At 44.7% G+C, this 144,179-nt stretch overlaps 7 protein-coding genes across 8 annotated transcripts in view; 4 read left to right on the forward strand and 3 right to left on the reverse strand.

Annotated features, from left to right (window-relative positions):
* fancm (FA complementation group M) overlaps positions 1 to 10,572 on the forward strand; it is a gene marked incomplete at its 5' end in the record, with an annotated part of 51,960 nt that extends 41,388 nt beyond the window's left edge. The window contains 10 exons of the mRNA XM_080011990.1: positions 484 to 2,638; positions 2,932 to 3,020; positions 5,157 to 5,273; positions 5,627 to 5,789; positions 6,072 to 6,178; positions 6,415 to 6,899; positions 6,993 to 7,086; positions 7,590 to 7,896; positions 8,360 to 8,654; positions 10,150 to 10,572. Coding sequence (XP_079868116.1) covers positions 484 to 2,638; positions 2,932 to 3,020; positions 5,157 to 5,273; positions 5,627 to 5,789; positions 6,072 to 6,178; positions 6,415 to 6,899; positions 6,993 to 7,086; positions 7,590 to 7,896; positions 8,360 to 8,654; positions 10,150 to 10,273 — 3,936 coding nt within the window. The 3' untranslated portion in view covers positions 10,274 to 10,572. The remainder of the gene's footprint in view (positions 1 to 483; positions 2,639 to 2,931; positions 3,021 to 5,156; positions 5,274 to 5,626; positions 5,790 to 6,071; positions 6,179 to 6,414; positions 6,900 to 6,992; positions 7,087 to 7,589; positions 7,897 to 8,359; positions 8,655 to 10,149) is intronic.
* A 733-nt stretch (positions 10,573 to 11,305) lies between these two features.
* Positions 11,306 to 21,437, reverse strand: slc25a29l (solute carrier family 25 member 29-like). Its single transcript, XM_080012489.1, has 4 exons — positions 21,033 to 21,437; positions 15,582 to 15,625; positions 14,312 to 14,395; positions 11,306 to 13,580 (listed from the first exon to the last, which is right to left on the reverse strand). The coding sequence occupies exons 1-4, from the start codon at positions 21,064 to 21,066 to the stop codon at positions 12,819 to 12,821; spliced, it is 924 nt and encodes a 307-aa protein (XP_079868615.1). The 5' UTR covers positions 21,067 to 21,437; the 3' UTR covers positions 11,306 to 12,818.
* Positions 21,438 to 24,679: 3,242 nt separating this feature from the next.
* On the forward strand, positions 24,680 to 29,343 carry slc25a47b (solute carrier family 25 member 47b). Its single transcript, XM_080011949.1, has 6 exons — positions 24,680 to 24,940; positions 25,139 to 25,182; positions 25,300 to 25,371; positions 25,694 to 25,876; positions 27,541 to 27,808; positions 27,936 to 29,343. The coding sequence occupies exons 1-6, from the start codon at positions 24,904 to 24,906 to the stop codon at positions 28,211 to 28,213; spliced, it is 882 nt and encodes a 293-aa protein (XP_079868075.1). The 5' UTR covers positions 24,680 to 24,903; the 3' UTR covers positions 28,214 to 29,343.
* Positions 29,344 to 29,482: 139 nt separating this feature from the next.
* On the reverse strand, positions 29,483 to 34,317 carry wars1 (tryptophanyl-tRNA synthetase 1). 2 transcript variants are annotated; one of them, XM_080011948.1, is made up of 11 exons: positions 34,255 to 34,317; positions 33,453 to 33,566; positions 32,998 to 33,211; positions 32,763 to 32,871; positions 32,413 to 32,532; positions 32,092 to 32,274; positions 31,875 to 31,975; positions 31,666 to 31,778; positions 31,372 to 31,545; positions 30,580 to 30,720; positions 29,483 to 30,487 (listed from the first exon to the last, which is right to left on the reverse strand). In XM_080011948.1, the coding sequence occupies exons 2-11, from the start codon at positions 33,564 to 33,566 to the stop codon at positions 30,335 to 30,337; spliced, it is 1,422 nt and encodes a 473-aa protein (XP_079868074.1). In that variant the 5' UTR covers positions 34,255 to 34,317; the 3' UTR covers positions 29,483 to 30,334. The 2 variants fall into 2 exon arrangements, with proteins under 2 accessions (XP_079868074.1, XP_079868073.1); XM_080011947.1 differs by having other exon boundaries at positions 34,206 to 34,273.
* An 847-nt stretch (positions 34,318 to 35,164) lies between these two features.
* On the forward strand, positions 35,165 to 57,318 carry wdr25 (WD repeat domain 25; the record flags this gene model as incomplete). Its single annotated transcript, XM_080011991.1, has 6 exons — positions 35,165 to 35,761; positions 41,259 to 41,406; positions 46,641 to 46,771; positions 52,895 to 53,065; positions 53,708 to 53,848; positions 56,210 to 57,318. The coding sequence occupies 6 exons, from the start codon at positions 35,165 to 35,167 to the stop codon at positions 56,429 to 56,431; spliced, it is 1,410 nt and encodes a 469-aa protein (XP_079868117.1). The 3' UTR covers positions 56,432 to 57,318.
* Positions 57,319 to 59,986: 2,668 nt separating this feature from the next.
* Positions 59,987 to 94,377, reverse strand: begain (brain-enriched guanylate kinase-associated; the record flags this gene model as incomplete). Its single annotated transcript, XM_080012582.1, has 6 exons — positions 59,987 to 61,531; positions 63,985 to 64,068; positions 68,751 to 68,858; positions 87,013 to 87,079; positions 89,067 to 89,228; positions 94,307 to 94,377. The coding sequence occupies 6 exons, from the start codon at positions 94,375 to 94,377 to the stop codon at positions 59,987 to 59,989; spliced, it is 2,037 nt and encodes a 678-aa protein (XP_079868708.1).
* A 38,781-nt stretch (positions 94,378 to 133,158) lies between these two features.
* dlk1 (delta like non-canonical Notch ligand 1) lies at positions 133,159 to 136,821 on the forward strand (the record flags this gene model as incomplete). Its single annotated transcript, XM_080012811.1, has 5 exons — positions 133,159 to 133,204; positions 133,468 to 133,531; positions 134,143 to 134,273; positions 135,164 to 135,305; positions 136,029 to 136,821. 5 exons carry the CDS (start codon positions 133,159 to 133,161, stop codon positions 136,819 to 136,821), a joined length of 1,176 nt encoding a protein of 391 aa, XP_079868937.1.
* Positions 136,822 to 144,179: the final 7,358 nt, after the last annotated feature.

Below are 144,179 nucleotides of genomic sequence, written 5' to 3' on the forward strand. Positions count from 1 at the left end.
ATTATTATGTTCATATGTTGATGTGTGCGAGATGGGCGAGAGCAGGAGTGGCGTGGGGAGGTGATGACAGCTTGAATACCATGTGAGCCCTGATCGAAATGTGTAAAATACGAAGAAATTAATCATAACGTCAGAAATACTTATCCGTGGCGACACATATTTTCCTTTTACGTATTGTTTTGATCCATCCGAGATGTGACTGACCAGACAGCAGCACCCTGTTTCGATTGGTGAAACGCTTACAGTAAGGCGCATGTGTGTGTAAAAAAAAAAAAATTTAAAATTTAAATTAAAAAAAGCACCATTAAATACCCAGAGTACTTAAAAATGTTTGAGAACCACTGTGCCAGATGACCTGCTAGTAAAGAGGGACACATCAGGGCCTTTCATAACTCAAAAGCCGTGTGTGTGTGTGTGTGTGTGTGTGTGTGTGTGTGTGCGTGTGCATGCATGCGCATGTACTTGGGTGCATATCTTTTGCAGGGAGAATGCAGTTACGAAAAGGAGCTCCTTCCACACCTCCACCACGCTGATGTTCACGGGCTGGTGGACAAGATACCCAAAAGCAAGAAAGAGAAGAGCACCAAGACCCGCACCGCAGCCCCCAAAAGCAAGACAAAGTCCTCCCACCTCTTCTCGTCTAGACCCGAGTGTACTGATCAGAAAGGGGAAAGGGGCGATGCAGCCCTAGAACTCAACGGTATAAGCGACAAGCTTCCTGCAGGGAGTGAAAGCGAGAAGGCGTTTGCCGACTTGGACGAGGACTGTCTCGTGGTGGAGCCGGACCACGCGGCTCCTCCAGAGGTTCGGGTCGCGAAAACACACAGCGCAGTCAGTGACCTCCCCGGTTCGGACAACCGCGAGCCGAGTCAGGAAGAAGACATCGAATTTCGGGACATGTTTTACCTTCCAGAACGGGACGCCGCCGCTGCCGCCCGCTCCTCTGCCGAATCCCGCCCCGAGAGGCGGAACGCAGGAAGTCTGAGGGCGATACTCGCCAACGTGGCGGAGCTCCTGTCCAGGTCTCCGCCGCCGCTGGCCTTGGACTTGGAGGACGCCCTGCGGGACGCGGGGCCGCAAGCCTCGACCGGCGCGGTGCTCCCTCCCTCCCCGGATCAGGCGGTGAAGGACTTGGAGCGAAATCAGCCGTTCCAGGTCACATTTGACCTGGACGGGGATGATGATGATGATGATGATGTTGCCGACGTTACCGATAACGACTTCATGATGTACGAGGATGGCGGGAGCTCCGCCTGCGCTGATGCGGATGAAGATGCGACAGGCGAAGAAGGCGGCGGATTCTGTCCCGACCGGCGTCACCAGCCGCCGCAGCCGCTCCTTTCCCCTCACGCCCCGCCTGCCTCCCAACCTCCCGACCGCCAGGCGGAAAAAGCGCCTCAGAGCCCGAGCTGGGATGAGGTTTTCGGAGACGACGACGCCGTCGATACGGCGGGGGGCGACGATGAAATTGGTAAAAAAGATGGCGGTGATTCCGCGTGGGGGGTGTTTGGTGGGAACGCCGAAAAGGGGAAGGACGTCGAAAATAAGAGTCCTGACGGAGAGCCATGGGACGACGTTGACTTTGAGGAAATGACAGATGATAATGTTGTGGAGCCCGTGACTCGGCACCACCGGCCCCCGGCCGAGCGGCACGCCGCCGCTGGGGCGGACGACAGCATTGATCTCTTTGGCGACGACGAGGCCTTGCTGCGAATGACCATCCCAGATATCCCCACTCCCGAAGACTGCGTCACGCCCGACGCCTCGCCTCGGTCTGAAGTCCAAACAGAACGTACATCCAGCGCCTCCCACGCGTGTGCCCCTCTCAGCGTTATTGGAACCACAGACTTATCTCACGGCAAACATGGACTCCACATGACACTGTCCCCGGAGGCTGCCGGCGCAAACAATGCAAAGCACATAATGCCGACCTCACGCAGCCCTACGCACGCACGCACAGCAAACACCGACCGCGCGATCAATCGCCATAGGAGAAACCAGGAAAACACAATAAAAACTTGCAGCGATAGGGAACATGTAGCGGACGAATCCACGGCAGAAAGGTTAAACGGCACCGGCGATGTCTCTGCTGCCGCTGGCCGGCGAAACTCTGATTCCTTCGACTCCTCCCATGACCTCTTCTCCGTCAATTTTGACCTTGGCTATTCGCTGGAGGACTCGGAGGACGAAGCCGGTGAGGACGTCGTTCCCGTCGTTTCTGCTCCGTCCGTTACCGCTCCATCCGGGCCGGCAACCCGAGAACCCAGGCCGGCGTCCGCGGCGCCTCCGTCGACCGTCTCTGCCTCCTCCACGCCGCTCCGCGGGTTCCGCAGACCCGTTTCCATGACGTCGCGCGAGGCCCGGTTATCCACCCCGCTACCTCAGCCGTGGCCCCAACGCCGAGACATTAGTTCGGTCCTGGCCCCGCCTTTGACCTCTGAGGGCGGGGCCTGCCTCCCGTCTCCGATCCGATCACGGGATGTTACGCGGACTGCCACGCCCGGTCCCTCGTCCTCACTGTCCAATTTGAAAAGGAAACAACGGGAGAGTCCCGCCAGTTTGGTCGAGAGGTCAAAGAGCATGGGGGAGGGTCGGTGGCAGGGAGCGGTTTGCTTGTTCAACTCTCCTCCTCGTGCAGGTGTGTTGGCTCCAACTGTCTTATCTTTTATACTTGTACATTGAACACAATTTAGCATCATTTATTTCAATGGATTTTGTTCTTCAGCATAGAAATTACATATATTTTCTGTCAAACACTCACAGTAACCCCTCGTTTTGAAGCTTCTATTGTTCTTCACTTACTCTTTAGTAATTAAAGACAGTTATTAAAAACTGTGTTTAAACTGCGCATGGGGAATTCTTTTTTTTTTTTTTTTTTTCCAAAATTCGGAGCAGCTCTCAACGCTTTTCTGTGTCTCACCTCCTCCCCAGGACTGTCTCACAGTGACAGCGAGGAGGACGTTTTGGTCCATAAAAGAAGACACAAGACCAAGGCAAAGCTGTTCTCCTCTCCAGAAGAGGTGACTCTCTTTGATTCACACAGTTAAGACGTGTTTCGAATAAATGACTTTGTTTTGATGCGCGGCGTGTTTGCGCTTAATGGCCAAAGCATCGATTACGTTAGAAGGGCACTTCCATGAAAAACAAGCGTAAAGAAATGTCCCGGCAGCTTCATTAGAGCTCATCACTCCAACACGCTGGATACACAGTATACGATGCAGACTCAGGGGGGAATTCAATCTAATTGTGCATCAATCGGGCCGCTCCCTGCGCCGGCTCGGAGCCCGGTTCAAAAAAGATTGTGTATTGCTCGAATGATACGACAGCGCAAACACGCCCATAACGTTTTGCCGCCGAGTGGAAAATCTGCGATTGCGGATCCGCGGAGATGCGAGGATTCAAAAAAATAATAATAATTTTTGACTTTGTATTTTTAGGTTTACCTGTATGTGCAGTGACAAAACATTGAAATAGTATGAGTACATCTACAGTGGGGGAAATGATTATTTGATCCCTCACTGATTTTGTAAGTTTGCCCACTGACCAAGAAATGAACGGTCTATAATTTTAGTGGTAATTTTTGGTAGGTTTATTATAGCAGTGAGAGACAGAATATCAAAAAGAAAATCCAGAAAATCACATAAAAAAAGATGTAAATTATTTTATTTTATATTTATTTCATTGAGTGAAATAAGTATTTGATCCCCTACCAACCATAAAGAATTGTGGCTCCCACAGATTAGTCCTCTCGCTTTAAGAAAGTACTCCTAATCTCAACTCGTTACCTGTATAAAAGAGACCTGTCTCAAATCTAGCTTTTAGTTGTGTTTTCGATATCTTTTGAGTCTGATAGGAATTATAGAACGGTTGATTAACGTTTACAAAGCCTTTTTTGTACAATCAATTATTCAAAGTCTCAACAAGTTGCTTTTGGAGTGCGTTTTGAAAACCACCACCAAGTGCTGCCCGTTCTGCTACCTACAGATGCTGTGACCGTAATAATAAAAAATATTATTTACAGATCACTGGAAAGGCCGGGGCGTGACATCCCTTATACATGCGCTTCAGTTGCACCAGCTCTCTGAGGACAATCGCACAGCGCTGTCTTTTTTTGCATTTTTTCTTTTGCCTTTTAAAAAAAATAAATATTAAATTTAAATATTTTAGTCTCCGTGCAGTTTTCACTAGGTTTCTGCAGACGGTCATATTTTCAATCTAACTGCGTGTGATTATTAGCATCATATTTTTGCAACGATGTTCATTTGCATAGAAAGGGGCCAATTTTGTGCCAAATGTATGAATAATACCTCATTTAAACAAGCGCAAATATTTTATTTTTATGACAACACAGTCAGCGGTGCATTTCACCATTTGCTCGCTTTTTCTGTTATTTGCGCAGGTTTAGCCGGTGCAATCCATTTGTGAATTCGCACCTCAGACTTTCCAATTATCCATTATCTGCCATCTCCTTGGTGCCTGGAGTTGGCATGGCAACCTTTATATCAAGACAACCAAGCAGATATATAATAGAAGGACGGATGCATACGGTCTTCTCCCAGGTGGATCTTTTGTTTGAAAAAGATGAACATAACAATGAAAGAAGTCTCTTTATTTGGCTCGTCTTCATACATTGTCGACCAAACTGCCTATTGACCGTTATGAGACTACCTACACTCTAAACTAGCTCAAGCATTGAAGGTGTGTGCTTTGTATATTTGTGAGATCTTGAGTGATGTGGATTCTCCTCTGCTAGTGAAGAGGAAAAGGGCTGCAACACTTAATATAGTAAGTTTAATCAAAATATAATTCCTGTGTGTGTTTGTGTGTGTGTTTATCTAAATATAATTATTATAGAAGACAAAAAATATATATTATACGTTGTGTGTATAATATACATACAACATAATATATATTTTTTGTCTTATATAATTATATATTATATTCTAATGTCATACAAATTCTATAAAAATAAATAAATATATATATATATATATATATATATATATATATATATATATAAAAAATAGATATATCTATTTTATATCTATTTTTTTATTTTTACGGAATTGTTGTATGAAATTTTCGATCCAAATTTTCAAACATTTTGTGATTTTATGCGTGATTTAATTGTATTTTTTTATACAATTTCTTCTCAGTCTGATGCAACCGAGGAGAGGGCTCTGTCGGATGACGACTTTGAAAACGACTCGGTCTTACGCAAGCCCAGAGCAGCGAGACCCGTGAGGCCTGGTGACCAGCGGCGCCAAACCAAGGTACAGGCGACCGACCGCCTTGGATGTTCAGTTTGTTTATTTTAACACTTTGAGCGGAGCACACTGCGTTCCCATTTCGGTCCTGCCAAAGCCCCCCCCCCCCCAACTGCGTCCTAAGCCATGTTCCTGCTGTCATAATAAACGGAGGAAAAAACACAATGGGCTCCCAAATCAAGATTAAATATTTAAGAAAGAAATCTCGTCAAGCAGTCAAATTAAATACCTTCTGTCAGCTTGATATTTTTCCAGCCTTTATTTTTTTCCCCCAGAAAATGTCAGATTGGATAATTATCTTATCACTGTCCTGGACGCTGTCGGCATCCGTTGACATTTTGCATTTTTCCCTTTGTGAGAAGGCCGCGCGTCAAGGGGGGCGTCACTTCCTGGACGAGGAAGCCGTGTTGTCGGGCGACGGGGAGGACGGGGCGTCGTCCGACGAAGAGGACGGCGAAGACCAGAACCGCTCTCTCGAAGGCTTCGTGGTGGACAACACACACTTCTCCCAGGGACTCAACGGTATCAGTGCTAAGAAAGCCCCAAAATGTGGTTCCCACGGGGGGAGAAAAGGCCCTTTGTGTGATGACGTATTTCACGCTTCACCAACATATCAAGTTCCCATTCAGTAATGACACGAACGTCTGATTGTTGTTTGAATAAAAAGTGACACACTTCTTCAAATGTTTGAAGTAGGTTTGAATGTGATTGACTTATTGATTCATTGATTCATCGATTCATTGATTGATTTGACTCATGCAAATGATCACATCATGGCCTCTGTGTCTTATCCCATTTCGATAGACTCTGAGATGCAGGAGATGTACCTGAAGTCCGTGAGGAGCCCTGTGGTCGGTGGCAAATTCAAGATGGTCTACAAAACCTCCCACAAAATGGACATTTTCTCCCAGGTGCTTATTTAACAAATATTACAATTTTAGTGCTGTTCTCCGCTGGGATCAAATTAAAATAAAGGCCTTTCAGATTTGGCTTCACAAGGCAAATAATTTCCTCTGGAAGTCTCGATTTTGTGAAATATCAAGTGTTGATGAACTGTTTTATAAAACTACTTTTATATGTTTCACTTGGAAATTAAACTAAGCGATAGTGTCGTCTTAAAGTGTTTCGTCAACAACCATCTTCCCAGGTTCCGGAGATGGACGAAACGTATGCAGAAGACAGCTTCGTGGTCGGCACCGATGAGGAGGAGCTGGAGAGCGACTTGGAGGAAGGAGAAGAGGCCGTGATCGACCTGATCCCTGAGGACTCTTACGTGGACGGGAGGAGGCAGTACGCCACCCGGCGCCGAGCTCTCCTGCGAAACATCAAGTCGAAAGCCGTGTCCGGTGACGGCACCGAGGCCGGACTGAAACGGCCACAACAAACACACAAGCGCACCCGGATCATATGCCTGGAGGACTCCAGCGAGGAGGAGGCTGAGGCGACCGTCAAAGAGAAAAGTCAGAGGATGGAGGGCGCCGTTGCCGCCCCCCTCAGGCCGCCGGCGGTACAACAGGACCCGACGTTAAACAACCCCCCGCAACAGCAGAAAGCTTCGTCTTCCTCCTCTACCATAGCGGCCAAAATCTCGTCGCTCAGCAGGGGGGAGGAAGGACCGACCCACGAGGAGAGGTAATCCTACTTCAAATTCTGATCGCGCCACACGCCCGTGAGACGCGACCATCTCTTCCTCAACCCGGACGTTGTGTCTGCGCTGTCCTGCAGGTGTCGCCAGAGGCTACAAAACCAGGCTCAGCTCTCTGACCAGCTGGACTTTGAGGAGTCCGAGTCCCTGCTCGCCCCCCGGAAACCGCCACAGGTAGCGAGACACAGCACGTAGACATACATAGACATACACAGGTTCCCGTAAGGCCAAGCAAATATATCTTTAAAAATGGGGAATTAAATGGGTACACCGGATACTAAATGCAGCGTTGTGTCATCTAGATCAGTGATTCTCAATAGATCCTCAATTTTATACTAAGATTTTGTTGAATTTGATCATTAGATTAAGTCCAAACTTTCACACATTGATACTATAATAAGAGAGGTAACAGTGAAACTGTGATCAAAACGGTCATTATTGTACATTCTCTAATGGTGCTAGCATCTTGTTAATGAAATAATGGTGACGTTTAACTATTAAATCATTTTGCTGGGGACCCTCTGGAACCTCTTGAAGGATCCCTGGGGTCCCCGGGCCCCACGTTGAGAACCACCGAATCAACTACCAGAAAGGTATTCCGACAAAGCGTGTCTGACTTTAAATTGTTGAATCTCTCTACCCGGGGTCTTCCATCTGCCCCGACCTCCGATCCCCAGCCTGGCACGGGCGCCGGCGATCCTCCGTCTTCCTCCGGGTCCGTCTCCGTCCTGGTGGACAGCCGCTGCATCAGCGGCGCCGCCGAGCTGGTGACGGGCCTGCGCCAGCGCCACGGCCTCCGCGTGCACGTGTGCTCGCTAGACAGTGGCTACTTCGTGGTGAGCGGGCGCATGGCCGTGGAGCGCCACGCGCAGTCGGATTTGGCGGCGATGACGCACCGCAAGCGCCTGGCTGAGAGGGTGACGAGCTTGCAGCGCCTGTTCGAGCGCGTGTGCCTGGTGGTTGAGAAAGATCGCACCAAGCCAGGTGGGTGGGGATCGCATCTGACGACGTTTGATGATGGAGGTTGGATGCCATATTTCCTGGGTTTTTTTTTTTTTTTTTTTTTCCATCTTTTCTGTTTTTCCTTTGAATTCAGTATTCATTCGTGTGTGGGTGTTTGACATTTTTCCAAGCATTTCAGCATGATTTATACTTGGAAATCTTCATATCGTGCCACTGAATTAATTCTGACTGCGTACGAGAATATGAACACAATGAATGGAAGCTTCATAATGGAGCAAGCTGAAGTAATACAACGTCCCCACATTATGTTATTGAAAGCCCCGTGACGGCAGAATTTTTGATCGGCTACTTCCAAATGAATTATTCATTGGGTTTACACAACAGTCGAGAGACCAAAAAAAAAGGAAAGAAAGGTATACGTTTCAGATTATAATCATCATTATTATCTCTTTGTATTCTCCCAATGGCGCCTCTCATATCCCAGGCGAGGCATCGCGTCCGTTCCTGCGGACGCGGTACTACGACGGCACGGTAGCGGCGCTGGTGCGCGCCGGGGTGCGTCTGCTGTGGAGCGACAGCCTGGAGGAGAGCGCCGCCCTGCTGGCGGACCTGGCCCACCTGGAGCAGCGGAAAGGCCAAGGCATCGCTGTGCCCTGCGAGGTCAAAGGTCAGCACCAGCGGCAAGCCCTGCAGTTCTACCTGACGATGCCGGGGCTCAACTACGTCCAGGCCCTGAACATCAGCCACAACTTCAGGTCCATAGCCCAGTTCATCAACAGGTGAAGGAAATATGCCCTGACTTGACAGGACTACAGGATCGAAATTGCACCTTGGATGAATAGAGTTTGATTTAAAGTGGTAATCCGTAAGATTGTTCTATTGAAAAGATGCCATATCATATGCTTTATTTAGCCTTATTATAAACAGCCATTCAAGGTATTTGCGTTACGTATGGGCTCCTCTACTGTAAACATGACCCATCGCGTATTTTACACATTTCACATTTCTAAATTTGACATTTTGGGTTTTTTTTCGCATAATATGAAAGTGTAGAACTAGAGCTTCTACTTGCGGGAATCAAGCAAATATTTTGGAAGCTATGACTTATCATCAGCCTTGAAAATTTTAGAAGCATTTCCAGACTTTTGCAGAACAAAATACACATTTAAAAACACAGATAGTGCTTTAAATGGTAACATCTGGATAGTGCTGTACACCCTCAAGGAGACAATGTTGAATGTGTTTTTACGGAATAATATTTGAGTCATACATTTATAGAAATATTTGAAAATGCATAATTGAAGTTAATCCTTTAATTTTAAGCATTTTTTGGGAATATCATTTTTCCATTCATGTCCATGCTCACTATGGTAGCATGACCCCTCTATTATTCAAAAACTTCTAAACATTCCCATTCCCTGCATTTATTGTTTTATAACAATGATAGTTTTTGAGAAAGTGGCACTTATCAGAACGCACACATGAAAACCTGTCACCAGGGGACATCAATACCTAGAATGCAATTGACGAGGTCCTCCCAGCCAGGAACTAAGCAATCTGGGAATTTGTGTTTTCTGGGAACACCCCGCTTTTTTATTACACAAAGAAGACGCAGTGTTGTCCGGGTTCATTTTATAACCTTATTTCATCAAAACGGTTTCACATTCCGACTTCACATCGCTAAGAATTTGGAAGGATTGCCTTGATCTGCGTGTTGGCACCAAAGGGAACGGTAAGGTCGCCGTCTGCGCTGTTTTGCAAGTTCAGCGAGTCGGTGAGTGACTTTTGTTTCACGGTGAAATGCTTCTGGATCAGGTAACCTTGACCTTTTAATATTCATATAATATTTAGAAATCAAACTCAGTTTTGAAAATTCCTTGAGAGATAGAAAACAACTTTAGGGATATACATCTGCTAAAATCTTTTTTTCTATAATTACATTTTTTATTATTATTATTTTTTTTATGTTTTTAACATCTAGCCAAAAGTAGGCTGCCCCAAAATGCCGGGTCTGTATCAGGTGGGTCACTGTTTCCGTTGGTGGCGGCAAGAATTTCCCAGCAAGAATGCACAGCATTTAATATCCCCACCACCTCAAACCTTTGAGAAAAGAATGTGAGCATCTTAGAAGACAAAAATGTTTCTGTTTCAGGTGGAATTTGTAATCCAACCAGCACAGAGGATCTTATGGATTGCCATTTTAATTGTTTTGGGTTTTTTTTGCTTGCAACCTCTCCTCAACCATCCTTTTTCACGCTCACTCCCCTTTCGCAGCTCCTTGGAGGCCATACAGAAGGGAGCAGGTGTGAGTCGATGCCGAGCAGAGGAGATCTATCGCTTTCTGCGCTACTCCTGTGACTCTTCCCTTATGAACACCTCCACAGCAAAGAAGAGCTAGCAGCAAAGAAGAGCAGTCTCTGCGCAAATTCTGCGTTCTAAGTTTAATACAGTCCCCCTTTGCACTTTATTCTTTGCAACTTCTACCATCCCAGGGTTAAAACGTAACACCTGCAGGATAAATGTGTGAATATTTTTTGACAGTAAGTATCAGTATCAACATAAGATCATCATAAGCTTTTCTGTTGTTACACAAGACTGACCCTTTTTTTTTTTACTATAACATGTATATTTAACTGAGCAATGTCGTCCTGAAAGACTTTGAAGCATTAGTCCAGATAACACCAAGGCAAAATCATGATTTGATAAAAATCTTTATCAGAAATTAATCAATATTTGATTTGATTAGATACTTAGCAAATGTATCTTGTACTTAATATGGAAGTAATGGATTCATTATATTGATTTCTATTTTTGGAATAAATAAAAGATCTTGAATCTTAAGTCAGAATGGCCTGGATTTTTTTTTTTTCCCCCCCAGAGCATTAACCCTGCAATATTCACCCATCACCACCAGAGGGCGTCGTTTCACTTAATGTGACTAAGGTCCAATAACGCCTTAAATGGACTGCATTTATACAGCGCTTTTCTAGTCACACGACTCGAAGTGCTTTACAGCGCATACTTCATTCATCGAGAACTGTCTTGCTCAAGGACACTTCAGCACACTGCAGGGAGGAGCCAGGGGCCGACCCCGCAGCCTTGCGATCGCTGGATAACCCGCTCTACTGCCTGAGCTACTGCCTCCAGAAACCTGCTCGTGCAAGAAAATTTTTCGAGACAAGCTATAATGAAATACTGTTGCATGGATTATTCAATTATTTTATCCTATTTCTGGTGGAGGACCTTCATATTGCATTTTTTCTTTGCCTATTTTTGATTTCCCCCCCAAATACTATACGGTATATAGTGAATGATACTTTGCAATAATAATAAAACGAAACTGTCTACAGTTGTGGTAGCAATGTTGCCCAAAGGATGACCAAATAAATAGCTGTAAAAAAAAAAAAATGTATAAAAAGAAATGTTTGTGTATAAAAATGTTTATCTGGGTTTTATTCAGGCATTCATTCAGAAAACGACAGATTGTTTGATACAAGATACAGCCAAGATACAGACAAACAAAAGCCCTTTTATAAACACTTCAGCAATCTCATTCATCTAGTGGTCACGTAGTCAGACTCGACCAGAGGAAAGCCCCTGTACTCTGGAAAAGGCACATCATCAAGTCCAACACTGACCAATAGAATAGATGCAGAACTTTGTACAATCAGATGAATTAGAAACCCATGCTCAACTTCCAACCACACATGCAGTGTGGTAAGAATGCTGAAAAGTTCAACCCGCTGATTACTTTTGCTGGAATTGTAACAGTTAAAATGAGTAAAAACCTCTCACGAGGACACTGAAATCAACTTAAAATCGAAAGTGAAATCCCCTAAGATTGAACATTTCCCCCCACATAATTAACTAGACATCCGTAATTACATGTACTGTAAATAACATGAGTAACACAAGGGTGCTTTCTTTGAGGAAAAAGAAACCGAATACTGGTTCAGTTAACGCAACAAGGCAACGTAACAAAATATTCCTTTATAGTTATCGTGGCGATAACTTCAATTCTAGGCTTAAGTGAAAGATCGGCAAAAGCAAGAGCTAGATCCTTTGACGGGCGACAGTTAAGGAGGATGGAGAAGCAGGCTACAGTCCATAGTTTAAAAGAGTCCTTTGGACCCTACAGTACGATGACTTTTCAGAGGAAGGTTTCATTCAACCACACAAACAGGGTGCAGCCTCGCAGAATAATCCTTAAATACATATAAATACGACAATATCTACAGATATAATGTACACGTGAGCCCGCCCTTGTATCTGTAACCATCATTTTAAACGATGCCTCCATTCACCGAGCTTTTTGTGTAATTTTTGCCCATTGCAGGTATATAGACTGTGCAAATGCATCGTCTATAACGTAATTATTCAATTGTATTATTTTCTCATCTGTTTTATTACGTCACAACCAATTGAGATAGAAAGCCTGGAATTGTCGCCCTTTGCAATTAAAACAACCACGAGGATTAATTTGGGTTTTCAATTACATTTTGAATGAATACCCAGAACACAGAATTAAAGTCATTGATTCAGGTTGTTGACTTGAGCATTGAGTCAGACAGTGAACTATGCACTGCCACTGTAACTGCTATAGTAACTCGTAAGGTAACCAACAACTCTCCTAATTTGTTAAAATCGAAACAGGAAAAAAACTAAAACCCTTTTAAGAGCACAATATTTACAAGCACAGTTGTAACATACACACACACACACACACACACACACTCTCACACACCCGCTCGCTCGACTGGAGCCGCAAGGATCAAATTCCCTTTGATAAAAGCTTTTCTAGAGTCAGTTAAACTTTCCCACATTGTGGAAATAAAACTGATCACAGATCCGCTTTGAATCTGCAATATCCTCTACACTTCCCGACGGTCGACGGAAGCAGGTCGGCGTGCTGAAGCCACCGGAGCTCTACCTCCAGCCGCGGGTCACATGCTGGTGGGCTGCGCCTGGGGCTGCAGCGGGACGCTCGGCGACTCGCAGTCCTGAGCGCCGCACGCCTCCCCGTCGCGCATGTACATGAGGACGAGAGTCACGGTGGCGAACGTGGTAGCGTTCACCGGGAACGCGCGCAGCAGCGTGGACGTCAGGCCGCGCGTGAACACCCTCCAGCCCTCCTTCTTCAGGCTCTGCCGCACGCAGTCCATGATGCCGCTGTACTTGTAGACGCCGCCGACGCCGTCCGCCTGTAGGCGCGACTTGATGACGTCCACAGGGTAGGTGGACAGCCAGGAGGCGATGCCGGACATCCCACCGGCGAACAGCAGCTTGGGGATCATGTACGGGTCCTCGGGCTCGCACCCCAGGGAGCGTGTCAGGGTGTCATAGGCCAGGAAGTAGATGCCGAAGCCCGGCGCCTCGCGGATCAGCGTGGTGACCATGCCGCGGTTGATGCCGCGGATCCCCTCCCGCTTGTAGATCCTCACCAAACAGTCCAGGGAGTTCTTGTACATCTTCCTTTTGGACTTCTTCTCGCCGGTCCCTTGCAGCTGCATGCGCGTTTTGGCGAGCTCCATGGGGCAGCAGATGACGCACTGGATCACTCCGGCCGAGGCTCCGGCGAGGAACTGGTTGAGCGGCGTGTCGCGTCCCAGCTTGCGCATGGCGTTGCCCTGGACGCCAAACACTATGGCATTGATGAAGGTGAGACCCATCATGGGAGAGCCTATGCCTTTATACAGACCCATGATCTACGGACAAAATTAACATGTATGAGTGCGATGGCAAAGAAAACACAAGGATGTTCAGGTTACCTACATGAAATGGGTCTTTCAGTCAAGCAGGAGGGAGACGACATTTGAGCACACGGAGTAGAGTTTCCAGTGAGCACCCTACGTGGACGGCTGGCTCCGTCTAATTCAGGTTGAAATTGAGTCCAGCCAGGCCTAGCGCTCATTGAAAACACACCATAAATACACCAACACCATCTAGGCACAGACGGCTATACGGTAGTCTACTTAACCCAAATTTGTCTGGGGTTTGGCCGAGACATTGGATTGGAAATAACAGTTCATGCATGCGCCAATGAATATTATGTCACCCTCTGCTTTCATGGAACTATGTTTCACACTAAGAGACCATGAATACTCCACTGGGCTCCAATGGCAAGATATGCAAGGCTTTATTTAGCCCATACAGGAATATGATACCCCCCTTCACCACACACACACACACACACACACACACATTGGTCCAGGGAGACTGTTCCCACATCGAGGAACACGGCAGTAACTGGACACTTTCCCCGCTGGCCGGTCCTCCCAACAGCCCGACAATTGATATTGTGCTGGGCGTGGTGAGAACCACTCTGCCCCCAATGCCTGGATCACGGACCGCCGCCCCGATATACACGGGCGACGAAACGGGCCGCTGGGTCGCGTCTAAACCCAAACTACAGCACAAACATAAGGCGACTTCTTACCGACTCCTGCCGCACGATGGACTGGAAGCAGTGGAAGGTCCCACGGTACAGAGGTTTGTCCACATTCTGAACTTGAAGCCTCACCTGGAATGAAAGGCGTCAATGTTAACAATGCAATCCAAACACGAAGCCGCGCCTGATTAGGACAGCTGCCAAAGATCATAAAAATGACACAACATCTTGTAGCAAAGTTAAAAGGAAGGCGGGAAGCATCAGTACTTAAAAACAAGTCCTTTCGGGTGTGTGTGTGTGTGTGTGGGGGGGGGGAGGAGGGGGGGTGTTAGGGGTGCAACATGGGACGAGAAGAAACAAACGAGACGAGTTAGTAACAAGACAAGAGTGTCTGTTGCACTTTGTACTGCTTATAACTGAGAAAGAACATTGTGTGAGGAAACAAAATACCTTGACCATACTTACTAGGTTACATATCCGTGGAGAGGTTGTATATTTCTCTCTCTCATCTACAACAAAGTGACACTGTCGCTGTTAAAGACAGCCTCCCCCAGCCCAACAACCACCAGCTCGGGGGAGAAATGACATTGAAAGCAAAGCAGCAGAGCTTCAATCATGACCGCATTCATCTTTTCCCCAAAAAGAGAAACCCACCACCAGTTAAAAGCACCAAGCTCAGTCTTTTAAACCTTTAAGCGACTTAAGTGGACGGACGGAAGGCGTGAGATCGCAAAGTGTGTACTAACGGGACGTGGGAAAACTGCTTTGGCATCGACTAACTTCGCAGGAAGCGCGTTACCGTCGATGCCGGGGACAAAGTGACTTTAGTGCATGGCACAGAATGACTGCTTCGTCTTTTTCGTACTTCTTGAAACGTCAGTCGATCGAGTATTTATCGGAATGCAAGGGTCAAACGGCCAATATTGTCAACTAAAATGAATTCCTCAAAACGTATTCTTAAACAGTGATTTGAACCAAAATACAATGTTGGTCATTTAGATAGAACATTGCCCTTTGGTTGGGTTTTGCCTGTGATTATTTATTTATAAAGAACCTTTAGGTCCACATATCCTATCCCACAGCCCATTATCCTAACTGGTAACCCCCCCATTGTTATCAGATCACCGTATACCACGGTTCAATATTGTTATATCCGTAATATCTTAACCTCATTAAGACACGTGGTTGACGGAAGGTTATGAGAGAACATCGCTTCAAAGGGATTCAGACTCGCTCGGGCAAAATTCCTCGGATCTATCGCTCACTTCCCTTATTACAATACAGCGAAAAAGACCGCGATGACGGGGTGTAATCTCACCTTTACAGTATCGAAAGGATGTCCGACCAAAACACCAGCAGCACCTGAAAGAAAGGTACGACGTTATATATCGTCAAGACTTTACATTTTGGGGAGGAAAAACAGCTTGTTTAATGCATCGGCGCGGATGTGTTTCAAGTGTGAGCGGAATGTTCAAATTCATTCAAAATGCCGATGTATGTGATTAGGAACGGCTTATTTTGTCCACGGTTATGTTATTGACTGCAGTTGAAGGTGCACCAGCACACAACAACATGTGTCACAGGTCACAGGTGCACATACAACAACTGCCTGTGTGTCTTTGTTTTGGACCTCGCATACATTTGTCCCAGTAAAGAATGTTCCAGCCTAGATTGCCCAGAGCGGAGAACGTGTGGGAGCATATCCACACGGATTATAGAATTTAACTACGAACCGTACACGGTTTCTTACCAAATCGGTTTACAAATGTAAAACTGTATGTTATCTGTGAAAGCATTCCCTGCAGATAACATATGGTATAATAAATATAATTTGAGGTGACCATTTACATTTCTGCGCATCTCAAGTTCTTGAACCTGAATCTGTAGACAAAAACATGCGGAAATCTTTGCAAATACCCAGCCCTGTATGCAACTCCAGACATTCCATGATGTGGCTTTATGAAAGGTAGGCATGCCCACACCCCCACTCTGTTTGACAGCCATGATTTATTCAGCTCCAAGTCGCTTAGGAGAGTCATAAATATACGGTACACCAGTGAAATGACGCTGATGTAATAGCGTAGGTGTAACCAGTTATAATGGCGCAAGTTTGTTTGCCTTATACAAACTGATTATTTATGTGTGTGTGTAAAATCAGTAACAACAAAGTTGTCTCACTTTAAAGAAACAATACCAATACCTCCATTGTAACACACACACACACTAGGGAGCCCATCCTTTAAGTACTGGGCCCAGTCCTTGTCACCTGGATGTGAGGCACTGGCTCCTCAGTTTATCTTGCAGACAAATCAGCTGAAAGCCCAAGTGCTGCCATTCGCAGGCCTCCAGTTTGAACAGAATTTAACAGCCTTGGATTCCATAGAAAAGATGATGCCGAATGAGGTTTAACCTGTTGCACGCTTACCCTTTTAAGTCCAAGCCGAAGCGGTGATTTGGTGTGGTCTGATATTTATCAAAATATAATCAACTTAACACTCTTACTCCAAACTGGTTGATACATCTATTTGAATCAAAATCACAGCTACTAGTTTGGTTATTATCGTCATGCAGCTTTTAGATACATCTAAAAACACACAAGATATAAAGAGTATGTTTTTGTATTTTTTTGTTGCCGCCAGAAATGTTGTCCTAGCACACGCTAGAATACACTGACGAACTGTTTTGTCAATACAAAGGTTGTTCATCAAGGTCTTGGGTATATAATGAAGTCAAAATAGTTGATCAAATCTGACGTCTAAATAGGTAAAAACAAGGTTTTATCACAACTGTTCACAGCTTTATTTCAGTTGACACAAGGTGCGAGAGGAGACATTAGCTAATGACCTGAAAATTCATGACCCCCTAGTGGGGACCATTAGGGGTGTGGGAGAGAGATGCAGTTTTGGCCTGCTTGCTGGTGTAGGTGCAAGATGATTTTCTGTGGCAGCTTGTAGAGGTGCTTTCATACTGTAAAAACACATTTTTAAAAAGTGTAAGGAAATGTGATATTTACATCATCAGACATATCTCTACAGACTACATCCATCACACCTGGCAGGGGAATGACCCGTTACATACGGTTCACCAGCTCCAATGGGTGTCCTCCATGGAACATCAGTAAGGACCCCCACCAAAAACATGCAGAACATCCTCGTCTGACCGGTGATGGACATTTGTAACTGGTCCCTGGGCGCATCGCTGTCCGCTGCCCACTGCTTCCTGGCTGCCCCCCGGAGGAAGGACAAGCCAGGATGGCTCAAAAACAGAGATCTCATTTCACCAGCCACCATTGACAGCGTGTGTGTTGGTCGCCGTCACTGCATGAGTGCATGTGTTGTGGTGTGTGTGCGCCGTCTGGCAAATAAAGATTCTTCTTCTGGACTGCACATGTACGCACACGCACACGCACACGCACACACACACACACACACACACACACACACACACACACACTCGCTTACTCACATATTTGCCCTGCCTCGAGCACCCTAAGAATTAGGGGGTGAGAAAGAGAGGTCATGGACTCTGTTGTTTGCAGTTCAACACTTAAAAACGGCTACCCCGCAGGTGTTCGGTTTCGCAGTGCCAAATGAAACTAAAAGTTCACATCCGTTTTTATCCACAGATGTTGGACCTCGTGTAGCAACTTGAGAAAATGTTTTTCCAACCCATGCCTTATTCAAATATATTAAAATGTTTTTTGAATACATGTTTTTCTTTTAAGTCTTTAACATTTGCCCCATTGGACTGCATTCAACCACTGCGAGAACTGTAACCATAGGTAAAACAAAAAGGTTGTAAGACGCAGGCTAGGGTTAAGTGGGGAGGAGAACAGAGCTGCATAAATGATGCGTGCTACTGTGTTCAGCTATTGCCTGGATGTGCTGTACAATGCTAAGCTTCCACAAAAGAAAAATCCCATCTCTTTACCCTGTAGCTACCGCCGGTAACGTTCGCTAACTTGACAGTGTTATCGTCGGGGTAAACAGGATTCCATGAAACGGTCTCTCGCTAGCTAAGCTAGCTCTAACTCATTCACCTAGCACTCTGGCTAGCTAACGTTAGCGTTAGTGAACAGATGTACAAGGCGCAGAAATAATTTCAACGTTGGCTTGTGCTAGTAAAAAAAACGTTACTTACTCATCGTCGGGTATTGGGTCCTCAGCTGGATCAATTCTCGATTCAAAATTCTGTCTTTCTTCCTCTAAATCTTCCTCAGTATTAGGACACGATGATTTATCAAATCTGTCCACACATCACGTGTCATTATGCAAAGCAGCAAGTCAGAAAGTCGTGATTCTGAGGTTTCTGGCAATTATTTTGCCGCGTGCGTATGATAAAATCATGCGGCGGTAGAGAGAGATCTGTAAACCAAAGTCAGTTTTTTTTAACACAGGTAAAAAAAAAAAATTGTATTATTATTATTATTATTATTGACCTGAGAGGGTTAAATACTCTTACGGGCAACAGGCAAACAGCCACCCTGATTCCGGGCTCAATCACCGAGACCCAAGACAGGTGTGGCTGCTCAAACAACACCGCAGGGCCTATATTAGCTCCGGGGCAAAGGGGTGCGTCATGTCTTTGCCAATTAGAAAAGAGAGAAATATTATCAATGCTTTAACGATAAGAATGTATGGACCCTTCTCTAATAGCCAGGAAAATATTCTCCTCTTATAGTAGCTTGTATTCCTTCTCCGCCGCTGGCGCAGAGTGTTCTTCAACCACATTGAGGATCGTATCCCCCATACAGGCGGTGACTTTTATGGAGTTCTGTGATTGTGACGTCTCTTGAACTTGATAACACAGTCGTGTCCTTGTCTTTTGATAAATGCCCTGGTATTGACGGCCTCACAGACAACTTCCACAGACATTTTTGGGACCTAAATAGACATAAAGAACCATTATGTCTTCCGTTAAAAGGAAGCCACTCCCAATCTGGCTTTATGAAAGGCAGATCCATTCACAATAATATTTGCTTGATTCTTGTTTTTTTTTTGGCTATAGTCACTTAATAGAAGATGGGGCTTTATTTTATTTCTAGATTTCTATTAAAAAAAGGCCTTTGATTCAATTGAGCACCCCTTTATTTTTCTTTCTTTAAGACTGTTCGGATTTGGAGATCATTTGACAAATATTATGGAGGCTCTATACGACAACACAAATGGCTCTGTCTTGCTGCCTGGTGGCAAATCACCTCGTTTCACTACAACTTCGGCGTCAAACAGGGTTGTCCAATTTTCCCTGTTTCTTCCCCCGTGTCAAACAGCTTTCTGAAGTCCTCAACGTTCTACAATCAATTCATATTTTCCTCCAAAGATTCTGGTCTAATGTTGAATCTGAACAACAGTGAGTTAATGCCAAATTTTTCAACACATTTTCAAGAGGCACTATAATATTCCTATAAAAGCTACTGTGAAATACTTGCGTATTAATATTTCTAAAGATCCGGTTGAAAGTGATCCCTTGCATGTCTGGAAAGTGGTTGTTGAATGTAAGAACAGCTTTAATGCATGGTTCTTAAGAGACATACAGTCTCCTAGGTTGTATCTTTTTGACCAAGATAGAAAGTATTTCTAGGTGTATATATCCAGCATATCCATGAGCCATCCCAAAGACAGCAATTAAAAAAAAATGTACCTAACAGATTGATTATATTTGTAGAGGGCTCATTTATATTAGAATAGCTGATATGATATTAAAGAATATTAAGATGGAGATTTACACACTATTGACTTTATTGATGATGCCATTCCCAACTCTGTTATTAGTTTAATTCAGGGAATTAAAATCAACTTTACCCATGTCATACCATGTCTGCCACAACTTTTAATTTCAGTGGGATAAAAATCCCAAAATTTTTAACAGTATAAACTTATCTTTTGACAGGTTTCCCTTGATACTACACCACTATTTTTTCATTACAAAGCACACAATATGCACTAATTATTCATCAAACTGGCAATGACGGTCATAATGTGCTTAACTACCGTGCTATGTACCCATCCCATCAGCATCGCCTCCCTTTCGACCTGTGTGTTTAATTCTTCTTCATCAGGGGATGATTCATGTTACTCAAGACTTGTGTTCGACGTCGTCCTCAGTTTCGCACAACTTCCGCCTCGATTTCGCTGTCATTATCACCGTCTAAGATTAGAGCGAGGGCTTCAGGTCCAGCAGCCTACCTTTAGTTCAAATAATAAAAAAGGGGATGGTCTTTGTGTGTGTGTGTGTGTGTGTGTTTCCTCTTCTTTATACTAGGAGCTGCTGGTTCATTAAGGTCTACTCTCCTTTGCGGTCCAAACTGGACGAAGCATCACAATGGCAATCACAAAAACATCAGTACGTGGATATTCTATGTACGTGTTAATGACCCCAAATCTCAGGCTGAAACAAGTGTGCGTGTCCTGCATAAATGAAAAGGTTAAAGAACCACGTGTGCGGAACCCGGATTAAAAAGCGGGTGCTGTAGCGCCCGCACGCCGCTGGGTGTCGCCGTGGTCCCCCCCCGTCTCTTTTACGCCTTACTCCCAAACCGGAACCGCGCACCCCTTCCGCCTTCAAAATAATCTCGATGGGAAACACGAACGTATGGACACGTTAATATATATATATATTATTATTATTTTATTTTATTTTTTTTTTTACTATGCTCCATTTTTTTTTGTGCGATACACAAACTTGGTGTTAATTCCGCGGGGCCAAGAAGAAAGAATTAAAAACGATCAAAAAGTTTAAATGTCAGCAAACACGTCGGGAAGCTACTCACCTCCTGCACACCCCGCAGCGAAGTCCAGTGCCATTCCCTCGCAAATCGAACGAGAAGGAAGAACTTTTTTTCGGGTTTGGTTATTTTTTTTCCCCCTCTTTTTTTTTGGGGGGGGGGGGGGGCGGGAGGATCCGAAAAGGGAGTCCTACAGATAACCGCTAACCCGGCTACCCTGGTGCCTCGGCTCAGTCTTCCTCTTGTCCGGGTTTTTTTTTTTGCGGGGGGGGTGGTTTTAAGACGTGGCTGTAAACCTCCCTCTCCGCGTCGCTCTTGCCGCGTCGTGAGAATCGCTCTCCTCCTGATGCGCGGGATTACGCACGAGTACAGCCCTCCCTTGTTTTTTTGGGTTAAGTGCCCCCGGTTGTCTTTTTGCCGATGGTGGTCGTGTGGAGGCGGCTTTTACCTTTTCTATTTCTGTGTCTGATGGAGGGTGGGAAGGGGGGGGGGGGGGGGGGGGAGGAAAGAAAAAAAAAAAAAAAAAAAGACGCGTGTTTGTCCTTTTTGAGGAAGCCCAATGGCAGGGCGCGGCACTAGACAACTCCCCCAGCGGCTGCTGTCCGCCCCCCGCAGCCATTGGTTGCCGCTGGGGAGAGCCTGAGCTAGTAAGAAGTAAAGAAAAAAAAAAAAATATATATATATATATATATATATATATATATATATAAAGTACAAATACCATACATACATTAAAGTACTGCACTCAGGAGTGGCCTGGTTTTAAAGTGAAAAGCACCCCATTGACATTTCTTCCTGAGCAAATGTAGGAAAGTGTTCTCAAAGTATTACAAAGCAAAGGTACTTGTGACCTAACCGGTATGGAGCGCTTGGCCGTGCCCCTTCCTGCTGATAAGTGCTCCGGCTACAGATCCTGATTCACAGCTCGTTAAATGTGTAGTATCTAACCCGTAAAGGAAGGCACCCCCGCTCTGCAGGTATGTACCAGCAGGTGCCCGTTTCCGAAGACTATTTTAATACCTCGGGACTTCTTCGGAATGTTTACACCGACAATTTGCACAAACCACGAGTATATACATATATATCTATTAAACTATATATTTTGTAATAAAATAATCTCCGTAATGTTGACAGCAGTTCTTCCGGTTTCCCTGGTGGTTTGTGCACAGCGCCCCCTCTCTTTCAGGAGGATGTCGCCACGGCAACGCGTCAACGACACTAATACTAAGTTTGTTAATATCGCACATGTCACGTGGAGAAATTGCACCGGATTTAACACCGCACGTTCCTGGGTCCCCAGCGACGCAACCCGCCAAGCGTGAAGTCAATCGGATGAACGGTTGTCGGGATAATCGAGGGACATGACAAATAATCTCTTGAACTCGAACTTGAACTTGAACATACAAACATCATTCGTACAGACAGACGGACAGAGTTCCCGTCTTTATTAGTTGTTGCTTGTTTTTGCTCTGAGTTCTATTATTATTAATCTTCTCTACATTTTTTGTGCCAAAAGTGTCTGAAACGCGGCGATCGCAGTATGCGCCTACACGGTTGAGGTCTCATCGGGACCGGGACGTTTCAGATCTTGTGGTTCAAGTTTGATCAATATCGATGTAGATACGGAGCAGCAATTGGTGAAAAACGGTTGATTGGTTTGAGAAGTGGGGCGCTTTGTGACATTTTCACCTGGTGTTACATAAGCCCGGTTCTCTGGGCGCTCGTTCGCATTCGGGGAGTTGCGCTGCGTGAACCTGGTTTCTTTGCGTGGGATCCATGCTTGTTCTCAACGACAGACCGGCGGAGCCTATTTAAACTCAGAAAGTTGGAACTTGTGCTGCGTTTTACAGAACTCCACAGAACCCCCAAAACTGTCCGTACAAAATAATGCTGTGTTTTTGTGAGATTAGCACTACAAGTATTATCTCCCAACCAATTATCGTTACGCAAGTTCATAGGTCGTCGTGGGTAAAGGCCAAGAAACTGTCAACAAACACGACTATAGAAGCGCTTTGTGTGATGCTGGCGGTCTTGTGCTCCGAAAAACATAAATAAAAGAAAGAAAAAGCGATTGTCGACCCGTTCCAGAGTGGATCCGATCGTTTGGACAACCCGGCAACGGTCGAACGATCTGATTGTACGTCCGTTGCTTCTGTTTCCGTTGTTTCTGTTTCCACCTCAACGTCCTCCCCCGTGCCTCCCGGACGGACTCGGTTTATGGGCAAGCTTGAAACCTTAAACTTACTATGCTAAAACCATCATTTGTCAAAAACCATATGACGCCGACTGTTGAATCAATGTCTTGCTGCAAAGAGAACCAGAGGGAAAAAAACTGCAGGCTGCCTTTAATGTATGAAAATTATATCTCAAATGTGTTAAATATAGCTTGGACAATCATTGTGGAAGAACATACATACAGTATATCTCTAACATATGCTATTTTCTCATGTCTGTGTGCTAATCAAATAACCATTGCACCTATTTTTTATTTTTTTGTGTGGCCAGTTCTCCGAAAATGTGTACCCCAAACAAGATTCCTAAACATGGATCATTAGTTGCTTCTTCAAGGGGGGTTGTGCTTGAAGGTCACATACCCTGTACTAGAATGCTATGAGGCACAAAGAATGTTTTTTCTATTCAGAGGAATGCTGCTCTCTATGTCCCTCAATGCAAAGGGTTAAACCAAAATGTTAATCGGCTATCAGGCCGTGTCCTAAGAACAAGGAACTTTAAGAATGAGACACGTTCTCTTTAACTGTGTAGTTACACAGCACTTTTCACCAAATATTGTTTCAACAAGAGCTTGTGATATTGATCTACTGGTGCTCAAATAAATTATTTGTCTTTAAATTTTATGAAGGCCCTTACTTGAACAGTGAATTTATTAAATCAATTTTAGTTTATATGAATTAACCATGGGGCAATGATTGCCAAACATTATATCCCAGTTGCAAACAATACCGCCTTTTCCCTCAGAGTCAGTAAACATTATTTGATATTCATATAATTATTTCGATTTTTTTTTTTGTTTAATGTACGCCATTTTGATGTTTGGTTATTACAGAGAGAGAGGGGGGTGGGTGGCTTATTTCTCTTATAAAGACCAATTGCCCTTTGTAGGGTTAGCATCATAATGAGGTGGAAAGTGCTTAATAAAACAAAAACATCAATATGTCCATATTCTGTACAGAATTTCATGAGCCCAAAAAAGACAAAGTCACCTGGCCTCAGGCTGAAACAATTATGTTAACCACCAACAAATGATGTTCATGACCTTTTAGTCATGACAGACACCTAAACTCGGGTCAAATCCGTCCAATTTAACCCAGAGAGAGTGAGTGAGTGTGACAAAATAATTCTAATTTAAACTATACTGAACTTTATTGTGCAAGGGTCCAAAATTATAATATAGATCGTTGGGCAGGATGAATGTCAGGATAAGTTATCTTAGTGTATTTCATTTAATTTTGTTTAAAATATTGAATTGTATTTTATTATATATTTTTTAAAATTAAAATGTATTTGACTTTATTTAATTTAATATATATATCTTTTTTTTTTAAATTTCATTTCATTTCATTTCAAAATCTCCCAATTCCTTTTATTTGAACCTCCATTGACTCGTGTTGCAACCCGGGCTGGAAGCGGCGCGACACCGCACCACGTGTCTGATGTTTGACAGGTGACGTCACAGCCCGTGCGGCGACCGGTGAGGTGAAACGTCACCGCTCCGTCGAGCCGCGTTCCTCTTTTCGTCGCTACGTTTTTTTTGTTTTGTTTTTTTTGTTTGTTTGGTTGTTGTTGTTTTTTTTTGTTTTTTTTTCCTCTTTTCAGCGGAAAAGTCCGGCCCCGGCTTTCCGCGCTCCAGGCGTCGACTGTGCGGCGCGTCGTCCGTTCCGAGTCGAGCGGGGGAAGGATGCATTTCGCGGATTTCGTCGCCGGTTCCGTCGGAGGTATCCTGCGGTTACGTCACAGCGAAGCGCCTCGCAGTGCCGCTTGAACTGTTATTACTCTGACCCGCGCAGTGTTAAGTCGTCGGCATCAAACCCTTGTGTATCTGCTCTCACCTTCTTTTTTTTTATGTTTGTATTTTTTTTTTTTTAAACATGTGACTTCTGTGTGACATGTGTGTTTCTGTGAAACGTCCCCAGGGGCGTTTGGCGTCGCCGTGGGTTACCCTTTGGACACAGTGAAGGTAACGCCTGAAGCTCTGTAACCATCTTGATCTCATTGGGGGTTCCCCCCCCCCCCCCCAATGTTTTATTTCTTTTTTTTTTCCATACAGTACAAATTGATGTGCTGTTTGTTGCAGGTGCGGATACAAACCCAAAACAAGTACCGGGGAGTGTGGCATTGCATCTGCTCCACATGCAGGACCGAAGGGGTGAGTGTATCGTCATCTTCACAACGTCAGGCTCATCGTAACCGCCGTCCCCGCTGTACATTCTCTTAATGGCGCCGGCGTCTTGTGTATGAAGTGAAACGACGGTGAAGTTTGTGCATGCGTGGAACCCCTCTGAAGGGAGCCACCGCCCACCGAGCCCACCCCGAGAGCCCGCCCGCCTCGGCGCTCAGGAGCCGTTGTCACGCCGGCACGCCCGTGCGGCGCTTGTTGTGCGGTATCAGTATTTGTCTGCCCAACGCGACCGTGTTTTGTCGAGCCCCCCCCCGCCCCTGCTAACCCCGTGAACAACGCTGCGCCGCAGGTGAGAGGCTTCTTCAACGGAATGTCCACGCCCATCGCCACCGTGTCCCTCGGCTCCTCCCTCCTGTTCGGGACCTACAGGAGCGCCCTTCAGTGCCTCGGCCAGCTGCGACACGGGACCCTAGCCGTCAGACCTGAAAAGCTGGATGTCTTCCTTTCGGGCTTTGCCGGTGGAGTTGCACAGGTATTAACACTTTGGCTTTGCTTGTAATTACTTTGGGAGAGTCGCTCCTGTACGTTGAGGTGGTATTAAGGGATAATAAGAGATACATCGGCGCACCTTATTCTCCCTGCTTATTTCCATGTTTTATTTGCTGTTGGATTATTTACAAGATTCGCGATGACTTTATTTGTCCCGAGGGGAAGTTTGTCTTGGACACAAAGGCTGGCGCCTAAAAAATACATTAAAGGGCCAGTAACAGACCTGAAGAGCATATCGCAGACAAGTGCAGACATAAAGTGCATTCCACCACGTGCAAAGCATCCCCTCATTCCACACCCTTCTTATGTCCTGAGTTGAGGAGATTCACTGATAGAGGGATGAAAGCGGCCGGCTGAACAGGACGAGCCTGTTCAGCTAGTCTCCTCAAAGAGCGTTCCTCTGACTGACAGGCCGTTTATTTGTGATTTCACCAAACCACACCGGGATTCCGTAACGTAATATGCTCTCTATCACGGAGCGATAAAAAAACATTGGTGCCCTCGGTCCAACACCCAGAGTCTGCCCAAAGAAAACCCCTGTTGGATCCTTGTGCATAGAGAATTCACATGGACATTCCAAGACAAGGCACAGTCAGTACGTACACCCAAGTATTTGTAAGAATGAACCTGGGAAATTGTGTTTTGGATCAGCAGTGGAGAGTGATCCCCCCCCCGGATGTTCTGGATCAAAAATTTTCCTTATTGTCGACGACGAGACGATGGTCATCACGCCGTTGCACAAAATGTTGAACCCCCAAACCAAAGCCAGAAATGCCAGCGTCTGTTTCTATAGGTCGCGAGATGGCGGCGTCGTCAGAAAAGACATGACATTAGAAGTGCTGGAATGACTGCGTGTACGACCGGTTGTTGACACAGTAATGCAAACAGATTGGGAGAAGTTGCATATCGTGGAGGAAGGCCTGTGTTAATGACTAATCTCTTGTCACACAGCAGACGGGGAGAGAGGGGTGTGCAGTGACACAGAGGGGCTTTTAGATGTAAATATACGTATGTCATTACAAAGTAAGTACATTTTCTAAGTCGGTACGTTTGTTACTGATACTGGGAATGTTTTCTTTTTTTTCTCAATGTCTGTGTATATTATTGAATACATTTCTCATTTCAGAAATTCTGATAATCAACTTAAAATTTTGGAAAAGTTGCTTTTCTTACTTATAGCTGCTTTTGCCTTCTTAATCTCTCGTCAAACAGCAAGAGAGTGAGATGCTTGAATGTGTACATCCTGTAACACCCGTTCACCACCGCAAGAGCTTCAAGAGCCAAGCTTGTCTAACAAGTGCATGTGCTGCATTTTCTCTGCTTAGCTCTCGTCAAAATTTGAATAATTGTATAATAATAATAATAATCATAATTTTATAATAATAGAATTAGAATATAATTTTACATTAAAAAAATGCAAAAAACTAATTCCTGATGTTCAGCAAATCATCCACGGTGGCACGCTTGTCTGGCCTCTTATAAGTAGTTTAATTCGGCCCTGCGTACAACTAGTCTCGCGACCCTTTCGGCGAGCAGGCGGGCACCGTGTCACGCGCCCTCCCGTGCATGAGGATGTGACCTGGTACGAACCGGGCCTCGCGTCCTGAAGTCTCTCTCTCTCTCTTCCGTTTGCGCTCCCCTCGCAAGGTGTCGGTCATGTCGCCGGCGGACATAGTGAAGGTGCGTCTCCAGTGCCAGGTCGTGCCCTCTCAGGGGTTTACCGCCGAGAACCCCAAGCCCAAGTACCGCGGCCCCGTCCACTGCCTGCTGACCATCGCCCGGGAGGAGGGCGTTCGGGGGCTGTACAAAGGAAGCCACGCGCTGGTTCTGAGGGACGGGCCGTACTTTGCCACTTACTTTTCCATCTACGACGCCGTTTGCGGGAAGCTGTCGACCCCGGGGCAGACCGGACCAGGTAGATGAACACCGCCGCAAACGGACACATAGAAGGTCGGAGAGAGAGGTTCTTGTTTTTAGGGGAAAAAAAGAACCGCACGTCGGTTGTCTCTTCCCCGCGTCTGAATAACGTTTGCTCCGTGCAGAGTGGAAAGTGATCCTCCTGGCTGGGGGTCTGTCGGGGATGTGCGCCTGGTTCATCGGCACGCCCATGGACGTGATCAAAGCTCGTCTGCAGATGGACTACATGGGCGAGGCCAAGTATCGGGGCATCTTCCACTGCTTCGTGGACAGCGTTCGCAGCGAGGGGACCCTCGTCCTCTTCAAGGGAATGGGACTCAACTGCATGCGTGCCTTCCCCGTCAGCATGATCGTGTTTTCCATATATGAGTTTGTGCGTCGCACTCTGAGGCCTTCGACTTAACAGGCCGAGCAGCCGGGCTCCCCGCTGCGCCTTTTCACTTGATGTGTCGGAACGATATGCAGTGCTTATTTTTTTTTTTTTAACATCTTACGTTTGTTTTTCCGATGTACCGTAGAAAACCCGGTGATTTCTGAGAATTTGTTTTCCCGAGAGGATTAAAAGGCCACCCTCGGCCGATTTTCCAGGGTTTCTCCAAAGGAAAATGGAGGTGCGGTTAAAAAAACAAAACGTCATCACGTTTTATCAATACCATGGCAATAAGTGGGAAACGAAACCGATTCTTGCAACACAAAGTCCGTATTTACAGTAGCTCTATGACAGAGAGCGAAAGTGAACGTAGTATTTAGGGATTATTCTAAAGATGTCTGACTCGCACGAAAGACCTTGTCAAGTCGTCAAAAGGCTGTAGGTAGTAAGTCACGAAAAAGGCTGAAGTTTGAGAAAATGCGTTTACTTCATTGCAGCAGGGAAGGCACGAGACAAACATGAAATACTGGAGGTGGTCTTTAATGTACTGTATGACTGTATGAAAAGTCACATTTAACGCTGCTGTAATTTTTAAGGTGGTTCTCGGATATTAACTACTCTTTTTTTTTTGTTGTTTTTTTACTTTGGAAATTTAAACTTTTTATGAGAGAAATCTCATAGAGATCTTTGACCTACTCTATCTTACTATCAAGTCTCTTGCTCTCTCTCTGAAAAATCATTATTTGCCGCCATTCGCTCAGTCTCGATTGTGTTGGATCATATCACTGTCACCACTTGTTATTCTTTATCTTTTCATAAGGAAGCAGATTTACATTATCTTGTCACATGAGGCAGTTTATGCTTGAAAACACCCAAACTGTCTCGTGTGTCTGAAAACTACCTCAAAGCAATATGTATGCTAACATTTAACTGTTGCGTGCACAACTACAGAGAGTTACATAATAATTACAAAATTAGAGACTAATTTGACTGATGCTGTTTTTTTTAATTAAGGTTCTGCGATTTTAATTGTGTGAATTGTTTGAATTCATCTAACAGACTTATCTTTTTGGTGGTGCCTGTGTGTTGTTGAAGTGTATATAATGGAATTATTTAAATATCATATATAAATGTATTTTTATTTAACAAAAAATAAAAAAGGGTCAACTAGAAAATGGCGTTGTTTTAATGTTTTTTATGTTATCATCATAATCAGTTGTGAGGTGGCGTTATTGTTATGTATGTTTTATTAATGTGATTAACAGTTAATTAATCATTCCACAGACTCAGTGGCATTCAGTTATTTTGAACAGATTTCCGCGGGTATGGCCCGGAGGATGGAGGAGGTCGAGTGAGAAGTTGTAGACATGAAAAGACCTTCAGAGTTTCCATCATTTTGCACGGTTGGACTTTTACAAGAAATCTCAATGGTTCAGTTAATTTCAAAGATTAATGATGTGCGATATGTATATATATATAGATAGATAGATAGATGAGTACTCATACCCTTGGAGAGCGGCAACGTCAGCTATAGGTGACATAATATAGTATGAACCCTGTACTAGTCCATTATGTAAGACGTTTCACGCAATAGTATAATTAAACGAAATGTGGTGCCCATGCAATCCTGTAATACTCGGCACACAAACATACTGTAAAGTTTATGGTAAGTGGAAAAACAAAAAAGACGTACTGTAGGTACAATGGCTTACCTATTGAGTAACTGAACTGTGCAGTCACGGTACAGCCAACATCATTTTATTCATGTGAAAGCTGACGATCGAAGCAGAAGGTGAATGAATATACACCCTTTGTAGCCCATGCCTTGCTGTGAAATTGTGGTATTAGTCATTAAATACAGACAATAATATGCAGATACCTATGGACCTGAAGTTCCCCCGGGGGATGAATCAAGTCTTATCTGAAATGATCTCATCGCACATGTTCCACAGAATTCCGGTGTAGCGTTCATACGTTTCCTCCAAACTTCTTGAAGACATGTATGTCCATTCAGTTCCCCATTGATGATTTAATATTTTACTATAGACCCGGTATGAACTGTATACTTTCATGGCGATGGCATCGTACAGTGTATGCATAATTACAATGACTTTAGACAGAAAACAGAAAGGATGGCTTGAATATTCTCCCGGACTAAAAGTTCAAAGGCCTGGGGGTCATGAACTGCTTCACCGTCTCCTCTGTGACCTGTTTGCGTTTCTCTTGATGTGCAGTGATCATTGGCTGCAGAGTCTCGATTAAAATCTTCTTCAGTTCCCCTGTGAGCAAAGCTCCGCTGGCGTAGTCCTGGCAGGAAAGGGCACAGGGTTAGAAGAGAGGTCCAAGAGAAAGGAGGCAGAAGAGGGGGGAAAAAAAAAGAGATGACCATCCCTCCCCACCTGTCTGATCTTCTCCAGCTGCTCGTCGTCCTCCAGGAAGAAGGTCAGGTACATGAAGGACACGTCTACGTCTGGGTTTCCGCCGTGCTTCCTGTGTTCCTCGACCGTGTCTTTCCCTCCAGAAAACGCGTGCTTGTTTACCTAATACGTGCAAAATACAGTCAAAGCGCGTCATCGCCTCGGCTTTATGTGGCATCGCCGCCAAAACCCTACCAATGTAACGTCTATGAGATTTGCAAGAATGCCAAAATAGCCTGAATAATATATATAAGTCCACCCTGCTGTGCAGTTATGTCATATATCTAGGATCTCTGAACTGGGCAGCCTTGGCAAAGCAGATGGTGAGTTTAACTAAAGAGCAGAGTTTTACTGGGTGAAAATATTTTATTATTTTATTATTATGTCCTTAAATTGTATGGTCAATCTTTTTTATGTATTATAGTATATATAATAAAAATGGTAAAAATGCTAACTGCTCAGCGGCCAAAACAAATCTGCTGCGTACAAATGTTCTGCTTATAGGCAACTATATCAAATTCTACCTGGAGACGTGTAATATTAAGCATTTCAAGACTGAAGACAATTTAGTATTTCATTGCTTTATCGCTGACATGCAATGTTTTTACATTCAACACAAACAAGTCACATGACCACACGAAAAACGGAACCATTCTACGAATTCAAATAGTGACTGCTGGTCAAGATGTTCATTGGTGCCATATTATAAAATCTCAAAGGTTCAGGGAATGTATAAAATTGACTAAAATAAATCCCAGCTAGAACATGCGTCACCTTGTTTTTGATCTGCTTGGCGGTGTCTGTGAGGAAGATGGAGGAGTTGGCGTCACTGGCGCTCATTTTGGTCTGCGCTCCTTGCAGTGCAGGGAAGAAGGTGGAGTGCAGCAGCGCTGGCTTGGGGTAGCCGATCCTGGGAGCTACGTCACGGGTCATCCTAAAGTAGGGGTCCTGAGGGGCGGGGCAAGGTGGGGTGTACAGACATATAATTTCCATGTTTTTCCAGTAGGGTGTGCATGGAGCTTCCTAATTGTGTTGGTAAGCTTTTATGTGTTGGATGGGATTCCCAACCTGGTCGATGGCGCAGGGGATGAGACAAGTTACATCCTTCCGGCCCTTGAAGATTTGTGGGAAAGAATTGCTGAATGATGGGGCGGCCTGGATGGCTGGGAAACTGATTTTTCCTAAAAGAAAAATTAATTGCAACATTTGAGAGTGTAAGCAATTCATTATTAAAAAAACCGAACTTTATACCAAATATGCCATTGATTTTGCCATACCAATGCAGTCACTGTCAGTGAATCCAAAGATGCCTTTAACTTGGTTGAAGGTCACGTGTTTCTGAATCTTTACCACATTTCTATAGAAATCGGGGGATGAACTCCAGAGGGAAGAAATGTAAAAAGATCACAAACTGACTCTATCCAAAGTGTCCCACATCAACATAATTAACTAAATTCTTGGGAATATAAAGAGCCAGGTGGTTTAGTTTGGTACCCCATGTAGTCAAGGTCAGAGAAGATGAAGGTCTTGTTCACATCGAATCCACAAGCGATGATGTCCTTGGCGTTCTCCACCGCAAAGCGGTGACAGTCCTCCAGCGTCAGGTCCTTCCACAGATACTTCTCATCGTCCGTCAACTGGATCACCAGAGGGATGTCAAACACGTCCTGCAGCCATCTTGGAGAACATGCATGGGATTGAGTTGCCATTCAAAATCAATGAAAAAGGAAAATCCCTCTCAGAACATCAGACCAGGAGAGTTAAACGTCGTTGGCTTGTCCTTAATATTTTTCCATACAAACGAAAGATTCTCACTTTGTGAAGATGAAGGGGATGAGGTGTCCGACGTGCATGGCCTGTGACGAGGGCCCCCTGCCCGTGTACAGGTAGAAGGACTTCTGCTTCTCGTATGCATCCAGCACCTGGTGCATATCTCTGATGGGTAGAACACATGAGAGAGGTTTAGGTACGTGAAAAAGATCATTCCCCTCAGTTCTCTTGAAAAAGAAATGTCAATAATGAAAGAATGAAAGCTGAGATAAAAGTTTCAGACTAGGTCATTTTTAAAGATGCATGGTAATGGTAATAGACCACCAATAGAACTTCAACGTGTCTTTTGAGTGGGTACTGATTTTAGTTAATTCCCACATTAAAGAGTAAAGTACCTGTGGGAGAAGAATATTCCCCTTCGTAAGAAGCGGTGTGGTTTCTGCCCCGAGATCTTTTCTATTCTGTCTACGAGCTCCTGGTCGACCTTGCTGCTTCCAAATCGCACTGAAAGATAGCGACACAGGTACGCCAACATATTCCGATTAGAAGCCTTGTCATTATCGCCCTTGACTTTAGAGGAAAGGAAAGGGCGTGATCTGTGGGAGCGTGTGTCGCTCTTAGCCACTTTACCTATGAGCTTATCGTAGTCCACCCCTTTGGCGCTGCTGGTGGAAACATTCCACGGGTCGACGGTGTCCTCCTCAGCACCGTCTCCCGATGGTCCGCCGTCTTGGACGACAGCGTCTTCTGAGGGCGGACATCCGGCTTTGTAGTCGCTACCCGTCGTGTGTTTGTAGTCGACTTTTAACTTCAGCAGCAGCTGGACGGCCGCATCAACATCTGCCTTGGAATCAAAACACAGCGATCGAGTGAGACGGGCAAGGAAGCAGGATCACATATCCACAAATGCCTTTTGCTGGTTTGGTTTTTAGTCATTACTACTTTACTATTACTATTAATGTAAAGCCATTTGAGTTGTGAGTTGTGTATAAAAACACCCTATACAATTAAAGGTTATTGTTATTATACATTGTAAAATAAACATCGTAGCCCAATCAAAATCAATAAAAAAAAAGAATTCTTACCTTGTCAGCCTTAGCTGTTTTCAAGGTTCTGACTTTGTCTCCTTGTGCCGTCAGTTTTTCATAAAGCTCCATGGGACTCGCAGCCCCCACACCATCCCCTGGACAATCCGTCATCTTCTCCATGACAAGACAATGGCATGCGTGAAGGAGGTCGGGCGTTAATAATGCGTTGCCCAAGCTGATATTTCCTCATTAAAAGCAATCATGTGTACAAGATAGACACTTTATTCATTTTCGGGAGGGAATTGCTGCGTCACAGCAGCCCACGTCAGAACAAAAGGCAATAATACTTTAGTAATAAACAAAATGAAATAGAAACACTGGCAATATACTATACCCTTAAGAAATGAACTATAGAAACATTGGAAATATAAAATAAACCTTATGATTATCAATAAACCTCTGTATCAACAATCCACACTGTAAAAAAGGAAACAGCAAGTTTACACACATGATTATACAATCTAAAATCTATTGTATGACAACTACATAACTGTATGACAATCAATTATATATAATTGATATTATACACGTGTATAAACACTATGTCAGGCTTTCAAATACATAACAATCTATGAGTCTATGAGTTACCCATCTAGGAAAGACCCATATGTGAGCGTGCCACAGCTAAGCATAGAACCGCAGTCAAACGCACTATTTTAACAGTCCGACCGACGTGACGCTCAACCGGGAGAGATGTCCCATTAAAACACGTGGCGCTGCAGAGACCTCAGAGACGAAGCGCCGCCATACCGTGAATTACCGTTCAACACGCCGCTGCTCGTCCCCCCATTCAACTTACATCAGCCTGCGTGAGCTGGTGTTCGGGTTACATTATTCCCCCCTGAGACAAGTGCGTTGTACAGTTCCGCACACAATTCGAAAGAAGTACATGGACCGATATAAAATGTTTGTTGTTGGGGTTTTTTTTTTTTTTTTTTTCTCCTCACGGAAACAATTAGACACATCAATTAAATCGTTGTAACCATGTTATTCAAAATTCAGAATAAAGTGTTATCCTACAAAAGTCAACGCCATTCCAGGAGCGCAGGCGGAAAGCTATTTCGTTCCCCATAAGCTCTTGTCACAATAAAAGTTTGCTCCGAGCAGACCGACGCCAAGTGACGTCGACAGTGGCCGGCGTGACATTTATTTTGAAATGTGTTTTGAGGTACATCCGCCAGTGCTGAGAGCGCGTCGGTAGGAGCGACTGGATATCGCGGCGACTGGCGTCTCCGTCTTGGCCCCGCTCAGGTTGACAGCAACGCCGCGAGTTTGAAATGAATTACTTTGGGGCTTTTATTGATTATTTTGTAAATACCAGAGGCAAGTGGCAATGACGACCTGAGGAAGGGTGCCACTGTGTGGCGTGTCAGTGCAGCCTTCAAAATGCCGGTGCGTCCATAACGACCGTCTCTCACTATGACAGATCAAAACTAATGCGTTTATACGTGGACGGCTAAACTCCATATGTTGGTTATGAGCATCTAGAAAGTTAGTTTTAAGTGGCCACAACCACACAAGGTCTCCCTGCACTTGACAATGTTTTTTTCCACAGGTATTTTATTATTTTTTAAATTTTATTATTATTATATTTTTTAATATTACTTTTAGTCACTCTTAGTCGCTCTTGTGCAAACCGTGCACATTTCCAAGCTACTGCAGATGACGCTTTCCCCCCCTTCTATTTCTAAACAGAATTCCGTTAGAAAATGAACTCATTAGTAGCTTATGAGGATTCAGATTCGGAGGATGGGTCTTTGGCTCAAGAAAGTGGGAAAAGTTCCTCTCCCCCTTTCATATGCGCCGCTGATGAGCGGAACCGGGACAGTAGGCCGTCCCGTTTCTGTGGTCCCCCTAAGAACCTTCGCAGTGGCTGGACGACAAATGCTTCTCTTCAGCCTCCTTTGGGTACCTCTGTTGTAGATCAAAACAGGTCTTTGATACATCAACCCCAATCCCGTCATGCCTTGTCCAACGTGGCGAAAAGACCCCAGGCGTCTGCTCCATCTGGCGTCAGACCGTATGTCTCCAAGAGACAAAGACTCGCATCTCCAGTCCCGGAGGCCGACCCAAAGCCATCGGGAGCGGAGGTTCCGGTGGAGCACGCCAGACTCGCTAAGCTGCTCTCCGAAGTCTCCGAGAGGGTCGAGCCATACCTGACCCAGGAGCCGAAGCCTTCGCAGGTACCAAAGAGGCCCCTGATGAGCTTGGAGGGCCACCGGGGCCCGGTGAACACGATCCAGTGGTGTCCAGTTCCTCACCTCAGCCATCTGCTGCTGTCCGCCTCCATGGACAAGACTGTGAAGGTAATAAAAACACAACCATTGGCTCTCCCAAATGAGTCACAAGGGCCACTTTTGCACTGCCTAAACTTTACCCATCAGTCAATTATTTTGGCAAACACACCAATTACTTTACTAATTTACTCTACTGTCAATTACACGCATACTCATATTTCGTTATCCAGCTCAGCATACATACATACAACACTTTTTTTTGTTTTTTTGTGAGAAATCATGAAGGATATCTGAGCATTAAACAAACTTATGGAGCAAAAAATAAAATCCATCATAAAAAAAATAAACAGCCGTAACAGCCTCACAGTCTCTCAACAACCCATTTCCCAGGTACCTCAGAGGAAGAGGAGAAACTCAAAGACAAAATTCATTTCAACACAAACGTCTCTCCTCTTTCCCTCCTCTCCCCAAACCACTCCACCATCTGTGCCAAAGCTGCTCTGCCCGGTGCCAAATCATGTGGCACCCCTTGTCTTTCTTGTATGTTTATGTAAATCGAACGCTTGGATATTCCAATTATTTATTATTCAGAGTCCTCATAGAGTATTGAGCCGGTGAATACATCCTGCAGGTGGATCGGCGTATCCTAGATATATGGAAATTTTCCATCACTGGTGACCAGCGGGTACCTGCATCACTTGACCTTTTATAGTACTAAACTGAGCAATTGTTTAAAGAGAGAGAGAGAGAGAGAGAGAGAGAGAGAGAGAGCGAGAGAGAGAGAGAGAGAGAGAGAGAGACCCATGAGCCCTGACATACATTCAACTGGCAGCTGTTGATTTTTTTTTGTTTTTTAAACCTGTGCTGTCAGCATGCTGGGCATACAACACAGAGTATTTGTATGCTATTGCATCTAGGACAGAGTTAGTCTGCAAGTGGAGTTCAAGTTCTCTTTATTCATTCTTAAATCGTCAAGAACTGCTGCAACAACTCTGTCCTGTGGACGACCTGTAGGATGACAAGAGCATCCTCCAGAACCGCCGCCAGTCCCCCTCTTAGGTGAACTATCTTACCATGTTTGGGTCTATAAACAACTAATCACGACTCCAAGAGGGGGAGAATCACCACGGGTGAAACAATTAAACATAGAACCAGTCAACAATATGTACATGGAAAAACATCAACATAGAAACAAACAACATGTCCATGGAAAAACAAAAATATTGTGGTGGACAAAGCGGACGACGGCATGGTTTCCTTTCCTGCGGCCGCCAAGCTGCCTCAAATCTGACTCGAGGCAGGAAGATTTCTTAATGTTTGTCTGTCTTGCAGAGGGGGTTGGCACACAGGCTTGTCAGCAGCCCAGCAGTGGAACGCCATTTCCCCTGCGCCCAAAAGGATTATCATCATGATTATTATTATTATAATATTCATCATTATCAATTGTGATTGATACCTGTGGCCAGCGTACCTTAATGTTCAAGGTGATAATAAAAACTCTCGCCATGGTGGCGCACAACGGCCAGATAGACCCCTCCCTAAACCCTTACTTGTGGGAGTCTCTGCCCACAGGTAAGGGTTTAGGGAGGGAGACGAAAGGGAATCGTGCTGTCGTCCGCAGCCGGTGCTTGACCACGCCCCTTTGTCTGCCACACATAGGAACAAACAACAACGTGTACATGGAAAAACATAAACATAGAACTAAACAACAACATGTACACTGAAAAACATAAACTTCAGACGACAACATGTATCGAAAAAACTGTCAATTTAGTCCAGGAAAACTGGCACGTGGCCATGCCCCTAAACACTACGACATTGCCCCGACTTAGGAAGACTCAGGTTGATGGATGGAGTTACGTCAGTGATCAAAGTAGCCCATATTTCATTAAATGAATCATCCTTGTTTTTGGATATTGCCAATAGTTTTTCCATTGAGATGTATTCTGTTAATAAATTTAACCATTTGGATGTGGTGAGATCTCTGTATTTCCAATTGAGGTAATATTATTTTCTTGGCGATTGCTAAGGCGATCATAATGGGTTGGTGGTGTCTGAGTGGTGGGTCGACTGAGGAGACATACAGACGGGCAGACTGGAATGCTGGGATCCAGAAAGGTTGATAGGAATAGCCAAAATGCATGAAAGTAGTCATCTCTGGCAGTATGGGAACAGTGAGAACTAACGTCTTTATCCACAAAACCCATTTTGAACATTTTGTGTTGGGTGATATGAGCTCTGTGCAGAATCTTATATTGGACGAGATTCATTTGCAGTTGCAGGTGCATGATAAATGGTGTTGTTGCAAATCAGCTTCCACAGGTTGATATCGTTGGGAACAGCAAGGTCTCTTTCACATTCCGTGGTAGGTGAAGATAAGTTGTCATCTGTTTTTAATAAAAGTTTGTATATTCTGGAGAAGGGATTTTTTTTAAATGACCTATATGAGTGAGATGTTCAGTCATCTGTGGTGGTTACAGGATGTTCGTCAATTTGATTTTAACTTTTAGGTACTGCTGTAATTGAAGGAATTGAAGGAAGCCATGGCCACTGACATAATACCTTTGTGTTAAGGTTGGGAAGGATATAAGTGAAGTGTTTTCTAAAATGCGTTTCAGGTGAGTAATTCCTTGTCTTTTCCAAGACCTGAAGATTATTGGTCGGTTTTTAACCAGAAAATCCTGATTGTGCCAGATTGGCGCAATTTGAGGAATCTCCTTCAGGCTGACGGAGTTGTAGCGATGAATGGGTTTTTAAAGCAATTATGTTTCCTTAATGATTCAGTAAGAAATGGGAGATCTGATATTGATAACTCCTGACATTATGTTTGTTCAATGTCTCGCCATCCATGGCCCAATTGTTGCTCTGTTTATAACCCTCTAATTATAAATTGAAGATGGTTTGCTAAATAGTACAGTTGTATCTGAAGTTTTGGGGCTGCTCGGCAGCTGTTGATAGCAAAAGAACTGGTTGGTGGTACACGTAGGCGGTGTAAAGCGGCAGGGTGGATTTGATATCTGGACTCCGCCTGTAACGTTCCCCCAATTGTAGAGAATGTCAACTAGCACCACTGTGATTATCCACTTACCGTCAATGCACCAGACTAGCCGGGGTGCCGTGCCCTTTAATTCTTTCCAATCTGCTTCAGTTCCCTTCCGCCGCTCTGTGTGCTGCGTTCTGATGTCGCCCTATTTTGTGTAAACTACACCAGAGCTCCACTCCCGTTCGATCCCCACACTTTGCTCTGTGGGCTTGCGTTTTCTATATTCACCCTTCAGGCTCCGAGTTCCCCTCTCCTGCTTTCCAGTTTCTGTCACCATGGCTACAGCAGGTGTGAATTGATAAGAACAAAATACCAGTTTGGTTTTATAAAGTGGTTTTCTGAATGAGTCGTAACGAATGTGCGATTATTTCAAGTGTTTTGTCACACGTGTCATTTTTTTGAGCTTTCGTGGAGTTATTCATTCATGCTGTCGCTCAGCGGAGCTTCTTCCTGCCAGACGAGGGCAGTCTTTCCCTTTATCCCAAAATACCTGATGAAGAATCCCTTTAAAGATGCCTATTTTCTCCTTTGGTACCGACATTGAGGGGAAAGTACACACTCTTCATATTCGTCCAGTCACTCATTCTGCATTTTACTTATGTCTTTTGTAAATAAGATTGTTTCTCTGTGCTTTTCAGTCCCTCACCCTCATTGTCAGCCCGTTTTCCCGCCCTCTGGGCATCTCCGGGATTCCGTTTGTTAAAGAAGCGGCAGGAGGATTTATGTCACTCTCTCTCTCTCTTTCTCTCTCTCTCTCTCTCTCTCTCTCTTTCTCTCTCTCTCTCTCTCTCTCTTTCTCTCTCTTTTCGATCTCTCTTTTGCCCCCCCCCCCCCTGCTCTGTCTTCTATGCGAGCTGCGGTACTTCCCCATGCCGTTTCATGCTGCACGGAGCGAGCCGTCTTCTTTAATAATGGAGCAGAGAGCGGGGCAGAGAGGAATCTATAGTGCCCTCCTAATCTTCAAAGTTTCTCCGTGGGCCTGGCGGTGGCGGGCAACCCGAAGAAACTCTCATCATATAAAACCTTGCTGGGCACGCAAGCAGACCACCCACTCAATTTGAATCTGGGCTCCAGGGAGAGAAGAGCATTGCCGAACTGGGGAAGAAGCCCTTTTTTCTTCTGACATGGCTTGATAAGTCAACAGATTTTTGGGAAAAACAGCCCGGGGCGGATAGTGGCAGCGACCAAATGGTTTGTAATTAGAAAGGACGGGTTTTCCTCGGGCTCAGCTGACCTCAAATGAAAGGCCATTTGCATTTCGGAGGCCGGTTTAGATCGTTTGCTGTTTAAAAATTCAGTTGCTTAAGGTACACTTGTTCGTATTAAACAGGAACAACGTTGGTAATGCAACATTTTATTTGGGATTTTTATCTCCGGGATGTGGAAATAATTCCTAAAAGATGATGAATCATTTTTATTTTATTTCACCTTGGTTGGTCCTGTCCCTCTGCTATCACATTGCAAAACCCAACCTGATAACGTGCTTGAGAGCGAGCTGTGAGAGGTTTCCCCCCCACCTCTTTTGTGCTTTCTAGGTTAAGAGAAACCTCTGAAATTACAATAGAATTAGGCCATTACTTCCCGGTTGGAATCAATGTATTGGCGCACACCAAGGTAATTAGCCTGATGAAATAATTAGAAGGGTAGTTTCACTTTTAGACGTGCCCATCCCACAAAATCTGGATCTGCATCTGGATCTTTAAAGTGGTTTGACATTAGCAGCTCTTTCTTCCATTTGACGAGTTTAGATTCAGATCAACGCTGTGTCTTTCCCGGGCTCGGTGAGAGAGTAAAAGAGGGAGCAAGACGTCGTGATCTCGTCAAATCTGTTGTCAGTCTTTCTTTTCAAATCGCGGAAATAGCTGCATTGTTAGTGTTAGTCGTCAGAGCACTGGAGAGAAACTTGGAAGTATTTGTCCCTAACTCTAAAGTGCTTATTTCTGTGGAAACTGTCTTGAAACTTCCTGGAAACTGCACAGGTACTTTCACCCAGTCGGCGGTGTGTCAAAGCAGCTGCTGTTCCTCTTCTACGCCACTCCCTTCTCCCGGCGTTCCATTTCACTGTGCGTTCCTTCAAAGTGCCGAGTGGGCGGAAGAGTCAGTGCGAGTTGTCCATCTCTAAATTTACCCTCGCTCCTGAACGGGATGTCACTGAAAGGGACTCTTGTGGCTAAGGATCCTTGCTGCCATGCATGCTGTGCTTCGGATGACTCTGACTCAATCCGATATCAGCCCATACGTACCCCTGCAGTTCAGATTTTATGTGTAAAACGGATTGAATTGCAGTGTCACGTGTTATTCTATTGCCTCGTTATCTAATGAGGCTTGTACTTTACTTTAATGTACCCGCCACCTGCCATTCTGTCAACTTTCTGCGGCTGAAACAACCGAATTCCCCCCTGAGGATCAATAAAGTGTTGTCTTATTTTAATTTTGGGTATAAAATACATGAATAGCTGTTGTAAATATTTGATGTTGGTAGAGGTGCGGTGCGGACTCCTACTTTTGGTTCTGTCCCGGTAGGTGTGGGATGGAGCGCAGAGCGGCCGCTGCCTGAGGGTCTATTCGTGCCATTCGGAAGCGGTTCGAGACGCCTGCTGGAGCCCCTGCGGGCGCAGCCTCCATACCGGCTCCTTCGACCGCAGGGCGATGATAGTGGATGTAGAGACAGGTGAGCAGCGTAAGCGCCCCCTCTTCTGAATTATTATTATTATTATTATTATTATATATATATTTTTTTTTTGGTCAAGCACTTGCTGAATAATTGATCAAACTTTCTTCCCTTTTTTTACCCTGGAAACGCTCGAAAGGCCCCAAGCTGTTTCATGTGATCACACGATTAATTTCAAGGGGAATTTTTTTTTAAAAGTCAATGAAAGTCAATTTTTCTGCCCAAGTGCACCTTGGCGCCATCTATATTCTGTCTATTCTGTCTATATTATGCATGTATATTGGTAAAGCTTTCATTTGTGAACTGACTTCCAATGGAACTAATTTCCTTGCTTTGAGTTCAGGATTATCACAATGGCTTAAATTCTAAAATGTGAGTCCATGTTCATTTAAAATTCATTATTCTGTATCTACATCAAACATATCAGAGATCAATTTTTCAGCTTGTCTCCTACTAGCAGTGTGGAAAATTAATTGGATTTTTTTTTTTTTTTTTTTTTTGCTTCAATTATCTCTCAAGCAGACAAACATTGTGAGGCTTATCATAATGCTTTCAACATTCACTAGGCATTATTCCGAGCCCCCAGTTGCTTCCATATCTCCCAGGTCACATTCCCATGATGACTTGCTTCAGTTTGCACTTCCTCTCTCAGCATGCCTGTCGATTTTGCCAATAAAGCCAACGGCTAATAGCTGGGGCAGCCTATCAAACACACAGGCAGCTCCAGAAGGGGATCAATAATGGATATATCACCACAGGAGCAGCCAGAATGACCTTATACTGGGATGTCAACCAGGACAACCATAAACAAACAAATGTTTATATCCTCAGCTACTCACTCACTCACAAATCCGTTGATTCTTTGTAATTTAGACTTAGTTTTTAATCTGCGTTGGTCCTCCAAAGGGCACTGGCACTTACACCTCATCACATAGCTCTAAAGTTCACTTTCTCCATTGACCATGAAACAGGGAAAATGAAGGAGCTGCACAGTGGAAGGGTAGGTCTTACCAAAAACTTGTACGAGTAATAAACAAATGATAGTTTAGCACTGGAGCTTGGAATTTGGTTATGGGGAGTAAGATGAGCCGGGAACGAAATTCAGACAATAGTAATCAGACGGAGCGTGAGCCGTGATGTCCTTCAGAAATGCAGCGCTTCTTCTTCCTCTAATAGAAAACAACTCGGCAAATGCCCATCTAAATAGGATCGCGGATTCTTAAATGATCTCTGAGAGTCTCGTACTTGCTATTCATGACCCCCGACCCCACCTGCAAATGTTGTAGACAAATGGATTGCGTGCAGAGAAACGCTGCCATGGGGAATGGTCGCGTGCGTGCGTGCGTGCGTGCGCGTCTTGTGTCGTGCGCGTCTCCCATTTTGCCTGGCCATCTTGCGTGTGTTTTCCCCATCTGCTGTAGCCCTTGTGTCCAATTTAATTTGTTGAATCCCATATCCATTCACGTTGGCTCTCAAACAGACTGTCACAGCTGAATAGCAATCAGTAGTGGGAGAGAGGGATTTGATTTGAAGGAACACATTTGAGGAGCGAGAGAGAGGGAGCAACACTGGAGAGAGAGAGCTGGGGTAGTAGAATATATGAATTTTATCTGAAGGGCGTTAGTTTGAAGTGGCATCTGTTGCCCAGGTCTTTCAAAGCTAACCTTGGCCGAGTTGACTGGCAGAGGCTGTCTGGGAAAGCAGGATGGGAGGCTCCTGCCACAGGTTGACGTGTCCGCGTGTGCATGTGTAATGTGACAAGACTTAAGGCTCCTGTCCAAGTCCCTGCTGGCGCTGGCAAGAGCGTGTGTCGTCCTTGCGCTTCCAAAAAAACCCAGCGGTAAACAAAGAGGGTACAAGACGTGTGTACAGAGCTGTCCTTTCACTTTTACTTTGGACAAGGTTGGAGCCGGATGGTAAACTTTTACAAATGCATGTATGTGAATTTGAAGATACACTTACCTGTAATACAGAAAATAAAAAAAAACAGTCACGATCGAAACACAGAATGGCATGTTTCATGGCACAAATATGGCAGTATATTTGTTGTATATATACTGTATATACTGTAGATAATTACTTTATTTTTGCATTTAGTCGTTAAAGCCGTCCGTCTTACCAGAGCCACTTACAAAGAATAGCAATGGGTGATGCGCCCGGTGTCGTGATAAAATACTCAAAAAAAGTCTTCTCATAGAAGGGCAGTAAAGGTTGGTGAATGTGGACATTAAAAATATATATCTAAATGCCTTTGCGCGTGCGTGCGTGCGTGCGAAGTGGAGGGACGAAGTGGAAGGAAAAGTCTTTCTTGTCCTACGCAATTATTTGCTGCAATTAATTGTTTGTCTATTCGCCGTCAGATACACATTCAATTTAATGAAAAAATCAAAATCATGAAAAAAAAAAAAAAATATTAAACGAAACACATGGTATCATTATGGTTATTTTTATGTGATGATCGATTCCCAAGTCAAAACATCAAGATCGGAACAACCGGTTGCGTTGATCTGACCATAACTTACATAACAACAAGCAAAATTGTAGTATCCTAGTATCCTTGTTTAGGAGAAATATTATTCTGCTGAAGAGTTATCTGAGAGCAAAGCTCTATCCCTGGCGGTGGTGCACATAACAACACACAAAAAAAATAAACAAAGCACGAAGTAGTCCGAGGCATTTATATTAAAAAATAAAAGAAAATTTGATAAAAAGAGAGAAGCTCTCTAGTAAAGCAATTCAATATGGTGGTCACGCACATTTCTTTGGGGATAGCTTATCAAACCCTGGAGAAGCGTTTCTTTCCTAAGCCAACGTGCACTGGCAGTACCCGTCCCCCCCGTCCCCCCCCGTCCCCCAGATCAAAGTGCATATCCAGTAATGAGGCAGGCAGAATCTGATTCAGTGCCATTCTATTCTGCTTTAAAATCATTCTGTTGTCCTGAGGTTCTCTGTGTCTGTGGTCGTCCATGCCAGCTCTGCAGGACGATCACACAGGTCTTTCAGAAGGCCTACTGGGAGGACTACGGTTAGAGAAGGACGGAAGGAAGAATTACTCCCGCCTAATTAAAGCCTGACATGGCACTATTTATTACAGGAAGAATGTTTAATGTTTCTCATCTCGCCCAAACATGAGCTTTGATTGTTGATGACAAGAGCTTCCTCCTATGACTATGGCCAAGCCAATTAAGCAGGGAGGCCGCCCTGCCAGGCATAAGGGCAGAGCTGGGCCAGAGAGAAGCAGCCTGTTAACGCTTTGGATCGGTGCGATCAAACTGGGTAGAAAATGAGTAATTTTCTTTATGTTTTGATTTTTTGCTGCGGTTTATAAACTGACTTATTCCTATACTGCAGTTGCTCAGAAGTTCTGGGAACCGGTGTATAATGAAGGGCTTTTTTCTCACTGTAGGCCAACTCTGTGAGACTGCCCTGGATTGTTTTTTTTTTTTTGACAAATTAATGAGCAGCTACTGCGGCCACATTACTTTTTGCATTGGCTTTGGCAGAGTTGCTGGCTTGAAGTCAGGCTTGGTTCCCGCCATGTACCCTCCTTCATCATTCTTAGGAAACTTTTTTATTTTTTTTTTTTTTTTTGGGGGGGTTTTTTTTGGTCATACCCTTTCAGGCTCAATTATATTGAAGCCCCTCACTGTTTTTGTTTTGCGGGGCGTTGCATCTTACTTTTAATCGATTTAGATAAAACTGGGTGTAGCCGACCCACAGCCAAAACAGTGGAGTACCTTCCCCTCCGTCTCCTCTATAGACCATTACACCCTTGTCAGTATAGATTATCTTGAGTGATGTTTTATTCAAAGAAGCTTGTCAAGCGCTCCTTTGGTTGACACGTGCCTTTGTGCCAGCTTTATTTCAGACATAGAACATAACACTCACAATGATGTGATTTTCCCTTCTTGAGTGTCTTCTCGGATTGCACGCCTCCTGTTCCATATCGTGAAAATGTAACAGGTGTAATTCACATGAGTGATTCTCGTGAGTCTTGAGTCTTGCAGGAAGTCTCCGTCTGGGGCCTGTTATCATAGAAAATAGAAGGTAAAAGTTGTATTTTTGTGGGTCTTTCTTTTGCATTATTGTTCAGCTTAAAAGAGTTGAGGATAATAAGTAAAACAGTGGTTTACAATCTTTTCTCACTCATGGTCCATTTGAAAATCACAAAATGTGATCAACGTAATAAGTAATATCTATTGGGTAGGAAATTCATCACGGTACTTTAGTGCCTGCCACTGATTTGTATTGGTGTGTAGAAAAATGCAATTAAAGGAGTTTTGAAACCTTTGTAAATTACATTTATTTTTTTATTTTAAAACAAAAACATTACATTACATTTTTGTGTCACCAATGTTGGTGGTCCACCTGCAGTACACCCGTCGACCACTAGGCGGCCATGGCCCACAGGTTGAAAATCACTAATCTACCAATTAAATGTAATATCTTATGTGGTTTGGAGGTCCTTACAACATAAAAAAATGAATAATCCTGATTTGGGTTTTCAAACAAAGCACAAAGTAAATGTTTATTTCAAAAGTCAATTTATTTTTGTTGTATTGACCTTTTACCAGATAACCTTTTACACTAATGGTGCATTGCAGAGAGGAGGGAGCTCAGAACACGCACATTCTCACTCGTACGGGGTGTGTATGGTCCGCTGTTTTGTTTTTTTTTGGTAGATATGTCTAAAAGCCACAGAAACAGCCATCGTGTTCCCCTGAAAGAGGTGGAACAGCGATAGGGTAATTGCTCGGTCATCACTCGCAGCTTCGGGGGATGCTGAGGAAAAATGGAACCAGGTGCATGAAGCGGAGTAGAGTAGAGGTTCACCACAATGGAACTGGGCACGCACAAACGAGTAACACACAAACACACGCACATACACACGCACACACATATGTACACATTGCTGAACCTCAGGGAAGTGGTGTTGTTTTCCTACAAGGTTCTCAATGTACACGATGCTCTGATAATCAATCATCTCCACATTCAAGGCTCCGGTCAAAATGTATTTCTGTAAATACATTTATTTTTCTGTCCTTTCGAGATAGTTTATCTCGAAAGGACAACGCACCCTTTCATTGACTGAATGTGATTTAGCTCATAAGTATGCAGAGATTCGGTTTGTTTCTCTTTCCTTTCCTTTCCTTTAAAAATATTTCAAAAAGGAAAAATTTCACTCCTGCATTCCCTAAATTCTATCCGGCTCCTTCTCTTGTGTTTTCCTGCAGGCCAGCAGATTGCCAAGGTGGACAACCAGTTCAAGGTGATGTGCGTGGCCCTCCATCCCGGCGACCGCAGCGTGTTCCTCTGCGGAGGCTACAGCTCGTCGGTCAAGGCCTGGGACTCACGCGTCTGCAAGGTCAAACCTTTTACCCTCCCTGCTCCAGGTCCACTGCGGAGTTGGACTCTTGTCCATCTGCGATCGGTTGCCCTGTTTTGTTGATCCAGCAACGGTTGAGCGAGCGTGAAGGCTTTTTTCACACACACACACACACACACAGAGGTGTAGGGGTTCACAAAATTCACGGTCCCGGTTGTTGCGATACAGTGGAGCCATGGTTCAGTACATTTTAAATACATAAAAAAATGCCAGAGAATGTGCAGCTGCTACATATAATGTTTTTTACACCATAAAAATAAAATCTCTTGGCCCTAGACCCTCTCCTGGTTTGGCTTCATAAAAGTAGAGCCGTATATAATTTAACAGAAAACGTCAAAATCATTTGGGCTTTTTTTTTTTTTTCCTGAAAGAGGAATTCAGAATTTGTAACAGGCGGTTGTTGGAGGATCTCCTACTTCTAGTGTGTGACTACCAGCCATACAGCTGTATACAACCAGCTGCTATATAGGCTGTTGGCATGACTTGCCTGTTTTTCTTTGGAGAAAGGGGCTTCACAGTTAAAACTGTTTTGTTTTGTGCACCTTAGAGAGTAATCGTACCGAATGGAGAGCCTTGTATCAAATTGTCCAATAGGAATAATGTGTATTGCCTAATATTCCCAGCCCGCTTCGACAGTATGCTCCTGTCATTGGCCATCTGAGTTAAACGCTTTGCTCAGGGGGCTTTTGATTTTAATTGTTTAACATGTGTCCTTTCCAAATGACTCCAGTCATTTTTTGATTAATTCGCTGAATTTTGAAATTGAAAACTATCTGGAACACAACATCGGCAGAAGCTGCGAACACAGTCTGTTTGAACCAGGATGTCACTAAAACACCTCGTGGTTGAAGTTTTATTCAAATCGATCCACATACGGAGCAGAAAATAGTAAAAATATAACAAAATTTGATCGACTGTATATCACAGACGCGGTCCAATGCATTTCACGCCAAAATATGTCCAACCCGGCTAAAAGTATCTGGAACGCAACAATTACAGAAGATCCGAACACGGTTGAGGTGTTGTGTAAACCGGTATGTCACGAGGATCTCGTTAAGTTTAATCCGAATCGATCCACATACGGAGCAGATATTAGTGAAAAACCAAACAACTTTGACCCCAAATATTCAGGTGGTCTTGCTTGACTGACACGTCACTGTTCATAAACAAAATGAACGAGATGAAATTTACAGTGATCTAAAGGTTGCTGGTTCGATCCCAGGCTCCTCCTGCTAGCATGCTGTAGTGTCCCTGAGCAAGACACTTAACCCCTAATTGCTCCTGATGGCTGCGTCCGTCAGTGTTTGAATAATTGTAAGTCGCTTTGGATAAAAGCGTCTGCTAAATGTAATGTAATGTAATGTAATGTAATAGGAGAGCAAATTAAGAAAGAATCAGCAATATTCAGTTACGTCTGGTCCGACACGCTCCGAAAGACTTCCCAGATTTCCCAGATTCGATGATGTCAATATTATTTCATCGATTTTGAATAATCAAAATATAAACTATTCGAATGCTGAAATTGCCTTTCGACTGTGTATATTTCATTATAAATAAATTATACATTATAAATATAAATTGGCTTACATTAGTGAATCGGTCCATATGTGATGAGCAATCAAGTTTGACATAAATTCATCCAGTTTGTTGCACAGCAATAGAGAGAAATAATCCGGTAACTGTGCAAAGTCCACATCGGCGGAGACTCACCTCTGGGCCATACCAGAAGCGGGAGGGCAACGCTTCAAGTACCATACCACTGCCATGTTAATCAATGTGGAAGGTCACACCAAGCAGAAGTGAAAACAGCATGACGCGAGGCTCCTAATATATAATATATATGTATAGTATATACATTCATTAACAAACAGACTCCAATTTGGTTAGCTATTGTGTTCGGTTTAGTTACTATTGTGCATAATCTCTGGGTTCATTGGAAGGACATTTTACTGCATATACGTATGAACGTATGTATATGAATGTGACAAATAAACCTCTTGAATCTTGAAATGCAAAAAAAATTAAAAATAAGTCGTTGAAAATGAAAGAAAAGATTCACTAAATTCACTTTCCCATTGAAAGTTGAGAAATTTCCGAATTTGAAGTTTAAAGTCTCGAGAATGCTGCTTACGAACGCGCTGTAGACGGAATGAAGACAGACCGGATGATGACGCTTTCGTGTCGCTGACGGTGTTGCTTCTGGTGGGGCCCAGGCGTCACGAGTGCACCGGCGCGCCTCCCTCCCCTACAGCGTTTCACTGTGTGAACAAGGGAGAGTGCCTTCGACCAAAATGTCCAGTAATTCCACTGATGTGGCGAGGAAAGTGGGAAATTAACCCGACCATCATCGACGGAATGTACTTTAGTGCGGAGGTTCCCAACAACGGCTCGCGGTCCGCACGGACCGAGGGGCATTTGCCAGCGGACCCTAAGAACGTGGGCGGGAATTTTTCGGAAGCCATCTGCGATCTGCTCTGCAGCAGCTGGAAACGGAGTAAATTAAATACCTCGAGAGTATTTATTTGCTTTTTTTGGAGAAAAGGTCGCTCTGATCAAAGCTGCTAAACCGTGCGTAAGCCCCCCCCACCCACCCATCTGCTAAATTTCAGCATTAAAATTTTAAATACATTTTAGGTGTTTAGGTAAAAGAGGAATATTGTGTTGCATTGCACAGAATCCAGAGAACTGTAATACATATCTAACACGACTAAACTGGACCCTGTATATTGCTGCCTGCAGCTATATTTGTTGATATTATTATTATTATTATTATTATTATTTATTGTTGTTGTTTTTGTTATTATTATTATTATTATTATTACTACTATAAAAAAGAATACAACTCTATATCACATTCCAAATTATTATGGAAATTATATTTTTCTCTGATTTTCCTAAATAGTCGATGCAAATGCCAGTCAGTATAATTTTCAAGTCATCAACCATTAGGGTATCGAATGTTACTGAACAAACCTCCCAATGATAACAGTATTTTTTTCAAAAATAAAAAACTCAAAATGCACTGTTCCAAATTATTATGCACAACAGAGTTTCAAAACATTTGAAAGGTTATAAAGGACTGAAAATGGTCATTTGTTGAATTTGCAGCATTAGTAGGTCATATTTACTGAAATCAAAAGCTATTTCAATCAAAAACATCTCAACAGGCCAAGCTACATGTTAACATTGGACCCTTCCTTGATATCACCTTCACAATTCTTGCATCCAATGAACTTGTGAGTTTTTGGAGAGTTTCTGCTTGAATTTCTTTGCAGGATGTCAGAACAGCCTTCCAGAGCTGCTGTTTTGATGCAAACTGCCTCCACCCTCATAGATCTTTTCCTTGAGGATGCTCCAAAGGTTCTCAATATGGTTGAGGTCAGGGGAGGATGGGAGCCACACCATGAGTTTTTCTCGTTTTATGCCCGTAGCAGCCAGTGACACAGAGGTATTCTTTGCAGCATGAGATGGTGCGTTGTCATGCATGAAGATGATTTTGCTACCAAAGGCACGGTTTTTCTTTTTGTACCATGGAAGAAAGTGGTCAGTCAGAAACTCTGTATATTTTGCCGAGGTCATTTTCACACCATCAGGGACCCTAAAGGGGCCTACCAGCTCTCTCCCCATGATTCTGGCCCAAAACATGACTCCGCCACCTCCTTGCTGCTGTCGTAGCCTTGTTGGGACATGGTGGCCATCCACCAACCATCCACTACTCCATCCATCTGCACCATCCAGGGTTGCACGGCACTCATCAGTAAACAAGTCTGCTTGAAAATGAGTCTTCATGTATTTCTGGGCCCACTGCAACCGTTTCTGCTTGTGAGCATTGGTTAGGGGTGGCCCAATAGTAGCTTTATGCACAACTGCAACCTCTGGAGGATCCTACACCTTGAGGTTTGCGGGACTCCAGAGGCACCAGCAGCTTGAAATACCTGTTTGCTGCTTTGTAACGGCATTTTAGCAGCTGCTCTCTTAATCCCATGAATTTGTCTGGTAGAAACCTTCCTCATTCTGCCTTTATCTGCACAAACCCGTCTGTGCTCTGAATCAGCCACAAATCTCTTCACAGTACGATGATCACGCTTAAGTTTTCGTGAAATATCTGATGTTTTCATACCTTGTCCAAGGCATTGCACTATTTGAGGCTTTTCGGCAGCAGGGAGATCCTTTTTCTTTCCCATATTGCTTGAAACCTGTGGCCTGCTTAATAATGTGGAACGTCCTTCTTAAGTAGTTTTCCTTTAATTTGGCTCGCCTGGCAAACCAATTATCATAGGTGTCTGAGATTGATTTCAGTGATCCAAAGAGCCCTGAGACACAATACCATCCATGAGTTTAATTGAAAAACAAAAAATTAAATGTTTATGACACTTACATCCAATTTTTATAATAATTTGGAATGTGGTGTAGTATATTGAAGAGAAACACTCCAAATTAACTCTCTCAGTGTATCCCAGTGTTCATAGCAAAAAATGTATATATTTGGTGCTCAGCTGTGAAGCTTAGAGAAAATATGGCTCCCAAATGTATTTCCTGTTTCATTACAATCCAGGTCAGAGCCTTACAGCTCTCCCCCTGGAGCTTATTCCTGCAAGGGCTTTACCTTCAAACAGCAGCTATTGGTTCTGCCAGCAGGTGTCAATGTGGCTTGCAGAGGGAGTGAGCGGGATCCAGTCCACAGCACAACAGGCTGCTTGCTGGCATCCTGCTGCCTATCAGTCCGAGCCCTGGGCTGCGTGCGGCATGCTTTCAGGTCAAACTCCACGTCTACAAAAGAGTAGTGCGAGAGACACTTCAAGCCCCGTGGGCTAACTGACCACCTTAAGTCAGTAAGTGTGAAGTCCTGTCAAGCTCGCTCAGGTGGCTGTATGTAAATTAGGCCCGTGAGACCGAACGGCGCCGTGGGAAAAAACTGGACGTTCCTGGCGGTTAGCACGGGGATTTCAACTCTGAGCAGAGCGCCGGGGATGGCCATTGGGTGTCAGAAGTTTTGGTTCATTTCAGTATCGGACTAGCTGCGCTGTTGCTGCTGACCTAATCAGCTTGGAGTGGTAATGGAGTGTTGTGCTGGCCCTCGGGACAGAACCCGGCCCTGCTTAACCTCCATGTTGAGAGCTAAAGCTCTAAAGTACCATGAACCTTGCTGCTGCTGCTGCTGCTGCTGCTGCTGCTGCTGAGAGATGTTTAATATGAGCTACAATTATATGTTCCCAATTTCCATATCCAAATTGAAGAGGAATTGAAGAAATGATACAACTAATGAAATTATGCAAATAATGCGTTTTGCTAATGGGCTTCTTCATCAGGTGGATGTGTTTTATTACACTATCATAGGCCTATAATATGATGAAAAAATTCTTAATCTCATTTATTTGTATGACAATTTATCGAGTAAAATTTTATGAGGTCCTGGTAGCCCTGATTTATTTTAAAGACCAACTGTGATACGTTTTACACCACTCACTGCTGATCTAATCATATCTAAATTAATGTGCACAGTGTTTTGTTAGATCTTTCAAAATTTTAACTAGCTTCCGATGGTAAAGAAAAAAGAAAAGAAAATACAAAAAACACTTGTGGTCATTTGTTGCAGTTTTTGTGTGTTAGCTGACAACAAGGCTCTATATATACCATCCAAAAGTGCTGCCTCCATAGGCAGCCTTGTGACAGAACAGTGCATTTCTCCCCTTTAAGACACCGTGGGGGGTCAGCAGTTGACTTTGACAGCAGGTTTCGACCAAGAGCTGTGGACTGACGATGGTTCTGTCATCTCACGGCCGGCTCCTAATCCTTTCCCGCTGATTGCTTTTCCCAGCACAGTTCCCTGAACAATGTCCAATCAGGCTAGAAGCGTTCTGCACCACACAAGCACCTTGCTTGGTTTCTGCCACACTAAATGCACCGATCCTCACATCGCTCCTCTTGATTCATCTTCACAGCTCGGTCCAAGTTTGCCCAAATATCGCACCACGTGTGTTCTTGCCCATGATATGCGAGGTTGAATCAGGCGCGTGCATGTTATGATGCAAAGATAATCTTTTTGTGCGTGTCAATTTTAAAAGGCTCATCAGTGCATTGTCTTTTATGTCCGCTGTTAAGGTGGTGAACACGTACAACGCAGGAATCCAGCAGACCCTGCACATCTTGTTTCTGAGCAGCGGCGCTGAGTTCATAACAAGCAGCGATTCTGTCAGCAGGGACTCTGCTGAACGCACGCTCATCGCCTGGGACTATCGCACCACGGCCAAGCTCTCCAACCAGATTTACCATGTAATGACACGTGTCTTGGCCTGTTATGGCTAAACCTTTTTCCAAAATTGGAATGATTTGTTGACTTTTTGGGTGATTTATAGTAAGGCCTTGTGAATTTCTAAACACATTTTTCTACTTTTCCTTGTATTTTTAGCTGCTGGCCGTGTTTTCTTGAAGTGACAAAATGATGAATTTTATTTATAACTGAGTTTGGGCTGGGTTCCATGCCTGAGGGGCGAACACTTAACAAAGGTGCTAAACAAAGTTCGGAAGATGATTAGGGCCACCTGAAAAAATAATATATTGCCATGTGGGGGAAAAATAATTGAGTTGAGAGATTAATACATTAGTAGTATTCTGAGTTTAATCTCAGAATTCAGACTTTTTTTTTTTAAAACTGACTTCATTCTCAGGACTCAAATAATTATTTTCATGTGTCAATATTTTCTTTCCATTGGCCCTAAAAGCCCCTTCTATTCAGAAGGGAATCTATAGAAAAACAGCAACAAAGGTCCAAGGCTCCACAGGTTTAATATCACCCAGCCCTGAGTCAAAGAGGATTCAAGTGAAGGTGGAGGCCGCGTTTTGCCTCGCTCTCTCTCTTTCTCTCTCTCTCTCTCTCTCGCTCACTCTGTTCTCACTATGATGCCTCTCGTACAGGAGCGCTACACCTGCCCCAGCCTCGCTCTGCACCCACTGGAGGAGAGCTTTGTAGCACAGACCAACGGAAACTACATGGCAGTGTTCTCCTCCCAGAGGCCCTATCACATGAACAAGAGGCGGCGTTTTGAAGGACACAAGGTCAGCAGAGGATGTGGCTTTTTGATTTCTGTTTGCTTTTTGTGTGTGTGTGTGTGTGTGTGTGTGTGTGTGTGTGTGTGTGTGTGTGTGTGTGTGTGTGTGTGTGTGTGTGTGTGTGTGTGTGTGTGTGTGTGTGTGTGTGTGTGTGTGTGTGTGTGTGTGTGTGTGTGTGGGGTTACGCAGATCATTATGGGAAGTGTCCCACTCTAGTCAATCGCACAGATCAAATACGCACATGTACATACACAACCCACATAACTGATAGTCAACATTCCTGTGCCATATAGACTCATATCCATATACAGTATTCATGGCCTGCGGTGCTTTCTCCAGACCTTCATCAGAAACCTCCATCTATAACGCAAACAGGCTAAATAAATAAAACACGATCTACCAACTGAAACGCAGTTTATGCCTCTTTAGATTCTGGGTCGATGCATATAAAAAACATCTGCGGTCGTTTCTATGTTGTTTAAGTTATAAACTGAAGCAAAATGCTGCATCTGTTGCTCATCAGCTTATTTTTTTATCCCACCCTTATTTTCAGTGTTTCACTTCGTATTCGCTAGAGCTAAAAACATTTTACCCAAAAGACATTGCATCGCATTTTTACTTTTTTCCTTTAATGAACTGCAGTTAATTAGGAGTAAGCAGAATATTTTAATACGTTCCCAGTCACAGGACGCTGTTTTTGACGAACGTTATGTGTGTAATCTCCATCTGTTAATGTCGGTCACAATCTTTCAACTCCTTCCATCAATCAAATGACTAATTATTCATTGTATTTATTATATGATCTGGCCTTGTGAGCAGAACTTTTATTTTGTTTCATAGCTGCAGAACTCGCTGTCTCTGTTACCCTAGTAACTCTACTTTTGATATTAGTAATTGGTAAAATTCCAAAATATGACAAATTACAGTTACATGTTACTGTAATTTGCAGCAAGACCAGCAGACGGGTAGGTTTAAGGTAGGTTTCACAAGGTATGAAAAAGGAAATTTGAGGCAATATTAAACATTTCACCAATGTGAGCCATCACCAGGAACATGGTCAGGGGGGCTATAAAATGTGTGTGCTGATTTGTAAACAGGCTAAAACTCAATTTGACACCGGCTTAGTCCTTTAATAGAAATGGTCCAACCCAGCTTCACAGGTTGCTCTATTTGGGGTTTTTGCCAGAAAATTCACTTTCTCTCCCTCAGCTTCTCGGTCCGGACCTGCTTAATTTCTCCTGGGCGTTCAAACGCACATGGGCATCCAAAAAAAGCGAGCAGTGATGCATGGATCTTTCTGGCGTATCAATCTGTTTCTAATGGAGGGTCAATAACCAAATCTTGTTATCTGAAAATCCATATCCTATCGCCACCCAGACAAGAAATACAATACTGTATACATTAACATACCGGACAAATCCGGCCCAACAGTAAAATGAAGTGGATGAGCCCCCCCAGTCATCACAAACAAGGGGGAACAAACAGTCTGGCTGCCAATTACGATACGTCCGACCTTGGGGGAATCGCTGAACGTAACACAGCGAGTGAGTCCTTCGTCTTTCAAGATCCCCCTGAAGCACAGGTGACCACTATAAACAGGCTGTAATATTAAACAGAAAAGGAAATGACAAAATAATGCTTTAGGATGGACGGATGCCAGAATGGGGAACAAATGGCGGTCACGGCGGTCATGGCGACTCCCCGCCCGAAGCTGGAGCTGTCGACATTCGGAAGTTTGACAACCTGTGACAACCATCTGAACCAGGGGCAACACGGAACCTAAAAAGAAGGAGAAAATACACAGCATCTCGTAACACTGACACGCAGAATCAGGGCACCTCCCTGTGTCGGGTTGTGTTCACGGTTTCACTCAAGATCGGCAGCGTCAGGAGTTTAATTTCACCCCCCCCCCCAAGGGGTTAACTCATAAAATTCCTGTTGTGAGAGCGGCTAAACGCGTCACTGTACTGTAGTCAAGGAAGCTGTCAGCAAAACCTGCATTCCATCAGCCGCCGTTAAATCTTTGTTTTCCAGCTATTAGTGTAATTACAGTACAATGTAGATAGATGGTGAGAAATATTATGTATTATAATATTATATTAACAATATTTGTGCTTGCTGATGATTAAATTCCATCCATCAAACACCAAATTCCATCCTTCATCCAAGCCCAACATGCATCATGTTTTTTTTCCCAGATGTTTAACCTTTCATTAGGAAAAAAAACAAAAACTTGAATAGGTTTGATTCCTGTGTTGGGCCAGTTCTAACAGTCACTAAAGGTTAAATGGCACGTAGCTTTAAAGGATCCCGGTTTCACTTTGCGGTGCGAGGCTCGGACTGATTCTGCCTCTCCCCCCGTTCCAGGTTGAGGGCTACGCTGTGCGCTGCCAGTTCTCTCCGGACGGAGCTATTCTGGCGTCGGGGAGCTCCGACGGCTACGCCCACTTCTACGACTATCAGAACGCTCGCACACTGCACACGCTGCGCGCCCACAGCCGGCCCTGCCTGGCGGTGTCCCAGCACCCGGTTCTGCCTTCCACCGCGGCCACGTGCGACTGGGGCGGGGAGATCAAGGTGTGGCGCTGAGAGCCTTCTACTGCGGGGGGAGCTTAAAGAAAGGGGACACAGTGGGCGGCTATGAGGAGGACGCCGATTCAAATAAACTTTTAATCCAAACCCCTCCCGCGATGTTGCGTGCCGATAACAACTTTAAAAGGAGTGGTGCGGTGGCGGCTGCACATCCTCTTTGTGAGTCCGTAAACGCCGCGGTGTTTTGGAAGGGATCCGAGCGCCGCCCCCACCTCCGTCGCCTCGCCTTCCGTATATCAGACTCCTCAAGGACGGCAGCTGCAGGATAACAATGCAAAGGCTATTGTATTGTGCGCATTTTTTTTTACCCACGATTTTTATTTTCAAGTCCTCCTTTGTTTTGACATCCCATAATCCGACACGCACCACATTGCCGGGGATGAAAAGAAAGTTTCCTCGTAATTAACATTTCAAAGAGCCGAATGTTGTGTTCTTTTCTTAAGTAGTGGGCGGATTGCAACCAAACTGTGTTGTCAGCTGCACATTCCAACCTAATTGCTTTTTAAAGCCTGCTTTACACTCCAAATACAGCGAGGGACCGTTAACTACCTCTTGTTGCCTCGGTGCGTAGTAATAAACATGTAAAAGGAAAAAAATTGATTGTTATTTGCCAAATAACAATCAGCCAATTAACGGCGGACACATCACATCTACACATCCTCGCTGAATCAAGGCGTCTGGTTCTAAATATTCTCACACAATGACGGGTGAGCAAAGGAACACTCAGCAACACGGGGAGCGCCGCTGACATCTTCCTAAGTTCCTACCGTCAAAACAATGGCACTCAGTGACAGCGAGGGCCACGGTGCTCCTTTGTGATCATAAATAGATTTTTTTACCAAAGATGAGGCAGTTCTTGAGAAATACGGCGCTTTTGTTCCGCTGATGGCTGACAGAAATCTGAAGGCCCATGTGACCGAAATGTGTGAATAAATTACGAAGAGTCAAATTTTCATTGTGTCGATACTCTCTCCGTCTTGTAGACAGTTTCATATGTCCTGCACCAGAACTCAAATAGAGGTTGGATGTTGGATGGCGGCGGTTCATTATTTTTTTCTTCTTGGCAAAAATGCATTTTTATATTCTTATATTCCTCAATGATGAATAGTGGTACAGTAGATGGATCGATGATGAAATCCAACCAAACGGCGATGAATTGTATGGCACTTATCTTTATTAAGTAAATAAACATACAGCAAAAATATATACCCATGCATCAGACAGACACACATGTTAACAGAGACGCCGCTGGCCTGGAGGTAGAACAGGACAGAACAACTTCTGTCCTCGGTCAAGCTCAAGCTCCTCGGTCCGGGGTCGGAACAGAAAACCAGTCAGTAGAACGCCAACTCAAACTGGATAGAAAATTTTGTCCCACCGCTAGAACAATTATGCATGGATATACTGTTCATCTCTCTATATACAGTATACATCACATCCACAACAAAAAATACCTTCACCTGTGGCGGTATAGCGTACTCTCAGTTTGTCATGCACCGTGGCGCCGGTTAGTTTTGCTACCCCCTAGATAACTACAAATAACGCTAAGCCTATCACTGGTAGCCTCTAAGTATACAGTCTTTGAAACATATCACTGAATGGAAGAGGTACAGTTCAGCATCTTAAAAACAGCCGTAAGCCATTGCCCAGCTTTGACGGAATGGGAGAGGTAGAAGCATGATTTCTAAAAATCAAAATGAAATGAAATGAATAAAATAAAACTTTTTTTTTTTTTTTTTAATCTATGTCTGCCTCACGGGAACAAAAAACAAACAAAAAAAAGATTCTGCTTATCCCTCATCCAATTCCTCTCGAATCTCAAGAGCTTCCCAGGTATAGTCGCTAAAAATAAACGTAATCTTCCTCTGCTATTCACGCCAAGAGGCATCAGGAGTTGACGCGGTGCCACGTTGTCCTCCCCTTGCGCCGCGGCGACGGCAGCAGCTGTTCTGCTCTCTCCAGATGGACCCCAACACAAACAATAGCCTGAGGTCGGGGCAGCAGAACCGCCCGGCTGCGGAGACGCACCACCGCCAGAGGAGAAGCGCAAACGGCACGCGGGCTCCGCCGCTCTCGTACACGTAGAGGGATGGATTCACCGACACCGTCAACCAGAACGCGTGTGGGTTCAACAAATTGGACTGACTGGTGATTTTAAGAAAGTTGAGATGTACCGTCCTAGTGTTTGAATAACCTCCCGCCGTGCATGCGGTCCAGTACACACAGTTTGCCTGGACGCTGGTTCACTTTAACCTGCCCGAAATACTAAGAACACAGCTTTGTTTTGGTTTGCTACAACATGATGGCCCGTGCCAATTCTGCCTGGGTGGGTTTTTGGCTGGTAGACGGTAATACACCCATCGTCTGATGAGAAATAGAAGAACTTTCAATTCACTCAACGGAATTAAGGCAATGTCACAAGTGTCCCAATATGTCGTTAACTATTATGGAATACAAACGTATAGATTTCGTGCTATGTATTAATCTTGATTAGTAAAATGGAAAACAACTTCGGTTTAATAAGTGACAGTCTTTATTTCAATCATTATTATTATGAAGAGTAGTCTCTTTAGCTTATTTAGTCATATGTTATCATATATAGCCTCATGGTTTTTTTTTTTGTGTAGCTCAAACAGTATGTCATTTTTATTTATCCTTAATTAGTTTCCACAAAAGAGAGAAGTCATCACCCTTTCATAATTACCTTCTCTTGTGGTCAAGCACATGTGGTTGTATCGAAATTAAATCCGTCCCCTCCCCCCAGTGTCTCTGAACCAGCGCTGGAAACACTGCGCTGAGCTCGATAGAAAAGAAGAAAAAAAAAACGTCCCTGTACATGAGTTGTGCTTACAGAATTGTCCCTTTTGCCAAACAAATGAGCTAGAAACACATTTCTTTTTCGGCTTTTTTTCACATATGCATTACACAGCATGCGTTTAGTTCAAGAGAAAATGGAGAGAGGAACTCGCTATTTAACAGCCCGCAGTCTGCAGGGTACTCTATACATAATGGATAACCTTTCCTTTCCCCAAACATCATGTTAATTAAGTCTAGATAGTGAGATGTGGGAATGGTGGTTGTGGCAATTACACATTGCCATTAACTGTACTGTATATATCTAGTATGAATAAATGTTCTATTGCTGGTTTTGCTGTCAAAACAGAACGGGGCGGGTAGCAGTTTATATTTAGCTGTGTCTCGCGTTGCTGTTCTTCCTCTACATGCTTGGGGGATCTCAGATTGGCTCCACTCACTCTGAGCTTTGTACATTTAAATCATATCAATACAAAGAACATATTGAACAGCTGGTCTCTGATAGCTTTACTCTATCATTAATCTCAATAGAAAAAAAAACCCAACTTTGTTGCATTGCAGACTGAATGAAACGTGCCTTGGCTAAGATACATAAAACAACAACGTTACCACCCGTCCGCGCCGCAGGTTGGTGTTTTTCCCGCAGGGAACTTTGGGAACATACGATACAGTACACTACATTAGGAATCATTATCAACATCATGCATAAAGTGAAGAACTTTATTTTGAGTGTCTTACTCAGTTCAGTAGTGTACCATACAGCTGTGCCTTGGTTAGACTGTCCTTCCTCGTCAGCCCCGTGCTACCAAATTTTTGGTATCTTGGAGATGTCTTCTTTGGGAGGGCCGGGCCGATGTTGAGGGCGGAGCTGGAGCTCGGGCGGGGCCGGGAGCTGGGCCTGGGACAGGGGTAGTGCTGGAGACTCGAGGCTTCTAGGGAGCTTTGGCGTAAGGACTCGGTCGAGCTGTCTGCACTCAGATTGACATAGTCCTTCTTGCTGCCGCTTCCTGCTGTCGCTCCCTCCTCTTTGGAGCTCCCTGAAAAGAACAAACTGCACTCTGAGTCCTGGCTATCCGTGGCCCTGTACAGCACAGGGGCTTTCTCCTTTTTATGATGCCCCACACCTGAATGCTTGGCGCTCGGGCTCGTGTTGCGGTTGGGCGAAGGGGAACCCACAGCAAAAGACCGGTCCAGGACAAGGCTGTGGAAGACGTCATCTCCTTCTTGGAAGCTGCTGTACAGGGGCCCCACTTTCACCTTGCTGGAGGGGCCCATTGCAAAGTGGCGCTCAGAGAAACTGTATGGGGAAATGCGACCTGTGATGTCGCGGTAGGATGACGAGAAGGTGTTCATGTCCTCCACGCTGAGCTGCCTCCAGCGGCTGCTCAGCTCGTCCTCGGGGACGTGGATGCTCCCTGTGCTTTCTGCGCCGCCGCTGTGCGCTTGGGCTAACCCCAAGGTTGACCCCATGCTGTGAGAAGTGGCCAGGCGAGGGCTGCTGGAGTGGTACGGCTCACTGAAGCATGATGCCGTCCTTGTGTATGCTGGTGAGTTGCCCCGCTGTGGGCTCCTGGTGGGCGCCATGTGTTGGATGCTCTGGGACTTTGGGAAGCTCATATTATTTTTCTCATAAGAGGACATGCCCTTGCGCTCATAGTCCCCACTGCTACCGTCCCGCCAGTCCATATAGAGAGCCTGGTGTGACGAGGACAAGGTGCTGCTAGCGGTGCGGCCGCAACCTCCGCCCACTCCTCCCTTCTCATCCGATGCGATGCTGAAACTAGAGTAGGAACTGGAAGCAGGGAGGGAACCGGTGCCAAACTCGTGCTGATGGAAGGAGGAAGGGGCCTCGTGGTGGGAGAAGCTGCCTGAGTGGTAGGCCTCTTCATCCGGGTTGCTGTCCGTGGAATTCTGGGTGTGGAGCTGGAGCAGCCGAGTGCCGTTGAGGTCGACGCTTTGCCGCCGCTCCGTGGCCTGCCAGCGCTCGGGGCAGTAGAGCGCCGTGTCGCTGCAGTACAGGTCGGAGGTCTTGTACGCAGTACGCCGGTTCAGCTGGTCAGTGCTTCCTGTTCCGGATTGAAAGTCGCCATCCTGGGCTTGCGGGCTGGGAGAGCGTGCCACTGGGCAGCCACTTCCTGGTTCAGGCTTTTCCAGGACCTTTGCGATTATGGATGTGGGGATGGAATCGGAGTAAGTGGAGTGACACATTGACATGGAGGCACCGCTGCCACGGTTATGCTTCTCCATGTGGGAGCTGACGCGCTCTTGGAAATCCAAGGGCAACTGAGTGACAGACAAAATACAAAAGAGGGGAAAGCGGGTCGGTGAATGTGGAAATGTTATCGAATTGTCTAAAAAGAGGAAAGAACGGATCAAAAGAATACGGATAACTGCAGATAGTGCAACAATGCCGAAGTTGCTGAGTGAGACGCTCCCGACGTTTCGTCAGAAAAGCTTTCAGTTTGTAATGTGAAGAATTCATCAAGACTTTCATTCAGCATTTCGACAATCTGCTACGATCTCATCCCCAAACATTATCATTTCCGTTCCCCCTGCGCCTGCACAGCTTTGTATTTTGGTGCCGTCTCTCACAGATTCCAATCTGTAGTTCTAGTTCGGGAAAAGTTATTCATTTCTCGCCGCCCTCGCACAGTCCACACAAGCTCATGAACCCCCGCGGGACTTGCACGCGTCCGCCTTCCTAACGAACCGGTCTGGCATTTGCAGCCAACCCTGTCTGTGTGTGTGTTTTTCTGCTTTTTCTCGTGTCCAGACTTGTTAACGCTGTTTTCTTCAAGTCGACAATTTCAAAAGTTGATTTTTCCTCAGATTCTTTGGTTTTTTTATCTCTCATTTTTAAAACGGACAAAGGATCAATTGCAAATGGCGAGACACACTATCCTCCAGGAGTAAATGGGATGTACAAGATTTAAGATTGTCAGCGTGATTGCACTACTGTTTGTTCAAGCAGTAATTTGTATCATAATGTCTTTGATATAATGTTCAATCCTCTTACTCATTTGCTCCAGCTCTCCCTCTCTATGAATATTATTTTGCTCTTTTTCTTTATTCCACTTAGTAAAATCTGTCAATGTTTGATTAGTTTGAGTCTGAAGAAGCGCCTGTCAATTACACGTTGTGTCATTGCTTCACATAATAAGCAGGTCGTGGTCAGAGGGAACGGTTGCCGTCGTACTGTGAGCTCTCTCTTTATATCGTTAACATGTTTTTCCTTGTCATCTTTTTTACCCCGCTCGCTTCCCCACTTTTCTGGAACGGTATGCCCTTATATCTCCCTTTCTCTTTCCCACTTATTCACTTTTTGTCTCTCTGACTCTGTTCTTTTTACTCTCTACCATCAAACACACATCAGCCCCACAGGGGAACGGCTTATATTCAAATTAAACCAGTGCTCCGGGTTTCCAGCTGGGAATAGAAAGGAAGATAAAATACTGACTTGGCTTTGTTAAGAAATAGAAGCTCACCACGGCATAAATTAACCAGCATGTTTGAAGTCTGAGCTATTTTTAGCATTCCGCTGTCTCTCCCAGAGGGAATAGAATGAGAAAGTAGGTGAGGCTGCAGGGGGAACACATGACAGTATAACTTACAACGCGCTCCCTATTAGCCAGCTCAGCCAATTGATATCGGAGGCAAATCTTAATTAAAAGTTAAACACAATATCGTCCCGCTGTAGTAATCCATGTGAAACCAAACAGATACGCCGTCCTCTTTATTCGTTAGTAACAAACAGTGTTTGGCTGGATCACCATGTTACTCCATCTAGAAAAGTGACCTTCGAATCAATTAATTGGACTATTTTATAAAGCATTTATCAAAGTAGTCCATTTCCCATGCCCTTCATTGCGTACTTATATACTTGCACCCAAATATACCAAATATAAATTTGATCCATTACAAAGAATGCACATGAAATAACTTAAGATAATTCGCTTCATGAGCTTGTACTGGGAACGGGATGTGCTCCCGGACCCGATCGTCGCTGCTTTTATCCGTTCAACTGTGCAGACGGGATCAGAATCCAGACAGACGGTGCTTGAGACAGCAGACCTTCATTAGTCTGAATAAAGAGACTGAGCACGGCGAAGAGGACGCCTTTCAGGGTTCAGTAAGAGCATTTGGTTGCTATCCATCCTTCCTCTCAGACAAAAAAAACATGCATCCGCAATACCAAATGCATTAGTGAAAGTGGACAAAATGGTCCAGTAACTGCTATATACTAGAATATATGTAGTGGAATAGTACGCCAAGTTCTACCACTAATTTAATTAGTATCTGGGAAATCTATCTATTCTCCCAGTATGTGTTTTAAATTCACATCAATGCTTCATGTTAACACCTGGAAGGAAAAAATGCATAATGTATTTATTGATGTGTTTGCAATGCATTTGCATGCATTTATTTGAAGGATTTCACAAGTAGTTTTAGACCCATGTCACTTACTTATCCTCAATATGTGACAGAATCGATTCCATTCACTCACTCAAACCCAGGCATTGCTATTCTGCTGTAGTCTGCTATATCCTGTGTGTGTGTGTGTGTGTGTGTGTGTGTGTGTGTGTGTGTGTGTGTGTGTGTGTGTGTGTGTGTGTGTGTGTGTGTGTGTGTGTGTGTGTGTGTGTGTGTGTGTGTGTGTGTGTGTGTGTGTGTGTGTGTGTGTGTGTAACAGCGGCGTAATTATTCATCTTAATCGAATGTGGTGTCGGGGAAGTTACCTCAGACATCTTGTGGGATCGGTACTGAGACTTGGAGCACTGCAGCAGCTGGGCTGCCAGGTTGCAGTCCTTCCTGTACAGCTCCTGAAAGACATAGAAAGGTAACTCATTGTTTTCACCCATTAATCATCACTACACTCCACTGTTGCACAGTTACAATCCAATTCCCCGGCAAGATTGTGTCTTTATTGTCGCTTCCTTGATGAATATATCCGCGTCCTTTAAGATTTAAGATTCAAGAGGTTTATTCGTCACATACATATACATACTTTCATACATATATGCAGTGAAATGTCAATGCAACGCACCCGGTGATTACACACAATATGTCCTAGACTGAACACAGAAGCTACGTAAGGAATCTCTACTTGACTAACTAACTGATGCCTAAAACGTAATGCAGTAAGTCGAATACTATAGAATAAAATAAAATATATGGAATAAAATAAAATAGTTTAAGAACTCAAGGGTAATGCAGGGTGGGGGTACAAAATAGATAAAGGGAATAGGCTTATGTATATGGGATAGGCTATTTATGTATACCGATATGTGCTTTAAAGTGGCATGTGAATAAAGTAAGGTAGTGTTTGTGAGATATACAGCACAGTATACAGTACGGCACAGCAATATGGTAACACCGAACAACCCAGAACAGTGACACAGAATGCGGTACAGTATGCTACATACAGTACAGTACAGGATGAAGGATAAATACAATTATCCTTCATCCTTCACAATGTATTCCTGCCTGTCTAACGTGTTCTTTTAGAAAGAAAGAAAGAAAAAAACAGAAAGTTTTTCCTGACAAAATAAAAAATTCAACGTTCAATGTTTGAAGGCCCTAACCCAGTCTCTACAGGCCAATGTTTTGCATCACTTGTCCCTGAACAGAGCTTGGCTCATCAATCGCCATGTAGCGTTGCCTGTGTTTTACACATCTGCCAATACAGGATAGGATCAATCTCATACTGTGACCCCAAGCTGATTTGTATTCTCTCCATCTGCGCTTTGTGTCATTTCCCACTTTTGAAAATGGACCATGTGGGTCTAAGCATGTTCATAAGCGATTTTTGCATTTTAGCGCGTGGATGTGTATGCCACCAAATTAAAACCAACTGCCTAATATTGTGTCGGCCCCCCTCGTGCTGCCAATACAGCTCTGAGCCGCCTTACAATGTTTAGGTAGGTGGTACGTGTCCAAGTAACATCCACATGAATGCCAGGACCCAAGGTTTCAGAGCAGAACATTGTCCAGAGCATCACACTGCCTCTGCCGGCTTGTCTTCTTCCCATAGTGCATCATGGTGCCGTCCCTTCCGCAGGTAAACAACGCACCCGCCCATCCACATGATGTAGAAGAAAACGTGTTTCATCAGACCAGGCCACCTTCTTCCATTGCTCCATGATCTAGTTCTGACGCTCACGTGCCCTTTGGAGGAGCTTTCGGTGGTGGACACGAGCATGAACACTCTGACCGCTCTGTGGCTTCACAGCCCCATACGCAGCAAGCTGTGATGCACTGTGTGTCCTGACACCTTTCTATCATAGCAGCATTAACTTTTTCTGTAATTGGTGCTACAACAGCTCTTCTGTGGGATCGGACCAGATGGGCCAAACATTGCTCCCCATGTGTGTCAATGAGCCTTGAGTGCTCATAACCCTGTCGCCGTTTCACCGGTTGTGCTTCCTTAGACCACTTTTTGTAGGTAGTAACCACTGCATACCAGGAACACCCCACAAGACCTGTCGTTTTGGAGATGCTCTGACCCAGGCTTCTAGCCATCACAATTTGGTCCTTGTCAAAGTGGCTCAGATCCTTACACTTGTCCATTTTTCCTGCTTCCAACAAATCAACTTCAAGAACTGACTGGTAGCTTGCTGCCTAATATATCCCACCCCTTGACAGGTGCCACTGGAACAACATGATCAATGTTATTCACTTCACCTGTCAGTGGTCTTAATGTTGTGGCTGAGCTGTGTACATGTACACTATGTTTGTGAACGTGTTTGCTCCATATCAGGGAGAGACACGCCAGTCCAGTCCATTAAATGAACAAACTGAGCCGTGGATGTTGGTTAAAATGTGTCTGTCGGGAAACAATTTGTTTTTTCACCCTTTAACCCCCCTGGGGGCGGCTGGAGATGACATTAAAGGTCTGCTGAATTGTATTAACTCCACCGAACTTTTTGGCTTGTAATACATCTCCAATCCGCCTCACGCAGCCGCTGCAAATTTCATCAGTTGTGAATGGACTTATCTACCGCCCTAGCCTAATATGCTTCCTTCTTTCTTTCTTTCTTTCTTTCTTTCTTTCTTGCTTTCCAGGCCAGGTCTCATTGTGTTGGCCACATTGCTTCTCGCCGCACTCCTGAAATGAGTCTAAGCTGCATCAAAGTCTTCTCCTTGATGGATTTGGTTTCCCAAGTAAACAGTGACTGCTTCGGAACAACTTCATTTTCCTTTTCTTTTCTTTTCTTTCTTTTTTTTTTTGGGAGAGCACAGCTGAGACCCTGTGGGTTTAAAAGATGACACAAATAGAAATGTGGTTTTTCCTTGATGTCTTCGTCACTGCCAGTTGTGTGCTATGTTTCTCCTGGGAACTTCCGACAGGGGTTTGTGCTTTTAGTCTGTTTTAGTGGCAATATTTGACTCGGTCAACCAGGCGTCCAGGTATTGTTGTCATGTATTTGAAGCAGGGACAGGATCAGGATTGGGGGAAAAAAAACAAAACCGCGAACGGAGACCTCTGAAATCCAGTTCCTACATGTACGCCTTCACACATTTTGCTGCTAATTGTCTTCATCTGAAACCATGGGCGTTGTATTTAGAGCTCGCCGTCTGGAGGAAATGGCACGCCTCGCCGCTGCCTTCCAAACCGGGAGAAACTTTTTCTCCCACTCAGAGCGAAACGTGACCCCAATCAGTCTGACTCAATCTGGAGGGATTTTCTGAATACTCTGCGGCTCAGAAGTGTTTGAGTGACTGTAGCCCAAGGAGAGAAAGCCTAACCCGCCTCGAACCCGAGTAGATATACCAATAAAAATCACTTGAACGCGAGTAAGACACCAGATTGCGGCGTTCCCTTGCCCCCGAGGTCCGCGTGACCCCAATCTCAGTCTTGTGGCGCTCCTGTGCATGCCCATTGATTAAAAAGAAAATCTGTAATATACCGACTGGTTTAGGAGTAATTCCTCTTAAACGCCCACTGGTTTGGGGGGTAATTCCTCAGTCTGCCGCGGCGTCGTTTAACGGGGACAATTTTTTTTATGTCGCAAAAAATCACAAAGAACAGCGGATTTATTTTGGCGTGGCTCTTGTTGAAATGCCACGGTAATGTGTCAACGAGAATTCCCACCACCTATACAGTCCATCCAAAAATCTAGACTGATGACTTACAGCGGCAAACGTCTTCCAATTTTCTGAGGAATGGGAACTCCGCTCGAAGGAAAACTCCTTTCTTTTTTTTTTTTTAACCCCAAGCTTTAATTTTTTTTTGCGATCAATGAGTGATTGGCATCAGAATCCATTAAATTGATCCGGCGTTGAGCGAAAAGCTTCGGGAGATGTGGTACAGGGGGGAAATCGGGACCGCCTTCTTCGGCAACCGTGATTTCCCCCATTGTACTATGTCTCCTGAAGCCATTCTGTCAATACTGGATCAATTTAAATAGAGTCCCAATGATTGAAAAACGAGGCGTAGGTCAAAAAATACCAAATACCAGTGTTTTCCTTCATTAATAATAATACAGTGGTACCTTGATTTACGAGTGCACTAACATATGAGTTTTCCGAGTTACGAGCCGTCGTTCCGTCGATTTTAGTTACGAGGAGCGAGCTTCAGGTGCACCGCCGCTAGTTGGCGTAGCGAGCGAATCCGGCCAGCGTCCCGCGTCGCAGTCCTTCACCTCACGTGGTTACCTGAGCGTTTGTGTTTTGTGCTCGAGACTTGTGCGTTTTGTGCAGTTATTTTGTAAAAAAAAAAATGTATAAAATTCTAATCATGGGTCCTTAGAAAGTAAGGGCTGAGAAGAAGAAGCGGATGATGTCGATTGAATTAAAGCATGAAATCATAGAAATACATGAGCGAGGTGTGCGTGTGATGGAATTGGCAAATTTTTTTTAAGTTAGGCGAAAGTGAAGTGAAAAATAAATTAATAAATAAATTACAGCAGTTAAATTCAGCAATAAAGTGCAGCAACAAACGAAAGCGACCGAAAAAGCACAAAACGAACTCCTCCAACCTCCTCCTGCTATCTCCTCCTCCCTCCACAGCCAGCATCTTCCGTAAGTCCAAGTCGTCTGATCTCCAAGGTCACTTTATACTCCACTTTTTCACTACACTTTATAAAACCAGTCTATTTCTTTACATTCTCTTTTATTATGTCTAATTATGCTTATTATTATACGTTATTTGTTATTTATAAATACATTTTTCTTATTTAAAAACATGCAACAAAAAAAAATTGGTTGGTTGGTTTGGTTTTTGAGGGGCTGGGAACGATTAATGGCATTTCAATTAATTTCAATGGGGAAAATTGATTTGCTGTACGAGCAGATTGAATTACGAGCTCTGTCACGCAACAAATTAAACTTGTAAGTCAAAGTACCACTGTAAAAATAATAATTCACAACATAACCACTTTCCTCTGATGAGATAATAAACGTAGATAAGTGCGCTGTTTGCATTTAGACACATCGTGGTGTGTGTTTCTCTGTTGCCTAAGCCGGACGTTGCGGCGGGGCTGAGGTAATGAGCTGGACTCACATTGTCTTCCCTCAGCTTGTCGATGGTGATCTTGGCCTCCACCAGGTGATTGTTGAGGACAATGATTTCCCGGCTGAAGGCTCTCTTCTCCTCCTCGTAGTGCTGGGACTTCAGTCCAGGAAATGAAGTGGAAGATGGGCGAAAAGATGAGAAATGAGAGGGCGATTTGAAGGGGAGAAAATAAATCGCGCACACACACAGACACACACATACACACACATACACACACACACACACACACACACACAATGAGGGGAAGAAAAAAGAGGTGATAAGACAAGGGGTTGGGGGTAAAGGGTAAAAGTGGATTAAAAGTGGCGAGATTAAAAAAGGAAAGTTAAAAGGGGTAAAGGTGGGGGAAGAGGAACGAGAGAGAGGAACGTGAAGTGATGGAAGGGCGGGGTGCGGGGGGCAGGGGGGGTGAGAGGAAGAGAATATTAAGTCACTATCAGTCTGAAGCTTATGCCAGCAGCAGGTCTTAATTAAAAGAAGATTACACTTGCCAGGGCTCATATCGAATCAATTACTCTGAAAGAGGGAGGAAAAAGGCAAAGAGGGAGAGAGAGAGAGAGAGAGAGAGAGAGCATTTTTCTCTCCGTCTGTTTGTGTGAGAAGCGAGAGATAAAGACACTTATTCCATTTGCAGTGATTACTGTCACGGAGATGACGGGGCTCTCGCAGCATTTCCTACCTGGTTCCTTTGCCCTGTCCTCCACTCCATCCCTCTCTCTCTCTCTCTCTCTCTCTCTCTCGCCCTAACTCAAACACACACACATACTATATTTACCCATTCAAGCGATTGCCAAACCTCCGCCGCCGGACGGCGCATGGTAAATGTGCGGTGGCGAACTCCCGGTCAAACCTCCCGCCCGTGTCCGTTTTAATCTCTAAATGCCGGTGATTGTGCTGAAGTGCGTGGGGCGCGGAGCCAATCTAATAGGTCACAATTAATGTCGGTTTACTGCATTGATATTCAAAACCAATCCTGTTAGGGTCTCATTAGTCACCTGCTGGGGCGCGAGGCTCGCCGGCGCTCTTTCCGCCGGCTCATTACGACCAAACTTCTTACGCGTCGCGAGCGCAGGAGGAAGCCGCGGGCCGCATTAGGAGCTGCTAAAATGCCAGCCCGTAATTGCAATCTGCAAATGGAGCTCTTGTTAAATGGCGGCGGCCTCGATTGTGTGCGCGGCTGTGTTTTGGGTGATCGATTGGATTGATATACTGTATTATCGGTGTGAAACATCGAGTTTGACGTTTATTACCGGGGTTGGGTTTTTTTTTGTGGGACGCGGTGTTTACTTTGTAGCAGCAAAGGCGGAGAAATGAGGGAATTAGGGAATGCAGCCATCAAACCAAACATAGAGGCAGTGCTCCCTACAGCCTTTCCTGAACAGAAATATCCTTAATTATCAATGACAAATGGATTCACCAGTGACGAGAATGTGCTCGGGGTGGACTACATGGTCCAGCGCCCATGATTTTTTCTTGTACAACTTCCAATCAGCTCAAAATGGGGGTAATTAGTGTTAATGAAGATGCTTCGAAACCAGCTTCATGCTGCGCCGGTGAAGCCCAGAGGTCGAGGTCGAAAAGTGTGTTTCGAAAGTGCGCCGGGACTTTCCAAGTCGGAACTCATCCACTTTTTCCACGGCAGAGGGTCGACTTCCCTCACACATCGAGTAATCCCTCGGAAGGTCCCATATATTGATGCTCGGCGAGCACGTAATTAGAGGACAAATTGAAAACGCCGCCTCCGCCACCTATAGAGGAGTGCCGCGTGATCTTGATAGGATTAGCGCCACGAGGAACACGGCCATGTTCTGTGTTTTGAAGAGGGCGAGCCCGCCTGGTTTTAATTACCGCGTTATGGCCGGAGGATGAGTCACGGCTCCGCTGACTGATCTTTGCAATCTCTCGCAAGTCAAACTGTATTGGATGCGCGGTGCTGTCACCGCCTCATCGTTATCAGCCGGTGCCACGCGACTCATAATGGCAGAGTGGCAAGAGGAAAAATTAATATGCAAAGCTTTTATCATCCTATCTTAAGGAGATGGATCCAGCCGAGGGAGCGGGGCTTTTTGTTTTTATCTCGGGCTCTTTGTGTCCGTACGATACCTGGAAGTCTCTCCGCTCTCCCTCTTGGACCGGCTATTTCTCCAAACATGCATTATTTGTCCGTTCGAGTCTATTAAAGCGGCGGCCGGAGAAATTCGTGGAAATGATGATTTCCGGACACTCTATTCCAAGAAATGATTTTTCGTCTACCTACAGTGAAGGAGAAGTAACAAAAAGCACCTGATAGCTGAGAGTAAAAACTGTTTTTGGGGGTTTTTTTGTATTGTAAACCGCTGTATATTAGACAGCGAGCAGGAGCATTGAGTTCTGATCTCCTTGCAAAAGGTTTTAGGGAGCTGATTCTCAAGGCAGTTTTAACCACTCCTTCAAATAATAGACTCCTCTGATTATATTTTATTTGCGGAAATATAACTCAATGCGGTATTGTCCCCCAATTACCACACAAAATACATTGGGTAAGCATGACCTAAGGTTAGGAGTTGGTATAATGACTCAACCAGCAATGACCTTTATCGATTCTTTCATTATATAATACATGTACTGTATATATATGATAATGCACAAGTGTAAAAGAGTAAAACAAAAAAATTCCATATATGATTTCTATTTTTTTTCAGTTATTGATCCAGAAAAATAAAACATAGGAGAGGATTTTTTTTCAAAACCAATTCATTAAATGTATCCTGCTGCAGTGGTGGCCTCTTCACTGGACAACAAATGAAGCCTAAATCCCACAGGACGCAATTACCGAAGAATGTGGTTCACGGAGTAGCAGAGTTGTTGTTTTTTTTACAGTGTGTTGGTGGGTAAATTCATAAAAAAAAAAAAAAAAAACACCCTTTTCCAGCCTCAGTAGAGGGGATCGCCACATGCATAAAATAAACATTGTACAACGTTGTTTTTGGAAATGGCCGACAGCACGAGACCAACTACATCTTTTATGGTCCAGTTGGTCCGGTCGATAAAATAAGTTTGACCTAAACTCTGCAACTTTTATCCACGGACATGATCCCAAACACCCGCACAAAGCCAGGCGTAACACTAAAATTAGTCTTGTTTTTGCTTTTGACAGACAAAAACAAAGTAAAATATAGCTGCAGGCAGCAATACACAGGATCGATTTTAGTCATGTTAGTGACAAATTACATTTTGAAGATCTTCCACACACCTTACAACAATCGTCTATTTTTGCCTTTAAACCAAACCTTGTCATTGTTATAACTCACTGTGTTGCCTATGGAAATAGATCTGCAGTGTCAGTGACGAAAGTTAACGTTTTGTCTCGTGTGGGCCATTAATGAGGTATTTACGGAAGCTTTCGGAGCAAAGCGAAATGACGGAATTTCAGTCACGGGTTCTAGTTCTCCGACGCGTTCCTAGTACATGAACGCATCACTCATTCCCACAGTGGTGGTGGACTTGACTCGACGTGGTGACGCGTTTCTGTGGGTGTGTTTTTGTGTCCAGGTTTTTCGATGGGGGAAGACTCCATGAAACCGGAAAACGGTTGGCGTTTTTGCATTATTATTTGCAGTTTTCAGGATGCTGTTTTTCCGATGCGTTCCGAGAATTATGAACCCATCATGCACTCGTCGATTTCCTATCCTATCAAAGTAAAGCAAAGTAAGGAGGAGCACAACGTACATCTGACATGGGGTTACAACGGAATACAATGTTTTCATTTACAAAAAGACCAAAAGAGATTAAATATCAATGGAACAGCCCCTGCAGACATCAACCGGGTAAGGCGGAACATAAACACACATACACGCCTAGTTTGTAACCTCTAACCACTACGGAGCGATTGACTCTACACCACGCACGGCGCACAATGCGAATGGACATTCAGAACCACAACCTGCACATTAATAACAAATTGGATGATGATGTCACAAAGCGTCTAACTCTAAAACTCATCTGGTTCCATTGCCCAATAAAACGTTTTCGAACGTTAGCGTGTCGGTGAAGCACAAACGTTCGGCTGCTTTTGGGCGAATTCTCGGTTATTCACAAATTTCTGCTCCGTATGGTGATCGATTTGGATAAAACTTGATCGATTGGGTGTCTGTGACGTCCTGGTTCTGACAACATTTGAGCTGTGTCCATAGCTCTCGCGGTCGTTCTGCTCCGGACACTTTTAGCCCGAAAGAAATTCTGAGAATAATAAATGTCCGAACAATTACAATAGGGGACCATCCCTACGGGAGGTACCGATAATGAGCAAAGCAAGGTAAATAATCAACAGCACTAATAGTGGAGATTCAATGTGACAGTGAGGGGGAAACCAATCCCGGAACCTATATCACATCAGTGTAACTTTGCCACAACACTGCTCCCGAGTGTAAATTCCAATTTGAGGAACTTGGACTAACACACGTACTTCAAATGGAACTAATCACTCAATTCACTGACAAGACTCAAGTGCTGCTTAATCGCATGTGACCGAGCACACACACACACACACACACACACACACACACACACACACACACGCACGCACCCGGCTCACATTAACATGAAGGCACACGCACAAATTCTGTTATCACATTGCCTCATTCAAAGTACGGGTCTGAAACCTGTTACGCTGAAAGTCGTCAGCTGCGTTTTTTTGGACCCGGGCCGAGACCATGTGGACTTGTGCGACTATAAAACGACTGTAACAAACGGCTCCGGGGGCCTCGGGTCCCGATAATTACACTGTTCACTGGTGTCACCGCCCGGGCAGTGAGCCAAACACACATTTGTCAAAAGCCAAGGAATGTACAAATACACTGTTGTATTTTTCACTTCAATACAATTATCACATTTAAAACGTTTTTATTGTTTTTATTTTTATTTTAATTAGGTGTGAGATAATAATTATTTTAATACGGTTAATCGTCAACTGTAATAAACAATGCAGCTGCAGCACATTCGTCCAAAAACAGATGATATGGAGAGATAGGAGCCATCTTGTTTATTATGAACGCAAAGAGGTTAGAATGATCTGATACTGGACCTCTGGGATTGATCTGGGCTTTTGTGTGTCAAAACCTGTGATCTTTCCATTGATTCTTTTTTTTTTTGCATTGTAGATGTATTGATCTGCTGTTGTATTGTATTGTATGATTTATGTGCAGAAGTAGAGATTCACAGGCAGACGGGAAGGAACATGTTTTGACAAAATTCTCAAATTATTATTTATCCAGCTGTAGACTCGTCTTCCCTTTATAAATATATCGATGCTGTTTTTTCTGATGTAAAGAGTCGAATCATTTGCTTTCAATGATACACTGTGTTTGAAAAACTGTCTGTCCATTGCCGGTCCAGTTATACCTTCCATAGCAGTGATTCTCACCCTTTTTCATATTAAGGACCTTCAATTAGATACACGTTCGGCCAAAGACCACAAGATTAAGTCTCTGGGAGGGACCCCAATCTGAGAACATTTTTATTGTTACAGGAGATATGATTTAGTCCAAACCTCCATACCTGCCGATACTATAGTTTGGAAGATAACAGTTAAACGTGGATCAAAAATTATCATTATTGCACATTATCTAACATCTTTTCAATTAAATAATGGTAACATTTAACAATTAATCATTTTGCTGGGGACCCCTGGAACCTCTTGAAAGACCCCTGGAGGGTCCCCGAACCCCACGTTGAGAACCCCTGCCCTATAGAATTCACACGCTAGATGACTATAGGTATTGACTGTCAGTGCAAATCAAAATATCGGCCATTGTCAGCACCTCAGCCTTGAGAGGCTGCAATTGCTTGACCCCTGCTGTACAGTGTTGGCTCCAGTTTGCTATTAAACCTTTATTGTCTAGACAAGGGGTGGGCAAACTATGGCCCACGGGCCACATCCGGCCCGTTGGTCTTCTTAATCCGGCCCGCCGAAGATTGGTACAGAATTCATAATTTTGACTGCATTCATTTGACCTTGACCTGTAATGCCTGGCGTTTCACCAGGTGGCGCATTAGGCGCAGTGACTTGATTTTGTGGCGCCCGAGCGGCTCTCTGTTATTACTCTGCTACTACTCTGAACCCATCTGCAACAATGAGTGGGCCAAAGAAAAGAAAAGTCCACAGTGAGTGCCGAGTGTTTAATAAGGAATGGACAACTAAATACTTTTTCACTGAAGTCCGGTCAAAGGCTGTATGTCTTATTTGCCAAGAAACTATTGTGGTTTTAAAGGAATACAATCAGCCGTCACTTTTCCACCAAGCATGCTAATTACGCTAACAACCAATCATCGCAAGAACGGACGGCTACCACTCACAGGTTGGCAGCCGGCTTGCAGGCTCAGCAAACCACTAAACTAATTGACGAAGACTTAGCTAGCAAGCTAAACAAAAAAGCGGCGTCATTTACATTATATTCTTTGGCACTGGACGAAAGTAATGACATAAAGGACACCGCTCAGCTTTTAATTTTTATCAGAGGGATTAATGACAATTTTGAGATAAGGGAGGAGTTTTTGGCCATGGAATTCCTAAAAGGGAAAACATGGGGAGAGGACTTGTATGACAGTGTGTCGGCGGTCATCAAGAGGCACAAGCTACCTTGGAGTACGCTAGCCAACGTTACCACAGATGGATCGCCAAATCTGACGGGAAAAATCGTCTGACTGCTCAAAAGAATCCAGGAGAGGGTGAAAGAGGACAACCCTGATCAGGAGGTTATTCACCAGGAAGCTGTGTACTGTGTAAATCCGTATCGCAGCTTGACCACGTGGTGAAGCCAGTTGTAAAACTCGTTAACTTTATTCAAGCGAGGGGACTTCACCATCGTCAGTTTATTACGTTTCTTGAAGAAACGGACGCTGATCACAGGGACTTGCTTTACCATTCTAATGTCCGCTGGTTAAGTTTGGGGAAAGTATGTCAATGAGTGTGGGAGCTCAAACAGGAGATTATCTCATTTTTGGAGCTACCTGAGAACGCTGACAGGTTTCCTGAGCTGAGTGACATAGATTGGCTTTGTGATTTAGCTTTTGCTGTGGACATACTGACACACATGAATAAGCTGAACGTGACACTACAAGGGAAAGACCAGTTTGTGCATGAAATGCATACAAACGTCAGAGCCTTCAAAACCAAGCTAGCTTTATTCTCAAAGCAAATGTCAAACAAGTCATTCGCTCATTTCCCCACACTGGTTACATTGAAGAGGCCCCGCAACATGTGAAAAAATACAGGAAATTACTGGATGACCTGCATGAAGAATTCTACTGTCGGTTCTCTGATTTCGGAAAACTGACAAGTCACTTCAGCCGGTGTCATGTCCCTTCTCACAAGACCCTGAAACGGCGCCACAGGAGTTGCAGTTGGAACGGATTGATCTCCAATGTGACACCGTCTTAAAGGAGAAGTTCAACTCTCTTAAACTGGATGAGTTTTATGCTTCATTAAGCGCAGCCAAATTTCCAAACATCCAAGAGACGGCTCAGAGGATGCTGGTGTTGTTTGGCTCTACGTATGTGTGTGAACAGGCTTTTAGTGTGATGAACACCAACAAAGCACCCCACAGATCCCAGTTGAGTGATGAACACCTCAGATCTGTTCTGAGAATTGCCTCAACAAAACTAACACCAGACTTCGATGCACTGGCAAAAATGGGTGATCAACAACACTGTTCCCTCTAAAAGGTAAGTGTATTAACACTGTAATGCTTTTTTTCTGTTTATGTTTGATATGTATGCATCTTGTGCTGACCCGGCCCATCTGTCTTATCAAATTTGGCCCCTGAGCCAAAAACTCTGCCCACCCCTGGTCTAGACTGTGGTGGTGTGTCCAACCTGCGTTTTACAACCCCTTGTTTTACAAATGAACATGTCAAAGTTGAGGGATTTGCATTGAAATTGATTCAGGGAAACGACTACTTTCTGCATAAATGTATTCAGTAGAGGCCTCGGACGGTGCCATCAATCCTGGAAAGTCATTCAAAAATATCTCGCAACAGTTTTCGTATACAACACAGGTAAAAACCAAACACGCAAACTTGTTCTGCAGGTTCTAATTCATGCCTTTTGTTGCTTGTGATCATCCTCCGTCACTCCACTGACCTTGCCCCCTCATGACTCTCATAGCTCTAAATCATGTATCTGGTCTGATTGGAGTTCCTTTTGTCCGAGTGTCCCCCTGGGCCGATTCCACAAAGGAACGTGTTTCACATATTTCACCCTTGAAATGCCACCGCATGTCATGACATCAAAAGAAATGATAATTCCAATGAGGCATGCCTCTGAAGAAACGTCATACTGTCCTCTGCCATGAAGACCGATTTACTACGCTGAATTTCCTTCTGGCAGACGATCCCTTTGAAAAGTCAACAGTTCTCAGACTCATCTTGCATGGCTAGAATATGTAATTGAAGTGTGTGTGTGTGTGTGTGTGTGTGTGTGCGCGCGCGCGCGGTTGTGAACATTTCTTTATTGTGAGTCAGAAAGGGAAAGCGATTCAAGATGTCTTAGGCGTTTCTTTCTATTCACAGTGTCCTTTAATGAAGAAGTATCTCACTGGAGAGTCCACAAATGGGCTGCAAGGAGTGACAGACCACTACCGCCATAAAAGGCTCTTCTGGAGATAAACGGTTTCATGTCGCTGACAAATTATTCCGCTAATCAAGTCTCACTTGTCCAACAGCACACATCAATTCAATCCATACGGCGAATCCCTCCGTCAAATCCCCCTGAAGCTTTCTGTCTTCCACAAATTAAACAATACAAATGGTGTACTGTAGAGCAACTGGCGAGATCTTGTATAATCTTGTAAATGTGGGCCTTCCACAGCCTTTTGCAACTTACTGAGATTAAGACTCTATGAATAATTCTGCCTTGACAGACTCGCGTGTTGGTACGTACAGTATGTTCGAGGCTACTGTCAGTGAATTTAAGGACAGAAAATTGCGTGTGACATTTTCACATTTTTCTAGATTATATAAAATGGGAAACTGGAAAGGACTGGTGTGGTGTGGGGATGGTGTGGTTTAAGCAGCCACACCTTTCTTGGGCCTAGGTAATTGGGCCCAGGATCCGGGTGGCTGTATGCCTGTTGCTCATTAGACTAAATAACGAACAACAGGTAAAACCCCCATCCCCCCACACACAGGAGAAGGGCCCTTGTCATGACATGTTTTCCATCTCTTCCGGGCCTGTTCCAGCTTGCCCACTCTTTACAATAACCTGGTGTGTCTTCAACCCCATCATTTGTGTCTGTGCTGGAGGGCCCTGAAAACACCACTCGAGTGGTGTGTGGCAGGCTGATCTGCCACAACGGGGTAGTAGGACAATGGGTGGCAGTTGATGGACTGCTCCCTCCTCCCTTCCGGAGCATAGGGCCTGGGGCTGTTGTGCTGGCTGGTGAAGGCGTGGCCGGACTTGGCTGTTGCGGGGGCTGCTTGGAGGGGTGGCCTGGCTGCTAGGCTGCTGGGCAGAGGACCGGTGGTGGCTGCTGCGGTTGCTTCTCCCCCGGTCCGCCATCGAACACCCTGGGTGCTGCTGCTGCCAGTCTGGAGAGGGTTGGGGTTGGTGCTGGGGCTGCCCGTTGACAAGCCAGCGGGCGGCTCCAGGGCGTCTTCGGACAGCCCCTCTGTGTCCCTTCCCTGTGCCGGAGAGTCCCTCTTCAGGTGCCAGTGTGGCAGTTTCGCCTACCACATGCCATCCAAGTGGCTTCAGGGACCTCCAGCTCACATGTTATTGTAGACACCAGTTTATTGAGAGTGGGCTAGTTGGAATTAGCCCGGAGCGGATAGACATGTGTCAAAATCATCTTCATGAATGACAATGCACCATCTCATGCTGCAAAGAATACCTCTGTGTCATTGGCTGCTATGGGCATAAAACGAGAGAAACTCATCCTCCCCTGACCTCTACCCTATTGAGAACCTTTGGAGCATCCTAAAGCAAAAGATCTATGAAGGTGGGAGACAGTTTGCATCAAAACAGCAGCTCTGGGAGGCTGTTCTGACATCCTGCAAAGAAATTCAAGCAGAAACTCTCCAAAAAGTCACAAGTTCAATGGATGCAAGAATTGTGAAGGTGATATCAAAGAAGGCTCCTATGTTAACATGTAACTTGGCCTGTTGAGATGTTTTTGATTGAAATAGCTTTTGATTTCAGTAAATATGACCTCCTAATGCTGCAACAAATCAACAAATGACCATTTTCAGTCCTTTATAACCTTTAAAATGTTTTGAAACTCTGTTGTGCATTTGGAACAGTGCATGTTGAGTTTTTTATTTTTGAGAAAAATACTGTTATCATTGGGAGGTTTGTTCAGTAACATTCAAATTATACCCTAACGGTTGATGACTTGAAAATTAGACTGTCATTTGCATCGACTATTCAGGAAAATCAGAGAAAAATATAATTTGCATAATAATTTGGAACACGGTGTATAATTTGCAATGTAAACCTGTTCCAGTTCAACAGTTTTGGGAATATCGCCTTACTGGTAATAAAATCAAAACTTTAGTGTGCAGAACCCAACCCTAACCCTAACCCATTAATCACTTAGCGTTGATAATCTAGTGAGTTAGTTGCCAGAGTTAAAAAATCATTTCACACCGTCATCTCCCATTAGCGGCGGTGCGAGGTGGACGAGCTCGCTAAATCCGACACTTTGATGAGAATAGAATCTAGTTTAATCTCACAAGAGAACACATAGCTCCATGGCAGCAGGCCCCTGCAGAGAGAATAAGAAGGGCAGGTGCTCAAAGTTAAGGTTTTAAAATGCCATTTCCGTCATTACCTGTTGAATTTCAATTACAAACTGCAATTGTGTCTTTTAATTTGATGTCTGGATTACTTCATGAAAACATGCACTAAATGTGTGAACTGCAATGTGCACTAGAGTCCAGCATGAGTGGCTTTGAACGACAATTCTAGCTTGTTTTGTTTGATAATGCATGTCTATAGATTCTTGATATTTGTATTTTTTATTAAACATAGGGCTATCTTATATTTTTGCCTAATACATACGCACATAATACACATATACGCCATAGAGCCAATTTGACAAGGAACCAGCAGGACACTGGGGTTCAAGTCCCAATTCTTCCATCTAAGTCACCGCAGACGTTCCCAGATGATCGGAGGGGACGGCAGCTCTTGTACAGACTCGGTGGCAAGAAAGACTTAAGCCGCTGGGCGAGAGATTCGGGTTTGAGCGTTCGATTCCCGAGTGAGCTTTTTAAAGGCAGCCTAGAGCACATTTAAAAGCGTCCAGAGAGCTTCTGACACATTGTTAAAAATAAAATTGTTGACAATAAAGATATATGCATAGAAATAGATGCATTTTTTTTAAGTTAGTTGTCATACAGCTGTTCTTTCACAAGTCTGTGTCACTCACATGAAAGCAAAACTAAAATAGTACAGTACTTCTATTATTAATATACAGTGTCTAATTCAAACTGTCTATAATTTCCACAACGCATCTCATCAAACTCCACCTGGACCTGTAGACCATGTGAGGAACTCTTTCCTTTTTAAACAAATACAAATAAAAACTCGAACTCTTCTCTGCCCGCAGGCAGAGATGTGATGTCATGCCAGGATGAAGTGAGGGGGCAGTTAAAAATGGCGAAGTGACAAATGTTTTTATACGGTATTGGAAAACAGGAGGTTGTCATCCTGCTATGCCTATTTCTGTATTGTTTTCCATCCTGCGGGTGGCAGTATAGTGGCATTTTGACTAGGTGCGAATAATTTACCTGCCTAACCTTTTCCATGTGCTTATGTGTCACGGCCGTAATATTTAATAGGAATATTTGGGGCAGATTGCCAGGTCACCCCCTAAAATTGGTCTGGTGGTAGGTTTAAAGGGGTCCTATTATGCTCCTTTTCAACAAGTTAATATAGGCCTCTGAGTTGCCCAAAACATGTCTTTGGAATTTTGTTTTGTTTTTACCACTCAGATTATGCATTCTAGCCATTCCAAGACGCCTCTATAACCCTCCTGTTCCTGGTGCCATTTCAGTGTGTGTGTCACTTTAAAAGAAAATGCCGCTAGTTCTGTGAGCCCGAGTATGTACACTTTCACTTTTCCATTGCGGGTTGCACTGCACAGGGCTTTTTTTGTTCCATCTAGGAAATGTTGGAAAATAAAATAAATACATCTACTATAAAAAACAGATTGCTCGGCGCAGCCGCATACCTTTTTTTTTTTTTTCGACAAAGAAACGCACAACACAATTCGTTTATAAAATTTCCATCGTCTGTAGTTTTATCAGGGACAGTTGGTATTAATTCCTCTTTCTTGATATGATAGAGATAAGGGCTGCAAATCTGAATGGCTTGTTTCATGACATGTTTTATGAAACAGACAGCTCACTAAAAACCGACTGGGTTGTCTTATTTCACAGTTTGTGTTAGCAGACCCATCAGAGACCCAAATGTATCTGCAAGCAATGAAAAAGTGAGCTTTTCACAGTAGGACCCCTTTAATGAAATGAATTGATTACCATGCAATAGCCTCTGAATGGCTAAATCACAACAACACAAGACTATTATTTCAAAATCAAATAATGCATTAATTTCACAGCAGTGGTGAAGCTAGTATTAAACCTACTGTATGTCCTCACACAATTTAGGGAATCGGAGCACTCGGAACGTAGGACTACCAGACGCAAAATAATTTAATTTATGAACGATTCTAACCACTGAGAGATGACTGCTAAAATCAACAAAAAAATAGTCAACAGCGTCAGGGTCATTAGGTTTTGTCTGTCTTTCTGCTCATATACCATGCAGCCTCTCTCTCTCTCTCTCTCTCCCTAAACCGGTTGAACCGGAGTGATGTGTTCTGTCTATCTCTCCACTCCATTCAGTGCCAGGGACAGCGCCACGTCGCCCTATGCAAATTGCCTGAGCAAGCTTCAAATATTTTATGGTGGAAAACCTCAAAGAAAGTGTTTTATGACCGTTGTCTCTACAACACTTGTGTCCCGGCCATTATTTTTGTTGTTTTTGGCTATTTTTCTATCTTCTATTCTATTCAGGGCCTGTCTACTGGTGCTGCTTGTTCTTACAGAAGGTGAATTGTGACTGTGAAAAAAAATACTTATTGTGAGTTGCTTTGGATAAAAGCATCTGATCGATGATCACGTACTGTAATGTAATGTAATGTTATGTAGACATCTCCAAAATAGCCTCAAATTATCCCTATTGGGGTATTTGACCAAATTATTTTTATTATAGTATCAATAGATCAGCCACGCCCTCTGCACGTGCCTGTTACAAAGCGACGTAGCGAGCTGGTCTTTGCACGGCGATCGACTGTTTTGGCTCTGTAGCATCTATTCCAGACCCGTGTGGAGCTGAAACCGTGGGGGGACCTCGGGGAGGCCCGGGGTGATTGGACAGAACAGCGATTCTGCCCTGTAATAGTTTTCTAACGAGGGTGTGTGGCGGCTCGGACCAATCGCTTTGGACGCCATGATTGGGCTCCCTCTCTCCAAAACCGTAATTGCTCGGAGAAAGGTGAGTGCGGGTTCTTGCGGCTCGGCAAGGCGTCGTTCGAATCGATGGTACTGGGTTTTCCATTTTTCCGATTAGACCCCATGGTGGGGAGCAATGGGGAAAGGGGTGGTGGGATCAGAAGAGAGGGGAGAGAAAAGAAGAGCAGAAGTGAGAGAGAGAGAGAGAAGTCTGGCGATGATATCATCATTTGCTATTAGAACAACAGCCATTACTCATTCATCCAGTTGCTGTTATCGCTGTGATTGGGCAAGTGAAGCGACTGCTTTTAGCAACATTTTGGCTCCTGCTCTGACTGGGCTTCAGCCTGGCAGCGTTCCAATTACTCTCCCTTTCAACAGGGGCCACGGGTCTTAGCAGGGCTCCAGACATTCAATAAGGCAGGTAAATGTTTGTGTGTGTGTGAGTGCTCCTACCCATGTACATCTCTGTGAGAATGTGTGCAAATCTGTGTGTGTGTGTGTGTGTGTGTGTGTGTATGTGTGCAAATCTGTGTTTGTTTATGTGTAAATGTGTGCTCCTGGATTAATGTGTGCAATGTCTGTTTGCAAAGATGCCTCTGTGTGTGTGTGTGTGTGTGTCTGAAATTGTGAGTGTAGCTCTCGCTCACTCCGTCCAATATTTCTTAGCAACATTTTTACGCATTTTCATGCCGTTAAATTACCCATGAATGCCGACAAACTAGCAATTAATTAATCCCTGTGTTAAGTTTTAATGTTTAACCAATAAATATTGTTTTGGCCAGAAATTGCCGGTGCTCTAAAAGTCACCTCAAAACTGTGAGATATGCATATTTAACCTCCTCATCTAGTAATTATTTCAAATAGTCATCATGTCAATGACTATCATTACAATCTTGACCAGATATTTTTGTTTTTTTTGTCCATAAAGGACAGGTTTCCCTTGATATTACACCACTTGTTTATCATCTCAAAGCACACAATATGCATTAATTCCTCATCAAAATGGCCGTGATGGTCATAATGTGCTGCTGTTGTTTTATTTGCTGCCATGTTTCTAGAATTTTACATGTGTAATGTTTGTCTTGCATTCGATGAGGGGCAGATTTGCCACAATCACATTCATTATAAGGAGCTGGCCCAGCGGCACCGACACAACGACGACAAATGTAGCTCACGTCCAAACAGTCGTACAAATAATTGAATTGAATTTGTTTTTAAAAACAAGACAGCGCATTTTAATGAATATATAAAGCACCAGGTGCGTGTTGTCCAGAATAATCCTCTCCACTGACGGCATGAACAGTGTTGGGCAGTAATGCGGTACAGTAATAATATTACTTTCCCCAGTAACGAATAGTGTAACAAATAACTAATAAAAGTTTGGTAATGAAAAAAAACAAAAAAAACTCGTTGCAACGTTACTTTTGTTGTTTCATTCTCGTAATCATCGCGGGTGCACGTCCGACATGTACATTACCGGTGATTGTTATGGTTCCATGTGACCGGGGGGGGGACGTGGTATCATGAGGGGGGCATCCAGAGACTTGACTTTAACTGCATGAGCTCAACATTTATCGCAGGCGCTCACAACGCGGCATTACACACCCTCTTACACGCCCCCTCACGTTGCTTCACCTCCACCACATCCGCATCAGCGACTTCATCCGCCGTCGCCGACCCTTTTCCGATGAAAGTACAGAAGCTGGCACTAACTCCACTAAAAGTCACTTAAAGTCGCCAGATGACGTCACGCGCTCGTTTGCGCCGTTGTCGTGCATTCATTTGCAAAAAGCTAAGTGTTGTGTCAAGAGAGATCACCTTAAGCCACAAAAAAAGGTAGATAGAGGAATCTTTAGCCAAATAATCACAAACGCACTACAGGGACATCGCACTGTATATTTGAAGTAAAAAAAAAGTTAAAAATCTACAAAGGGAGGGAGAAGATCAAACAAACTATTGATATATTTACAAGCTGTAGATAAGCTGTAGCTTGTATTTATAAGCAGTAGATCCAGAGAGAAACAGTGAGAGAGAAGCTCAAACCAACTGTTTACATATCAGAGAAAATATTATTCTATACTTTGTATGTATCATGGAGTGTCAACTATTTATTATCTGAAGCGATCTATTTATTTATGCAAAACTATTTATGAATCAGTATCTATCCACAATTATGTAAAGAAATGGTGATCAGTGATTGCCGACGTCCGCACCCACTGACTGCCCAGAGGAGAGGGAGAGACCCCGGTTGGGCCGTTGGCAGACAGGTGCTCTGAGCAGCACGATGCATGGGAATGAATTAAAACATAATATGTTTGAATACATTCCTCGCCTTTCCCGCGACAGCCTGAATAAGTCGCTAAATTTGTCGCTTTTTTCGAAATAAAGTCGCCAAGAGGGGTCTGAAAAGTCGCTAGAGCCGGCGAGAAAGCTGCCAAGTGGGCAACACTGACTTAATCCCATCAGCATCGATACCCGCCGCTATAATGTACGCCACACACACAGAGGCACACGTGGAAAGTCTGAATTTTTAGGAGAATGGACGCAATTGCCAATTTTGTGGGGTGTAACTGAAAAGTAACATAACTGTAGTAGTGTGACGAATTACTGTCAGCAGGGAGTAGTAATAAGTCAAGTAAGAATTTCAAGTGACTTTTTAAAAGAGTCATGAGTAAGGAACCCATCACCGGGTATGAACAGTTCAAAGGCAGATTTGATGCCACATTGTGGTCGGCCCTGGGACCATTCTGATGATGTTGTCAACGGACGGTCTTCCCTGACTGGCGGGCGGGGGGGGGGTTTGCGACGGTGCTATGTTCCCATCCCATCGGGCATGGCCTCTCTTTCGACCTGTGTATTTTCTTCTTCTTCGTCGGAGGATGATTGGTTGTACTCCGGAATTATGTTCGACATTGTCCCCAGTTTGGGACACTTCCCCCTCTATTTCACTCGTCCTTATCACCGTGATTACAGGATTAGAGCGAGGGCTTCGTCGACTGAGAATCTTCCGGTCATTTTTTTTTCTCCTCCGACAATTGCTCGTGAGTGACTGTGAGTAAATTGCGAGTGGGGCCTTTTTATGTCAGTGCGTTGCCCCCATCAGACAGCAACGGAGTCAATTCCCACAACGCTGATCTTCACCTGCTCGTAGATCTGTTATGACTATGAGGCATTGGTAAGAGAGCGCGAGAGAGAGAGAGAGAGAGCGAGAGAGTGAGAGAGAGAGAGAGCGAGAGAGAGAGAGAGAGAGAGAGAGAGAGACTTATTTATATTAGTTGCTAGCTCATAAAGGTCTATTCTCCTTTGTGGTCAAAACTGGCCGAAGCATCAAAATGGGGTCCAAAGTGTTTATAGACATAAACAAAAACATCAAGAATAAGGGATTTAAGAAAAGTCACCTGGCCTCAGGCTGAAACAAGGATGTAAAACACCCTTTTAGTCATGATAAACACCTAAATCTGTGTCGAATCTGTCCAACACAATACAAGGTTTAAATATAATTGAAATGCAGTGCAATACTTGGCTTGTTTTTGGTTTTTTTTATAAAGTGGTTCAGTGTGAAATATAGAAAATAACACTCTCCTGCGGCCTCTGGTTGAGGGTGGATGCAGCTTCTTCTTTTTAATTAGATTTATTTCTTTATTTTTTCCAGCAGTTAGTAACTGCAGCGCTCAATGTGTTTTCATTCAATTTCATTTCATGAAAATAAGGGATGAATTCAGTCGACTTTGAAAGTCCGCCTCATCGGCGGCCCGGGCGCTCGCCGAACGCGCGCACGCGCTCGGAGAACTCGACGCCCCTTCATGCATATTTCATGGGCGTGAGCACGGCGCCGCTCACGGACACAATTAGGATACGGCCGCCCCCGCTGATGTCAATACTAATACAATACAAGACAATACAAGCGGCGTGAACTCCGCTCACCTCGGGTGGAGGTGGGGGGTGGTGGGCGGCGGCAGTAGGTGTCCGGAATAAGCAAGTAGTTCGGGGGGGTGACAGAGGCAGAGGGGGAGCCGGGGGAGAAGAAAAGACAGCGAAGGGTGAAGTGAAGGGGGATTCTAAAGAGGGAGGGGAGAGAGAGAGAGAGAGAGCAGGGGGTGACGGAGGTGGGCGCCTCCACCCCGGCGTGTGCGGTCGTAGCGTGATGTAACGCCGAGTAACCGCTGGAAGTCACGTGATAACGGCTCACCAAGAATGTTTGGGAGGAAGGGGGATGTGTTTGGAGAAGCGGGAGAGGAAGAGTGCCGACGAAGACTTTTTTTTTTTTCGGGTGGGGGGAGGCGGGGGCTTGTGATGGGGAGCTTGTTTGTAGGTTTAAATATCCTATCCCTGCCGGTTTTTTGGGGTGGAAAACGTGAATAAATAATGATTTTTCCCTCCCCGTGGTTTATCATCCACCGGAGCAAGGCACTTCAACGCCGTCTGCTTCAAAAGCCTGCGACTGCGGTTCGCAGCGGCAACGCTTTTACAGTAGGTGTGAAAATTTTGGGGGGGGCTTTTTTTCCTCCTCAGCAGTCATTTATTTATGCTAAGTCAGTTTGGTTTGCCGAGACACGTCAAAAAAAAAAAAAAAAAAAAAAAATCAATCCCTGATGCGAAGCGAGTCGTCTATCTGATCAATTATTCCCTCAGGCCATAACGAAAGCCGTTGGAAGTGCCGTCGCTTCGGCGCGCAGCATCGAAGACACTTTATCGGGGGGGCCGAGGGGGGGAGCGGGGATTGACATTGGGGAGCGGCTCAGCTTGTTTTCTCTCACCGTCCTGTGCATCTTGTCCTCCAAATCCTGGTTGATCCTCTGAAGAGCCGCATAACTGCTCTGGATCCTGCAAGGAGAAAGAGCGGTGACATCCCGTGAAAAGGCTCCCGGGGATCCCTTCCGCCACAACGGTTTACAATGACTTGATAAGGCCTCCGCCCTCGCTTTGGGGCTCCGACGGCCAAAACGCCGCGTTGGCCTGTTTCCCCAGCCGCAGCCCGACAACCACAGTCGGCGAAAACTCACTGGGGCCTCACAGATCCTTTGCTTTTTTTTTTTTTTTTATGATTTCTTTTTTTTTTTGTGGGACTGATTTGATTGGCTGAGGTCCTCCAGAAATGATTTTCAAGATACGCCACATTGATGATAAGCAAAAAGAGGAGAAATAAAACCCGAGGTCCAACTGCATTGTAAGACATGTATGCGTGTGAGCCATAGCATTATCATTCATAAAGTCGGGGAAATGTTTTGTTGGGGGCCCACAGCAATCAACGCCACATCTAAGGCCAACAATATCATGTGGTCTGGAGCGAGACGTCATGTAATTATACCCTTGACAAGCCAGAATTATCAGTTGAGAGTTTTGGTGAAAAGCGGAATGTTCTGAAGAGAACACCAAAGACATACACCAAAGGACTCTTGAAGATCTTTGGAGAACCACGAGGAAATCTCTCGTCTTTAGAGTCTTTAAGAGCGCTCTCCCCCGTCTGTGACTCTTGTGAGAATATCCGGTTTTGATATCGTCTTAAGTCTTAAATCTCGGCTCCTATAGTGCGTGCTGGAATCCCGGGATGCGTGATCCCCAGCGGTGACCGGTCTTTGCTCAATCCTGTAGTGTGTGCACTACCGGGACGAAAGAAAAAAAAAAAAAAGAAAAGGCTTCGGCTATGCGATGCTGCCTTTTGATTTTGGGCGCGCCGCTGCCATTACTCATTGTTAGTTTGGCTCTCTCATCGTCCAGTGTGGAATACCTCAACACGGAAGGTTTACAGCTTCTAAACTGCTCCTTGTCTTCACAGTAAACAGTGGATCTCCAGGCTCCTCAAATGGAGCAGATCTCAGAGCTTCTTGGATTGGATGAGTGAGGATCTATCTATCCATCTATCTATCTGTCTATCTGTCTGTCTGTCTGTCTGTCTATCTATCTATCTGTCTATCTGTCTATCTCTCTCTCTCTCGCTCTCTCTGTCCCTCTCTGCACTTTCTCCACTCTCTGTTTGTTAAATTATTAAAGGCATTACATATATTTTGAGCCCTGGTTTTTCAGCGGGACATTACCATCTATCTTCTTATCCTCAGGAGGAGGAGGATAAACCGTGACATTTATAGAAGCATTAAAGGCCACCTCCAGCCAATTTGACGTCACACTTTCCCCCTAAATTTGTCTCCAAATGGGAAATGGAGCCGCGGTTCTTAAATGAACGTCGCCCAATGGCAGCCCATAATAAATCACGGCCATTTCCCATCGACACCGCCACCTATTACGTCCGTAACGCAGAGTGAAAGTGTGCACACCGAGCACTCAAACCATTTGTGTTTTCTCTGTAGATCGCCGACCCACTCAGTAGTCACTCAGTATCAGAGAGCGAGCAAAGGTGTGAATACATTTTTAGTCAACATCCATCACTTTTTGGTAAGTACCTTTTCAGCGGGAGCTTGAAAATGTGAACTTTTTCTACCGAAAACCATTTGTCGTTTGTTAAAAATGGATGGCGGTGATGGTTGAATTTATATATTGCGGCGTGAGGCGAGGCTGAAAAACATTATATAGCTAAAAATGCAAAAGACATTAGAGATGGCCTTTAGCGAATGAGAGAGAGATATTCACGGCATGCGGTGGAGATGCTAAAGAAAACCCAATAATAAAATGGAGACTGGGGTGGAGGCGGCGCCGGCTCAGAATGAGATTGGAAAAAAAACAAAAACGGCGTTGTACAGTACGAGACTCACTTTTAATGAAGTCAGCCTACTAAATGACACACAATGAAACACACACAAACAGAATATATGAATATCCGACACAGTTACCCAACACGCGTGAGACCTCAACACACCTTCGCAATTTGTCGGTGAATTTCTCAAGCTCCTCCTGGGCGCGTCGCAGCTCGGTCTCCAGGTACTGCCGGGTGGAGTCGAACTCCGTCTCCACCATCTCTAGCTTGTGGGTGGTGTAGGACAGCCGCTTGCGCAGGTCATCCTTGTGGTCGTGGAAGGAGCTGGACAGAGTGGCAGGGGGAAGGTGAGAAGAGAGAGTCGCCGGGTGTCCATCTAGATTCCAGCTTAAAAAAAATCACGAGAATATAGAGAGATGAAAGAAAGAGCGTGCGTTTGTGTGTGTGTGTGTGTGTGTGTGTGTGTGTGCGTGTGTGTGTGTGTGTGTGCTTAATGTGTTGTCCAGCTGCAGGAGCGGCTGGAGTGTGATTCGGTTTGGAGTGAGCAAGGTCTGGTCGCAGGCCTGGGGAAGGCGGGCGGGCGGCCCCCCGGGAGGAGGAGGAGGAGGAGATGGATGAAGGAGGAATACTAATGGTTTCCCATTGACAGGGAGGCAGCGGCGCTGGGACGGGAGGCTCCGCTCTCCTCCAAATACCTTTCTTCTATTCAGTCCCTGAAAAGAGGGATTTCTCTCCACGGAGTCTGTTCAGTTCCTGAGGTGATTCGTGAATGTTGTGCTACAAAACCATTGTTGTTGTTGTTCTGTGCGTCGTACTATGTCACTGTAGTCAGTGTATGGTTAAGATGGACAACACCCCTGAATGCCCACAGCATTATTCAGACATCGTCGGGACACATTTAGTGTCCTCATAAGCTTGTCATTAATCTCGTCATTTTGTGGTCTGTAAAGTGTCATGTAAAAAGCTTTAATGGCGCTTTGAATGTCAAAATGTTTGATATTCATCTTCAGACTCTCATGATTCAGAAATGTTAGGGTGCTGTTTTCAATTTCAACGTAATCCAAACTAATATTGTTTTTGGGAGGCTTTTCTGTATGACTCCACCTGTATCTGTGTGTGTGTGCGTGTGTGCGTGTGTGCGTGCGTGTGCGTGTGTGTGTGTGTGTGTGTGTGTGTGTGTGTGTCTGTGTGTGCGCGCTTAGAGTCATCAAGCGAGAGGCTGTGAAAGAGGAGGATGGAGAGAGTGAACATGAGAAAGTAGACAGCGGAACAAAACCCTCGCCCCCTGGACAGGCAGTGTTTGGGCCGTGCAGTGGATGCGGCGCTGACAGCGGCGGTCGTTGTGATTTTGAAGCTCCAGGCAGGACCGACGTGAGGCCCCCCTCCACCTCACTTAATGCAAGCACGGCTTGTTTAGAGCTTATTTTCAGTGAGCAAAGCTAAATTTGACTTTTGAACCATTTCAAAGGCTCTTCACTTAGTTAGAAGAAGACAATGGGACAATATTATGAATATATTGAATACTATTTTAAACACGATATCAAAGGAATCAGGAATCAGTTGGTGAAACAGTAATTTCCTCGTTGTGTTTGCAACTCGAACTGCAGTGACTCGCAGACTGAACTGAGACTCTCGGTTCCAGACAATCTGGAAGGAAAAAGAGCCGTGAGCCGTGAGTCCCAAACAGAGGCCATGACACCCGAACCGTGACCGTTGACAGGATCTCAATACTGGACAAAAAGTGCTTGAACTCTTTTATTAGAAACTGTGTAGATCCCGACGGTACTCCTACACGAACATACAAATGGATTTATTTCAATAGAAAGCATTGGAACGCTAGTTTTCTTTTACCGCATAAAAGAATAATTCCAAATAGAGTAAAGCACTTTACTCTGCTCTCCCAGCAGCCCTCTGTAGTGTGATGGGTTGAGACGGATAGTGCTGCCGTCACAGATTCAAGTCCACATATTTCCATCCAAATCACCGCCATTGTTCTGTAAACCAGATAACTGGAAAAAAATAACACCACCCCGTGATAGCCGTGGCTCAAAGCGATGAGTCACTGTAGGAGGACCTCGGGGTTGGATGCCAGGAGACCTTTTGAAAGGCAGCACCCCTATGGTGTGTTCAGCGCAGGAAGGAGGCCAGGTGGCGCCATGTTTCAGACGCTGCAGATCACAAGCTCAAGTCCTGATTTTCCCAAACATGTCCGGAAAGAGATAAGTCACCGGATGAGGAGTTTAGTGTTGGAGGACTAGAGGGTTCGATGCCGGGTGACCTTTTGAAAGCCGGTGACGAGTGTGCGTTTGAAAGCGGAGACCAAGGCTCAGCACTAAGGCGACCTAGTGGCATGATATTGCACACCCACGTTCGCAGTCGTCAGGGTGGTTCCCTCCGGTAGCTGGATCGCAACAACAAATCCCGCTGCAGCGGTCTGGGGAAGGGACGTGTCGCCCACTCTGGGAATGATGGCGCTAAGGGGGGAGGGGTTCTCTGAGAGAAAGGTGCGTGTGGCTGATCTTTTGAGACACCTCAGAATTGACTGTTGTAGAAATAAAGAAGGTGTTTCACGGGTGGTGTGATGGTTCAGACGCTGCCTTGCAGCGCTGACATAACAAGTTCAAATCCTGATTTTTCCGTCCGTGCCCTGGGTCTGTCGTCCATCGTGGTGTGTTGTAATTGCGCACAGGGAATGTGAATGTGTGGAGGGTTTGAGTCCCTTGGTAGCTGGATTGCTGGACACTGTGCTGTTTTTTTCATAATGACATCAACATGGAAGGTAGAAGACGACCGTTGATAATGGAGCTTCGAGTGAACATGTCTTTATTTTATTTAAACAACAGTCAGTTTGTGGTGTCTCAAAACTTAAGCCGCGCACCGCTTTGTCTCAGAAAACCATCTCGGGCCATCGTTCCTGGAGGGGGGCACCAAGACCCGCCGCGGCAGGATTTGTTGTTGTTGCTGACCAGCCAACAGGGCGGAGAGGGGGTCGAACCAGGCACCTGCAGGATTACAACACCGTCACACCGCTGGGTTGCCATCACACTGAGCTGTGGTCTCCGGGCACTTTGAACCGTGCCCTTTGTGTTGTCAGCTTTCAAAAGCTCACCTGCGGGCATCGGACCCTCAAGTCCTCCAAACGTTAAAGCTTTTATCCAACGACTTATTGCTTTGGACCACTGGTTCTAAAAGAGATTTGAGGTGTCCGCCAACCATTTTGTGCCAGGACTTGGGTGGAATAATCAGCACTTGTAAAAAAAATATGCAAAAAGGAAAAATCGGCACTTGAACCGGTGATGGTTTTAGACCAAAACCCATTTTGTTGTCTGTTTTATTCCTTTATATAAATATATATATAGAAATATAAAAATATAGAATAAAATATAAATATAAATATAAATAAATATAAATATAGAAATATATTTTATCACAGACATTTTGGTAATTTCATACTATATCAATTAAGATATTTCATAATGTCAAATTTTAAATAAATCCCCCATATTGAGTGAATGGTATAATGACATAATTTATTAGACTCGGTTTTTGTTCTGATGATAATCCTTGTCGTGCCGTGTATTAAGTTTATTATTACTTTTGCTTATTCATCTGGTTGATTTATCTTATGTAATGAGAAGACATGCATACATTTGGTCTGTTGTGTTATAGGCATGGACTAAAATTAAAAAAATCGGTGAGTTTGCAAGCCCAGCAGCCTGTGGTAATTCCATTCCCGATAATTCCATAGCAGCCAAACGGTCCATCACTAAATCCCCAACCCTACTCTCCTCCCCCCACCACGTGCGTGTCCACTCTGTACGTTCTCAAAGACCCTTTTTTTTTTTTTTTTTTTTAATTATTGGGATAATACTTATGGAATGTGAGTGATGCAGAGCGCCATTGACAACGGAAAACAGAGTGGGGGAAATAATCCGGCTCCGGGCAATTGCCTGGCTATGCCATGTGGAAAGACCGCCTGCGGGTGCTGGGCGCAGGGATGAAAACACGCCGGCAGCGCTGACCGGGAGAACAAATGGGACAATGAGAGGCGGGAGAGCAGGGACCCAGCGTCTCGCCGGGCGGTTGGACGGCGGCCGTCGTGTCCAGTTTGTCGGAAACGATTTGAAATATGTCGGAGAAAACGAGAGAGGGATTGACATCGTTCGATCGGCTGGACATTCGCCATTTGCATTGAATGAAAGTGAGATGGAAACGTGCTTTATAGTGTTTGCAAAGAGCGGCAACATTCGGGCGGGAAATGAATGGATACACACTTCATTCATAATTCATTCATAGAAAAAGAGACTCAAGTGAACGGGGAATATGATGAACACCCAACGTTAACCGTCAATCCAGTGGTAATAACGTGTCATATATTTAATTACACGGCTCTGTGGAATACTCAATTCTGATTGGTCAATAGCGGCTTCCGGTCGTGGTGCCGGACCCAAATGTCGTGCCAAAGTTGAACAAGTATGCAAATTTCAACACTTAATGGTCAGAGCTTTTCTCCGACTCAGAAACGAATGAGAGGCCCGGTCACTTGTTATCCGGCGTCCAATTGGGCTTCAGGCTTTGAAGGCGTCTTGGTGGATCCTCGGCCGCTGGAGGTGTTGGGTGCTTCGTTACTGCTGACAGCACCAGCCACTAAATTCAGGCCCGAAGCCTCAATTAGGAACCAGGAAGTGGAGGAGGAGAAAATGGTTCCCTTCACCACACCTCGCCTTCCTTGGTGTTGGACCACAATGTCACTGTCTTTGTTGGACGTCTCAAAAGGGCTAAAAAATGTCCTCTTCACCTCTGACAATTAATTTTGTCTCGTATTACTCCATCTATCTATCTATCTATCTATCTCTGTCTGTCTGTCTGTCTGTCTGTCTGTCTGTCTGTCTGTCTGTCTGTCTGTCTCTCTCTCTCTCTCTAGCTATCTATCTGGGGTGCTTTGAGACTCTATGTACTTCATGTTCATCTCTCCTATCAGCTTTTGCAGTGCACCGTAAATAAATAAATAAATCACAAATGATTAATTTTGCAACCTGCCTGTTGTCAAACAGCCTGAAGCGAGACTTCACAGGGAAACATGTACAAGTATCATGCTACAATTGGTACAATTACATGGTGTTGCACCAGACAATTGAACACGTGAGAGCACTGCTCTGGGCTCTCATCACCGAGTAGCGGAGGTTTAATTAGGTCTGAGCAGGAGGCAGGGATTCTCCTTTCTTCCTTTTTTTTATTTTCCATGGCATCCAGATAAGGAGTGGCGAGATTGACCACGTGACCTCCATGAGAACTGTTTTCATTTGCTGCTATCGAACGAAATGAGTGACACAAGCGACGAGGATGAGGGTGAGGATGAGGATGAAGAGTCAAAAACACATCTCCACAGCGCCTCATCTTACCTTCTCTTCTGATGTTTGCATCCGTTTCTTTGGCTTTTGAGGGCAGTTTTGCCAATATATATTTTTTTCATATTTTTCCCTCTGCCTCGCCTCGCATGTGTAAATCCGCCGCCGCTGATGCCGTTTCTGGTCGTTGGAGAGCGCCGGAGCCAAGTTTGAACTCTAACCAGAAGCCGGCACCGAGCGCTCTAAGTCTCGCCTGGGGAGGCTGATAGGAACTGGCTATCTGTGATGACCCTGGCAAGAGAGCAGAGAGAGGCAGCTTTGAAGTCCCGCAGATTAAGCAGCACATTTAGTTCCCTTCACTCCACACCAAAAAAAAAAAAAAAAAAAAAAAAAACAAGGCAGAGATTTTGCGTGCATCTGGAAAATTGAGGCGATGCGCTGCAACGAAGCTGAGCTGCGGGGATCAATTCAATCAATTTGATAACACAAATGAAAATGCTCACTTGAATCCAGCGACTACTGCGCTATCGATAGAGCGGCGGACAAAGAGCTTCCACTGTGTCAGGTTTTTGGCTAATGATGCAATATTACAATACAACAAAAAAAAAAAAAAAAATTGAATGAACTATTGAGTTCTCATATTCTGCTGAAATCTGTGAAATCTCCAGTTATAGAACTGCTTGCTCCTCAATTGGCCATGAAGTGTGTGTGTGCGTGTGTGCGTGCGTGCGTGCGTGCGTGCGTGCGTGCGTGTGTGTGTGTGCGTGCCTGCATGTGTGTGTGTGTGTGTGTGTGTGTGTGTGTGTGGGCTTGGTTTGATTGCTCTTGGCTCTAGTCACGACTTCATGCAGCTCGTGTTCATTCATAGTTTGGCTGTGTCACTAAACTTTTGAAGAAAAAAAAAAAAAAAAAAAAAAAAAGGACTCTCTGGGCATTGGGTTCAACAAAGCATCCCCACTAACCAGAGCCAACTATTAACCAAGGCATGAACAAACATTTGAATGCCCGTCCGTTGAAAGCCTGGTGAAAAGCGTTATCTCCTCCCGCTGAAGGGAGCCCAAGTCGGTCCACAAAACCAGGGGGTTTAGTGGGGAGAAAGCGTGACGTTTATCGGTCCCTGCAGAGCGGCGGTTCAACGGCGAGCCCGCATAAATGTTTTTGTCCCACGCCTGCGTTTCTCACGGAGCCACTACTTATATACTTTTTCTTTTTTTTTATCTCCCCTCAACACTGGCACCGGAAACAATTCACATTTCTGGGAACACTGTTAATGCGGTCGCTATAGCTGCCGCCTTATCTCCAAGTCGCAGAGGGAGGGAGAGAGGGAGCGAGAACGCCGGTAATAGTTGCTCAAGTGGTCAGGGTTTACGCTCGTGTTGAATCCTTTCCTTGCAAACGCAGACACACACACACGCGCACACGCACACACATACTGTACACACACACACACACACACACACACACACGCACACACATGCAGTTGTATTCTGAGCAGTGCCTGTATCACACACACACACACACACACACACACACACACACTTCTACTCTGTGAGGTAAGTACTGGAGGTAAGTTAAGGTAATTTTCATTGAGGAGGATTTCAATGTATATTTAATACAACACAGACAAGAGACAATAATAGAACCAAGAATCGGGATTGTGGCGCCGTCCCTTGCAGCCGCCTGTGCAAGCACCTCGTGTTGATTAAACACATTTTAGTATTTCAAGTATTTATAGAGCTTATTGTGCGTACTCACCGGGTGTCAGGAGATTTCACTGCATATATGTATGACAATAATGTATATGTATGTGACAAATAACCTCTTGAACTTGAACTTGAACACACACACACACACACACACGCGCTCACACACATGCACACATACATGCTCACGGGCACACACACGCGCGCACACACAGGTTGTATTTTGAGCAGTACCTGTATACCTGTATTACACCACTCCTTCAATCAGGATAAACAGCTTGATTTGGTCTTTCTAGGTAAACACCATTCTCGAGAAGGAACGACTGTAATTAAGGTCTCGGGAACCTAATGATAGTCTCTAACGTCCCTCCTTGTCAAGAACCGAACATAATAGAAATATGGATAATAGTGAATAATAGGATTTCATCCCCCCCCCCCCCCCCCCCCCCCTCGGGACTGTAATCACTGTGTCATAATTATGATGCAACCCACAAAACGGGGCGTGCAATAAACGAAGGCTCGGCGCCCGCCACCTCCGGCCCCGCCTCGCTCCTCTGTCCCCTGAAATAATAGCTCTCGCTGCGAGCGCCTCCGGCTTCGTTTGGGATGAATTGAATCTTTAATGCGGCACAACACATGCTAAAGGTCAGCGCCGGGCGGCATCCATCTTTGATCCAGCGGAGCAAGCCGCCGCGTCGCCGGCAGGTTGATTTAGTGGCAACGGGCCGACGGGAGGCGAGTAAGATGCTGCCGAGAAGAGCGACGGCACCCGGCCACCAAATGAGCGCATGAGGCTCTAACGGCCGTCGCGTCATCCGTGCACAGTCCCGCCGAGCGGATCGGGGCTTTACGAGCCACTTCATCAACCTTACCCCAACCGCGTTATAACTCAGAGCTGTCCGTCGCGCGGAGATTAATCACAAACTACCCGAAAATAAATAAATAAAAGCAACGAGCGACAGGTGATTAAAAGGACCAGACAGTGTTCATTCAGTTCAGCATTTTCCTGACGATAGCTCGGCCTTTTGTTTTTTGAGTTTTGATATCACCTTCTATTTTCGGGTTTTGGAAAGCATGTGGTGAGAAACTCTACCGTTAAGCCCGGCGGACCCGCTGGCGGGGTCCACGGCGCGGTTTCGTGTTTGACGAGCTCTCGCAAGCTCAGTTTTTAAGCCGCGTTTAATCTTCAGGTATTAGCGGGGGGGGGGGGGGGGGGACTAGACTTCGCCGCCGCGCCCTGCGTCGGATCGCTGGGAAGCCGGCGCCACATCGCTCCCAAGTGGGCAATCTCTTTCGGCGGCGGGCGTGACCGATTTTTTCAGCCATGCCTGACACATGTCAGCCACAGAGGGTTTGTCCAGGGTCCTAAACAACACATGTTATTTTCGCCTTTTTTCTCCCATTTTCTGCACGCTGTGGTACCTGAACAGCCATTTGTAGAAATTGGGTTTGGCTTCAAAGACTCTTGTGAATCCTAAGAGCCCAATTGCCTTCATGTTTGATGAAATATGACCTCATAGCAACCATTTCAATGTGATGACAGCGTTTTATTTAACTTGACCCTCCTGGATAAAATGACGTATTCTGACCTCGAGGATAATCCCACCCTCATGGAACTCGAGACACCTACACCGTTCAGGAAACGTACGGGGTGTCCAGGTACATCGAAGATAAGTGGGTTTTTCTGAGCCGTTTTCAGAAAATAGGGCTTGTCATCCAATCGTCCAAATCGCACCAATCTCCAATTTTCAAAAGTTTCAAAATTGATACTGATACTGCACTCACAGCATTAAGTGTTTTTCATGTGTCATGAGGACTACAGTTGGCTCTTTGGGGGGATTTTTTCACCCTTTTCCCCCCATTCTCGAGTGGTCAAAACCAGCTAGAAAGTGTATCAAAGCTGTGTAATGAATGGTATCAACCCACAACTTGGTGCAGCAACTATTCACACATAATCAAGCATGGGAATGGGCATCGTATTGTGGGTAGGGCATGGGTAGGGCATGAGTATTATGTTTAAAGCCACTCAAAATATTAATATATAATATATAATATAGAATTTTTATCAGGCGCAAATAAAAATATAATGTTTTTACCTTGTAATTGATAATAAAGATTTACAAAGAGTGTCTGAGCTGCATCTGCTGCACCAGCTGCTGGCCCCCTCCTCCTCTCGGTGAAAACGGCTGTAACACACATTTTTTTTTATCAAAGGTGCTTGATTTTGTTGAGTTTTAAATTTGTTCATTCCATTTGAAAAGACAGTAGCGCCATTGTTTTAGTGCGGTGTGTCGCAACATGCGGACCCCAGCAAAATGGTGAACGGTTCAACTTCTCTGTTGTTTTATTTACAAGACGTTTGCACCGTTGGAGAACGTGCAATAATGAGAGCATTTAGTTTCACTGGTAGCTCTCTAGTTCTAGCATAGACAGGTAAGGAAGTTTGGACTAAATCATATCCAACAATAAAAATCTTCTCAGGTTGGGGTAACAGGTAGAAAATCTCATCAAATGATGTTCGCTGCCTGATGCACGTCAAATTGAGGTTGAGAATCGCTGCTTCAACGAAAACAAAATAAGGTACAAGTACCTTTGACAAAAACGGTCCTTTAAAAGAATGACCGTTCACTGGAAGTAATGAGATGCACCCCTTCCAGTCAAGAGTGGTTTATTTTGTACGTGAGAGATATATATATATATATATAAATTTTTCTATTTATAAAATCCTTCCCCATGGTACAATGCTGAAAACATGACTAGTAACTTCTGAAACTTCTGATGCAAGACTCCAGAAACACAACAGTCCCCCGTGCCAGTTCCACCACCGGCGGCCACAAAACATCTCTGTGGATCCGCTCGCCACCAGAGATCCACGAGGACACGTCAACACAGAACCTGCCTGAAGAGAAAAACACACACAAGTTCTCAGAAGTGTACAAAAACTTCCGAGTTCTGAGTCGATCCGAATTTCTGGGGCCGCTGATAATAATGCGCTGGGAGATAGATAGATCCATCGCCAACACCGGCGCTCAAGGTTTTTCCGGCTCCGGTTCTCCCTCTCGGGTGAGGTGAGGTGAGGTGAGGTGCAGGTCAGGGATTGACCGCCGAGGTAATGCTCTTTTTGATCCCCACGGGTTTCACCGCAAATAAAATAATACCTCCCGGGGATAAATTAAGTGGTAATGAATAGTTTTCTACCGCTGTGGTATGGACTCGTCGAGCTCCCTGTGCTTCCTGATGTGTCCTTGGCCACGCAAGCGTGTGTGTGCGTGTGCGCATGTGTGCGTGCGCCTGTGTGTGCGTGTTTTGACATACATGTTTTTTCACCACCGGGGTAGAAAATTCAATCATCGCCGCCGAGTCGAGAGCAGGTTGAACGGAGCGGGTGGGGGGCCGCAGTGGGGGGCCGCCACAGGGAATCTGTCCAATCACGTTGCCACGCACGCCTGCCGCGGCCCCATCCATGCGCCGTGTGGGGGAAATGATCAATTATAGCTTTTATTGGGCGGGGTTTGATTCTATGTTTCCCAACGAGCGCAACGCCGCGAGAGCGACGACGCCTGGAGTACCTTTTTCTTTTCACGCGGGAAAGGTTGCGTTGAAACGTCGCATTGTCTGAAGGGTTGCTGTGGCCGGGGCTGGGGTGCCTTCGCAGTCCGACTCCGAGGTACTTTGTCACTGCTTTGCGCCTTGTCGTGCTCAGGCGGACGGGGCGGACGGGCGTCGGTCACAGCGCGCGGTGATGAGCCGGAACTGATGCCTCGGCGGACGCGGACGGGCGACTTGAAGCGACTCCATGCCGTGGTTTCAGCTGTGGGGACGCTGATGGCTGAGCCGCTTATTTTTGTTTTCATTTTCAGCCCGACACAAAAAATAGATTTTTGAGGACTTTAGACGCCTGCTCTCCGACTTTATTAAAGATGACAAATTCACAAAATTACAACGTGAGTTGTGATGCGTTAATGAACCAATTAGAGGAAAGTTGATATGCTTTAGAAGAACATATAGACGTGTTTCGGTGTTTATAAATGTTGTCAAACACTATATACGTAGAAAATCACCAACCAAGCCACTTCACAGAAATGTTTTTCAGTTTCCTTTGCCATTTCGAAGCCAATCAATGAACAGTAAATGGACGACACGGGGAAGAGTTATTTGAACGGAACATCCTTGACTGTTCCAATAAGATTATATTTCGTGGAAACGCCCGTGAAATCAATCCCCCCCCCCCCCCCCGCCCCCGATCGATTGCAAATCTTTCCCGGTCAATCGGTTTCCCACTTTCTCTTCCTTGAGTACGTGCGTACCCTCTCGCGCAGTTTTCCGCAATGTCCCAAATCGATAGCAAAGTTTAAATTAAAAGCCAGCATCTGTTTTCTGATTAGAAACTGCAGAGACCCGGAGGCAGCCTTTGGATTTGTACTTTCACTACTTTGTATGAAGGTTAAAAAGAAGCTTGATGTTACAGTCGATTTTGAAAGCCTAATAATGTTTCTACATGTTAAATATGTATATTTGAAATTGCCAATTTAAGTTATTCATTCAACTAAAGTTTGTAGTTACAATGACTTTTCTCCACAATGCCTTGTTGAAACCGAGGTATTTTTAAAAAAATGGGGGATGTCAAGTATGCCGAGAACAACTTCCTTCCTCGGACAAATTCTTTTGTCTGAGCCGAACAATTGTGTGAATTCCTCGAGCATTTCAGGCCTTGTTCGGCTTTTATGAAAGCTACGACGGCAAAAAAAAAAAAAAAACACGAAAAAAAGACGAGTTCCGCGGAAAGAGTTTCCCCCTCGCGTTCGGTTCCTTAATATGAATTTCAGAAATGATTTCCTGTTTTATCATAACGTGGTGTAAGCCAGATTGCAGTCGCTGCGCAAAATGAACTGAACTCTCCACGCACCAAAGGCCAGACGGAGCAAGAAGTCATGATTTCCGAAACTCTTACTATCATTTAAAAAGCGTTTGGGGATTTTTAATTCTTCTTCCCTGCTCTGGAAAAAAAAAAGCATCCTCCGCCACAGAAGGAGTGGAGTTTTTCTCCTCGCTGAGGTTGCCATGACAACCCAGTCGTGACATACAGTACCTGCGTGCTCCCAGCCGATGTGGAACAAAGAGCGAGCGCTGCCCGAGAGAACCAACTCCTCCGGGAGACAAACACCTTGATTTACCGAGACCGATCCTAAACGGAGCCACCCACGGTACGGGACCTCGGGTGAAATGAAAACACTACTTTTTTAAATATTTTAATTATTTTCGGTAGTCATGGTACAATGCTTAACAGGTTGTGAGTGAATGACTAAATCCAATAAACGTACTTCTCTGTCTGTGTTTCAAACTCGGAATGCAAATGAACAAAAGCATCAACAAAGAGGTGAAATAACAAAAAAAGATGAGACTGTATTATGACTTTGCAGTTATAATTTTATTATATTATTATTAGGGGTATTGTCGTTATTTCTACTGCTATTATTAGGGGTCTCCTTGGCATTTTTCCGGCTGAAAGTGTCTGGCGCACAGCAACCCCCGAACCAACGGACACGGAATGAAAGTTCAAATATTTCCAAGTTTGATCCACATCGATCTATATTTTCAGCAGGAATTAGTGAAAAACCGTTGCCAATCTATCGGAAGTAGCCGAACGTTGGCAGAGCGGGGCGGGCTGGGGTGGTGGAGCGGGGTGCTTTGTGACACCATCCAATTTGTTAGATGTGTGCAGGTTGTGGCTCCGGGGGTGTCTTCGCACTGGGCGCGGTGCGCAATGCGCTGCGATCTACACTCTATTGGTGTGTATTGGTTGCTTCGTGCAGGATTTGCGCCGGGTCCAGATGAGACGGAGCTGATGCTGCATTTCATGGGAACTCGGAAACTTGTAATTCGTCTGTGGAGGAAGTAGTGGCGAGTTCCATAGGAACTCAGAAAATTTGTTTCAACTGATGCTGCATTCCATGGGAATTCTGAAAATTGTAGTTCGGCTCGACAGGAAGTGAACTCAGAAATCAGAACTATTATCCATATTATTGTTGATATAATAAGGATTGCTGTTATTATAGTTATAATTGTTTTCACTACTATACTGCTATCTCACCATACTGTGGATAGATATATACACCGTAGTAACTTCTGTCAAGAGATGTGTCCACTTTATTTTATATATCTTTTATCTCTTTTTTCTACTTGCACTATTCTGTTAAACTCTGCTGCTGTAAACACCTGAATTCCCCCTTCAGGAGTTAATAAAGTCTTATCTTATCTTATCTTATCTTATCTTATCTTAAATAATAACAACCTATCAGAATATGTAAAAGGAAAATTTGTTTTTTTTGGCTGGCCCCCTGTCTAAACTTTGCGGCGGGGCACATTATATGACAAGAGGACATGTACAGTACAATACAGTACAGTACAGTACAGTGGAGGAAAATACAAAGGATCATGCAAACTAAACCCGCAGCCTCTCTGAAGAATCAGTCTTCTCCTGTAAACCTTTAGGGCTTTTTCTGTTCACTCCAATCCTGGATTCTACATCTGGAAGTAAATCCACCATGTGCTGTATGTGCTGTTCTGAAACATGGTTATTAGGGCTTGAAAGGAGTTGTGCACGTGCTTTGTGTGAATATCCAGCTGCGTATCTCTCTCAATGCCCTTTAGGGTGTGTGCGCGTGCGTGTGTGTGTGTGCGTGGGCATGTGCATGTACGCGTGTGTGTGTGTGTGTGTGTGTGTGTGTGTGTGTGTGTGTGTGTGTGTGTGTGTGTGTGTGTGTGTGTGTGTGTGTGTGTGTGTGTGTGTGTGTGTGTGTGTGTAAGCCGAGCCGAGCCATCAGGTTGTTGCACATAACGACACCAGTAACTGTCTGTTAACTGTTGATATAATGAAAGTGGCTCCCGATCCGCGTCTCTGTAGCGATAAATTACATTACAATCCCCGACCAGAGCTGATTCCACACAAAAGGGATCCAACTGGTTTATTCGTGGGGGCTAAAATATAACTTTCCGGAGACGCAGTTAGATCAGAGAAGGGGGGGGACTTGGCGAGTTCTTCGACTAATTCTTTATGCCACGATAGCCGTTCCGCTGCTGGACGTATTCCACTGTCGGCGTGGACGCCAGCAGGACAGTAAGGAGGCGGCCTGCGGCGTCGCAGACGTGTTTGTCGTCGTCCAGAAAAAAAACGTGTGAACAGCCTTTGCAAACGTGTGATGTGTTAACGAGGGCGAGGAGGACGGGGACACAATGTTGAGGAGACTAATGAGTGAAAAAGACACACACACACACACACACACACACACATACACACACACACACACACACGCTGGGGGACATTATTCCTCATCAGTCACCTCCAGATGTTACAGTAGCCCGCACTTACAAATGGATTTGTATTCCTATTTTTTTTTTTTTTTTAACAAATCTCACATCTCTCCATCTTTGGAAATAGAATGACCCAGAAGAATGGGGGGAGTCTGGGAGGAGGTAAAGTGCTGCGGGCCAACCTGAAGGGAGGTTTTCCTGCAGCATCTGTTCCTCTACTCCGTGCCCGGTTCCAAGAAAGACGGGAGCCGAGCAAACAATGCCTCTTCAGGCTCCTTCCTCAAAGTGTGAGCGGAGTCGAGCGGAGGGAGGTGATTTATCTCGGGGTGGGGTGGGGGCGGAGCTGCAGGCTAACTGGAACATGGCCGCAGATGCAGCGGTCGGAGGTAAAGCCGAAACACTTTAGCAACCCAATTAGAAGTCATAGCGGGTAGAGCCCGAAACCAGGCGACTTGCAGTGGTTAAGTGGATTGTGGCGCTTTGACTTTTTTGGAGACAATTCCAGCTGGCGTTAAGATAAACACAAGGCCGTGCGTGGAAAGGAGAGCCGGAAAAACATTTCCATTACGGTTAAACAATATAAACTCCGGTTGAAAAAGGTGTACAGGTGATTTAATATCAGTGTCAAGGCATCATGACTGGGATTAATGTCACGGAGGTAAGGATTCTGTTCTTGGTTTAGTGAAATACTATTTTAGAAACAATTGTATTGTACTGAGCCCAATCAAATTACTGATCCTTTCAAAAGACGACTAAGCCCTTAAATGTTAACTTACTTTCTGAACTTCTCTGACTTTTTGCATCCAAAAGTATGACTTCGAATGTCCAAGACTTTCGAAGTCATACTTTTACATATGTTTTTTTAACAATCAGCTAAAACTGTACCAATCTAAAAATCCACACACCAAAAGCAGCAACTTTGGCAAAACAAATACTCCTACATTAGGGCAAGAGAAAGGAAAGAACCAAATCAGTGCTACTTTAACTTGGCCCCAAAAAATCCCCAACTCCCCAAAACATGGCCCTTTCCTTATATACCTGAAAATAATGAGTATTATTTTCAGGTGTATATGAAAGGGCCATGTTTTTTGGGTCAGAGAGAGTATTTTGTTTGTTTCAAACTGCCATGATATAACTAACTACTGACATCATAATTAGCAATAACAGATGTTGGGATGTAGGCGGCAAAGTATTTCTCAACAAATACGATGATGAATTGTTTGGAAAGTGTCTTTGTCAATTTTTTTGTCTTGAATATTAAGCACTTTGTAAACTTAGCTATTGAAAATATTTATTGAGAAGGCTAAAATAATAATAATGATAATGATAATCATCATCATCATCATCATCATCATCATGATCTTAATTTGTACTATTTGAAGCAAAAGTGACCAATATAGATATTTCCATATACTGTTTACAATTGTCAAATATATTATGTTTTTTAATATTTATTTTGCCAACATTGGATATAAGGAAATATTCTTTCAGGCAGAAATCGTATTGTTTTAAAAGACATGACATATGATGAATAAGATATAATCATATGTCTGTCATACGTCTGTCTTAGCAGTTTATGTCGTTACGATTTTCAAGAGAAATAAAAACTATAATTGTTCAATAACAACGATTGAATGTTCTTCAAAAGCAACTGCAGACTGATATCAACAGGTAAAAATAATAAAAATAATAATAATCATAATCATAGTAGAAATAATCATAATAATCCACGGAATTAGTGCACTTCAAGTCCCTTTAGTTCTTTGACGATGGACTATTACTAATTAAAACCATTCGTCACATTCATCAAGACGTTTCAACCACATTTCCCACACCTGAAGTTTCAGTTTGCCATCATTTTGTTATCTCTCAAATCAATTGAGAGAGAGAGAGAGAGCCCCACGACACGATCTGGGGGTTAGGACTTGAAGTGAAAGCCATTAACAAACTCCTACGCGCAACGATCAAACTGAGCCGTTTTTTGCATATTTTTTGCACATTTGCCAACGCAATGCAAGGTAACATATACCGCATGAAAGGTAGCGTATGGAGAAAGAAAACAAAACATTCCTCCCCCTTGATGGATGTAGTCATCACCTTCACCTCACTCAATACCTAGATTCTGGTCATTAAAGATTTTCTCTCCACCTCTCTCTCTCTCTCTCTCTCTCTCTCTCTCTCTCTCTCTCTCTCTCTCTCTCCCCTAAGCAAGAGAGTTTGGTTTAATAAGAAAAACTTTCTCTCTCGTGATGCACTTGTTCTGCCATAATCGCTCCCCCTTCCATGAACGAACACGAGAGTTAATTGAGGACCGTGACAAACATTTTGGCGGTCTCATTATCCTCAAGTCAATAGAAATCCGAACGAAAGCCATATGCTAAGTGTCCGGGATGGCGTTGAATATCGAATGGCCCCGTGGCGGCGGCGGCGGCGGTGGCGACAAGCGGCGAGGAAGATCACACTTTCTCCGCTCCGGCACAAACCACTTCTTGCGCCGGCAAACACGGCCCACGGCGCTCTGCCGTCACGTGCGTACGTATGTACGTATCAGCCAACACGCGGCGCTCCGTCTATTCCCCTCCAACGGGGCACGGCACCCCCGATGTCAACACAAGCAACAGTCCGTCGGCACAAGCACAGGCTCCCACAAACAAACGTCTCCCCAAGTAAGGAAAAAAAAAGAAGGGGAGAGGGGGGAAAAAAAAAAAGAAGGGAAAGAAAGCCACGCACGCCCCATTCTGCCTCCGCTCACTCCCTCGCGCCTTACCGTTCATGTGCTTTTTGCCTCATTGTCAGCAGATAAGATCACAATATTCATGTGCCTGAGCGTCCCCCCTCGGAGCGGCATGCATTTAGAAAAAGCCTCCTCCAGTTCTGACTGGAGACCGAGGCTGGTAGGCAGAGAGAGAGAGAGAGAGAGAGAGAGAGAGCGAGAGAGCGAGCGAGAGAAAGAGAGAGAGAGAGAGAGAGGGAGGGAGAAGGGGGGGGTTGGCAGAGCTAGAGAGAAAGAGAGAGTGAGAGAGAGAGAGGGAGAGAGAGAGAGCTGGGAAGTGAATGAAATAGGAGGAGGTATATGAGGCGAGGCGGTGGGTGCGGGGGATAGACAGGCGGGAAGAGAACGAGAGGGAGAGAGAGAGAGAATGAGAAGGGAGTTTGGATACAGGAGGGTGGCGTGTGTGTGTGTGTGTGTGTGTATATGTGTGTGTGTGTGTGTGTGCGTGCGTGCGTGCCTGAGCGTGGTGTCAACACCGGGCGGCAGAGAGGAACAAGTGAGAGCGTCTAACCTGGTGTCATGCCGCATCCCTCCGCCGGATTCCTGCGAGGGAGAGAAGTGGAGAGAAGTGGGGAGAGGGCAGGGGAGAAGAGAGGATGAAATGATGAGAGATTTATGTATCAAGCAGATTCATCTTGAGCACTTGTGACGCCGCCGCTGTGGCGCGGCGCTGAGAGCCTCTTATCAGCTGTTTAACGAGGCTCCGCAAACAAGCGCGTCCTTTGTCTTCCCTCACCCTCACGCCGTGTACCACGCCATATCGCTGGGAGCCTTAAGGGCGAAAGGGGGGAGGACAGAGGGAGAGAGAGAGAGAGAGAGAGAGAAAGAGAGTGAAAGAGAGACAGAGAGAGAGAGAGAGAGTGACGGAGAGAGAGAGATAGAGAGGCAGACTGGGCGAGCGAGACAAGGCAACTGACAGATTAACAGTGAAAGAAAAATGCTGCGTGCTGCAGAAATGGAGAGAAATGTGCCACAGGGTGAGGGAGGAGAAGAAGGGGTGAGAGGGAGGGAAAGGTAAGAGAGAGAGAGAGAGAGAGAGAGAGAGAGAGAGAGCGAGTGAATGGTTGAATGAATGAATGAAGTGAGTGTTTCAAGTTTTGAAGAGGAGGCACGTCGGAGCGGAGGGGGTGACGTGAGGGAGCAGGCTAAAGGGGTGACTCTCCGTCTTTCAGCCCGTTTCATCCCACGTCACAAACCCCCCCGAAAAAAAACAACCCAAACAGGACTGAATGGCTCCTTCGCGTTGACACGTTTATGTCTGGGTCATCATGCATTATGCATGGCACGGATTACACGGGAGCCCCATTTACATTCTCACTCCAACCGGGTCCTTGGTGCAGAACCAATTACTCAACGGATCTGCCGGATCTGATTCCACACTGGAGGGGAGGTGTTAAAGCCATGTACACAGTATGTGCCGCAGTGTACTGAGATATGAATCTGAGGAGGGCTCACTTGCCGGAAACCACTTAATAACTGCGATAATGGTGACATAAGTGATATACCCCTGTCATTGTGCCCCGAGATACACGGAAAAGTCTTCACTCTCTGCACTCAACAAGACGAAACCCACAGCACTCAACGCCTCCAAACAAAGGTTATAATTACCATTTTAATTGTTGTTATAGAGGTCGATTGAACTTTTTTCTCAGTGTGTGCGCGATTGGAGGTTTGAGCAACGGGGCATGCATCCGGCGCCGGGCTCCCGTGCTATTATCACGGACTCGGCGTGGTGTAATGGGTATCCTGGGCTCACACACCCATTCAATGTGATATTTAAGAGTGAATGGCACAGGGTGTGATGTGTGTGTGTGTGTGTGTGTGTGTGTGTGTGTGCGTGTGTGTGTGTGTTGTGGGTGTTACAAACAGCCAAAGTGATACAGCAGGATGACTCATACCAGCCACTGAATGAGACAACGCTCAGTAATCCCCTCTCCACCTCTCCATCCCTGCATCAGTCTTCCCCGCCGTGTATGGAAGCGAAGCCAGGAGAGAAAGGGGGAGAGAGGGAGGCAGAGAGGGAGAGGGAGGGAGGGAGCGAGGAAGAGATTGAGAGGAAGGGCATTCCTGGAACGCCGCATACCACCTGATCCGCAGCCAGATTTTGATGTGTTGGCTTGTGGGATCGGAGAAGAAGCCTACACTGGTCTGAGCACGACTACCGAACAGGCCATCGATAGATCCACGGTCTACCGTTTCGGATTTGTATTCATATTTGATTCCATGACATTCTCGGTCATTTCGTATGTAGTTGCTGGCCATCGGCCACACCGCGTGGACTGAATCCATCACACACATGGCACGTGCCCGAACCCCGGCACATGCCCAAGCCCGGTCTTCCAGCTGTGGTTTTTTTTTCCCCCCCGCCCACCGCCTATTACTGAGACGCGCTGCGGTCTCGACACCTTTCCCCGAGTCCACGGCTCCGCGGCTTTGCGATGCCGCGGTTCAGCGTTTGATTGGTTCCGCTGCCGTCTACCTCTGCTTCCCCTCCCGCCTTTCATCATTTACGCTACGCGTCCGCTCTGCCGACGCCTTCGAGTGAAGCCCTCGTCGGGCACCTTTCCGATGTGTAGCTACTGTACGGCAATTTTCTCCCTTGACATCAAACGCGTTGCCTCGACGCCCACACCCACTCGCGGAGCCAACAGTTGCTAGGGAGCTGCCAGTCACTGAATGAATCCTAATCAGGAAGCTGCATCCTGTGAGTCCTTTCTCGCCGCTCGCCGTTTGTCAAGGTCCGCGCTCGGTAGTATTTCGAAGCTCCGAGCCCAGCACAACAAAAAAGACGGAAGAGAGTTTTTCAATAATTAACGCATAAGCTACCTTCGCCCTGGCAGCCGGGCGGGGTGGTGAAAATGTGTTTTTTTTCTAAGTCGGGCTATCTGTATCTCCTTCACTCCCGGGTGTGAGTAAATAAGTAGTGAATGCTGGGTGGATGTATTTTTAATACCGTGTGCCAAAGGGACAAACACTTTCCTCTTTTCTATCTCTGGTGGATGTTTAGAGGCGAGGAAACTGCTTAATGTGTTTAAAACGGAGAGGGAAATAGACCGTTGGCACAGCATTCCTCTGGGAACTTGGAAATCTGGGCTCCAAAATGGCGTGCAAATTATAAGAGACCGTTCATTTGGATCGCATGCGGTCTGTGGTGCGTCTGGAAGTTTATATTGACGGCATTTTAACATACATGCCTGTGCATGAACGTGTACAAAATACTGCAAAGAGGAGATGTATGTCACCCTGCACCAGAGGATGGAGACACCATTTCACTCTCTCTCTGGCACATTCAAGTCGGTTTTTAGGAAAGTACTTTTCCTTTGTACGTTCAAGTCGGGGCAGTTAAGCAATAGGTAGAGAGTAAATGTTGGAATACGCGTGAAATAATATTACGTTAGTGAAGTAGCCGATGATGTTCGTCGAACGAATCAGGCAAGCGATGCAGGATTTAAAAGCTTACAACGGGAATCGATTGAATTGATCAAGTCACGTGTTCGGAGCATTGGGTCTGTGTTTCTTCCCTCTTCTCGATGTTTCCACCACTGAGTTGTATGTTTATGTGTGAATATGGATCTTTAAAAATGGAAGACAACAACAAAACAACAATGGTACAGCATGTTTTAGTGTGGAGCATCAGGAATAATTACCATGATTCAATAGTTTAACAACACATGTCCGGAGGGATGGATGAATTAATGGTTGATTGAATCAATCAATTAATACGCTGCCGTGTACATTTATAACTGATTTCCAGCATAATTTTAGGTTGCAAAGGCACTTAATTATTTTATGTTTTTGTGCATATAAAAGTAATACCATTATACCATACCATACCATTTGCAAAATTCCTTTCAATAGAGAGCACGACGGCTTTAAACACCATTAACATGTTATATCTTCTAGGCCTCCCAAAAATGAAAACCAAAGCGTATCAGTGGCTGTGTACCAGTGTACTCACAGTGTTCACGACAGGTCTGGGCAGCGAGGCAGACCTGTAGGACGTGCTGGGAAATCCATCTGGCCAACGGAACTCGCGGCAGGGACTTCTCCTCCCAGCGGGCGCTGCTGTGGAAGCGGGTGGAGGTTCACGACTGGCATGCACCACTCGCTTCTCCTTCCCTCTTCCCCGCTCCATCTCTTTGTCCCTCTCCCACGGCCTCTCCGTCACTTTATCCTTCCTCGTTTCCTTCTCTATCCCTCTCTCTCCCTTAGAGGGGTTTTCTTTTGGCTTTTCCCTCTCCATTTTTCTGCCACTTCTCTCCCATGGATAATCCCTACCGCACTCCCTCTCCTTTCCAATATGAATACCCTTTTCTGTTGCCTTCTCTTTCCTTCCTCTCCCCAGGGTGCCGTTAGCCACCAGTTCATCCAGCCGCCTCACTCTGTCAATATCCGTCTCCAGGTAGAACCTCCCGGTAGACGGCTGAGCCTGAATCTTTGTACACAGTGCCAGGTCACGTTCAGGGTAAGAATAGCTCTCCCCTTTCACCTTCTTCAACACATCTGTAGGCTCCAGGATCTTACAGCTGGGTAATGATTGGCTCCAGCGATGAATGGAGCTGCCGAGGTCCCTTGAACCAGACTCCTTGATGGTCTTGAGGTTGGAACCGGTTGGGCTGCGCCACATACCCGCTGGAGGAGGTGGCGGAGGTGGCGGAGGCAGCGGTGGGGGAGTGGATGGAGGTGGTGGTGGCGGCGGGGACGGGTACCGGTGCCTTATGTTGGACCGGTGGTGCGGTTCACTTGCCCTGGATTTCAAAACCCTGCACGTCACCTCATTCAAAAACTGAGAGAACTTGAGCTTGTCCTCCGCCTTCTGACCCCACTGATGGGTTGCACTTGTGGCAGCATTTGTGCCCTGACTGGAGGAGGACGCGCGCTGAGCTCCTGTTTCTCTTCTTGATGCTGAGATTGATGGGGTACTCTGGGAAGCAAAAACGCCTTTCCTCACAGCTGTAGGAGCAGGGCGAGAAAAGGTGAGATTCTGGTATATGATTTCAGGCTCCTCCACAAAATAAGTGGGGGTCTTGTCAGAGTTTGTTTTCCCACTTGAGCTAGAGGAAGCCGGTAAGCCTTCATTGCTTTGCTGCTTAACAGGGGTACGTAGGAGGCAGGTGACTCCCGAACTCCAGCTATTTGTATCCCAACTGCCATCATCCTCACTAGAGCTAGCACTCCGTAGACTGGGACTGGAACTGCCTTCAGTATGTTTGGAGCTGGGGTTGTCTAGGCTGCCAAGTGATCGCCGCTTAAACCCTGAGATTGATCCCTTCAGTCGAGCGATGGAGCCCTGGAAGCCGCTCAAGGATCCTTTGAGGGTGGGCAGAGATCCTTGTAGGCCTGGCAGAGATCCTTGTAGGCTGGTTAGAGACCCTCGTAGACTGGGGAGCGATCCATTTAAGCTGAGCAGAGATCCTTGCAGAGTCGGTGGAGATCCTTGAAGAGATGGTTCAGATCCTTGAAGGCTCGGAAGAGAACCATTGGGTGAAGTACAGTTGTGGAGCTTGGAAAATGAGTCTTGGAGTATAGGAGAAGATCTGCGACGTATTGGAGGGTTGTCTTCTTGGTCGCTATACGGGCCAGAAAAGACAGGACAGGAGGCAGTAGAAGAGCAGGAACCACGGTCTTGACGTGAAGAGGCTTTCCTGGATCTCGGCTGGTGTCGTAGAGTAGCCATATCCATAGCTCTCTTTTTGCTGTCCCGAGCTGGTGTTGGCAATTCTTTCTGTACAGACTCCAGCCTTGGACCATCATCAGAGATAGAAACACACAAGTGAACCATGGCAAGCTGGGTGGACCAGATGGTTGTCTATCCTCTCGCTTTGCCCTATCTCAGTTGTCTGCCCTAGTTGTCCAGGCCACCCAAAGTGCACCCTGGCTTCTGCCATAGACGTAGCTGACACCATTTCAGTGGTCTAGTTCACTGCACAATGAGGTTCAACAGATGTTGTTATTTTGATGTCAACCAACTTCCACTGACTTTTATTTCACTGACACAGCCAATTAGCTATGGTGGGGTTTTTTCAGTTAAAAATAACCCTATAGATCCTCAAATGAATTTTCTGAGTGTTTTACGTAATGAGAATGTGTATTGATAGGGATGCTGTAGAAACGCTGCTGGGCATCCAGGTCAGCGATATTGACCATAGATACCACGTGCTTCCTGCACTGTTGGCAATACTAAAGCAGAATGGCCACAAATCAAATACTCACAAATGGAATTTGCTCTCGCTAACTGACATGAACATGAGAAGTCTTCTTTTACAAGAACATTTCACAAGCAGATCTTAGAGTTGTACAAGGTGCACAATAAATACAGAGCCTGGACATTATATGTGAAATATATATATTATTGATATATTCATATATTTTGCCTGTGAATCCAAAGTTCTTACACGTTCTTCTTACAGATTTAATGACACACCATGTACAATGTTCAGACCATGTACTCTTAATAGGAACATGTGGCAGTTCTGCCTGCCACACACCAGACAATTAGTCGTTTTCAAGGCCCTCCGACACAGGGACACAGGCAGAGGTGTTGCAAACACACCAGTTTATTGTAGAAAGTGGCAAGATATAACAAGCCGGGAGCAGATGGACACATGTCATGGCAGAGGGTCTCTTCGTGTGTGTGTGGGGATGGGTGACTTACCTGTTACTCGTTGATTGCTCTGATCAGCAAAAGGCTCTCAGCCACCCTGATTTCTGGCCCAATAAGCTAGACCCAAGACAGATGTTGCTGCTTAAACCATACCAACCTCATCCCACAGAACATTTTGGTAGTATTTCAAAAGATGTGTTCAAAAATTTATTGTTAATGAGTTATCAACTTCACCTTATTGAAATTCATGCATTGGATTTTTGGATGCAAACTCTTTGCTTGCCTAGTTCATTAGTGAAGTTTATCGGTCTGTCATACAAGCTAGTTATAAGACATAAATGAGTGATATGTTAATGGGAAGAAACACTTTGAAATACCATCAGTGTCCGCTATTGCCCTATTATCTTCCCATAAAAAGAAGAGAAGCCTCTGATAGAAGTTGCATCTTTAATGGCCAGGTGTCTGGGCAAGGCTACATCTGCTATGGTCTTTTTATCCCCCCTGCAACAGATGCTGCCTCTGCAGTCATCTTCATAGAGACATGCTATTTTTAGATAAGATGGATCGCCATACACGATAGGACAACCTGGACTCAGTGGTACAAACTGTTGAAACGAGGACTTCAGAGAATATAGGATTAGGCTAGATAAGAGGACAATGTAGTGTGAACTAAAACACAACACAAGTGAAGCAGAATGCTGTGGTCCCCAGGCTTCACTAATTCCATTTCAACCACATGTAGGCTGCGGCGAGGCGACGTCAATAGGACCCTCAGCATTGATCCTGCCCTGGTTAACCACGGAGCAATTAAATGCATTGTCAGTGGTGAGATGAAACTTCGCCCCATTAACTTACACCCTCGATGGAAAGATCAGGAACAAAGCCTGCAGAAATGATTGAAAAGGTTAGAGAACAGGCTCGATTTTACGTCACTGCTTATGTCAATCCTCAGTCAAAGGGAGATAAAAACCAAATACAAGGTGGTTTTATTGAGATTCAACAATGGAAATTTTAGGAACAGAAAAGGTATTGGCCAATGGACGGGGGATTAATAAAGTCTTATCATATCTTATCTCATTTTACCCCCAGTGGTACTTTTCCTAAAGAAGAATACATTTTCCTTGCAGATGTGACATCCCCAAATGTCTCTAGCTCGTCTCTACAAACCCATTTCACCTTCGGAGTGCATCACGATTCCCATCAACTGCGACAAAAAAAAAAAAAGAATTAGATGTTCTTCATCCCCGTATTCAGTACGTTGGCATTAAAGGGCTCGCTGACATTAAAGGAGGTGTGTTATCAGGACATTTAAAAACGAAACCTGGATTAATTCGATATTTAACGTCGCTGTGTGCTTAACGCTTTCATGCTCCCTGTCACACCATGAATGGAACCCTGCAGCGATTACAAGTTACGTGACGCTTCTAGCTTGGAAGTGTCCCGAAAACTATGCGCCTCGTCAGGAGTTGCATCGCTTGACTTTGGAGCTCTGTGCCCCCAATGCACATTAGAGGTTGTTGTTCTTGCCTTTTTTGAATCTAGAATTAACTTACATTTTTACCTCTACTGACAAGTATAAATTGAGAGAGAGAGAGGGAGAGAAAAAAAACGGGCCGTTAAACTTTGGGTAAAACTCGTGGCCACCAATTGCTTCTCAGTTGCAAGGAAATAACCTAGAGCAAGTAAGCAGGATGGGAATTATTATTATTATTATTTTTTTAAATAATTTTAGCCACTTGCGTTCAGCACCATTCATAAGTTGTTTTTTTTCTCTCTCTCCATCCCATTCATGAGCACTGAAACAAATGGCAGACCTCAATTCCCCTGGTGTCAACGTTGACGTTGTCTTAGAAACAGTAATTGTGATCTGAATTAATTTTCCCCCTTGTCTAGCGTTGAGATATAAAGAGAGAGAGAGAGCGAGCGAGCTGTATAGTTTTCTGTCTAAATGCCAGGGCAATACAACTGACACCTACGAGAAATGTCATCACAGCATCCTGAATGAGGATATGGAGTTTGACAGCCATGGCAAGCGATATTTTAGATTTTGGCATCAAGGAGGAGCTCTGCGGCTCCACACCACATCGTTCTCATTCTGGAGTAGAGAAAGGCACCGGTCGACGGGTAAATTGAAGTTAGTATGTATAATTAAAACACTGCAGTGTACTGAAAACCCTGGATAGGAGGATTACCAGAGGAATTTCCATAATTGTCAAATCATTGCGCGCACACTGCAACAAACACTTGCATATACACTTGCGCGCACACGCGCGCGCACACACACACACACACACACACACACACACACACACACACACACACACACACACACACACACACACACACAAACAAACACACTCTCATGCACGCAGGTACACACACGTTCAAACAAAGCCCTACACACAGAGCATGTTATGATAAAACAAATTGACATTTTTGTATATACAACAGTGCCCCCCCGTGGTCACCGTTAATAATACTTTGTGAGAAATGTACCTCTGTACCGGTGATTCTCTCTTTTTCACATAAAACATATCCAGGGACCCTATTTGATAAGATTGTCTGTGAAACCCCAATATATAAACCCCTTATTTTGTTAGATATGATTTGGTCCCGTCCTCCACACCTTTCTATACTGTACTTATGGAGATAAAAGTGAAATTGGGATCAAAACAATTTTTATTGTACATTCTCAAGTGGTGCGTAACGTATTTTAGATAAAATAAATGTGAAGTTTAACTGTAAAATAATTTTGCTGGGGACCACCTGGAACCTCTTGAAGTATGTATGTATGTTTGTGTGTGTTTGTGTATGTATTTATGTGTGTGTGTGTGTGTGTGTGTTTGTACGTGTGTGCGTGCGTGCGTGCATGCGTGTGAGTGTGTGTGTGGAGGGTGTATTTGTTTGTATTTTTATATGCATTTTGGGTTGTTTGTGTGTGGGAATGTTTGTGTGAATAAATAAGTGAGTGAGAGAATCTGTGAGTTTATGTGCATGAACGTGTGTGTGTGTGTGCGCGTGTGTGTTTATGTGTGTGTGTGTGTGTGTGTGTGTGTGTATGTGTGCGCTCCTGCGTTTATTCCTATGTTTTTTCTGTTTCTGTAGCTTCTGGGACAATCTCAAGTCACTGTGGGGGCCAACGACTAGTTAAGGTTGTTTTTTTAGATTTCAATATTTTCATTTCCTGCAAGTGTATATGTGTGTGTGTGTGTGTGTGTGTGTGTGTGTGTGTGTGTGTGCGCGCGTGCGTGTATGTATGTATGTATGTATGTATGTATGTATGTATGTGTATGTGTGTATGTATTTATGTGTGTGTATGTATGTATGTATATGTACTGTATGTATGTATGTATGTATGTATGTGTATGTATCTATGTGTGTGTGTGTGTGTATGTATGTGTGTGTGTGTGTGTGTATGTATGTATGTATGTATGTATGTATGTATGTATGTATGAATGTATGTATGTATGTATGTATGTATGTATGTATGTTTGTATGTATGTATGTATGTATGTATGTATGTATGTATGTATATTTGTATGTATGTTTGTATGTATGTATGTATGTATGTATGTATGTATGTATATTTGTATGTATGTATGTATGTCCTCTACTTCTCATTTGGCAGGTGTATTGTGATGGTAGGTGTGGTGCAATTTGGACACCCGACATGTATTATTAATAAACTCTGAATGAACAGTGGAGCAGAAGCGGGCGGGGCTTCGGGGCTCTGTGACTGAGTCACTAATGTCGATCCGATATCAAGTAATACCAGGGCGTGAATCGAACTGCAATCGAACCCAAAACAAACTGTTATTATTGGTTTTGTTTTGGATAAATGGTGTAGTGTACTGCTTTCACTGATCGCTTTAACTGATAGGCTTTTCTAGCGGCGTTGCACGTGGGCGTTCACATAGCGTGCGTGTGGGAAGGATCTTCCTTTCACCACACAGTGACGGGCACCAAGCCAGCTCAAGTGAGGAAATTCATTGAGGGGAAACTGATCCCTTTTTTGGCATCGATCCTAATGACGCTTCAATCGATCTTCAAAATCGGGCGTGGTATCGGTGGCCTTGATACTTTTGGTATCAAGCCGCCCACCCCTACAAATGCAGCCCGTTCCAGACAGGCATGTTTTGAACGGGCACAGCACTAGTTATGACAACGCAGCGCTGCATCCGACATGATGGTGTTGCATGAAATGAAAATGTTTTGCAGACCACAGGGTTTATTTACAGGAGAGGATCCAGTTAAAAGGTCAGTTGACGCAGCGTGCATGTGTCTGTGTGGAATTCAAAGGAGGGTGGATTTAAGTGGTTTGAGGGCAATAAGATAAGTTACACAGTGGGTATCATGACATTTACATATATACATAGACACAGATGTGCCATGGAAGCCACTTTAATTCTTTTGGGGGAATTCAGTTAAATCATCAGTGTAAAATGGCCATTTTTTCTTCACCATTGGCAGAAAAAGATAAAGATTGAGGAAAGATAAGATAAGATAAGATAAGAAAAGATGATAAGATAAGATAAAATAAGACAACATTAGATAAGATAAGATAAGTTCGATGAGATGAGATGAGATAAGATAAGATGAGATGAGAAGAGATGAGATGGGATGAGATGAGATACCATAAGTATCAGGTAGCTGACCTTAAGATTGAGATACAAATTGAGACAAGATTAGATTAGAAATAAGAGATTTCTTTACACTTTTCATTTCAATATTCCTGCACGTGAAGCTTCCTTGTGTTAATCCATTCGACATTATTCACAGAATGTTCATTTAATGGTAACTTTTTTACTTCAAAACAGTCATCAGTATCATATATGGTGATAATTACTTGTTATCTCACATTTTGGTTGACTTGATGCCTTGGCCTCAGTTGAGCGAAAGAAACTGAGTTTGATATGAAGTTGGATTCAAACTCAATGTACATTTTTTTCAGTCGCCAAACAATTCATGCACATTCAAGTCCGTGCAAACTTTACTCTCAAATATTATCTCATGGGTCATCCATTGATCGGAGACAAAGAGCAGCTATTTATGTTTTATTTAAATAAGAGGACTTGTCCCCCGCCCAGTGAGAAGACAAACAGTCTGGAGTGGAAAACAATAACCAAAAAGAGAGAGAGATGGATGGAGGAGGAGGAGAGGAGGAGGAGGAGGGTTGTGACCGTCACGCTTTTAATGGTTTAAGGCTCAAATCACACTAGCGCTGCGTGCGTTTGCTCACACGAAACTGGGTTATCAGGACAATTCTTTGTTGCCATGACGACGGCTGGGCTGATCAGCGCATATGTACGACACGGCGCTCGGCGGGGCGTCGCCGAGGGCCCAATTATTTCTTCTAAACTAAGGGACTGAGACTGAGAGCCACCCCGCAAACAGGGGAGAGCCGGCGCGGAGGCCCCGCGCCTTTTTGGAAAAGTTGTAATTCCCAAGATTACGAGAGGGTCGCCGGAATGTGAAGGATTAGGAGGATGATGAGGCGGCGGTTTAACGGGATGAAGGATCCCGCTCCTGCGCACTGATCAGACTAGATGTAAATAGAAGGTGCGGGCAGGTGTGCGCAGCGGCTTTGTACTTCTTAAGAACGTTTTTTTTTTTTTTGTTTTGTTTTGTTTTTCCGTAAAAAAAATTGTTTTACATTTTACTTACATTTACTTTACTTACATTCACTTCATCATTTCGCCCCCGAATCAATTTCAAACTTCCAATAGAGGATCACTCTTCCAGCTGAGGAAACACACTGAAACAGGATTTGGAAAAAAAAAAACGACACAGGTGTACGGGCGCAACTTTGTTTCCGCACTTCCATGTTTGTTGTCAGAGAGTAAAAAGAGCAAAGAAAATCAGAGGAAAACAAATCCATACGTTGACTTTCTTGACAATGTTGTATATCAGCTCCAAAGGAGTTCTGGGTTCAAATCTTTCCCTCGGGTATTTGTGTGTGTGTGTGTGTGTGTGTGTGTGTGTGTGTGTGTGTGTGTGTGTGTGTGTGTGTGTGTGTGTGTGTGTGTGTGCATGTGTGTGCGTGTGTGCGTGTGTGTGTTTCCTAAACCTCTAAAAAACAAGTTGGAGTCTTATGGATGTGAATGGAGTGTGAGTGCACGTGTGTTGAGAAGTTTAAGGACCAATTAATCACCATTTCGCCCAATACAGTCAGAAATCTGTTGAAATGTGAGACACCAGGTGTCACATTTCAACAGATTTCACATTTAGCCATAACAATCGATTGAACTCGATTTATTACCAGTACTTTGCACTTTTTACTATTTACTTATTCATACTTTACCATCTATAACCTGATCATTTCTGTTCATAGATGTGTGTGTACAGTGTATTTTCTTTCATTTATCTCTGTTTTGACTTCTACGCACCTGAATTCTAATGAGAATTTCAATAATAAGTCAATAATCTGTTACGTTATCTTATTTGATTTGGCGGACATATTCGCCTCATATCATTGGGCACATGTTCTGCAGATCGAGGATAGTGAGAAATATTTTATTTAAACAGGAATTAAATATACACGCCCTGTGAAATGGATAATGTGGCGTGTGAAGCGTCTGCTACGTCCGACTTGGTTCACGGAGGATTCAGATGGAAATGGCTTCGTCAAATAGAGCAATTATGAGCTACGAGGTGGAAATTCCCGCTGAGATAAAATAGAAGCATTCATAATTTAATGATTCGGGCTGTTCCCTTGAAACGTGTGTAGATTTGTGTAAAAAAAATAATAAAAAGAAATGAAAAAAAAAAAGGGATATAAGCAGACTTTTCACTGGAAGCCACTGTGTTTCTGTCGTCAGGATCAATATGCGAGCAACGGCTCCCGTGCGCCGCCAGCGGAAACTTTCTTTTTTAAATTTTGTCCGTACATATTATGATTTATTGATTTTTTTTTTTATTTTTTTTTCTTTTTTGCATGTAGAAATCATTCTCCTCCCCGGGGGTGAACTAGCTGATGCAGATCCGTCTGTTCAATTGTCACCTCCTCACGGGTTATACCTATTATACAGTATAAACCATAGAAGGAGAAACATGGCAGCGGGGCGATCACGCCGAGCGGCAACATGATGCGATCCAAATTGGAAACGGGCATCAAAAGAGGCCTGCGTAATTATTGAACGGGTATTATAAATTACATGTCATATTTTCACAGCTAGGCTGTGAAAGGCGAATGCCAAATCAAAAGGGCTGGATTCATTTTAATGCTTTTTATGAAAATAAATATAAAAATAAGAAGCGCCTCTCAGTGGGTGGCTGCTAAAGCTGATGAGGCATGTTCATGAAACACAACTTGGCAGAGGAACCGCTGACACATGCATTAGAGGAATGTAAACAAGAGAAGGTTTTTTGTCAAAGTTCTCTTTAAAGAAGAACCGTGCAAAGGATCTTTTTTTTTTTAAATTCTGCATAAGTTGTTGGCTGACCTGAACTCAAACGGATTGCCTCTTAGTTTAAAGCAAAAGAATGTTGTTTAATTGCCTAGTCGGGTGTGTTGCTTTGTCGATAAGATAAGATAAAACATAATTTCCCCTGGGGGGGGTGGGGGAAATCAGGGGTTAGACCAGCAGAAGTTGGTCTCCAGTTCTTTATGCTAACCGTGTTAGCTCAATGCATAGCCACAGATGGTATCAACTAGCCTAGCTACTGTGAAATTATTTGTATTAATTGTATTAATTATTTTTATTCATTTATTATAATTTTTAAACAAGATCTCAGTTTTAAATACAGGTACAATAGGAACTGCTATAAACTTCGAACTACTATAAAAACTGAATTTCCACCCCCCAAAAAGGCTCCTCCCTTCAACAAGGAGTAGCACTTGTAGCAGTGCCCTATATAACCAAGTATAGTACAAGTATCAGAATCAGAACAAACATAAGTACATATTATGTATACTATACAGTATAAAAGATTAAGTAGTATATAGTTAGTATATAGTATGTAGTCTCTTACATAAGTATATACTTTTACTACTGTAAATAGTGCATAGTAATAATATGTACTGATAGTACTAGGAGCAAATGTTGTGTTGCTATACCAGCATAGTATGCCATAATACTGCATATAGAATGGCATACACGCCACTTGCCCATATACAAATATTTGTAAAAAAAAAAAAAAAAGATCTTTTGCTCAGATTCCTAATCATTCAAAATCAGATTCATTCATAAGGATGAGGCCTCATCGATTGTGACGTTACTTCACACAATGCTCCGGCAACACCCAGGACGGCAAGGACAAACGGAGGTGAAAAGAACGCAGCATTGATTGTGAACTGATCATTCCTTGCTGTCGTGCGGCGTCGGCGTGAGTGGAAATCACCTCCAGTGGTGTTTTTTTTTTCCTCTTCCCGCCGGGGGGGGGGGGGGGGGGGGGGGGGGGGGGGGAGGAGAGAGGGTTCTTCTGCGAGAGCGGCGCATTGCTGTCGTCTGAAAATGCTTGATATGAATCAGTCTCTCCCCCGACCAGAGCTTGTTGACAAACGGCTGTCACGCCTCACACACTGATGAGGAGATACACTGTGCGTGCGTGTGTGTGCGTGCGTGCGTTTGTGAGTGTGTGTGTGTGTGTGTGTGTGTGCGCGCGCGCGCGTGTGTGCGCGTGTCTCAGAATGTGTCGATTCTCCCCTCAATTTGTGCGAATAACCAAGCGGATTTTTCTCATTTGACGTACGACGGTTCCCTCCCGTACTCTTCTACGTATGTACCGCGCACGTATGCAAGGTGTCACTCCAATCCACACCGGCCCACGGTTGGCTTCATGAAGGTTCCCACCCAGTTCCAAAAAGCCAAAAAGCACGCAGAGAGCGCCGAACCTATTTCCCAGTAATCTGTCTCTATGATTCAAGTCATTTTCTAACTCTCCCTTAATAAGTCTTCTAATTTAATGGTGCGGACAAAATTGCCCGTGACAGAATTCGCTGTCATGCATTATGCCTCTGGATTTTCTCTCTGACCGGGAGCACGTTCTAATCAACCTTCTCATTTTCCTTTCATTGTTTAATGAGATATGATATTGTCTTTTTCCCCCCCACCCTGTTCTCACCTCTTCCACACCCACTCACAACGCGCCGTTGTTATGGATACAACTATCCGTACGATCCCTCCGCCAATAAGCCGGTCTCTGTTTGTGGGCGACGATTGGGTCCCAGAGGGACGGGAATTGTTTAGCTGCAGAGTTTCAATGAGGACGGCCCTTAATCCTCTTAATTTTTGGTTTTTTTTACTGTATGGTTCTAACACAGTGACATTGCTTTGGTTAAAAAAAAAATCTGTGTATCGACTGTATACATACAGTATATATAAAATATATATTCAGCACATATCAGAATTAAGTAGAAGCAAGAGGAATACGTGTTCACTGGGTTCATGGCACACACAACAATTTTGGAATATAATATTTTATAGAACATGGTTTCACAGTAAATCGTAGATTTTTTTTTCCCCCCTCAAACAGAATGGTTATTTTTTTGTTGTTTTTTTTTGTTTTTTTTGAAAAATAAAAGATGAAAAGCCCTCTTTGAAGACAGTCTGAGCATCTCCAAGCAGCCCAGTGGGAAACTCGTCCTCTGAGCCAGGATCTGCCTCTCTGCCTGTGAGGCAGTGAGGCAGGCGGAAAAAACCCCAAAAGCCAGCCCATGATGCCTCGACACCTGCAGCTCCAAGGCAATAATGAGTATTATTTTGCGGTATTTTGCAATATCTGGTTTGATATTATGGGAGGGAGGGCGGTGATTTCTTTTATGAAAAAAAAAAAAACAAAGACAAAAAGCCCTTTCTTCCATTTGAGCAATCCTGCTGTTATGATTGAAAGGATGAAAAGCTGCTGTTTGATTTTGCGCCTTGATTATTCGCCAGCCAAACAGGTGTTTAACGGATCATTTCACTCCACAAAATGGTCCCCGGGGGTGTGCAGGGAGCAGCTCTGTAGTTACCCTTCAGCCGACCTCTCCAATGGAACGGGAAGATGTGAAGAGTGTGATGACTTACATTCACATTTCTCCGCCGGTCTTGAGGCGTTTGTAATTGGAAGTGTTTTTTCTCGGCTCCTCAGATCAATGTAACTTGTGCCGGCCAAATTGGGCAGCTGTGCTTCCTTTCAAATTTTCACTTCATCTTAACTCGATGTGAATAATATGCCTGGCAAGTTTGTTTGTATGGCACAATTTCATACACGAGAGGACATTGAATGAGGCGTTAAAGGCGTATAAAAGCAGTGGAATATAAGACAAGCATAGCAATGGAAAAAAAAAACGGATTGATATAATAAGATCGCAGAGATAGAATATTAATGTGCAAGTTAAAACAGACCCTCAAACAGGACTCAAACCCACAACATTTGGGTAGAATTTGGTTAAATACACACATAAAATGTCATAAATAAAAGATTTGTTATCACTCACCGTGTTATCTGTGGAAATCGAGCTGCACTCTCAGCGATGGACAGGTGACTGTTTGGTGCTGTGTCGGGCAATGATGAGGCAGTGACGCAATGACGACTGTCTGTAGTCGTACCAAGAGAGTGACAGTTTTCAGAGTTCTGGTGCCGCACGCAGCATTACTACCGACACGAGTTGCAATTTTCCGAGTTCCCATGGAACGCAGCATCGGCTCCTGCTGTCTGTCGTCTCGACCCAGCGCAAACCCTGCGCGAAGCAACCGCTACTGTACAGACCGAGTCTACACCGCGCACCTCGCCCCATGCGAAAAGCCCCCCGGAGCCACAATCTATAACGTAGATTGGTATAACAAATTGGATGATGATGTCACAAAGCTCCCTGCTCCACCAACCCGTCGCAGAATATTCTACATTCTGCCGCTTCTGGTAGCTTTGCAACCCCTTTTTCACAAATTCCCGCTTCCAAATATGGATCGACGCGGATCAAACTTGGACCACAAGATGTCTGAAATGCGCCGGATCGAACGACGCCTCATTCATGACCGTGGGTTCGGCGGTCGCTGTGCGCCCGGACGCTTTCAGCCGGAAAAATGCCAAGGAGAAAAGCAATGATAAAAATCCGAACAAAAACAATAGCCTGTCATATTTTACAGAATTTTTCACAGAAACATTTTATTTTTACCCACCCCCACCCCCCCCTCCTCCGGTTACGCTTGTTTGAGTTTTAGCCGGGGAATTTGTCAAGTCTTATGACATCGCTCCTCTCCGCTCTACGAGCGCCATGATGACAACCTCCAACTGCCTGGCCTCCCCTCTCTGCCCCCTCCTCCTCTCGCCCTTTCCGCTTCACACCAAACACCCCTTCACAGTGTCAAGGTAAAACTCCTTCTCTGCTGCTTTCACCCCCCCCCCCCCCCCCCCCCCCGTTTCCCTTTTTCACTCCTCCGTTTCCGTCTCGCCGTCCAAAAGAGGGGAGACGAACGCCGGCTAATAATAAACATCACGGGGGAAGAAAGGGAGGGATTGGTGTGAAGATAATGACATCTCTGTCTTTCCACATCTCCCGGCTCTGCTTGTTCTCAGATGGCATCAAAGTTTCATTGTCGGTCCAATTTGGGGATTTTTTTCTTTTTTCTTTTTGTGCCTCCATCTTCGATTCCCTTTACTTTAGGAGTTATGATTTCCATATAAACAGAGGAGCCATATAAATAGGCCTGGGAAATAAATAAATAGGAAATGGGAAATGATCATGAAAATGACGTCCCAGTCGGAGGAACACGGACATTTTTCATCAACTGCTTTAAAACCACTGCGACGGGGGGCAGAGATGTCATGACAAAACATTAAAGGGCAAATGGCAGCCATTATGTGAGAGCTGAGTGATACGGTTGTCGTCATTATGAGTAAAAGGATATGGTCTGCGGTTGTTACACAAATTAAAAAGAAAATACAAATTCCAGAATTCCCTTTTTAGTTAACGCTCATCTTCACTGTACGGTGCTCCCTTCTAAACCTTGCCTCTTGCCTCTTTTTTTTTTGTCTTGGTCTTGTCATGAGGCGGTGGGGACGTTTTTTTTGTTCCTTTTCGTTGAATCTTCGTCCATAACGACGGTTTACTGACCACAACGAGAAGCTCTGCTTTGGACTTCCTGTGCCCGATCGTTGCACTTTTGCTGGGAAAGGCGGACCCCGCCACCAAGGATGTAAAGAGCACATACTGTAAAGGAGCAGATGCATAACACAAATACATTGGCTATTTCTTATAAAGTGCTGGCTAAATCAAGTATCAAATATATACAGTATATATATATATATATATAGTATATATATATATTTTTTTTTTTAACAAAAAATCTTACACTTTAGCTCCAAAAATGAAACTTTTTTTCTCCCTTTTTTTTGAAGTGTCCCTCAGTCTGTCTGTCTCCCAAAGATGGACTGAGACGTTAAGTTTAGCTCACATTGCACATCTCGGCTTTGACAGTGTGCGTTGAATAATTCATCGAGAGGGACCGTAGTGACTGAGAGACAGCAGAGAGGCTACACTATACCAACACTGTCTCCACCCGGGCCGGCAGCTGCTGCCGAAAAAGACGATCTGATATCTCATATCACACCTTCCCACCTCCATCTGATCTCACCTCGAGGAAACCTGATTGTGAAGGTGCGTGATCCCAAAGAAACGAAACGAACTCCATTCAAACATGAATAATGTGCAATCTAATCCTGCTGGCCCTGCATCGTGATGTAAACCGAGCGAATGTGTTTTGTTTTTCTCCTCCTCGCCACCAGAACGCAATCAGAGCAGAAAGCGCGGCAGAACCTTTTGATCAGCGCCCATGTAATTGTGGAATTGTCCTTGAAGAGCTTGTTGAGCCTGAAATGTTTTCGAGACTCATAAGGCCGTGTAAGACCGCATGTCCAATGATACGCATTACACACAAGGTTTTGAAGAAGGGCCGCCTTGGAACAAGCTGAATTTTTCCAGATAAAGTAGGTGATTGTTATCTCGGATTTTGTTCAAGCACCTCCATACCTTCCATCCCTGCATTAAAAATACATCAATGCCAAAAATACAGATGTAACAAAGCCAAAAACCGGAGACGTTTCAACAATTTCCCAGATATATCTCGGCATTTTCTTTCCTTCCCCCTGAGTGACGATGATGCATTATTCCGGCGGAATAGAGTGGAAACAGCAGCACCGGGAGGGCTGATCCCCGCGGGCTTGGTTGAATCATTGCTGTTTTCTGCTCTTCCGCCATCGTTGCATCGCCACAGATCCCTATCGCTGTTATTTATAAGCGGCGTCGTCTCCCGCCGCCCCCGCCCCCGGCCATCCCTACCTGCTTGTTGTGGTGTGTGTTTTATATTTCCATAAGTGACAGGTGGTAACAGTGGGCGGCGAGTATTGAGTTGAGGTCGGGGTTGGAGGGGGATTACCATCAGAACAGCGTGGCCGCGCCATTCATCTCCATTACGGCGCTGCTCAGCCGCTCCGCCCGAGCACTGTGTCATATTAATTATATCCCCGCTGCCACGCCTTCACACCGGATTTTTATTCGAATATCGTGCGTTGAAGGGTCTCGGAAGACGTTCGCCGACCGAGCGCGCGTGTCAATCGGCGGTTTTGCGGGAAGAACCAGCGCACCCCGTCGCAGCGGTGCGGGCTGTTTACCTATTCTGCCCGTTACTTTTGATGGTTGTTGACTTAAGCGCCGGGGTATCGGCTCTTGCCGGCGCCCGTGTAATCTACCAGGCTGCCTCGGCTTTCCGATAGGACCGCCGACACCATCAGAGACGCTGTCCGGTGCACACACACGCATGCACACACAAACACACACACACACACACACACACACACACACACACACACACACACACACACACACACACACACACACACACACACACACACACACACACACCTATTCATAGACAAAACAAACACCCATACACATACACATACACACGTAAACAAACACAAACTCAAAAGACACAAAGAAGAAGAGAAGAGAAGAGAAGAAAGAAACAACAGAGAAATTAAACAAACTCGGCGTCTCGGGGTCCAAAAAAATCAATACAGAACAATGAGAATAAAAGGTGCAAAACCCAACATTGATCAGCTGAAGACAATTCTCCGGCGTGGCCGGGCTCCTCGGCGTCAGGCTCCGTCTGTCGTGTCCAGGTGCAGCCGGGCTGCACCTTCCCCCGGGTCCCCATGGTAACACGCTGAGAATTTGCGGGCGCGAGGAGAAGCCGTTACGCTGGATTGCCGCGCGTCGCGCCCCTCCGTCTCGCTGCTCGGTCTTCGCAGCACTTCACTTTGTGCATCTCGCTCTCGTCCGTCTGCTCCCGAAACCCTCGACGAGCCCCCTCGACAAGGCTACTGGCGGCGGCCGTGGCGAGCGGTTCCGCCGCTTGCGCCTAATAAAATTAAACTAATTTCCCCAGCACGCCCGCCTCACGCTTCCAGCAGATGGCGGATCTCCTAAATGTCACCGTTTGGGCTCCGCGGGCTCATTCCACGGATCTGGCACCGTGATGAGCGTCTGGCCGCCGACACGTCGCGCGTCTTCATTATGCGAGGGGGCTCAGAAGCTACGGACCCCCTGCGTCGCGTCGTCGCCGCTAAATAATAAAACGAGACCACTCACTTCGGAGCACAACTTCCGTTCGCTGAAGGCCATTGACCTAAATCCCGGCACTGCTGGGGGATTCGGCGTGGCGGGCATGCACTTCCAAATTAGCGGACGGGGGGGGGGGGGGGGGCGTCTTTCTGCGTAGAAGAGTCCGTATTGAAACGCGATCGATGGAGCACTTCCCCCCAGCTTGGCGCAATCGGCGGGCGCCGCGGCACTTAAACGCCAGCGAGTCTTATTTGGAGCACGAGGGGTCGATGGAGGCTTCAAGGGTCTCCTCTGGGTCCGAATGAACACAATGCAGAGCGGCGCCGGCTCTCGGATGCTCTGGGAGGACCCTCACTCCATTCGCTCACGGAAGGGATAAATAAATGTTGCGGGAAGGGGAGGACGCGCCGATCACGGTCCCGCCACAGCAACAACTTCCTCGTTGTAAACGACGTTGAGAGTCGGTGTGTGAGGGCGGGAAGGGTTAGTTCCAGCCTCGGAGGAGGGGAGCGGTGTGAGAGATGGTCCTACACTCTACATTCATATCCTCCACGCTGCTTGCGACGCTGTTGCTAAAGGCCGATCCGTGAGCAACTATTGAAAATTTAAATTAAACACGAGGCCGCGCGGCCGTGGCCGGAGTAGCATCCATCGTCATTTGCATGAACAGTGGGATCGATGGGAAATAACGAGTGATTCGGCTTCCAACCAGTTGCCCTCAGCCAGAAACGATTCAAAAGTAAGTTCCGCAGCGTTTGATTTGGCTTATTTGATTATTTTGAGGATGAACTCAAAACGCAACACATCTAGAAGAGACAAGAGCAGGAGGCTGGTTTTAGGTGGATTGGTGGGAAAAGGGATATATATATATATATATATATATATATATATTTATTTATTTATTTTTTTTCTGAGGAGATGAGAGCGTTTTAAATGGGTCGAGTGATTTAAAAGCTTGCGGTTCCCCCGCCCAAAAAAATAAAAAATAACAGCGCTGCAGAGCGTTCCGTTGGATATTGAAAACATGATATGCGTGGAGCGCTCTGCCGGTAGACAGGTTTTTCTGACACATAATTGGAGTCTCCTGCATTCTGTATTCAACTCCCTTGGCTGATTCCTCTTTCTCCTCGGCAGCTTGACAAAAACAGGGAGCGGCGTATTATCCAGCGTGCACCTGGGCTTTTGTGTGCCTTGACGTGTGTGTTGTGGTGGGTTGGAGGGGGTGGCGGGGGGCACGGGCGCTTTCCCTTTCCGACCCGGGGCGAGGGGGGAACCTTCTTTAGACGACATGGGAATGACGGTGAAAGGCGCCACAAAAGCTCTCACCCGTCCTCCGCGCTTCTCGGGGGTTCCCGGATGGAGCCGTCCGGACGCCGGTGGGGGGGGCGTGGGGAATTAGCCCCCCGGGGGGGGGGGGGGAGTTGCCACCATTCCGTCAGACGAGACCGTCTTGACTCGGCTTGACCTCCTCGGGAAAGGCGGCGGACGAGGCAATTAACCCCGGAGGCGGTTCCGGGGGGGGTTTCACCCTCTGTGTCTTCTAATCTATGTGAAAGTTGAGAGGCTATGGGATAGAAAATCAGCAGATGGACTTTTCCCCCCTCCCCTGCCCCCTCCATTCCCTGCCCGTGTCCCCTCGGAGACAAAAAAACACGGGATGGAACTTGCAGTCATGGAGCATTATTAAATCTTCATGACAACAAAATGGGTGACGAGTGACTGAACTGACGGAACATTTCCCTTGGTCCGTCAATTAGAGAACAACGTACTCTGGTGTGAAGCGGCGCGCATTTTCTCGCTCATCTTTTGCCAAATTCTTTCTTGTGCGGTTCCCTCCCTCCCTATGGTAGAGGTCTAATGTCGAAATTCCTACATCAAGCACATCCCACATCAAGCACATTCTTTATTTTCATTTAATTGTCTATTTAGGGGCCAATGCCGATGCTTCATAACGTGCAAATTCCAGCATCCAAAGTGTAAATCCCTATGAGTGAGTGAGTGAGTGAGTGTGTGTGCGTGCATGCGTGCGTGCGTGCATGTGTGTGAGTGTGAGTGTGTGTGTGGAGGGTCTATTTGTTTGTATTTTTATATGTATTTTGGGTTGTTTGTGTGTGGGAATGTTTGTGTGAATAAATAAGTGAGTGAGAGAATCTGTGAGTTTATGTGCATGAATGCGTGTGTGTGTGCGTGTGTGTTTATTTGTGTGTGTGTGTGTATGTGTGTGTGTATGTGTGTGTGTGTATGTGTGTGCTCCTGCGTTAATTCCTATGTTTTTTCTGTTTCTGTAGCTGCTGGCACAATCTCAAGTCACTGCGGGGGCCAGCAAAAGCAACACAGTCCATGGGGTTTGTTGACTAGTTGAGGTTGTTTTTTTAGATTTCAATATTTTCATTTCCTGCAAGTGTATGTGTGTGTGTGAGTGTGTGTGTGTGTCTGTGTGGGTGTGTGTGTGTGTGTGTGTGTGCGCGCGTGTGTGTGTGTGTGTGTGAAAATTCACGCCATCGAAACAATATGGAAGAATATGAAGTGACATGTCTCCCAATGTGTTATTTCTTAATTTTCTTTGTCTCATCGCTTATCGTCGTAGAAAAAGTATATTGTCACAGTGTGTTGTCACCTTTCTCCACAGAGATGAGAATGTTAATATAATGAATGAATATTCTCCAAACCCATGAGGTATCATCGCCCTGCCCACGCATAATTGTTTGTAATAATTACTTAATACTTACATTGAAATATATGTGCAATAACACTGTCCTGAACAGTGTAATAACAGGAATAATTCACATTTATAATTTATACCCTATATACCGATAACAATAATTTACCCTGTGCATAGTGTCAAATGTTGTATATTCTGTACATTTGTATATATCTGACTATTTCTGTTTTCTATTTTTTTGGGCTATATATATAATGTATTTGGGCTGTATATATTTAACAATATTTTATTATTATTAATCTTATTATTATTATTATTATTATTATTATATATTTATTTATTTATTTATTATTTTTTTATTCTCCATGTTTTTCTGACTGTCTGGGGAGAAACGCACGAAAGCTCATGACAAATCCCTAGTTCATGTAAATGTACCCGGCAGAATATACTGATTCTAATCCTGATTCTGATTCCGAGAAAGGGAAAAACCAGGATTGGTAACAAGGCCATCCCATAATGTTCAGTCTGCTGTCCACACTGTCTCTGCCACACATCCCTGTCTCAGAGACCTAGATTCTGATCATGTCCTCCCCCAGGTTTACCTCCCTGTGGATTTCCCAGTGGGAACATGTGCATGTGAGTGTGTTACCCCAAATAACTATCACCTGGTGGGGGTGGTTCTCCAGCCACCTCCACCCTGAGCAGGAACGAGCTGAGGCTAGGAAAATGTTTTGAAATATATTTCAAAAATACATTTTGAAATATAACTCCCCAAGACGGCGACGATAACTGAGATACTTAGACATGTCGCACCCGGGGGAGGGACGGGTAATTGAGAGGATCACAGATGAGATTAGTGCCACGGAAAGAAAATAAATAAATAAAAAAATCAATGGACGGCTCCTTTACTCGAATCAAACGTGTGAAAAGAAAATCTGACATTTCATTATAAGGAGTGGCTGATGTGAGTCTGGCAGAGACGGCGGAGTCGCCGCCGGCGCTTTCATTCCTGGCTCTGAGGCCTGAAGTGTTTGTGTGAGTGTGTGTGTGTGTGTGTGTGTGTGTGTGTGTGTGTGTGTGTGTGTGTGTGTGTGAGAGAGAGAGAGAGCAGGCTTGATGGTAAACCCTTTTGATCTCTTTGATCAGAGCGGGGGAATACTCTCATCAGGACCCAGCAAAAGATTATATTCAATCTGAGCAAGGTTACACTGTTACCGTGTTCCCTGCTATGCCATCGTCAGGCATCGTAGTTTGTATTGTGCATTTAACCTGTCTCTGTCTCTGTCCGTCTGTCTGTCTGTCTGTCGCTCTCTCTCTCTCTCTCTTTCTCTCTCTCTAATTGGTGTTTTCTTGCGTAAATGAGGAGTATATACGATTTACTTCACATTACGTAGCTGAAAAAACTGAACCATCTTAAAAAAAACAAAAAACCCTAATTTTATACACTGATTTAGCCGGGGATAACGTTAATTTTGTGTGGAAGTGAGAAAATGTGAAAATGACGAGGAGCATGTGTTGTGTTCACTGTCCCGTTCAATATCCTGGTGGCAGGTTGTACCTGACGGTGCAGGTAGACCTCACCTCCGCCTCAGGTCCTGCCACTTTTCACCCCCGTAGCCTCGTATCGACTTGTGCATCTACCCCTGGCGCCGATGTTTAGGTACCTAGACTGCAGATCTAACAGTTCCTGACAGAATAAAAAATGGGGTAATTAGACCTTTCGGCAGAGCACTGTGATTGCTCATAAAGGAAGAAGCGGTTCGTGCCCTTGGGGAGGATAAAGGAGACCTGCTGAATGAAGTGGATGGACTAAGAATAGAATAAGGAAATATTAATATTTATGGCAGGAAAACTCGTCCGGGAACTTAAATCATGGCAAAACAATGTTACAAGCGTATATTTATTAAAGTTGACGCCCGTAAGATGGTCTGTGTCAGGTGGATTATGTCACCAGTCCCAGAATTCCAATCGAAAATGAAAGGATTTTTCTTTCAATCTGCTTTCGTTCCGCTGTTCACGCTCTTAGACGGTCGCTTTCTTTTCTCGAAAATATGTCGGGGGTTTTTTTTTTGCTCACTTGATGTAGCGAGCATATTTTTTTCATCTTAGCGTGTTCTGTTTTGTTAATGTCCATTCATGTTGACAATTTACTGACCACAACTGCCTACTCTGTTTCATCAGATTTCACCTCTCGCTTGTGTGCAAACTTTGCATTCTCCCCGGGAAAAGGCGGACCCCGCCACCAACAATGGAAACAGCACATAGAGGAACACATGCATATTGCAAATACATTGAATGGCTGTTTATTATACGGTGGATTACCACTTTAATAATACAGGATTGTGGCGAAATTGAAATTTGAGGTTGATACTACTAAGTACGTGCAGGTGAGTTTACAGTACACACTTGAACATTTATATTAAGTTTAGTTAGGCATACTTCTAACTACCAGATAAGGTGAGTGTTGACCCTTGTATATGTATATACCCTGCACCACATACAGTATGTCATCGTACATAGTGGCGGACCCGCCACCAACAATGGGAAACAGCATTTAGGGGCGCACATGCGTGACACAAATACATTGACGCTGTTTCTTATAAAGTGGCAGCTAAATAAAGCACCAATTATGGGATAGTTTGAACAAAATCATCTTGTGGATTACCGCTCCAACTCTCTCTCGGGGTTAAACTTGCGCTCGTTCCGACGCGCACCGCTGAAGCAAACAACCGCTCGGGAGGCTGCGGACGACAGCGCAGGGGTCAGAGCAGACGGTCTCCCGCGGTGGGAGGAGCGTGTTTGACGGGGACGCTGCGCCTCCCCCTCCGACTCCATCCAGTCCACATCCACATGGAGCCGCGGCAGCGCCGTGGACGGCGTGCGTCGCTGCGTGGATCTAGAGACGCGAGAATGTCCCCAAAAATCACCCGGAGCACCGGCATGACATAGGTGAGAGGGGAGGGCAAAAAAAAACAACAACTGTTTGAAGTCTGTTTATTTTTTTATTTTTATTTTTATTCGTGTATTGGTTCATTTAATTAATATTTTTTTTTTAATTATTTTATTTTTTTATTTTTTATTTTTTTAGCGGGTGTGTTGGGCTCTGAGTTCTCATTCCAGAGCATATCGGCTCCAGCAAGCGTCAACTCCACATCCATGCAATTCCTTCTGGATGGAAACACTGAATTTTAACAGCTGAAGGACAAGCTTAAACCGGGTGTTTTATTGTAATTATTATTATTGTTATTATTATTATTATTTTTTTTTTAACAGGAGAGGACCAAAACAGGGCTCCGATGGAAATAACCATGCAGCTTATTGGCTTCATTCTGGTCGTGACCGGCATCGCTAAAGGTAATTTGAATTAAGAATCCTGTTGTAAAGTCGCTGTTCACTCAGGTAGACACTGAAAACAGGGCAAAGAGGAATTTTTTTTCTCAATTTTTTTTTTTTTTTTTTTTAACAGACTGTGAGGAAAACAAACTATTTTCATTTTTTTTTTTCCCCCACCTCCTCAAAATGTTGCTCTTTCCGTGCGAATGGAAAGCAAAGGAAAAGTGCAATTTGCTGTTTGTTGAATTGCGTGGCATTGTGAGCGTGCTCATCTGATCCTCCAGGTTTGGAGTGCGGCGCGGGCTGCAACGCTGAGCGCGGCCACTGTGAGAAGGCGGTGGGGTGCAGGTAGGAAGATGTCAGAGAGATTAAATTAAAAAAAAAAAGGTTCCGGACTCCCTGCCACAGCGATTTCACAACTTTATACCTGTACTATCTCCTTCCCGCACGTCAAACTCTGCGTCATTCTGCTTTCATGGGTTTAAATCATAGTCTAGTCCACGTGAGTGAAATGTACTATAAAATATTTTAATTTCCAGGTTAAAGCAGAATTCATTATGAATGTTAAATAATGATTAATAATGAATTTATTGTTCCATAGGCCGTAGTCTATTGTGTCTTAATAATAGAATAATCCAAATATGAATAACCATAATCTTAAACGGAAAAAAATGATTATATTGATTAAGATCCTGAATTCCTCCACTGGGATTATTTTGAATCCAGTTTTTTTGGGTCCGTCTTATTTAATCTTATCTTATCAAATGTTATCTCATCGTATCTTATCTTATTTCATTATGCCTTACCCCATGGTTCCTTATCTCACCTTTTTCTCATCTTACCCCACTGGTCCAGCATGAGTCACAGTGAGGGCATCGCCCCTGAACATGAATAATCCGGCAACGCCGCGCTCTGTGTGAAGCATGTGTTGGATGGGTGTTTGACCTTCTGTTGATCAGGTGTAAACCAGGGTGGCGGGGGAAGTCGTGCGACCAGTGCATCCCCTTCCCCGGCTGCTCGCACGGCACGTGTGAGAAGGCGTGGCAGTGCATCTGCCAGGAAGGCTGGGTGGGCAGCCACTGTGACCAAGGTGGGTCTCCGTCAGCCCACCTCAGACACCATCTTTAACCCCTCGGCGTCTCCGAGCTGCGGTGGAGTGGAAGTGGAGAGGCTGCGAGGCTAACCTTTTCATAACATGGGTCCTTTGGAAAATATTGATTGAATTGCAATTAAAAGCCAAAGTGGTAAATACGGAATAAGACTGGAAACGTCTCTCCCAGCAATCAAAGCCGGGAGTCTGGTCTTCTGCTCCACGGCTGCATGAGAGGCATGGATTCCAAGGCAAATCCTTCAAAAATTGACAATTTGGCCTGCGGCTTCCCAATGAAATAGCAAGAATTTAATTACAGTTCATGACATGCCATATGCTGCGTAACCACAGCCAGCGTGGATGGTGCATACATGGTGAATATAAAGTACCTTGCAGTGCTTGAAGCTAAAAGACAGTAAAAGGAAAAGAGGATATAAAACACAAGGCTTCTCTGCCTCCTGGCTCGGTGTGACTTGCTTATCAATGAGCACATCAAGCGTCTTTCTATTTGTGGTCCGCCTGCATATGTGGTCCGTCATTTACACAATCTTCTTTCTGCAATATAGCCGACATGGGCAAAGTGGGACGACATTAAAGTGGGACGACATTAAAGTGGAACGCCGCCGCCTTGTCTTTCGTGGGTTTATTTGTGAGCTGTGAAACACGCGGTGACGTTGGCCTGTTGCAGTGGCGTTGCATAAAAGTGTAAAGACTAAGTCGTGCCTCCACCCTACAGCGTGGAGGGGTGAGACGGAGCCACAGGCACTGCGTACGAGACGCTCTGAAACGAGGGAGGAGAGAGAGAGAGAGAGAGAGAGAGAGAGAGTCTGTTGGAAGTCTAAAAAAAACAAAAAAACCTTCATCGTATATTTTGTTCCCCTCCCCCCCAGACACTCGCCTGTGTTCATCGCAGCCCTGTTCGGGCAACGCCACCTGCATCGAGACGGGCACGGGAGGATTCCTCTGCGTGTGTCCCCGCGGCTTTGTGGGCGAAAGCTGCCGCCTGAGGAAAGGACCGTGCCTGACGAATGGGTACCGGCGCTCAGAGCCATTACCAGTCATTACAGTCACACGTTGCAGGCGGACGCGGCGGGTCGGGAGCGCAAAGGCGCCATCCTCCCGCTCATCAGACCTATATAAAGGGATCTCGGGGAGGCAGCGAGCTGACGGAGTCCTTCTCGATCCAAAATCCAACCCGTCTGTTTTCCTGGTTCTCGACCGCCTTTTCTTATTGGGTTGGAAGGATACGCCCGGAATGCAGCGCAGCCCAGTCAAACTTTATTTCACACTCAATAAGCAATGATTTGAGTCAAATGTGAACTGGGGCTTTGTGTCTTCTATTACAGTAGAAGGCTTTTGGTATTATTATTATTATTATTATTATTATTATTATTATTATTATTATGGATGTGATGTGGTGTGAAAAGGCCATGCATATGAAATCAGTCTGCCAGAGCGATTGTGCAGAGATTGAATGTGAAGGACTTATAATGTCCCATTATGCCAGAGATTATTTTTACCCCGTGCCTTTCATTAGCGTGCGCTCACTGTGGAAGACTGTTGTTATCACACATCCTGGAAAAACGTGTGCACCGGTGTGCCTTGTCACTTTCATTTGCATAAAATTTGATTAGAAAAATGTGTTTTGCTGTGACCGAGATGCGGCGGGCGAATGGGATGCGATGCTGTCGAATGCGTCTGTCTGATCGACTGAATATTCATCCCGTAATCCCATAACACCGCTCTGTCTCGCAGCTCTCCTTGCCAGAACGGAGGCACGTGCACGGACGGCGGCGGCGCGGCGGTCTACTCCTCTTGTCTGTGTCCCCCTGGCTTCGCCGGGGATTTCTGTGAGATCAACGCCGACGGCTGCCAGCCCAACCCTTGCCTCCACGGGGGCAACTGCACCAACCACGGCCTGGCCTTCGCTTGCGACTGCCCCGTCGGCTTCTCGGGTTTCACCTGCAACGACTCTGCCCCGCCTGCCGCCCCGCCCCCCTGCATCGCCCGGCCCTGCGCCAACGCCGGCGTCTGCGCGGAGAAGCCCGACGGGAGCTTCTCCTGCGCCTGCCTCAGGGGCTTCTCGGGCCCCCTGTGCGCCCAGCAGCACCGACCCAGGGCCAAGCCCAAGCCGGCGCGGGCCCCGGAGCACCGCGTGCTGTCGCTCACGCCGCAGCACTACGCCCTCCCCGCCCGCGCCTTCCACAAGCTGCTCCGCCCGCCGGAGACGGAGCCGCTGAAGATCACGCTGAAGGAGGCGGGGCACTCCTCCGGCGGCCCGGTCACGCACGGCCAGCTCCTGTGCTTCAGCGTGCTGGCCCTGCTCACCTGCCTGGTCATCCTGGGGACCACGGGCATCGTGTTCTTTGGCCGCTGCGAGACCTGGCTGGCCAACGCCAAATACAGCCAGCTGGTCCGGCAGCACAGGGAGCACCTCCTGCGAGAGGCCGGCGCTGGCGGCCCGGACGAGCCGGAGAACTCCGTGAACATCATCCTGCCCGAAAAGATTAGACTCACCAGCTTTGGACGACACTATACGTCCATCTGATTTTTGTTTTTGGACGGACACACCCCCATGTCTCTTTGTCTGTCCGCCATTGGCTCTTCAGCACAGATCCCTACGGAGGATGTTTGAATGTATATTCATTGGGACAAAATGGACGACCCAGACGGAGGATTGCACCTTTGGATAAAAGGGATGCTGGTAGAATATAATACAACCAATACTGCGCCAAATAGCAAACTGGATCATTTTCATGGCTTCTGGTTTCTCATCTGTACAGTACTTCATGGTGGGTCCATTTGATATACAGTATCGGGTTCACAATTTTGCAATATGTATATATTAAAGGGGACCTATTATGCTCCTTTTTACACAAGTTAATAGATGGTCTCTGAGGTCCCCAAACATGTCTTTGAAGTTTGTTGCTGAAAAAAAAAAACTGAGACACTGAGACGATGCATTTTAGTCTTTCTGACATGCCTCTGTATCCCTCTTGTTCCAAACGGGCTGTTTGAGTGGGAGGAGCCTCCCTCCCGAGGCACCGAGTTCTGTGAGCCAATGGCGTTTGAGCATTGGCCTCCGGGGTCTCGTTGTATTTACTCCCTAACGTTCACTGATTTCGCCTCGTCAGTCCACCAACATCTGTTTCCGAACAAATTTTAGGGCGAGAAATAAGCGATCCAGTTGTTGAATCTTCACTCGTGTTAGATCTACGAGGCCTCATTTAAAAGTTTGTTCCGACTTTCGTTTGCCCTGCTCCAGGCTGGTGGGAGACACGGACACAGCGACGCACCGGGACTCTGACGCGGGGATTTTTTTTTTTGTTTCATGTAAATGTCGGACAATAAAATCAAATAAAGTAAATCAATCAATCAATAAATACATCGACAATAAAAGAAAAAAAACCCTGCTATTTTTATTGCTTTGTTTGGAGAAAGGCACGGCGTCATTATTTGACACTATGGCCACGTCTAATATGAACATCCCACACGGTAACACTATGTGACAGAAAATAAGGAAAGGCATAATAGGTCCCCTTTAAAATCCATTTTAAAGCTGGCCGTCCGTCAGGTTGTGAGATGCAACTGCTCTCCGTCAAATTGTATTTTGCCTTTAAATTGTCAATGAGTGTCTGTAAAGATTTTTCGGCCACTTCCGTCGGTTCAATGCCGCGTCAATAATGAGCTGCTCTTCTGGAGCGACTGTTCTCTTCAAAGCTGCCGCAGCTGAAGCGGAGGTTCTAATGAATGCGCAGCTCATATCATTTTCCGTACACAAAAATGATTGATTGCCGGTGTACCGTCCAGCGCGCCGCCGGGTGGCATATTCAAAGGGTCAACGTCTCCTGTTCTGTTGATTTTCCGTTGTGCTCGTTCCAACTTTAAAATCAATTAAAGGTGAATAGTTCGCCTTAAAAATTGACTGTTCAATTTCAAGGAACTAAAACAAAATGCTTGTGTACGGTAAAATAAGAAAGACGCTCCATCGACATGAAAGAGTCTTTGTGAGAGCATTGTCGTCATTTATATTTGGTTTTGTTCAAGCTGATCATTAGAATTAAAACTGTAAATGACTGAAGTAGAATACATAAACACCAATGCATATTGTGACTTTGTATCTGAACATGTATGAAGATTTGGTGTTAAATGCTTACCCAATAAAAATGATGAAGGCTTTGAATGAAAAATCTCCAGGGGATCAGTTTGTGTTCGATTCCTGGATGAGTGTGATGTTCTTCGTGTGGAGCGGCTGCGTCTGAGGACACGCCCCTTTGCCATATAATCTGTTTATTGGTGGTATTTTAATGGTGGCGTGTGCAACGTTTTTTCGGCATGAAACGCATTATAACTTATCTTCATGGATTTTGGCACAATTTACATTTGAACCACCAGGTTGGATTTAGGAGACGTACGCCTCAACGAAGGCCTCGCGACCTGACTGCGATCTCTGGTGACCCCTGTGGGGGCCTCTCACGGCAGTTTGGGGACCACCGCTGTATATTCAGTTGAGTGGAACCTCCAGCACCGTAGCGCAAAGACGGTGTTTTTTCTTTATGTGGTTTTTCGTAGGAACCATCGCGCTGCCCATTCATCAGTCCTGTCTCCCGTTCGTATACATCACGCAGGCTCATTCCATCTTTATCGGCGTGTCTTGCTGTCGGTATCATAAATTCCGCGGGGGAAAAAGAATCGATACTGTAGTGCATGAGATTGTTGAAGTGATTCACAAGATTGCCGCTCGGTCGTGATAACGACAAAGCTCTTTCACGAAATCCCGACGTGACGTCAGATCTCCTGACACCAGCCGAGGAACATTCTCCAAAACATGATGAATACTTTTGATTTATACTTCTATGCGCAAGCCTCAAATATTGTCACAATCGCTTTCAAAAGCCTGGGGCTTGAACATTAATCATGATATACACCACCGCTATACATCATCCGCCCGTTTCTAGTTTGGAGAAATGGGAAAGGGGCGACGTGAAGCGATGCAGGATGATCTGGGAGATATTTTTTATTGATTAAGAGATATCATCAACGCTTCTTTGCAACAGTTTGGGTCTCCTGGCTATTTAGATTCGTTTGGATATTGATTTACATGTAATGTGTTTGTCATTACCATTGATAATATATATACCGCATATATATATATTTACTACACAAAACAATATAAGTTATACTGGCAGATAGCGATCAACCTTTTTGAAAGCACTGCATCTTGTTAATGGACTGGGTTTTAAAAAGCTCTGTCAATTATTGCCAACAGCAAAATACAAAGGTCACAGCATTATCAATTACCTTAGATTCAGAGGTACGACAGGTTCCTTTTTTTTTCGTGCAGTTTCAAAATGGGCGCCACAAGCAAACTCTGGGTGGATACAGATACTGCACAGCATGAGAAGTGTATTTAAAAAAATAATATAACAATAACAACAAATTTCCCCCCTTGCCCCGTTTAATGTGATTTTAATATTCAGTCGTTATAATGAGGCTTATATAGCGAACGACTGAAAAATAACACAGGCATGTTGATATTAATAATTACATTTCATCCGGTTTCTCTCTAGGATACGATCGATTAAGATGAGATAGAGAGAACGACCCTCTATTAATTAAAAACACTTTAGTAATCCTCAGGAGAAAATTAAAGTGTCGGTTCTGTCAACAGAAGCTGACAGAACCGTGCAAGTCAAAAAAGAGATTAAATAATAGTAATAATAATAATAATCAAATAAAATACATGTACGCATATAAACAGAAGCCTACAATGGGTGCCCTACCAGGTGATTTTGTGGGCCCTACATGATCCTGTATTCACTTTTTTGGGGGTTCTGCTCCCCACCAACACACACACACACAGACACACACACACACGCGCACACACACACATACACACACACACACACACACACACACACACACACACACACACACACACACACACACACACACACATATGCTATAAAGATAATGGGGTTTGGGCCGGTCAATGCTTTTCTTTGTGTTCCTCAGTTTGAATAGGTAGTGTGTGGCTCCAAGATGTTTAAAAATGATCTGTGCATATGAGCCTGGGGGCATGGCAGGGTCTGTCTTGATTCGCTGGAATTATGACAATGAAATGACCCATATACTGTAGTCTCTCACACACACCTGCACGCATGCGTGTGCACCTTGCGGGTGCACTCCCCAGCCCCAGCAATCCTTTTCAGCAATCCCTGCTCCCTCCTGTCATGGCTAATGAATATGTGCCCCAAATGAATAAATTCATAATTAAGCGACAGACAGAGATAATTCTCAGGCGCAAACTGCCTCTGAAACACAGGAAGGAACTGTCTCTGTCTCCATCTTGTGGTGTCAGATCGGTGTCTGACAGCAGGTACTGCAAAAAAAAGAAAAAGAAAAGAAAGAAAAAAAAATTATATATATATATATATATATATATATATATATATATATATATATATATATTTTTTTTTTTTTTTTTTTTTTTTTTTTTTCAAAATTGATCCAGGGCTCCTGGTGTTGTCTTATTTTTTTTATAAAAAAGAGAAACACTTGACATTTGACACAATCTTAATGTGTAATCCTTGACTTCAAAATGGTCAAAATGTAAACATGAAAACATAAACGAGACAGACGTATAAAAGGAGATTCTATATTATTGACAAGAGAAATGTTTGCAGTGTTTAAATTGACTTAATATAAAATCGACAAGAGAGCCCCTCTTCGTGACCGCAACAAGGCCTGCAGTTTCATATTGCAACCACCAGGTGTCACTATTAAAAAACAAAACAAAACCAGCAATATCTGAGTAACGCGGGAACGTGTCGTAATGACAGATTGTGCAGGAATAATAAGAGTTGAAAAACCAAAACATATTTATTTTAAGTGATTTTCATTTAATTAAATTGCTTCATCTTACCCATAAACATGGACTGCACATAAAAAAAACGAAATTTCGAAGACGGCTTTGAGGTAGAATATAGTTTCTTTATATTTCTAAAGTTACGCTTGCTGTAATGCTGTATCTCCCATCTGGTGTGTAAATACATCAAATAGGAAAACTGCATATTGAGCTGTTACAGCAGCAGAAGTTACAAGAAGTTACAAATAAAATGTAATAAAATATATATTAACAAATCTATAATCACAATTTATTTATCATTTAAAATGAGGTAGCAGCACGATGATATAGTGTCAGGTGGTAGTTATGATAAAGTAAAATACAAATAGTATGGTGAAAGAAAAGTAAGTAGCACGTTGACATTTCTATTGACAGTATACAGTACAAGCAGTTGCTCTTAGATGTACTTAAAAGTACTTGGCATTTCCACTGCCCTGGAGTCTAAAGTTTATAAAGAACTTAAGTAGATGAACAATTTCTCATTCGCACCCTGATTACAATTTACCGATAAAAATAAATAGTGTATGTGATGTCATATGTTGAGGATATGGACCGAATAGATTTTTTAAAGGAATTAAATGAACACGACTGCGTTAGGAATGCAGTGGAGTAACACGTATACTCACTTTCAAATGTAATGGAATAAAAGTGAAAAGTCTCTGATAAACAAAATATAATTAAGTGAGTACAGATGTACTTAAAAACTGAATTATTATCGTTATTTGTTACTTACCACCACTGGGTAGTAGGTTAGTCGTGAAAAATGTCAATGGGAGCAGAGCGATGGAGCTATTGAACTGGGCCGTAGGTTGCCAGACTTTCATTCCCGATGCCTCATTCCCTCTCCTTTATTGTTAATTTTACATACCGGTAGACTGACAGCCAGCCAGCCAGCCAGACAGACAGACAGACAGATAGATAGATAGTAGATAGTTAGACAGACAGACAGACAGATAGACAGATAGATAGATAGATAGATAGATAGATAGATAGATAGATAGATAGATAGATAGATAGATAGATAGATAGATAGATAGATAGATAGATAGATAGATAGATAGATAGATAGATAGAATGAGATAGATAGATAGATAGATAGATGATGGATTGATTTGAACCACTTAATCTACGTGAAAATCCATTTGTGTGGGAATTCTGGGGTATGTGAAGTCACGGCAGCGGTTAACTACACTGAAGCAAACAGCACTTAAATAATGTAATAAAATGAAACCACCGTGTCAGCAGGGCTTACTGCAGAAGCTGAATGATCCACATAAGATACAAAAAATCCAGTGAACAAACATAAAAAAATACAATTACTGATGTGCATTTTGAAAGATGCCTTTTGGGAAACGTTGAGACAGTGTTCGTTCTGTACAAAAAATAAATAAAAATAAAAATAAATCCATCAATATATTTCTCTTTGAAAAGGAACAATCTCTCATCCCAACCACTTCCTGGGCAAATCCTGCATTAGCCGTTGAAACACTGCTCCTTGCCCCCCTGCTGCGTCCCAGCAGAGCCCTCCACCACAAAGAGCCGCCTGGAAACCTCTGCCAGTCCCCTACATCCAGACATCAGGTAGTAGTTATGCAAAATGTCTGAGCCGCGAGAGCCGAGCGCTGAGACAATAGTTCCCCAAGGTGTAAGTTAACTAACCACCGGGTTTTTACAAGCTCCTCTGGAAGACGCACTCACCAGCAGCCTCTACACAAACCGGCTTTGTTGGTTCTCGAGAAGAAGAAGAAGAAGAAGAAGAAGAAGAAGAAGAAGAAAAGAAAAAAAGAACGTGAAAGATCATTTTGGCTTCTGGAATAGAATTCACATGCTGTTCCAGTTCCCCGCAACTTTGTCTGATATGGTCATTTTTAGGCCCATGAATGAAACCCAAGGGAAGATCAAATTGGGGACATTCGGGTTTCAAATTGTGCTTCAGCTTTTACCCGGAGCCCCCGTGCCGGGTCATGATGATAAGACTCCCATAAAAAGAGGATTTAACTTAAAAGAGACTTTAGCAGAACCGCTGTTTTGACAAAGAAACTCACAGGTTTGTCTGAAAACTGCTGCTGACCCACTGCTCTCCTGCCAGATACCCACTGGTTGATTTGCGATCATTATTATTTGGGGGTGGGTGGGGCCTCTACCCTCAAAACCGCCCGGAGAGGCCAGAAAAGCCACTCCAGCGGATCCACAATGTTCTCCAGTGTTCCCGCCTCATCATAAAACAAAGCCAGAAGAGCAGAAGTTGAACCTGCCGGTGACCCCGGCACCCCAGAGGTGCCCCACCACGTCTCTCCCGCGACAGAGGAAACTCAACACCCCGTGGAGAATCAACCATGGCAACCGGCCAGAATCAAAAGCATTCCACTCATGTTTTTCATTTTCGGGGTGCACACGGATATACCGGTAGTAAACCTAATATTGCAGCAAACATCCCCACCCACCCCCACCCCTTTGTCCGCCTCACACAAACGTAGGCGCGTTGCTGTGTGCAACACCACCATGGTGGACACAGATGTGGTGGTCAATGACTTTTTCGAGGAAAAAAGTCTCCCTTGTCTCCAGAATCTTGACTGCATGCTTAGACAGTGAGCACCACCAGCTGACTGGAAGACCTGACTCAACCTGCGCTCACATTTTAGGCCGGTTGCAACATAAAAGACACATTTATGGGAAGACAGGAAACACCGTAAAATGACCCAGGGTTGTTGGATTACAACACGATTCGAAAATAGTCCCCGGGTGTCGTGTACTGCAAGTTTGTTTTCCAGCACGCAAACCTCAACAGAACACGCTCTGTTCCCGAGACACCTCAGAGAACACCATGGACCAATGAACTAGTTTCAGGATGGGAAAGGACACATTGATTTCGATTGAATGTTGTGATCGTAAAGGTGACTGAGAACTGAGCTGATGTTGGGATAGACCGGAGGACTTTGTTATTGTTATTACATTGAGCAGATGCTTTTATCCAAAGCGACTTACAATTGTTCAAACAC

This window comes from Zeus faber (assembly GCF_960531495.2).
Source record: "Zeus faber genome assembly, chromosome: 13".
Classification (NCBI taxonomy): Eukaryota; Metazoa; Chordata; class Actinopteri; order Zeiformes; family Zeidae; genus Zeus; species Zeus faber.

Bases quoted from the DNA above. Each gene is read 5' to 3' on its own strand.
- slc25a29l (XM_080012489.1), bottom strand. From the start codon at position 21,066: ATGGCACTGGACTTCGCTGCGGGGTGTGCAGGAG. The intron at 15,626-21,032 runs GTGAGTAGCTTC...CCTTTCTTTCAG, and splicing joins CGCTGCGGGGTGTGCAGGAG to GTGCTGCTGGTGTTTTGGTC. The intron at 14,396-15,581 runs GTGAGATTACAC...CTTTCATTCCAG, and splicing joins ATCCTTTCGATACTGTAAAG to GTGAGGCTTCAAGTTCAGAA.
- slc25a47b (XM_080011949.1), top strand. From the start codon at position 24,904: ATGCATTTCGCGGATTTCGTCGCCGGTTCCGTCGGAG. The intron at 25,183-25,299 runs GTAACGCCTGAA...TGTTTGTTGCAG, and splicing joins ACCCTTTGGACACAGTGAAG to GTGCGGATACAAACCCAAAA. The intron at 25,877-27,540 runs GTATTAACACTT...TCCCCTCGCAAG, and splicing joins TTGCCGGTGGAGTTGCACAG to GTGTCGGTCATGTCGCCGGC.
- wars1 (XM_080011948.1), bottom strand. From the start codon at position 33,566: ATGACGGATTGTCCAGGGGATGGTGTGGGGGCTGCGAGTCCCATGGAG. The intron at 33,212-33,452 runs GTAAGAATTCTT...TTTGATTCCAAG, and splicing joins AAACAGCTAAGGCTGACAAG to GCAGATGTTGATGCGGCCGT. The intron at 32,533-32,762 runs GTACTTTACTCT...TCTACCCATCAG, and splicing joins GGAATATTCTTCTCCCACAG to AGATATGCACCAGGTGCTGG.